This window comes from Schistosoma haematobium, chromosome 3, assembly GCF_000699445.3.
Source record: "Schistosoma haematobium chromosome 3, whole genome shotgun sequence".
In the NCBI taxonomy this organism is placed as follows: Eukaryota; Metazoa; Platyhelminthes; class Trematoda; order Strigeidida; family Schistosomatidae; genus Schistosoma; species Schistosoma haematobium.
In genome coordinates, this window is record NC_067198.1 from 33648079 (window position 1) to 33790183 (window position 142105).

General features: G+C 32.7%; 4 protein-coding genes across 7 annotated transcripts in view; 2 read left to right on the top strand and 2 right to left on the bottom strand.

Moving 5' to 3' along the window:
• Positions 1-4725, top strand: part of USP49 (Ubiquitin carboxyl-terminal hydrolase 49) — an 8551-nt gene extending 3826 nt beyond the window's left edge. Inside the window, exons 8-11 of the mRNA XM_051213675.1 lie at positions 1-347; positions 1386-1737; positions 3090-3412; positions 3580-4725. The exon at positions 1-347 is cut by the window's left edge and continues 609 nt beyond it. Of these exons, the coding sequence (XP_051069673.1) occupies positions 1-347; positions 1386-1737; positions 3090-3412; positions 3580-3878 (1321 nt within the window). The 3' untranslated portion in view covers positions 3879-4725. The remainder of the gene's footprint in view (positions 348-1385; positions 1738-3089; positions 3413-3579) is intronic.
• Positions 4726-30572: 25847 nt separating this feature from the next.
• MS3_00005587 (uncharacterized protein) lies at positions 30573-31842 on the bottom strand (the record flags this gene model as incomplete). 2 transcript variants are annotated; one of them, XM_035730381.2, is made up of 5 exons in its annotated part: positions 31652-31842; positions 31440-31625; positions 31175-31405; positions 31023-31144; positions 30949-30985 (listed from the first exon to the last, which is right to left on the bottom strand). In XM_035730381.2, the coding sequence occupies exons 2-5, from the start codon at positions 31617-31619 to the stop codon at positions 30949-30951; spliced, it is 570 nt and encodes a 189-aa protein (XP_035585676.2). In that variant the 5' UTR covers positions 31620-31625; positions 31652-31842. The 2 variants fall into 2 exon arrangements, with proteins under 2 accessions (XP_051069674.1, XP_035585676.2); XM_051213676.1 differs by having other exon boundaries at positions 30573-30985; positions 31023-31405; positions 31440-31842.
• Positions 31843-40803: 8961 nt separating this feature from the next.
• GRK6_1 (G protein-coupled receptor kinase 6) lies at positions 40804-66136 on the top strand (the record flags this gene model as incomplete). 2 transcript variants are annotated; one of them, XM_051213678.1, is made up of 12 exons in its annotated part: positions 41033-41084; positions 41116-41211; positions 41251-41363; positions 41403-41480; positions 41511-41716; positions 42827-43031; positions 45369-45600; positions 47655-47744; positions 49514-49722; positions 53070-53207; positions 61064-61201; positions 63263-66136. In XM_051213678.1, 12 exons carry the CDS (start codon positions 41033-41035, stop codon positions 63821-63823), a joined length of 2118 nt encoding a protein of 705 aa, XP_051069676.1. In that variant the 3' UTR covers positions 63824-66136. The 2 variants fall into 2 exon arrangements, with proteins under 2 accessions (XP_051069675.1, XP_051069676.1); XM_051213677.1 differs by having other exon boundaries at positions 40804-41084; positions 42827-45600.
• Positions 66137-69820: 3684 nt separating this feature from the next.
• Positions 69821-117038, bottom strand: MS3_00005589 (uncharacterized protein). Of its 2 annotated transcripts, XM_035730382.2 has the most exons (5): positions 115913-117038; positions 111458-112710; positions 102077-102155; positions 76733-77251; positions 69821-72310 (listed from the first exon to the last, which is right to left on the bottom strand). In XM_035730382.2, exons 1-5 carry the CDS (start codon positions 116990-116992, stop codon positions 70961-70963), a joined length of 4281 nt encoding a protein of 1426 aa, XP_035585677.1. In that variant the 5' UTR covers positions 116993-117038; the 3' UTR covers positions 69821-70960. The 2 variants fall into 2 exon arrangements, with proteins under 2 accessions (XP_035585677.1, XP_051069677.1); XM_051213679.1 differs by lacking the exons at positions 69821-72310; positions 76733-77251; positions 102077-102155 and adding an exon at positions 105750-106223.
• Between the last annotated feature and the right edge of the window lie 25067 nt (positions 117039-142105).

Genomic DNA, 142105 nt, shown 5'->3' on the forward strand with positions numbered 1-142105 from the left:
TGTTTCTGTCAGTGGTTGTGATTTCATCACCCGCGCTTTCCGTGGATATTCCGTGAGTCATATACAATGCTCTACTTGTCATGTAACCGCTTGTACTGAAGAGCCGATTTATGAACTTAGTCTTTCACTACCCACCAAATGCCATTCCGATGAGTCGTGTACATTTGATATTGTAGATTTGCTTCGTCAGTTTGTTAGCCCCTCTCCAATTGATGGAGCCAGTTATGCCTGTGTTAAATGCAATCAGTGTTCAGAAATAAATAAAGAAGAAACAGATTTCACGGAACCTGCACTCAATCAGTGCAGTTATGATTCAAATGATCATTTAGGCAATTTGTCTTATCCTGGTATGCTTTCTTTGATTTATTTCTATTTTTAATTTTTTTTGTTTCGAATTAATCCCGTCGTTAATGTTGGTAAATACAAAAAGGCATGAATTATCGCTGTTACATATCCATACCATATAGTTAAGTGAAATCATATACACAGGACTATGTAGTTTTACATTTTCGTTTCTCCGTCATACAGGGCACCCGAAATGTGACATTTTTCAACGAGCATATTAGATGGTAAAATTTTCTACATGTGTTCTCTTATGTCTGAATACCGGTAAAATTTTAATCAGTAATATGGATTATAGACCTACATGTTACGTAAGGTTATTTGGCAGATAGTAACTTTTAATACTAGTTATATGGTAGCTGTCAGCATTAAATCACATGTATGTCACTTGTTTGTTCTCAGCTATATGCATCGCATAAACTGACTTATTTATTTTCTCACTTTGTTTTCAAGCCTGATCACAGAACTTTTGAAATTTCCTTCCTTCATAGACATGGTTTTCTTGCTGTCAAATTTATGGGAGGTATATCGCTTCTATAAACTGTCGCAAACCGTTTCTCAGGTATTGGTATTACTTTTGGAAGTTTCGCTCCAGTCGCCTGTAGGTCTGAAAATTATAGACCTATTCACTGGAGGTAGTCTGTAAAAAAATATGAGCTAGTTTTACGTAGCAGCATTTTTAATTAGATATAGGTCAAACGTTAGTTCAGATAGGATGAATGATAGCAAAAGCATTAGAGTTGTTTCTGTAAGAAAAACTTTTTGCATGTTACAAACCAATAATTTTAGGTTAGATACTCTAAATGCTTACTAATCTGAAATGTTTGAACATAGTTTTACCAATGCATTCTGTTTTACCAGGAGTTTAACATGAATCTTGTGGCATTGATTGTTATTGAAAATAAAAACTGATTGCTGACTATAATCCTGATTTGTGTACCTGTCAGTTTTACGTTGAAAGATAATTTGGTTGTCTTTTTTATTTTATGACGTTTATCTCAATCATCTGACTGTATTTTTATTGGTTTTTCCTAACTTTGTAGTGAATAAACTTATATCTATCGCTCTGTCGAGGCTCGCATCTCCATCTTGTAGTCCTCAGTTATCTTACCCTGATTTCAGTACATCATGCGAGTTAACTGAAACTTTTTCCCTGTCAGAAAGTCCATTATCCGCTACTTCAAGTGTAACTGGCCTTGAAGAACAATACACTAATCCACCGATTGAAAGATCATTCCAAATTACTCAGCCATCCGTTTTTCAATCTCCAATCACCACTTCACCTAAGAATTCTCCAACTCCTCTTCCTAAGAACTCATTATTAACTCATGCAACCCAAACAATTCGCCTTTCTAAACTCCCACGAGTTTTGAGGTTACATATTAAACGCTTCCGGTATGCCTTTTATATATATATATAAGAGTAAATACAGGTTGTTGTATATATTTTAAGTAACTTTATGAGTCATTTTCATCATCGTCATTGTAGTCGACTCCGCTATAGCCGTTGAGTTCAGCTTTCATTTTAAAAATGCACATATGAATTGGTTCGTTCATTATCGAATAAAATCGATTCATGCTAGTGAACATCAGATATAATCACTGTAATTTTTCAAGTTGAAACGTGGTCTACGGAAAAAACTCATTTTTTAATGGAAATGTGCACCAGTCCTTTCACTTTTCTATTATTTTGAATGCTTAACCTAACAGATCTTTCGTTCATAAGGATTCTTACCAAATAATACTACAGAACAGTGAAACATCTCAATACAACACTAAACTATGTCTCGTCATTGGTTATTTTATTTCAGGTGTTCATGTTTCGGATCAAGTACATTTCTCTAGTCATATCATCGTCACTAAGGTAAGCGTTAAGGAATATCAACTGTTTGAACTTATCAAACAGATTAGCTAGTGAATTCGTTGCTGAAGTCAAACACCTGATTTCGGTAGCTGTAATATTGAATAACGGTAACTTAATCGTCAAGCAGCCTTTAATGGTATATCAATTAAGAGAGATTTAATATCCATCATTTGTGTTAAGAAGTCACGAAGTATTAGGACAACCATTTCAGGCAATTCCATACTTAAATGTAGTTATTTTTAGAGTAATGAAAATATGACCTCTCTATTAATGTTTCAAATGTATTTTCAATAGAAGCAAACAAATAAACGGAAATAACGGAAAATATGAAAGAGATTTTACATATGTTTAAGCTGTCATCCCACTCCAAAACACTGCAATAAAAAAACAGTTACGGTAATAGTGTGGTGTGTGCTACTGATGTCGGCAGATACAAGCAGTATGTATCACCAATCTGAAGTGAAATACCTGACGGCAGACGGTTAAGAAGATCGATGAGAAGAGAACGAGAACATAGAGTGCTTGATGTGGAAACCAAGGAACCGTCAAGTCTGCAAATGAAATATTTACTACATGGTTCTCACATTTTACTAAGAGATTCTGTAATTTTGTGTTCAAATACATTTGGTTGTCCCGTACTTGTGTTCGCGTTCACTAAAATATTGACAATAGCTCCATTTCGGACTCAAAGGTATTTTGTTTACTTTCTCTGAGGAAATTTACATCCAATCAGTGATAATCAACACTGAACCTATCATAGGCATCCATTAGTCCAAGTTGAACTTAGTTTATGATGGTAATGTTATATTAAGTACATAATTAATTTCTGTACTAAACTTTACATTGTTTAATCATCATATATTTTTTGATTATATTTTTTTCAGTTGGGTTGGTAGACAAAGAGAAAAACTAACATGTCATGTATCATTTCCTCTTATCTTGAATATGAGTGAATTTGTGTTAAATGATGTAGACAGAGCAGAATGTCATCAGCCTCATTTACACCAGACAAAATCTGATCATATAGATGAACCTAAAGCCTCTATCGATAACTTAAAATGTCATCAATCGTCCATATTCACTTTGCCAAAAGAGTTTGAGAAAAGTTCACTCGAGTATCTTTATCACTTGACCGGTGTTGTCGTGCATCATGGGCGAGGGTTTCAATCTGGTCATTATACCTCTTACTGTTTGAATGATAATCCAGGTTGGTTCATATCATCAACTACTTTTTGATTACTTTTTAATTGTAATATATTTTCTCTGTCTATTCGCCCATAAATTTCAGTATAAACTCGTAAATAGAGCTATTATGTATAATATACATTTAATATTCAATGACTATTTATCTCTTGCATATTTTCTACTCTACAGAGTGTTGGTTGCATTGCAATGATGCTAATGTATCTTTATGCGATTTCTCAGAAGTAGCATCAGCTCAGGCCTATATTCTATTTTATTCAGAGCTTATGCCACGAACACCCTTTCCAAACTGGTACAAAGATTCCATAGCTTCTGTTAGTCCCTACAGCACTACGCCTTATGCTGTTTCAGAACCCGAGCCATTAAAAAATCAGTCTAACAGTCCATCATGTTCTAACAACCATGAAAATTACCAAGACAATTCTGTATTACAGGAAAAAGAATCAAAAACATATTCAACCAGAAGTTAAAATGTAGTTATAACCCAAGTAATTCCTTTTTTTAATGCATTTATATTTGATGTGTATATCGCATTCAAAAGTTCGTTGTAAAATTGGAATCATTATTTTCTTTTATTCATTTGCCTCTATACTAATCATCCATATGGATTAGTATTTTTGAAAATTTTAATACATCTAGTCCCTTGTAAAACACTGCATTTCTTTTTCCTATATGTATTTTGATTTTGTAAACCAATTATCTTCTTCTTATAGAGGGTTGTTTGCGCCTGATTCCAGTCTATTGTTGTGTTTGTCCAATGTGTGACCTGTATGTATAACACATTCAGTTTTTATATACATAATTATGACATATATTTAATTTTCTTTGTTAATGATGAGTGTTTTTTATTTATTATTTATACAGTTATTGTTGTTATCTAACCAACTTTTGTGTGATATGATCACCGAGTTTTTCGTGTGTGCAATAATTAAAAAAAGATATATTCTTAATAAAATTATATCTCCTACTAAATTACAGTATCATTGATAATAGATGATGTTTTTTTTGGGGGGGGGAAGGAAGAAAATTCAACACCAATTGTTTGCTACTCTTTTTATGATTATGTTTCAGTTGTTGTTATTACCTATAGTATGTTGTCGTTTACATTCATTCAATTTATAACACATTCCCTTCTTATAATTAATTTTCTTTTGTTTTGGTCGAAATTAACTCTCCTACTGTATTTGTGTGTATATAACTGCTTTACTGGTTCTAGTTTGACTTTTGTCTAAAGTTGATGGCAAAATAAAGTCTATTAATTTCGATAGTAAATTATCGTTGTTAGTTCTAATTCTGATATAAAGATGCTTTTTGTAAATGAGAATTGCTCAAACTATCTAATAACATGTTTATGTGTACTTTGACAGGATTAGCCTACTCTAAACGCTAGAATGTTTAGTTCTACGTGTTGTTCAATGGAAGTTGGCAGTGATATTATCGAATTTTATTACATCAATATTTTTTAAAAAACTCACTTAATCAGTTATGAGTAGATATATTTCGTACATCGTCCCTGTACTCAAATCTTCATTGTTTTAAATTCAGTTACAAGATTCACTGGTATTTTGAGATATTGTAGGAATATCTTATCATAATGTGGCCAGTTATTAGTAGGGTCTCTTAATATCCCTTCGGTGAAAATTAATGGAAACAATCAATTTTTTGAGTTACATAAACTTTTTTGTATGTATTCCCTGAACTCATTAAGTTTACATATGGTCTGCACTTACCAATATCTTGCAATATCTGCCGGAGTATATAGCTTAGTAATTATGACTCAGTTTTTCAGCCCAACAAAAACAACTACTGGGAATATATATGGGCATAAATTTACAGTTAATTATACTATAATTTGCGGCCATTTATATTCATGCATTTGTACAGATTGACATTTATCCTTTGTTCATTACTTTACTTCCATGTTTGTAATTATTCTGTCAAATTGGGTAGAGCTGCTTATTTGAAAATTCATTCAGTACTAGGGTATTTTCAATACAAACAGTAAGTATGCTTATATTCTACGAACTATCAACATGGTGGTTTAATAGAAATCAAGAACAGACAAGGAAACATAGACTTATATATGTCTTCATTGTTATGTGAGTTGATTGGCTGGTTGTATTATTTTGTCTATAAGTAAAAGATGGCTTTCTTATATGTGGAATTTACTGTGTCTGATTTCTAAACTCCACATAACTTTGATTATTTTCATCGATTCTTTAGTTTGTACATGTAAAGCTTTTTTCGAAAAAAAGGTGAATTACATCCTTCTGCATGTTTATCTTTACGAAACATGTTCAAATGCTGAATTCAAGAAATAACTATTTGAAACATCCATCATGCGTAAATTAATGATTGTACTGCTACTGACTTTTCTAAAATGTATAAAGATCAAATTGATTGTTCTTGTTTGGGTGCACTTAAACTGAAAATTACGGCTAAGCAAATTACGAATACTGAGCTACATAGCGCCATATAATGAAAAATCACAATTATACATCAACAAGCTAAAAGTGATTGTGAATAATGTAAACTGTGGAAAATCGGTTAGCAATAAAAAGTGGAATAATAAGTACTAGGCGGCCTATTTGAATATCTGGGCTACCTGTTCCTACCATCTGGATATTTCAATAAGTTATCTGATTTCTTGTTTGTTTTAATACGTCATTATGCCCATTAGTCGCATAACCTATTCAGTTACAAATAAGCCTAATCAATGATATTGTGGTTTCTGGCAACGGTATGCATTGAAAAGAATAAACATTATTCACATGTCGATTCTTGATTTGCTAACATCTAACTGGAGATCAGTTCATACTTATCGTCAGGATTGATCAACAAACAAGAAAAGGAAACTTGCTGAAATACTTTGTTCTGAGAATTCTATATTGTACCAAAAATATAATATTCAATAAAGCCATCAATGATAATAATAATAATACTTAGATTAAACAGAAGCTTATGACAACCGGAAAATGTAGGCATAGTGATCCAGGTAGTTAATTGCTAACTATAAAACAAAAATGTAAATGATAATAATTCGAAAACTAGTTTCAAAAGTCCTAACTTTTAGAATGTTCGTCCATTCATAACACTAAATTACAAGACAATACTGATCTAATGATAATAGTATATTTTCTTGAGAATGGAAACAGTTGAAAGTTAGATTGGTTAGTTGACTACAAGATAGTGTATGCTAATGGTGGGGATACTCAATGAATTATCAAAATAACTTCATTTTTGAACCAGATACATTTGGTTAGTTTAGTGTGGTAAAATAGATGATGTTAGCACCAAGTGTTGAATGCCTATTGAATTGTCTATTTGAGAGGATTACTAAATTTTGATCGTTCAATAAACAAAGTGGAATGTAATTGGGCGGTTTAATTATCGATGGAGATTATTGTCTGTGTTATGCAAATTAAAGCAATATCATTCCAAAATATTTTTCATTAGTATGAATCTCTATCGCTAAAGGCTATTTGCTGAAAGTTAATCTGTATGATATAAAATTACTGTATTAAGGGACCAATATTTTAGTTACGAATACCAAATATTATGGTCAGTTTAATTCATAGAATTTGCTCTTTATAGGAATTCAACTGAATCATGGATAAATAGGAATTCATTCTCAAATGAAAATTCATTTTAATTCCTTATAAGCTGAAAATAAAAATGGTAATATCGGAATATAAAAGTAACATCCTCGCTTATTTCCACCGATCCGACCCGAATCATAGTCAGAACCAAGAAACGCGAATATTTAAAATTATATGAGACCAAAAGTGTCCCGCTGTCTGTGAGACCTAGAGGTTCTGAGTTCAATCACTGTCGAGTTGGTGGCTGGGCATTTTTGAAAGATCTATGCTAGAATGAGATGACTTTCCAATAATTCATACTTTTCAACCATTTTTCCACTAAATATCTATCCATGACAAAAAATATGCATAAGCTTTTAAGAAATCTGTATATTTGTAAAATATTCTAGTCAGAGGAAAAGGAAGTGAAAAACAGCGAAATAGGAATTATACAAAAACATTTATAATGCTTTTTAATATTGTAACTTCTCTCGGAATATATGCAGTAGGGAAGAATTCTTTAAACAAATCAGTACGAATGAGATCATTGTCTTTCACTCTAACTGTTACTTTATACTCAAACTGATTCACCCCCTACCACATCGAGCATTTCTAAGTTAACACAACACAACAAGAAATTTCAATGATATATTAGATCCGTAGCAGATCTTCTTAACAGATTTATGTGCTTAGAAAAAAATGTAACACTCAAACTAACTTGCAAGCGCTTATAAATATTTTGTAATAGTACCGGTCATATAAATGCATCACACCAAACGAGTAACAATTAACTATGACAGTTACTAGACAATCATTAAAACTTGAATAGTTATTTAGTCACTGTACTGGACCGATGTTTCAAACACTATATTTGTTAGTAGTTAGTTGTAAATTCGTATAACCCTAACACTATCACAGGTGAATGAGACTAATCTCAGGTAACAGTGGATAAGTGATAAATATATTATCGTTGGAATTTCAAATGAAACGTTAATTTCAATTAAAGTTTTGTTATAGTCAATAAAATATGTGAATTTTCAAAATTTATTGATAATATACATTGTACTAAATTATTCACACAACAGTGAAACTGTCCAAAAGTCATATATATCAAATTTATCGTGAGGTAAGCATATGTAAATTAAAATGGAGTTAATAATGTTAAGATATAAGATTTCGTCATTTTATTGGCAACGACAAAATATCTTTTATCAATTTTGAACAGCAAACTGTCTGTTAAACATCCTGTTATAGATTATGTAAAGCTATCAGTCTGTGTATGATCGAAAACCGAAAAAAGAGCTAGCACGGAAACATTTACACCGGAAACTTAAAATCGTTTATTATTGTAAACTCAAAGTTTGAATACAACTAGCAAAACACAAAAGTTATTATTTTCCATTAAGGTGATTCTACTGACAACATTTAAGTAGCATAAATGTTTATATGGATTTTTCTACCCTTGGTTAACTTTCATTAGCATAAAAGTAGTTGAGGGTAATTCATCCGTATAGTTGTTTTGGATATAAAAAATGCAATAGCAGTGTATTGCACTGGAAAATATATACTCCTCTTGTTACTGTCTTCATGTAAGAGTTGTCTGATAAAACGTGTTACAAATCTATGTAGGATGGACGGAAAATAGCTAGCAGTCGAAACCAGGATGAGCGTTTAGTCCTGCTTGGGAATCATTAGCTAGGTGGCATCAACGGGATAATCCATAACATTACAAATTAAATGTAAATTCATATCCACTGCACAAGTGAGTGATTATCCGAACTCAGTAGCTAAGTGGATAAGGTCTTGGTGTTTAAAGCAAACAGTGCTGGGTTCGAGTCACGAGGCGGACACCAACGTTAGAATGGAGGTATATCTCCCTGATGAGTCCTAAATAGGACGAAACATTCGTCCTGGATTCGACTGCTAAACACGTTTCATTTATTCTATCTGAATTTGTATCATTATAACTATATCGAAGCAATCCCCACAGGATGCACATATGACAGCTGAAACTGATCAAATTTCAGTCAAAATATCAACAACAGAATGACCCAAACCAACACAAATGAAATTATTATTTTACCAAGCTCAAAATTAATTAACGAAAATTCGAGTCTAATCGAAAAGAATATGACGAATTTAAATATAGACAAAACTAAGCTTGAAGACGTGAAATTGACCGCTAATAGAGTCACGACTATATACCTTGAGTACTGACGGTCATTATTATTTAATCTTGTATTTATTTGCTTATATTCATAAGTAGTAAAAAAAGCTTAACTGAGTGATATTAATAATTATTTGAAAAACAAGAATCTCAACTGACAGTAATGAAAGCAGAACAGAATTGTGTATTTTTTGACAGGAACTAATCAACTGTAATTTCATTTCAGTGAAAAAACTTCATGTGATTTGACTTTAGTTTTTTTCTTCCAAGAATAACAGAAAAATCACTGTGTGTTATTGGTGGGCGAATCCAAAATGATTTTTTATTTTCCTATGTTAATGGGTAGTTGGGAACGATAGACGGCATTCTCTGCAACCAGGTTTTATTCATGATTGTACTTACTTACACATTATACCTCTCGTGGGGCATAGACCTTAAACTAGAATTCTCCGATGTACTCTGTCCTGGCCTCTCGTATTCAGTTATTGACAAGTCATATTTATTCATTTCTTCAGGAAAGCTGTATTGAACTTTTGTAATATAGCTTGTCCAGCGCCTTTTAGCTTCAGTTTCAATTTGACCACAACCAGGTGATAATCTGAAGCTATAACATCTCTCTTTCTTCTTACGCTTTCCATGGATCTTCCGAAATTTTTGTCCTGGATTGTAGTCACCTGAAAATTGTGTTTGAGTTACATATCTTTGTGATGATTCCTTTCAATCACTAACATTGAAATAAATTGCAACACGATGTTCAGCTAGTTATTCTGTCTGTCATATTCTTATTTCAACCATAGCGTCAAAACACTGGTTACTATCAAGTGATTAGTCTTAATGAGTGTTTTGTTTTTACAGGAGGTCAGTTCCTGTTCGAATATCTTTGTAACACTTCGTGAAACCGACTCCGGCCACATGAGGTGTGCCAGGTTCGTTTAGGTTTGAGAAATTGCCCAGCTGATGAGCGCCAAGTCATATTAAATCTAGGTTCATAAGTCACTTTTAACTACATCGAGTCAACTAAAATGAACAAAGTTGCACTGAGATATCGAGTTCCTTAGTCCAGTGGTCACATTATAACGTAATTAGTAGAGTTTATTCAATCTTAAGAATAATATAACGTGTTGATAAGCAATTAGTGACCGATTGATGTAAACATTATTTAATTTGATACTGGACATCGCATACTATACAACTTAAATAATTGCTATCTACCTGATTTTATCACTGGATCAATCCCTGTGTATCTTTACAGATACTTTGCGTCTCCATATATATCTATATTTGTACTTATCGACTCCTCCTGACTTAAATGCATCATCTGATGTTTATACCATTGTTGTAATTTAAGTTAATTTTAAAACAATCTTCTTCATTGATTTTAAATTTTATTTTACAATTTATATGCTGAAAGTAAACAATATGTTGAGTAAATTTCCATATACAGTAACCATTAAGATGTTCGAAATTATTTTTTCTAGTTATCAGCATAGAGGTTTGTGAAGATTTTAAAATTCTAGTGTTATCACAAAGTGACCCAAGTTAGATCCACATAGAAAGCCTTGAGGGACCAAACAGCTGTTTTGCCTTACCACAAGACGCCTCAGCAGTGCGCGTCAACGATCATGCAGATGACCTCACCCAAGATTTCAGCTTTACGCACTAGTGACTAACCTCTAGACTAATCAGCTGGAATTTTATAATTTCTACGTCTAAATTTCATCAGTTGACAATAATGAGTAGCCATTTAGCAAAAATAAAATATATTTATCTGTGAAAATCGCGGCATATTAGCTCAGTGCATGAAACTATTGGAGAGAAAAGTGTCTGATTTTTTAAATTATCTTGAGTTAAATGCTGTAAAAACTAAGATTCTACAATACTTTACTGATACTTATAGAAAATCTATTTCTAGAATGATTTTCGATCAAGATATATTTCTGCCTAGTTGATATGACAATTTTTTTAGCATTTTCACAAAATTCGAATTTATAGGTTGGCATTGAAATGAATTTACAATCTATACGAGTGTAGAGGTGATCTTTGGAGTGAAAAATCTTGAAGATAAACTTGGACTAATTCCTGTATTTAAATCCCAGTTGAACATTATTTATCTTTTATGTACACTAAAACTGACCAAAAACAAAAGAGATTGATGAATATGCTATATATATATGCTTATCAAATTGTAGATCATAAAATTGAAATAATGCCGTTAAATTTCTAGAAACATGGTATTCAGGCCAGTCTGCAATGTATAGGGCTACTGCTACCGACCCTATTTACCAGTCTATACTGAAAAGCACAACCAGTCATATGGTTTATGTTCAACCAAAGAAGACAGCCAATAGAAGTACATAGGTAAATAGAGTTTATAAAACTTTTAAAGACAATCATTCACACTTGGTCATCAGAACATGCTAATGATTCGGCACTTGTACAATAATTAATCAACTGATATATTTGTCAAGTATACAGTGACAATACTGTTCATACAGTCAATGAAAGCTTCCAAATTATACCACCCAACCTAGAGAACAAAGTATAACCGAACTCTCACAACGACGATAGGAAAGTACATAACAGTCACTGTTTATGATAAAAATCATCTTGATTTATATTGTTTTTATTGACAACTCGAAAATGTGGAATCTTTATTTTTATTTTTTTTTATTTATGCATAATTAGCAATCTTCAAATTATCACCTTGTTATTTCACATGATTGATAACTGAATTTACACAATTTATACTGGCAATATGAAAACACCTTAATTTACATTTGAATGACCTCGTTGGTTATAAACAGCACAACTGATTGAAATTAGATAATTGACCACAATTGCGAATTAGCTGTTTTACTCTGTAAATTTTCTACCCATTCGAACTACTTTCTAGTCAGATAAATAATCTCGCTCTCATCTGTTTCCATCCCTGAACGGATTTACTATTTTCTCCAAACTAGGATCTTCTCCTCATTATCGAAAAATGGGTAAGCGTAAACTGAACACTAGTCTACAGTGTATGGGAAACATAGTATCAGCTTTGTTAGACTTTTCAAAAACCACTTCTCTATATTTATATGGAGAGGTGGGTTAGTATTTCAAGTGTTTGACTTTCGGCTACTAATTCCTTTATCTGAATATCTATCCTTCTACTCTGCTTTGGGTAATCATGTAGCATCACTAGGTCTCATGTATAAAGTGTATCTCATACTCAAGAACCTGGTGACTGATTTAAATTTAATTTTTTTTTTTAAACGACACTGAACCGCTTTATATATTTATCTGACTGATTAACAACTGGTATACAGTTAATACAATTAGAGAAGAACGCCTTGTTAAAATAGTTTATTTAATATGCCCATAGGGGAGAATAGTTTGTGTACAGTGTTGGAATAAGAAACAAATAAAAAATTTGTTTGTATACAATGATATCAAAGAGAGTTCACTAATGGAATGTGTAAAAATCATTAGTCATTAAGAAATATTCTGATTGTAATAAACAACATTTGAAATAGTTGTACTCACAGACAAGAAATTCAGTTTCCCATCTGATAGATGAACAAATTTTCAACTTCATTACTACTTGCTTATTGAGTTGGTCAGGTTGCTAATCAATTACCTTCAATCAACTATCGTTATGAAGAAGTATGATTTTCAGTAGTCCTTCTTTTATTATATATTTTGTAGAAGAATATATATTTTAAAATATACATATATCAGGAATTGTTCACTAGTTATCACAGTACTATTGTGGTGGTCGACATTCCATATAATCCTTAAACTTCGTATACCGTTCGTCTTGATAACCGTCACTAGATAACGCCTTAACGGTATATTAATCAGAAGGCGAATACGTAGTGTTGATTACGTTTATTATGGGACTACACACAGATATCCAAAATTACAGGTGCGTTAAACAAGCATGAAAGAGTTGTGCCGAAAGGCAAGCAGGAAAACGAGCGAGCGAGTGAGTCAGCGAATATGAGTACGAGTAAGCGAGAGACAGCAATGAACATGAATAACATGTACATATATATACATAGTGAAATGAATGAATCATCGAATCAATCAAGCGGTTAGTAGTAAGGCTAGCAGCGTGAATAAATGCGTAGACAGTAAGCAATGCTCAAGCATACATGTTCATACATTCGCAACAATAATAAGAATACAATGATATAGATAAGTTGTTGTACGGATGACTCAGTTTTGTTAATAAGTTAACACAATGACTTAACCGAATTAAATGTGAACCAACTCAATTGCGAGTGAGTTGCTATACTATATTATATCTCAGTTTATTTTATTAGCAAGGATTCTCATGATGCATGAAATTAGCAAAGCACATCCGAAAAAAATTCGGAAACGTTTTAAGTAATTATGACAGGTTAGATTGAATGCAGGTTTTCAGAAAACATTCATCTTTGCTTATAAGCATGTATAAAGTTTTTTACGCATAACGTTTCAACAAATACTTTTGATTTGTGCAATCATTTCAGTGATAAACTATTTTTCAAGCTGGGATCTTTATAGTTGAAATATTGCATTTTTGATTTGTAATTAAGGAATATAATTACTGTTCATGAACACGTGGATGAGACAGTCTTACTTTTTAGATTGAACTTCATAAAACAGGGTTTAAAATAAGTTAAACCCAGTTATCACCGTACGTTATTTATTAGATAATGCAGCAAATTATTCAAGTTATCTCTGTTTCTGTCAGACACTACTCTTACTTCTCAAGTGATGTATGTATTTAAAAGGTAGTAGAAAAATGAATAGCCTCTTAGACCCAGTTAGAAACCTCCTCCTCCTTGTATTACTTACTTACGCCTGTTACTCCTCGTGGAGGAGCATAGGGCGCTCACCAGCATTCTTCATCCAACCCTGTCCTGGGCAGAACTTTCCAGCTCCTTCCAGTTCCTATTCATCCTTTTCATATTTGCTTCTATTTCCCGACGTAATGTGTTCTTTGGCCTTCCTCTTTTCCACTTCCCTTCAGGATTCCGAGTTAGGGCTTGCCTCGTGTTGCAGTTTGATGATTTGCGTAATGTATGTCTTATCCATTTCCATCATCTATTCCTAATTTCCTCTACGGCTAGAAGCTGGTTGTTTTTTTCCACAGTAGGCTGTTGCTGATGGTATCCGGTCAATGGATATTGAGTATCTTGCGAAGACAACTATAACTACTGCCTTATTGATATCATAAATTAATATTTATTTGGACTAGCTGAATACCAAGTACTAAGAGGTAATCAATAATCATACATAAATTTCCAGGCTTCTCTGATTTTGTTTTTCATCATAATATTTGAATACGTAAAGAATAATTGGTAAAATCCTGTTAAGGTTATTTCTCAACTAATCGCTTGAATGAAATATTTCAATATTACTATTAATTTTAAGAAAAACAACTAGTCATATAGCAACCTGCATTACATCATAATTCATATTTTATCCTTCTATAGTGTATATTTAGTTTCATTTTATTTAACAAAATGTATGGATTAAAATTTATACTTTCTATATTCAAGTAAATAGATTCATCATTGATCTACAGACCATATTGAATGATGAATTGATGAACCATTAATTAGCGCTATTTTAATCCGTGACAATGAAATAATTAAAAGAGTTTTAGTATGTAATCATAGATATCTTGAAACAACTAGATGAGTACGTTATAATCACCAAACTAATAATGAGAAGTGTTAACTTCTAGTTTTATCTAAAAAAATTTGAGTTGATTGATAAAGTTTCAAGAATTTATTAGTCGACATGATTAAGCGATATTTATTAAATACATAGCCACCAACTAATCCGTAATCCATTAGCAATCAACATAAAAAAGTAAATTGGAAACGAATTAATGGAGATCGAAACAAGATATGAGATAAGCTCATAAAGTGATCATTTGTTAGGCATACAACCATGCCAAGATGTCTAAACTTACTGGTCAAGATTTATGATCTAAATATAATCTATGAATAGAAGCTTCTGATGACATGAATCACAATCATTTGGAATGATCTAGATGCATGTTCATTTTACTCTTGTTTTCTGATATTATTTCGCAGTTCTCATTTCTTGAGTTCATTAGTCTTTTGGTATTATTTTTTTATCTTTCAACAAATAGTGAAAATTTATGCTTTATATTCTATATATTAAATTTTGATCACTCTTCAAAGTTTCAGTTTTTCCACACATTCAGATAGACAGTTAATAACAAATATACAATTGTGACCCCCCAACTAGTCGAAAATTGTATTTCTGACGATTCGTGACTTAGTATAAGTCACTTCTTCAGAGTAAATATATAATCGAAATAGTATTAACATAAGTTTAAATAGTTCAAAGGAAACAATGCAGAATACTTTCAGTACAGTCAAAATCAAACTAGAACTGGACATGTCAGTGTCAAGTCAATTCTGTTATGGTGATTCTGTATGATATATCACTGTATTAATTTGTGTGTAAGAAAGTGGATATGAAGAATGTATACGTTGATAATACGTAGTGGGATTAAAATTGAGTGTGAGTTTATGTGTAGATTATGTGCAAAATAAACAGGATGGTGTATGTATATACAGTCCAGGTTGGATAAATAGTCAGGTCTTCTTTCTTATTGAGGTGAGGGACGTTTAACATTATACGAAAAGCTCCGGGTACTCACCTCTCTTTATAGTTAGAAAAGCCATTCTTAATTGTTTTAATTTATTTAACATCAATTTGGTGATTATTGAAAATAGCATGCACTGCTGTTGCTGGTTTGACTCGTAGATTTCCTAATTATTAAGTCTTTTTATGTAACTTACGTGTTCCTTGTCACCAATCTAGATTTCACGAGAGCTCTCCAGTGCAGAATGCATCACCATCGACATAACCTAATCTATACACACTATTTGGGGCAAAAATAAACGGTATTTTATCTTTCATTCTAACTAAAGAGTTTCTTAAATTGTTGATTGTCATACGGAAAGCTTCAATTTCTTAGTTTTCATGATCCATTGTGATTATTCTGTAGTACCTTGGTGGTTAGGTAAAACCACGGTACTAGTCCAAAATATTTAATGAAAATTGTTATTTAGAAAAGGGTAGTTGTATTTTAAAATGTTTTTGATAATATTCTTAGAAAAATTATTAAGTCGTGGTATAATTATTATGATATCTTGTTCCTTTAGCTTGTCTTCTTCTGAGGTAATGATCTCAGTTACTCTTCCGAAGTGACTCAGGGCTATGGAAATTTTTTCACTAAATGGATGTAGAGAGTTAAAATCAATGTACCAATCTGAATGTATCAGTTTTCCGTATATAGTTAGATCTAGACTTCCATTAAAATATTTTTTAACTAAATAGTCTAAGAATGATAGTTTACTGTGTTCATCTTTTTTTTCAAGTGAATTTGATGTGTTCTGAGGGCGTGTTTATGTGTTTGGAGATATTTCTAAGATGACTTTTTTATATTAATGACAAATGTGTCATCTACATATCTGAGCTAGATACGTAGTCTGATGGTACTGGCAAAAATAAGTGACTCAATAAATTATTCCATTCATTTTTTTTGTGTAAATTCCCTTTAGAAATGAATAGTGTTAAATTCAAGCATAACGTGAGAGATTTCATGATTAAACTAATGCTTGATGGACATCTACTAGATAGAGTATTATCATTCTATAGTAAACTATTCATGACGTCTAAACATCTATCAATTGGAATGCTAGTGTATTACAATACAACATCATAGTTTATTTCGTTCTTATTGATAGTTAATTCCAAGATCATTTACTTAAGTTCATATGAATACTTTACAACATTAATTCGATTCCGTTGAATTGGCTACAATATATTTCTTAGATATTTGGATAAAGCATATGTGGGAGTATTCGTGAATTGTTAAAGAAATATCAGGATTGTGAATTTTTGGTAGCTCATAGAAACATGATTTAAGATGTTTTTATAATTCTATTGTACATCTTAACAACCGATTAATAAATACCGTATGATTAAAGTACTTATCTTCATCACATTAAATCGTTTAGTAACTAGAATACACAATGAAAATTAAATTGTATAGATAATTCTTTACAAATAATTTAGTATCTATAATCATATGATTAGAAACAATAAATTGTGTCCAGAAAGTCATCAGATAAATACTGTAATGATTATATCTCTTTATTTATCCATCTTAGATTATTATGTATAATAGTGTATAAGAAGTATAATAACAGTTAGCTTATTGAAAAGAGTAGAGATGAGATTTTTATTATTATATCTGGTCATTAATCAAAATTAGTACTGAAATAATCATCATTCTTTAGAGAATATCAGAAGGGGTTTTGTGGAGATTGTAGTAATTTCAACAGTTGAGATCACGAGTCAATTGAAGCTAGATCACCATGGAAAACCTGGAGGTACTGAACGGCCGTCTCGTCCTATTGTGGGACTCCTCAGCAGTACGCATCCACGACCCCGCCTTGCGGGATTCGAATCCAGGATCTATCAGTTAAATTTAAATGTTAAAATATTTTACAATAAATTTCATTTGGAAATGTTTAAGAAGTTGAACAAAAGCAAATACTACCGTTGCAAAAATGTACTAACTGATGATAATGACAATAGTGAGAATGTGGAAAAACAGTTGACAAATTCTCCTATCTTTATGATCAACTTAAGCTGACTGGATTAATTACACCACGTATCTATGGTCCATTCAAAGTTCATAAGTCTTATCATCCTCTCCCCCTGTTTAAGGTATCTACAGTTCTTCATATAAACACAAATGATCTGATGACATTACATAGAATCAGTTTATTAATATCAGGTTGATGAAAATAGGCTAGCCACTAAACTTTTAAGGAAATATAATTTTACAGAGGAAAAAAAGCTGGATGTATTGTTTCATATGAAACTTCTTTTCCTTAGACCACAATTAAACGAGGCATATGGTTAGCGGTGTCTTGAACATTAGGTTCGCGAGACCAGTTAAAAAAACATATTACACTGTTAATCTTATATGGCCATTATTTAGTAGACCGATGATGTCTACTCAAACAGGGGATAAATCACCCAAGTTTGCTCCTTCGTTGTGTATCCGTATATTCGGCTGCTCCTTTGGAGATAGCTATATTCAGTATACTACTGGGTAACTTGACTAACGAGTGGGTGGAGTTTTCCGCGTGCGGCTTGAAAAGAGACAAACGAAAACAATATGTAGTTCCATATTGACACACTTGATTAACAGTGATCATAGTGTAAATAAAACCTTCGTTATTTTCCATTGGGATTCGATCTCGCTTCTTACGTTTAGCAGAAGCTATAGGGATCCGGACCTATAACCTTAATTTTTGTTCAGATAGAAATTCAAGAGGACCCAATCTCTTCCTTAGCCAGATATGACTATGTGAATGATTTTAAGGATTCTTTCACATTCTGTACTTATTCTCCATTCTTTGATTATTGACACACTTCTTGTTATGTAATTTTAATGAATTTTAGTGATTATTATTTTAATGTCTATCTCTTCTGGTTTGACCTACTTTCTTTGTTAAACTATTGATTATGACACAGATATATGAACGAAGAACATTCTTTTAAGTAAATTCTCTCCAAGTTTTACAATTATATATCCAAATTAATGATCCAAAAAGTGATCAGATCCAAGCTTATTATTATTAGATTATTAATTTGGATATATAATTAACGAAACTGAACAGGATTTTTTGAATAGATCATTATTCCTTCATATTATCTGTGATTTAATATGATAGAGGCTGTTTAGCGATTAAAATATTTATTCAAACTTGCAATATTTACTATTCTAATAACTACCACAATACTTATAAGAACTTTCCTCTAAATCTGGACGAATAGATTCACGGTATTTAGGCGCTGAGTTAATCTAAGATATTAGGAAGGAAGATCATATTTGTAAAAATCTCAGCGATCGAATTTTAAGAAAATCCAACGATTCGCTCGGCAATTTGAGCCAAGCTCTTCCAAGCAAATATAATCAAATCGTCAGTTTAAGGTTACAAATATTGTATATAACAGGTAAAAAGTACAAATTGATAGTAAGAAAACAGGTGTTAACATCAACATTTATTCGACTGAAATCATGAACCGATCAATCATAGATTACCATTGAGAACATGAAAGCACTGGACAGCTGTTTCGTCTCATGCTAGAATGAATGATAACTTGCCTTGACTGGTTTTATGTGCCCATATAAATATTCATACACGTCAAAGTAAAACCTGTCAGCCTAACTGAAAAGAATAATGTTCGCTTATGTGTTCAAAAAAGTACTTATTTAGTAAAATTTAAAATGGGATTGAAAAAAATTGCAAATAACGCATTGGCGTTGAAAGTGAAAGATGTAGATTTCTAGTTTCAATCTATCTAACGAGTCCCAAATAGAATGAAACTTGAGTCTTGGATTCCGTTGATAGTTACAATCCATCCAGAAGTTTTATTTAGACATTATAAAGTAAAGATATTCAGAGATGATGTTTGATGATTATCTTTGTTGTCATTCGTAAAACTTGTCGTGTATTTTTTTGAAATTTATGGTCACCTATTTATTATTTGCAACTAATCATTTTAACCCAGGATATTTGGGATTAACTTCGGGATTTAAATAAAACAAACTTTTCTAAGTAAGGAGTAAAGATACTGATTTATGGATTCAATTAGGGTTTTATCAATGTAAATTACTCATAAAACAAACTGTTTGTTGTAAACTCTGATAACATTTAAATATATTTGTTAAACTTATTACTTCTGAATCCTAATAGTAGATATGCATTGATATCACATCTTGATTAACTTAGATTACCCCATAAAGTTACTATGATAACTAATACGCCACATTGTATAGATATTGTGAATCAGATCTTTATACGTTGTAATATGGTTTGTAACATCAGTGTTTATCAATCCTCTATCTTTAATCCACAATTAATTGATTCTACTTATTTGGTATTTGTAAATTAATTAATTAATTCCAAGGTCATTTTAGAACATAATGCCAGTTATTGACAGAGCTTGTTTGTTGATTGGAATAAACTAATTCATTCATCAGAATGTAGTATTAACTTACTTCAATAACGCATTAAATAATATTATCAGTCAATTATTTGTGTTGTCCTATTTTAAACTTACTTATCACATATTTGTAACTTCAGCGACTTTTCTGAGTCATTAATTCTATTAATTACTTAGTGAAGCAAAAGAATAGTTAGCTTTATGACATTACCAGGCGCGAATGTATGCAATCTATACATACATTTCACTATTATTGATCATTATCTCAAGTCTATAGTAGCACAGATCAAATTCTGTGAATTACACTCAAACTTTGATTAAAAGTTGGATATTTCTCAGTCGCTAGACTGTGTTAAATAGCGAATTAAACATCTGTATAGGTAAAGTAAAAATATCCTAGAGGAATTGTTACTAGCTCTTATGTATCCACAACACAGTAACATGACCAATCCATATTGTTGACACATGAACCAAGTTCATGCAAGTTACAGACGCTGTCATTTGAAAAAATAAAAGTCAAAAATGGATTTTTATCTTGTCATCACCTATATTTACGGGAACAAAGCAAAAGGTTGCTTACAAACGGCTGTTCTTATACACGTTAAAACATAAAGTAATTAAAGACTGTTTTGAAGTTTTACACTATCACTAATATTCCAACCTACAGAGGAGGTGAAACTATACAATGTGGTAAAAGAAAAAAGATCAAGGATATAAAAATATTGTTTTTGTCGCATTAACAAAAGAATCATACACTTTTTCCAGACCAAAGGTTAAATTATTTGCTAAAAACCTATCGGTAAAAGAAGTGAAGAGGTGAAATAAAATGATGGTTCACGATTATTACCATGAGCATTCTATTTTATTTTTTCAGCTAGTTACATTCCTAAAGGCATATGTTATAGTAGTCTGAAAATAAATAATACGGGCTGGATATTTTAATCGACCAGGTTATTTCTACACTCGTATTCATGAACTGGTAGATTGACACGTTTACATGAAGTATATGTAAGGGTACTAGCAATGTAAAATTGTATTATATTATTATATTATATATCTAATAGCTTTCAAAGAAATTTGGGTTATTCACTTAGTCTGCTGCTAAATATAATCTCGTAATCCATATTCTCATTGACAACACCCTTCAATCGTTCTACACACTGTATGTCGTGTGGTCTCCACAGACATAAAAATGATACACCAAAACCTCATCTGGAAAAATTCTACAATAATGTTGCTTACTTTAAAAAGGATATTGCTGTTTTGGAATGTGCTCAAAGAGAAACTAAAAAGGTGCTCGGACTAAAATAAACCCTACTGAGCTTGTGTGGAGACTTTAAATTTCCAAAGATTACAGTACAGAAGGAAGAGGGTGAAATATTATCCTGATGTATCACATCGCTTATAATCTGCTTAACCTCATAGATCATCAATTTTTTTAGTACTAAATTACTAATAAGAGGACAATAATTTAAGGTAGAATATGAAAAAGCTCGTTTTCATGATCACTCTCTACAGAATCTTCCAGAAGAAGCCTCGATGATTACTTTATTAAAGTAGTTAATAAGGCTGGTTGCTATGAGTGTTAATCAACGTTCAATCCTACTAAGTAAATTGCTGTACTTTTCAGTTTCAGAATGAATATAACAGGAACCATACCTGTCCACTATCAAAAACGCTCGCCTACCACGCAGATCGAAAGAAACAAGTAGTTTTCCAATTGTGTTATGTAAATTTTGAAGTTTACCACTGACAAGGAAAATACTACAAACTACCTCAGTGACCGGTTTAAAAATAAATTACGTACTTCACAACTAGGGTTGATATTTAGATCTAGAAGCTATTGTACCACTGTTTTAAATCATATATTTTTCAGCAGTAGGAATTCGTAATCTATTTGAATAACGTCTGTAATAAAGATCTCCCGAAAAGCTTTTTTACCGGCTTCCAGAATGTAGGTACACAGTGCAACCATACAACTTTACTGTGTTTGTCTGGTTGGACTTTAATTTATAAATTACACCTTTTCAGTAGCTATGCTATTACTTTTGCTCAAAATATCGTCTAGATCCATTTAACCATTTCATACTCGATCGTCTTTAAAGTTACCCTAATTGGATGGGTGGTGATTTTCGTCAGCTAGTTGTAAACTAAATGACAGCACCGATTTGATATAAATGAAGTACATGCAATAAAAAGCCTTATACAATGTAGAATACAACATTTTAAGTTAGTTAATCTGTGATAGCGTCGAATAAATATATGGGTCATTCATGTAACATGTTCTAGATTCAATTGGTCAAAAGCAAATTGTAGTCACGCGAACGAGAGATGCATACATATAGTAATTGATTAGTTTAGTATTAAAAGAATAAACTTTTGATATCATTTCAGCCAGATGTTTTAAATAAGCTAGTTAACAAAAGAACACTCTAATATATACAATACAAAATAATGATTAGCTTGATTAAATTGCTTATAAAGATACTTAGGTTTTTAATTCATTTTTATGTTTTGACTTGACAAAGTTTTGGGATCTGTTTTTCATCGTATTCACAATTAGAAGTGAAATTTTCATTTCCTTAACATTTTAACTTTACTGATAATACTTCAACAACTAATTTGTTACATGTTTTCACCTTTTTTATAGCGTGACAGGTTTCACCAAGATAACTATGATTACTGGATGGCAAGATTCAAAGCTTTCCCTTTCATCTTCAGGACAAACTGAGATGTATTAACAAAGTGAATTATCTTTCTTCCATTCAGTAAAAAATTACTTTTTACACCGGTATTAGGTTGTTGAAATATTTCTTTAAGTTGGAGCTATCAGAGAACCTCAAATATTCGTAGAATGTTATCTAAATATCAGTTACAATTAATCAAGACATACGAGTCTTCGATATCTACGCCCATATAATGTATTTCCCGAAATTCCACACGTTTGTTATTATTTTCATATTAAGTAACCACTTTTCAAGTCCTTTCTTCACATTCATGAGAGCTTATTTATGATTTGATAATCGATAACTGTTATCTTTGTGGTACCACTACAAAACTGGAAAATACTATCACCTTGAACAATTCCCAATGAGTAATCTTTAACGCAATGGATTATTCACAACAACCTTTAATCCATAACTTATTCAGCTTTTTTCAGAGATAATCGCTTAAATGAATCGATATTCTGACTGTTTGTATTTCCTTCTCTTCCAGCCAATCTATAAAAGGCCATACACTTCAAGGTTATGACATTTTTGTCTACCCTAAATATTTTGGAGTATTGATTTTAACTTATATCTAGTAGAATTTCATTTGAATGAAGAATATTCTTTTCGATAAATTCTCTTCAGGTTCTACGATTATATATCCAAATTGATAATCCGAAAAATGACCAGGTTAAGGTCAAAGTACATCGTTTAAAGCATGTGAATTTAGAATCTTTAGACGATTAAAATTTCATTTTCCAAATTCCGATGCATTTCATTCAAGTGAATCTTAAAAACTATTTTATAAATTACATGTAATTGCACACATATGTCTTCTGAATATCATAAATAATATAATAACCATGATAAAGTGACTAAGTAGTTTAAAAATGGAAATACTTAGTAAACGAAAGAAGATTGACTTAAACTAATTGAATTGATAAGAACACGACAAACATTATCGTTTGTATGCATTTATCAAATGTTGTTGAACTTCTAGTGAATTATTTGTCAAAAACGCTGTTTTGGCAATTGGACATAACTGTTGACTGAAAATAACGTCTAAGCATTAACTTCATATCTGTGAGTATACACAAGTAAGAGATAAGTTCAACCTTATGAAAACTTACGAGAGTGTACTAAAAGTTGTATTTCCTCGTACTTTTAAATGAAGTCTGGAATAGAGAAAACATTTACAAGAGAAAGTCTATGCAGAACAATATAAAAAGTACATATTGAACATTTGATTAAGGTAAGTTAAATTGATGACTTACAGTGCATTTCAGTAACATAGTATTAATTTTCAGACTTTCCTGTGAAACTAATATTTTGTAAAAAATAACTATTATGTGTGGGATTTGGGTGCTGAGCTGAACCAGAAGGATAAACCAATTATTTATGAAAGATTCTATATATTTATATTTCCTACTTGCTATTTGTTTTTGTGACTTGTCTAACTGTCCAGCAACATATGGTCGGTTTAGACTAGCCCAGTTTGCCTTCTATTTCAATTGTTTTCTCAGACTAACGACTCTTATCTTATGGAAGAAATATCTAGAAACAAGTTTTCTACTTTATATAACATTCGCTAGATAACGCTCTCCAATGAATAGAAGTAAAGCATTATTATCCATATTTCCTACTTGATATAATTCCCTTTTCAATGACAATTGTATTAAATTTTTTTTAAACTAGGTTACTTCTATTCATTTGTAATTACTTACTTACTTACGCCTGTTACTCCCAATCGAGCATAGGCCGAAGACCAGCATTCTCCAACCCACTCTGTCCTGGGCCTTCTTTTCTAGTTCCACTCAATTCTTGTTCATTCTTATCATGTCTATCTCCATTTCCCGGCGTAATGTGTTCTTTGGTCTTCCTCTTTTTCTTTGGCCTTGAGGATTCCATGTGAGGGCTTGTCTTGTGACGCAGTTGGGTGCTTTCCTCAATGTGTGTCCTATCCACTTCCAGCACTTCTTCCTGATTTCTTCCTCCGCTGGGATCTGGTTTGTAATTATATGCATTTAAATTATGAAAGTAGTTGAGATCACTTTAACTTGATCAAACCTCTTAGAATAAATGAAGATTTTGATCTTATTGATATTTCAAACGTCTATAGATTCATGAACATCTATTTTCAACGTTTTTCAAAACTTGCTTATTTGTTGTCTAACTCCTCAACAAAATTCTTTTCGTATCATAATTCCAGTTAATTTCTTTTATTTAAATAATTAATCATTTCAATATCATATTGAGTAGTTTATGACACCAATTACGAAGAATAATGTCAGCTGCTTTTCTAGGGAATAGAACAGCTGTTTGCGGTTTTCAGCTATGATTCTACGGGAAATTAACAATGCAATTTTGGCATTATGGACATTTTGTAAAAAAATCATTAATCTAATTTGAACTTTTAAACTTTCCTATAGATATATACAAGTATTAGTTATTTGATAACATGAACCTCAGTTGACCTTATTAACTGTAAACTTTGAAATGGAGTTATGATAAATTCGATTGATCATTTAACTATAGACCAAATGTCATTTCACCGACTAAGGTTTCAACAGTCAGCCCAGGTATGGTTTATATTCCAGTTGAGAGTTGATTAGATTACTGATTTATAGTTTCGCTTGCTTAAAAGCAACCTGATCTATTCTCAAGATCATTTTTTTCGATAAACCAGTATTTTGCATAATTATGTATAGATATTTGATGCTACAATTTGCTAAGAGATTTACATCACTGTAACACAAAGAAATTTCTTTCTACTAGTCAGTCATAAATAATGTTGAGACTATCAATTTAACAAAAGATTGACCACGAGTCAATTCGATAAATAACCAGATAAACAAAAAATATTCACCTAGTCGACGCTACACAATACTCGAAGGCATGTACAATGTTTTTTATCAAAGACATAAAAAACGATGTGAGCTAAAATTGGTTGATATAAAAACATAGAAATCTACCAACAAACAGGACATGTGCCCTCGTGGTATGTAATTACGATAAGTTACAATTTTAATGATTACAATATCTTGGAAATCCAGCTTCCTGTATAATTAAGTTTCTTGTTTAAAACAAGAATCGACGTTATTTGAGGACAACAGAAAGTTTTTGACATTGGTACGCTTTTAATTAGATTGCATTGTACTAAATAGGGCGAAAGATAATTGAACTTATAAACCGATTCAAGCTAGGTCACAATTGTAAACCTGAAAGAACTGAACAATCGTTTCGTCTTGAGGTTGGACTACTCAGGAGTCAGCATCCACAACCCCAACAACGAGGATCCAACCCAGAACATTTGAGCTCGCGCGCGAACGCTTGCCCACTGGACTACTGAGCTGGTATCCAGTAGTGTCACTGTCGAACCTCAACCAATTCACGACGTTGCATGACCATCCTTTATTGTTTTCGGTGGCCTTACAACCAACACGGATTGAACTCCACTGGTCACGGCTTCTCACTAGAACTCCGAAAACTTACTCTCGAAACCGTTGTTCACGGGAATTTTTAAGGATTTATCTGAAATATACCGTTATAGTTATATTTTTTATACAACGGATTGTTTAAGATATATTTTTCACTATCCAGTACACTACGATAATAAGACTAATCACGTTATATTATAAACAAGATTCACGACCCAGAATAGAGAACCAGATTAATACTAAATAATACTTTATTCAACATGATTACAAGCAGATAATCTCAGTGATTCCGGAGTAGAAATCTATGAGATGAAAGGAAATCACATATTTAGTAGTCAGCAATTATATTTTACTTTCACTACCACATACCAATTTTATAAGGAGTTTAATTAGTTAATCTTTGTGGTAGTTTGAATATCGTACTCTCCGGAGTATTATCCTCCAAATATAGTTTGGACAGCAATTAACAATAGCTGAACAAAAGCGGAGGCACAAGCTGAATACACTGAAGCGAACAAGCAAGTGAGGAGGAGCATTGGAGCTGACAGGCAGAAATATGTAGAATATCTAGTAACGACAGTGGAAAAATGTTATATCCTAACGAGAATTATGAGTGGTAACTTTTGAGATCTATGGGCAAATACGATACGTACATTTCTACTGCATAATTGTCAAGCAACTAAACTATGCATATTCACAGTCCTCTTATTATAAGCTTTATTTCAACCCATAGACTATCATTATATGATTTGCCGTTCTTGAGTTATGCCTGGTATATTAGTTATAGTCTCCCACACTCACAGCCACTTTTGACTAGCACCTATACAAATGTTATTTTCTATTTTATGGTACGATGTGGTCTGTTTGGTTCGTATATAAACCCAGTATGTTTAGAATACATTATTCATACCTCAGAGGCTGATATTGATGTTCTGCTGCAACTGTGCTCAGACAACCGTTTATTTCTAGCAAACAAAAAATTTAAGCATAAAGAGAGACACTGTCTAACATGGCGACCTCCTGCATCAGACCAACGCTGGAATCAAATAGACCATATTGCCATCAGTCATCGTTGGAGAGGCTCGATAGTAGACTGTCGCTTGTTCTGAAATACCTACTTGGACTCCGATCATGCTCTAATTCAGGCACACATCTGCTTGCGCCTCACTGGATGCAAAAACGCCACACTAAAAAGACCCATTAAAATTGAATTGAGAAATGAGAAAACCAAAAGTAGGGTCCAGGAACAACTGAAGTCACACTTAGGTGGTTCTAAAAATGAGGCTGACCCAGACGCTTCTTGGAAAGATACACAAACAGTTGTGGAAACAGCAGTGATATCTATCAGTGATTTAAACCAAAGGGTTACAAAAAACCAATGGATTTCTTCTAAGTCTATTGCACTGATGGATTCTCGCAAACTCATTACATCAGGCACTGAACACGATAAAGAGAGAAAGCGAATCAGATCTAAGTTAACAAAACGTTTAAAGAACGACCGTAAGCAGTGGTGGGCAACAAAAGAAAGAGAGATGGTAAAAGTGGCTGTAGGTAACACAAGACAGCTCTTCAGACTAATAAAAGAAACTAGAACTAAAAATTCAAGTGTAAGTGAGACTATCTCGGAAAAGCATGACACTCTTAACTGCTCCTAGTCACGACGTTTAGAACGATGAGCGGAACATTTTAAGGAGCAGTTCAGCTGACCTTCAGCTACTCTACAACTACCCACCATTCCCAGAGAGCGTGAATGGAACATTAAAGTAGGTCCCCCGACTCCATCTGAAGTTCAGAAAGCTATAGCCAATCCGAAACGAGGAAGAGCAGCTGATTCAGATGGATCGGTTCCAGAGGTCTTTAAGGTTAGTGGTTCAATTTTAGCGATTAGGTTGACTAATATTTTAGCTAAGATCTGGGAGTTGAGCGTAATCCCATCTGACTGGTCACAATCACAGAGTGTCCCAATATATAAGAAGGGGTCAAAATCATCCTGTGATAACCATAGAGGGATTAGTTTGACTAAAATAGCATCTAAAATACTAGCGTCAACAATTATCGGTCGCCTAACTAAGACTCGTGAACTGCACACACGAGAAAATCAGGCTGGCTTTAGACCTGGCCGTGGCTGCATCAACCACATGTTCACGATTCGTTAGGTTCTAAAACACATGCATGCTTATCGACGTCCGACAATAGTGGACTTTCTTGACTTAAAAGCAGCCTTTGGCTCAGTTGACCGAGAGGTCCTATGGCAATGTTTGTTATTGAAATGTGTACCTCAGAAGTGCATAAACCTTGTGAAGGCTTTTTACTCGAACACTACCAGTCGAGTCAGAGCTTATGGCGAACTGTCATCTGCTTTTGCAACCTCAAGTGGTGTCCGTCAAGGTTGTTCATTTACTCCATTTTTGTTTAACTTCATCATAGACTTATTGATGGAAATAACATTCTCGTCGACTGAATTCTCGGGTATTGATCTCCTTCCAGGAGGTCCACTTATCGACCTAGAATACGCAGATGACATAGTCCTGTTTAGTGAAGACGCTGATAAAGTGCAGAGTCTTCTGGTAGCACTAAGCAACAATGCCAGGATGTTTGGGATGCGCTTCTCCCCCTCTAAATGCAAGTTGTTGCTTCAGGACTGGCCTGCGTCAATATCTGATCTGAACTAAAGATAGCGAGTGAAGTAGTCGAACGCGTTGACAACTTCACTTATATTGGGAGTCTGTTCGATCATAATGGGTTGGTATCTGACGAAATCTCTGCACGAACCCAAAAACCTTGTTTGTCTTTTGCCAACGTATGACACCTATGGTGATGATGAGATATCCGTCTATCAATTAAGGGATGAGTATACTACCCAGCATTTCACTCTGTTCTACTTTACGGCTGCGAAACATGGCCATTGAGAATAGAAGATACTCGTAAGCTACTAGTATTTGATCAGAGATGCCTTAGAAATATTGCTCGCATTTGCTGGGATCACCGGTTAAGTAACAGTGAGGTTAGACGCAGGGTATTAAGGAATGATGGTAAATTAGTTGATGAGGTTGTGAATCTTCATCGACTGAGATGGTTGGGTCGTGTTGCGTATGCCTGAATATCGGTTACCACGACGTGCTACGCTGGATAGTGTCGGGGATGGTTAGAAGAAAGTTAGGGGATGGTCAAACTAAAACGTGACATCAGTCCATGAAGTCACTAACTTCTAGTTTGAGTCATGTTGGTAGATGCGGACTACTTGATTGGGGTCCTTGCGACTATCGTAACCAAAGGTAGGAGATTCTGCGTGACATGGCTCAGAATCGATCACAATGGCGTAGGTGTATACACTCTGTCTTCCGTTAAACTATGAGATTAAAATTGTTTGATATCTTTCTTTCTACGAAGTAAGTCTTTCTTCCTGTACTATGTCCTGATATGCAACCTTTCTTTTACCTATTACCACCACTGAATTAACTACTTCTATGAATTTGGTGATCATCTTGTTGTGCTAATGACGTATAGCAACTTGGACCGATGCACACATATGCTTGGTCCTACATTGTAGCTAACTAGCTGAACATGGCTCAGTATGATTGTCAAAGTCTTCATGGACTGGTGCTGTTTTGGTTTGGAAAGCATCTGACATGTCCTCACTTTTCTTGTCTCTCGAAACAGAATTTAGATGGACACTCTACAAACGTTGGTTAGCCCAGAACAGATTACCTGTCAGCTGAATATCAACTTTCCCACAGAGTCATCAATGAATGGAACTCGTTACTCCAACATATGATTGAAGCGCCATTTGTCGATGAATCCAAAAAAGTTGGGTCAACTGAGGGACTGCTATTTCTAGGACTAACACAGGCTACTCAGTTTCCTGTCCTTTCCAAACTGAAACTTACCTCCCTACAACGATAGTATTAAAATAAAAACGTGTCGTTTTTGGTTGAGACCCGAAAAAAGAGCATTCAGACAGACTATTAACACAAAGGATTATACAAGCTGATTTCCTAAAACAGTATTCAGTTCGTTTTTCGATACAACCTAGTTTTGTCAGCAAGACAATATTTTCGCGTCCGCGTACTCCTCTTAACTGAATGAGGACGATCCTTTTGCGCTTTCGATACGAATTCCTCTAATAAAGTTGTAAATAATCCAAAAACAAGCGCAGAGAATGATTATCCTTGTATAAAAGAAATCTCAAGCTATGAACTAAGATACATACGCTGGAAATAACTCGAAGATATGCATTATCAGATATTTATTTTTCATCATTTCATTCACCAAAAGAACAACCCCCGAACAGTGTGGCATGTGATAGTAATGGGAAACATTTAAATACAAAATCTAAGATATCCATTAGAACACAAAATGGAGAAAACATATAAATATAAGTTAATGCATAATGAAATTAAAGTCGGTTAAGGAAACGAGATATGTGCTATTGATGATTGTAGAAGGTCAAATCAAAACGTCTGTAAAAAGCACACAGAAATTACTATTTCAAGGATATTATTATTTATCTAACAACAGAATAAATATAATAACAGTATTTATAGATATAAACTATGAATACGCTATAAATCCAGTCTATGCCCAATGTTGAACTGCGTCTGCGCGATTCAGCATTCCTGAGTCTCAACGTTTGTGGATTTAGGCCTTTGCATGAAGTAAGAAATGAAAAATGCACACATACTTTTTCAAGGAGGAGAATGGATTGCTAAACCCAGAACGTGAACGACCGGAATTCCCAGAAAATAAGCTATCAGTATTATTGTGTGCATACCCCGCACGTATTAGCATGTGTTGTAAAATAATCTAAAAATAAATCTGAATTTCATAACAAACTTGTGTCTCCGAATTCGTTTCAGGAAAACTAGGAGCATGAGATTCAGAGCATGCTCGGCGGCGTCCACCGTCCACGCCAGTCGAGTGACCAGCATGAACATCAGACTCAGTTGTTGTTCGTGAAGGTGTGAACGCGGAAAATGTGTGACCCTTCATGTCGACGTAAAGCTTTCGCTCTGCTAAATACCTAAGGTGATTTCTATCGGATTCGGAAATTGGCTTTAAATTATCCTGAGAAACACTTAGCGAGGATAAGAAAGGTTACTTCTGTTGAAGCATTTTTCAAAGTTTTTATGCCGGGGTCATCAATGAAATAGGTTATAACAACAGATGCAAAGAAAAACACAATTGAAATTATCGGGATGGCAATATTGACAGCAGTCGGAGTCTCATCGACATACTTGTCCAAAAGTTCCAAATCGGGAGTTGTTAAGTTTGAGGTCATCCAAAACTGTAGGCAACAGTCAGTTAGCTTACCCAATGAGACAACAAGCAAAGAGGACTCGACTTTCCAGTAAGCGCGGAATTCAAATTAACGCTCTCTGAACATGGATATATTTAGCTTGGTATAAGAAATAACAAAATTCAGCGTTACATTCATGTATTTGAAAAACAGAAAAACAGTAAATTGTGCTATAACTTTCCGTCTTTATTCATGGGAGAGTCCCTTTTATTGAGTGAGTAAATTGAAAGTGCGGTTACTACTTCACTTTGTAGAATGGTTCTACATTTGTACTGTTTATACTGATCAGATTTACATCCATAACATGAAATAATATTAGAGGATGGTGCGAATATTGTATAACTTAAGCTGATCTCTTTAGGTTAATGATAATATTATTAGTTATATTGTATATGTTAATCCACAATTAACGAAAACTTTCTGCTGTGCGTGCTTACTTATCTGTATTGATTTATATCACTGTTTCTCTATCTGCCCAGGCACTAACTATGTTCTATTCATACTATCCATCTGGTTATCCGGATATGAACACCTTAAGTAAATTGTTATACACCAAGCAACCAATAAAGGGGAAACAAAGGCGACCAAATGAGAAATAAAGGGGAAAATGCGTTCGACAATTAAAGTAAAATAATGAGTAAACACGACAAAATGTCTGTTTTTTGGCCTGTAGTGGAGAAATAATGGAGAATTTCTCCTTTTTAACGCTCTGTGTTTGAAATGTCAATGAATTGTCTACTTTCCGCCTAAATTCACTCCGAATTGTCTATTTTATGCATGGTTTTCATCAACTCTTTGCTTAACCTCAAAAGTTTCCTATATTCGCCTTTATTTCCATAGCAAACCACACGACGACTGCAGTCGACAACGCTAGAGAAGAGTGTATGTTAAGGATACTCATTGAAATGAAAAAACAACATGTTGCACAAGAATATTAATGACAGACAGATCCTCGAGCAACGGTCGTCAAATGTTTTCATCATAAGTGCCAAGTTCCATTGTAATTTACGAAGATCTGAGTCATAAATGACATGTGCATATGCAGTTATTCAGGCTTTCACAACGTACACTTAAAGAGTTTCACATGGAAGTAAGAAACTCAACGCACGGCGTAGAAGAGCTCCATCAAAAATTAAGTTAAACAGACAAAGCACTTTGATAGTCATGATTTTCTTGAAATACAATCTGACCATTGCAAGCTAGAGCAATCTCGTGAAATTTAAAATTTAGTAAACAAAAAATTGCAACGATATTGAGTTGTCATATTGTGTTAAACAACTGTCAACGTGAAGTGTTACGGATACGTTTGTTCATAATGAACAGTGCACCTGTAGAGGTAAATAAATCCCCAAAATAATTAGCTCTTTAAGTTTTCGACATTGGATGCTGACCACACTAGTTTTAATGAACTCACCTAGCTTAAGGCGCTCGGTCATACATTCACACAAGATCAGGAGTGTGAACACCTTGCTCAACAGCCCATGCAATCGCTAGCCAGATTACGTCAGACAATCCTTCATATATTGATAGCTTATCAAATATATCTTCGAACCTCCTCGATTCTGTCTTTTGATTTCACTTGGTGGGTACGATTCATATTAGAAGGTGTTATTGGTTAAAGCGTTGTCAAACTACAAATACTTGTGGCATCTTCACACCCGTAGACCCACAGTGAACAGTTATAACCAACTTAGAGATATCTATCTCAACCTGATTTCCGATTGTGATTAGTTGTGTATTTAACGTCTGAACGAGCAGGTGCGTCATAGATTGCAGCAACTAGCTTAATAGCTATGTATTTGTTGAACTTAACACTGAGCAGACCCGCATCCCTCATTTCTCCTAATTTGGAAATAGTTCCGCGAATCTTTCGTTGAATTCTGACGGCTTAGTATTCCCTCCATAGGCATCTAACATGAACAATATCGCTAAACATAAGGGCAACGATGTATCCTAATATCGAAAATAACTGTTGACTGAAGCTCCTTTAAATAGATAGTGTTCCTACACAGCTATGATGTTCAACGTATCAAAATCATAAGCACACCATGAAAGTCCAACATATTCTAGTAGAATGATTTTCAATCCTACATGATAGTAAACACCACTGCTGATAAAATTAGGTTGAGCATTAGTGCACGTGCAACGGATACTTCCCGTGCTTCATGGTAATCGCGCAACAAGATCTCAAGACGCATTCAGAACGCGATCGGCATCTTCGATGCTCTCACAGCTATTAGTCACCAAAATCATCAGTGTCATGTTGATTTGCTTACAGACGTATGAGAACGTAAGTAAACGTCATTATATCCTACAATAAGTGGGTTGGCAAATTCATTTTTTCACGCACTATTATCATCCAGAGACCTTCCATTGTTGTGGCTGTCTGATGCTATCACAGTTGATAGGTTCTCACCATAAGTTAACTCAGTGTTGACTGCTGTTATTGCAACATAAATCACTGACGAAGTCAATCGCCGTTGATCGTGCTTTCATTAGTTAGTTGACTAAGCGAAAGCGAGTTCCGTTTTTTCCGCAAAAGTCGTCAAAATCTTATTCCATATCCCGTAATAAGTAGATTTATTACCATCAGGGACGCTTAACAGGTTCATTGTTGTCCTACTTCAGCGAAAACTTTGAATGTTTCTGAATTAATCCTATAGGGAAAAATTTCATATGTCTGTATATTATAGCATCTATATGTGACAAATTTTCTGTTTTGTTATGTAACAATACGTTATGTTTGAGAGATTTCAGAAACTGTAGATACATTAGGTGACATTGCAAACAAGGTACTTTACACTCATTTCTCTTCAAATTTCCCGCAATTACACGACGTAAGGCAAAAAACTCGATTTTTCCTTAGTATTTACTCTGTGGTCTGGTTAATTTATATTTTGTTTGCCTTTATTTCCTCTTTGTGGATCGTTTGAGGCCATATTTAGAGTTTGGTTTTTTGGTACAGTTGCACAATATGTTGCAATATGTGTAATAATTTTGAAAAATTTTATTTTATTATCTTCGTCGGTCGTGGAATCAACAACACCGGCAGAATCATAAAAAGTTTCACTAGTTCATTTCTTATCGCGAAAACCGTTAATCCAAGAGTATTTTGTGGGTTCTTGACTTCCTAACTCATTTTATATTCTCTTAGCTGTACTGACCTAGTTGAACAAAAGAGGTGATATATCCGACCTATAATCACACTGTTGCCGACTTACATGGATTACTTTCTTCAGAATTCCTCTAAGACAATTGTTTACAAAGCAAATACACACAATCAATGATCGAAATGTAAAAACATTAGCCATTTATCAACAAAAAAATGTTCCCAACAAACACGGGAAGCTTTTTAGTCTCAGTTATATGAAGAAAATTCATCCAGTTTTCATAGGCACATGATGAACAGTAATTTGGTATAGCGAACGCCAAAAGGCAATATTATATTCAGTATATTATAACTGAAAACGTCATCGGAAACAGCGTTCTTTATGGAAAAAAGAATGAATAATAAGTTGATATTCAGCGCCTAAAACTCCGCCTAAAGTCACTCCGGGGGCTACTGCCGGTCCCAAGCCCGGATAAAGGAGGAGGGTTGGGCATGGGGTTAGCGTCCCCATCCCGTAGAAATCTAACTCGCTACAAAAACGCTAACCAGAAAAAATTATTCAAACCTTTTAAACTGTGCCCTGGGAGTCAGAAGGTCTTCATTTAGAAGAACTATGACGCCTCATGATGAAAGCCAAGTTCCATCGGAAGTTACGAAACCGATGCCTCTTCTGACAACCAGAGCAACCATTTATTTAGGTACATGGAATATTCGTACAATGTGGGACACCGGAAGAGCCTTCCAAATTGCTGCAGAAATGAGGAGATACAACCTAGAGGTGCTTGTGTTCATTGAAACACTTTGGACGCAAGTTGAACAACAACGACTAGCTTCAGATCAACTTCTGTTATACTCTAGCCATGAGAAACAAAATGTCCCACATACACAAGACGTCGCATTGATGCTATCAAAAAAAGCACAAAAAGCACTTATAGGGTGGGAATCTGATGGACCAAGGATAATCAAAGCCTCCTTCAAATCAAAGAAAGAGGGCAATTCAATGAACATCATCCAATGCTATGCGCCTACCAACGACTACAATGAAGACGTTAAAGATCAATTCTACAATAGGATGCAGTCAACAGTCGAGAAGTGCCCAACAAAGGACCTGACCATTCTGATGGAAGATTTCAATGCCAAGGTTGGAATGGACAACACTGGATATGAAGACATCATGGGACGACACGCACTGGGAGAAAGAAACGAAAATGGTGAGAGATTTGCAAACCTATGTGCCTTCAATAAACTGGTCATAGGCGGCACCATATTCCCACATAAACGCATACACAAAACCACATGGACTTCACCGGATCACTCTACACAAAACCAAATCAACCATATCTGCACCAACAAAAAGTTCAGGAGGACGACGGAAGACGTGAGAACCAAGAGAGGAGCTGATATAGCATCAGATCATCACTTGCTGGTCGCCAAGATGAAATTGAAACTCAAGAAGCACTGGACAATGGGGCGGACAATATCACAAAAGTTTAATACGACTTTTCTTCAGGATACTGACAAACTCAACAAATTCAAGATAGTCCTCAGCAATAGATTCCAGGCCTTTCATGATCTACTCAATGGAGAAGGAACTACTATGGATAGCAACTAGAAGGGGATCAAAGAAGCAATCACTTCAACATGTCATGAGGTCCTGGGTCACAAGAAGCACCATCACAAGGAATGGATCACTGTTGATACACTGGATAAGATTCAAGAAAGGAGGAGCAAGAAGGCAGCAATCAATACCAGTCGAACAAGAGCAGAAAAAGCCAAGGCACAAGCTGAATACACAGAAGTAAACAAACAATTGAAGAGGAGCATCAGAACCGATAAACGTAAATATGTGGAAGATTTAGCAACGGCGGTGGAAAAGGCTGCAAGAGAAGGAAACATGAGACAATTGTATGACACGACAAAGAAACTCTCTGGAAATCGCCGCAAACCAGAACGACCAGTGAAAAGCAAGGAAGGCGAGGTAATCACCAACATTGAAGAGCAACAAAACAGGTGGGTAGAACACTTCAAAGAACTGTTGAATCGACCAGCTCCACTGAACCCACCCAACATCGAAGCAGCACCCACGGACCGCTCAATCGATGTTGGCCCACCAACAATTGAAGAGATCAGCATGACCATCAAACAAATCAAGAGTGGCAAGGCAGCATGACCACACAACATTCCAGCAAAGGCACTGAAAGCGGACTTAGCGGCAACTGCAAGGACACTCCACATTCTCTTCAATAAGATTTGGGATGAGGAACAAGTACCAACAGACTGGAAAGAAGGACTACTGATCAAAATACCGAAGAAAGGCGATCTCAGCAAGTGTGATAACTACAGGGGCATCACACTTCTCTCAATACCGGGAAAAGTCTTCAACAGGATATTGTTAAACAGGATGAAGGACTGCGTAGACGTCCAACTTCGTGACCAACAGGCAGGATTCCGTAAGGATAGATCGTGTACAGACCAAATCACAACTCTACGGATCATTGTGGAACAATCAATTGAATGGAATTCATCACTCTACATCAACCTCATTGACTACGAAAAGGCATTTGATAGCATGGACAGAACAACACTATGGAAACTCCTTCGACACTACGGCGTGCCTCAAAAGATAGTCAATATCATACAGAGTTCATATGATGGATTACACTGCAAAATCGTGCATGGAGGACAGTTGACAAAGTTGTTCGAAGTGAAGACCGGTGTTAGGCAAGGTTGCTTACTCTCACCCTTTCTCTTTGTGACGACGGACCACCGGTGAACTGGAGGAAGCTGTAAGAGGCTCAGAAGGAGCCGAAGACGTCCCATCCAATCACCTTTCGGAAGAATTTTCTAGAATTCCAACGTGTAGCTTCCCGATTGGATAATGCTAATAACCCCCTGTATGCGGATTGGAAGACTGTAATGATGATTTCGTTCTCACTAAAAACTATAAATACCTGACAATTTTGTACTATGATTGACACTGTTTGGAATAATATTCCTTTCGTTAGTCTTCTGTATTCTTATTGCGACTTGGAAGGGTTTTGGTGTTCTAGTGCTCTGTTATACACGGTATATCGAGAAACTCAGCTTTTTCAAGATATAACACTCTTTCTCCTAGTGATCGACTGGATCATGAAGACGTCAACATCTGAAGAGAAGCACGGGATACAATCGACATCTAGGATGCAGCTGGACGATCTAGACTTCGCTGATGATCTGGCCCTTCTATCCCAAACGCAACAACAAATGCAGGAGAAAAAGACCAGTGTAGCAATAGCCTCAACAGCAGTAGGTCTCAATATACACAAAGGGAAAAGCAAGATTCTCCGATACAACACAGCATGCACCAATCCAATCACAATTGACGGAGAAGATTTGGAAGATGTAAAAACCTTTACGTATTTGGGCAGCATCATTGATGAACAGGGTGGATCTGATGAAGATGTGAAGGCGCGGATCGGCAAAGCAAGAGCAGCATATTTACAACTGAGGAACATCTGGAACTCAAAGCAACTGTCAACCAACACCAAGGTCAGGATTTTCAATACAAGTGTCGAGACAGTTCTACTGTATGGGGTGGAAACCTGGAGAACTACGAAAGCCATCATCCAGAACATACAAGTGTTTAATAACATTTGTCTACGAAAAATACTTCGGATCCGTTGGCCGGACACTATTAGCAACAACCTACTGTGGGAGAGAACAAACCAGATCCCAGCGGAGGAAGAAATCAGGAAGAAGTGCTGGAAGTGGATAGGACACACATTGAGGAAAGCACCCAACTGTGTCACAAGACAAGCCCTCACATGGAATCCTGAAGGTCAAAGGAGAAGAGGAAGACCAAAGAACACATTACGCCGGGAAATGGAGATAGACATGATAAGAATGAACAAGAATTGAGTGGAACTAGAAAAGAAGGCCCAGGACAGAGTGAGTTGGAGAATGCTGGTCTTCGGCCTATGCTCGATTGGGAGTAACCGGTGTATGTAAGTAAGTAAATAATTCAGCGCCTTAGTACCAATACAAATGCTCTTGATAAAAAAGAATCAAATTTTTATCTGCAGGGATTTGAATAGTTGTTTCAGCCGGGCAGTCAATAAATAACATTTTTCAGATTTGTGTAGTAAGTACAGAAGGCCTATGGCCTATGTTATTCTTTTTCTAGTATGATTCTCTGAGTGTCCAGTCTTCCCTTAAAAGAGTCATATGAAAGTGCGGACACCACTACTTCGGGCAGCAGGTTCCAAGTATTGATGGCTCGGTGTGAAAACCTGTATGCCACGGGTATTTTGTTTGTTCTTGGCTTTTCTACTCGCCTGCTATGTCCTCTGAGATGTCTCGATTTAGTGGGAAGAAAAAGAGAGAACAGGTTAGGTCCAAAATAATTTCTCGGTATTCTGTACATCAAAACTAGATCTCGCCTTAATCTGCGATAGGACATAGTAAAGAGGTCCAGCTTTTCAAGCCGCTCTTTGTGTAGCAAACTCCGTAGTTCTGGAATTGCACGAGTAGCTGCCCTCTGTAGTTTTTCTAGAATATTTGAGTCACCCTTTAAACAGGGTCTTGCAGCCTGAACGCAGTTCTCAAGCTTAGTTCTCACTAAGGATGTGTATACTTTGGTGAACACGATAGTATCTGACTTAGTAAACGTCCGTTTTAAAGATCAGAGGGTTCTCAACTCCTTAGCTGCGACTCATCGGCAGTGGGCCGTCGTCCTAAGATCACGACTCACTGTCACCCCTAGATCCATATGAGAGCCGACCAACCAAAATACGCCGAGTACAGTCGAAAACAGCTTTAATGTCAGTGACCTGGGTTCATTAATAACTAAAAAATATAGCAATGGTAGGTGCTAGACAGATTCAGAAAATTAATTCCCAGTAAACGAAGATTGAGAAATATAGAACCACGAGTACGCCAATCTCGACTAGATGTTAAGATACACAACAGGTTGAAAGATGAATGAAACAACAATACTGCCTAGTAAGACTATTTCGAAGGAATTTTCAGATCATTATTTCTGTAAAACTGGTATTGTTTTCTGAAAACAAGATTACTTGTTTACGAAAGAATATATCAAAAAAGAGTCCGGCATTTTTGGAAGTTAAATTTTTAGCATTTGTTATTTCACATTTATAGTAATAATCATTCTTTTAGCACATGAAAGTATTGTTATGTTATTGAATGAGCGTGTTGAAATTATCTATTAAACTGATTGTTGTGTCAGTGTTCGTTCACTAGTTCTGTTTTGGCATTCGGTGATAGTTAATAAAACTGTATTTCATTCTCTATAAGGACATCAACATTCCTACTGGCAAGTCTTCTTTATGGTTATTTTGGAGTTTCAGAAATAGCATGTCATAGTAACAGTCTATAATCACCTGGCCGCACCACAACCACTGCAAAACCGCTACTAGTTGGGAAACGGTCGGTAAGAGAGGGAAGAATCAAAAGGAAGGAAAGGCTTTGTAGTAATAGGTTGGATAAGTTGACGTTCCTCGGCTTTGAAATTATTCACTGTAATGAGAGGTTTTTTTTACTTATCTTTATTCATCATGACATTATAACGATCAGTCACCGAAGTTACGCTGAAAGGCTGAGATTATTTGGTAAGAACCGAAATGTGCTCTCCGCCACTATTAAAAAGTGGATTTTGCACTGTTATTGGACAGGTTTACTTTGGAACCAGTCGTTTGTTACCTATTATGTGGAGAATAGCTGTTATAAAAGGAAAACCTTGCAACTATGTTCTGCTAGGCTGATGGCAGGTGTTTTAAGGCATTGTGTGTAAACGACTGACAAAATCATAACTTCGCAGTTTTCGAGGCACTTGTAAGCAGGGTTGCTATCTCAGAAATGCTACTGATATCTGGTACAGAATTGCGATAACTCCCTCTTACTTTTGTTGTGTACGAGAATGTTAGGGTAGATATACTCAGAATCTGGCTGCGGTAGGTAGATTTGAAGAACATTAGTTTGACCGAGGAATAATATTGCTCTTATGTTGGACATGGTGCAGACAGAAGAGTCGGACAAATCCTAGCCACCCACGTCACGAGACTGAGCTAGTAGAAACAAGCTGCTTACAACATCAGTAGACTCGAGATAAACAAAGACCACTAATCGAGTAAAAGATCCAAAGTGTCGTGAGAACTGCATAGAATCACGTCAAAATAGAGGGACGTTTGGCACATATACTATTTCGTTATTATTTCTTGACGTATTGTACATGATGTGAACGTCTCATTCTTAAGCTATGCGCTACTCTACTACTCCCTAATGATGAAGTATGGAGTTGGAAAATATTGTTGCAAATACGGTGTATATAAAGGCTAAACGAAGTAAGGTATATAGTAAAATGTTTCACGTCAGGTGGAGCTGATAGAGACAAAGGTCGAAGCAGAAAGTGGAAAACATTACTAGCCTTCCCTCACATATCTAATTGTTTATACTTGAAGAAATGTTTAGGTATTTACGAAATGATTTTACTAATCCTCTCTCGCGCAGATTTGAGTTATGATTTTATTGTGGAGCAGCAGCCGATTGGAAAGAGACTGTTTCGGTTGTTCTGTAGGAGCAATAATTTCATTTCGGATGTCGTTGATTTTGTGGATTCTATTGTACGCTTTATTATCCTGCTTTATAATTTTCATCCCTAGAACACATTTGCGGTGTGCATTCCCAACGAACGTCAAAAGATTGGGTTGGAAATCTACCGCAGGTTTCTTTCAGACATGGTAACATCCTTTTTCTTATTGTACTCTTAGAGTGGCAAAAGGTTCCATCAGCTTGGAAACATTGACGATAACTCAGTGCTAAATGCTCTAGAGGAACCCAATGACGCTTATCCTGACAAAGAACTCTTTCGTTCAATCCTCAAGATCCTTGAAGATTTCTTACGAAATTCACCATTTTCTGAATTTCTAAATTCAGTCTACTTTAATCGCTATCTTCAATGGAAATGGCTAGAAAAGTAGGTTATCTGTCACAAATTCACATCTTTTCTGCCTTGATACACTTTCCCTAAAGCTGTAGTGAAATGGACTAAGATCTTTAGGTTTTTGAAGAATTTTGTGGTAATATGTTAACTGATTGTTCAGTAGCGTTCGAAATTTCCTTTCTGAATATTTAGTTTTCACTTTATAGTTGAGTCTAGTGTCAGTCTTAGTAGTAGTTGAACTGTTCTGTAATTGTAATTCAAAGTCATGTATAATGGTATTTTGAGCTAATAAACTTCAACATATCTTCAACCATCCGATAAGGTTAATAATCCTGTTTATTTTGGAAATCATTTTTAATCAGGTCATTTTAATTCTCAGCATTAGAGGAAATATTATAAAACAGCGTTTTTGAACAACGGCTTTTATTTTAAATAAACACTGTGAAATTTGTCGTTCCTTCACTTCAATTACTGCAGACTTTTTACCCTATTTTTGTGTTCTGTTGTCGTTAGTTTTGTGGTTTTAGTTCTCTCACCTTCCTTGATATTGATTTTTTCTGTTTGTTGACTCTAAGTGCGAAAGCGTAAACCTAAACATACCTCTGTCTTATTAATTTTTTTATCGTTCGACTGGCCAATACTACTCCCACTATACTTACTTTATACATGATTGCAAACTATTTCTAGCTTGTTTCACAGGTTCAGATGCTTGTCATTTCGTGTAAGGTTCATCATTCAAAAGACTATATTTTCCGTAACACAATCTTGCTCTCTGTGTATTGATGATATTAGATTCTTCCAGCAAAATGTTAACTATCTAGATATTAGGGATAAAAAAATTTAATGGTTATTCCATAACATTCATATAAAAGTGAGTGCTTCTAGTGTTACTGAAAAACATTTTAGGGGAACTCAACTAGTAAATTCAGCTTTATTCGAGTATGGTTAGTAAACGGCACCGATGTGTGTCCTATAAAACCTCTAAATAATGAAATATAACTTTTGGAAACTAAAAATAGCTAATTCTTATTGTTTATGGATCCTAGATGCCAGTAGGATAACTCATCTAATTTTCCTTCATCAATGTACACCTTAAAATCTGACAAGAATTTTCTGAATTCCCAATTTGTTTCACACTTTTAGAACACCAGTCACCAAGCACACCTTTCGAATGTACCGAGTCTTAGGCAAAGGGGGATTTGGAGAGGTGTGTGCCTGTCAAGTTCGGGCGACTGGGAAGTTATACGCTTGCAAGAAAATGGAGAAGAAACGCATGAAAAAACGTCATGCAGAAAATATGGCCATGATGGAAAAGGAAACATTACAGCGAGTCAATTCTCGCTTTGTGGTTTGTTAACTTTTAACTGATTGTATTTTTTCCTAGTTTGGTTAGAAACTCATCATGCCATTCTATTCACCAAGTATTATTTGCACTGAGTAATTACTTGGAGTTACTTTTCACTTTTTCTTTTATGTCCAAAACTAACAAAGTATTTCGGTTTCCTAATCATAACATTTTGAGTGTGTGTGTGTGTTAAACTTCAACATGATTGGCACTAGTGTCGTTTTTGACCGTAATAATTTAATTCATTTACTAGGTATACTTCTATATTTACTGTTTTGAACCATTCTATGTAAGGGGTAATAACAATGTTAAGCTCCACAACCAAAACCAAGTAAGGTAGGGTTTGAACATGAAACTTGCTTCTTGAAGCTGAGTTCCCTGACTAATAAGCCACTATACTGTTCAATAACATCACGAATCACTGAGTTTCATGATTTGACTATCCAGTGTATAAAGTTGTGATATACCAATACATACGAACCCAGAACATGCTTTTCATTCTCCGACTTCACATCATAAACTGACCTCTCCACTTCTGTCCTATTTCCAGAGCTAGCAAACACTGTCCAACAGTTGGTAGATCATGCTTAGAAGTTTTCCCAAGCCACTAAACCTTGTTTCAAGGTAACATTATGGATTTACGGGTGATCTACATCATTTCCAAACAAATTTCTCAATATCAGCATTACTTACTTGACACTGGCACCTTATTTGGGAAATCCCCTAAAAGGAAAGACGATCAAACTTAAAGAGTTTTTTTAACGTCCTCAGGTTAGTGTGACCACGTTCATAAATCTAACAGGACTGTTCGCTTTGCAGCACGATGTGCCTGGAGATTCATGGTCAGGCTAACGTCACGGCGATGCCAGTAGTGACTAACATTGGCATAAGCTGGTCTAGATTTCGCGACCGATCTCGATTATCAAGTCATTACCAGCACTCACACAACTACCCATGCACATAAACTTCCCGAATTACTTCCGGCATCTCACCACCAGGGCTAAGGGGCAATACAGGTTCCTATCTGTTTTATAAAAACTTTACACGATGTTGGTACAGTTTGATTTCCAATGCAGTTTAACACTCAAGTATAGGTCCTTATAATCAGGTTTCGGTCATCCATTTCTTAGTAAACAGAATGCACCCATTAAGACATTAAATAAGAAAGATTAGTTCAGCGAAGAGTTCTCTTTTCGGCGAATTCATTTTCGAAGCTGTACAATCGCATATATATATATATATATATATATATATATATATATATATACTCATTTTTACATGGTGATAATAATACTGATAATAAACTTCTGTTAGACATGGTGACAGTGAGGTCAAATAAACAAAGGTATTAAAATGTTTTTTATAAAGCAAGGAAAGTTTAATGATCTTTTGATTGTTAATGGCTTAAGTATTCATCAAAAAATAGATAGGGAAATTATCTATGGAAACAGATGGCTCAGCATGATAAGGTAAAATGTTGGAATTGAGATTAAATGTAATCCATTTCTGTTTGAGGGCTACTGACTACTTGACTGTCTTAACTAAAGTAAGTGAGGCGAGGTTTGACCCAGAAAATTAGCTATAGGAAGGAAAGTGTTATAATTACCTAGCTGCTATTCAATAATCACAGTGTATATTATAATTACCCACAAAAATCTCCAACACAGTTAATACATTTTGAGAAACCTGTATCTTACGGTTTGGTAAAATCATACTATCTTTACGCTTAATGATAAAAGTAGTTCTCCACGTAGTAGATTTGTAGTAGATCTGGCTCCCAAATGCCCTGGTATGGCCGAGAGTGGGAAGAGTCAGCTCTCCCTCTCGAAATGCTCTCACATGGCCACGTGCATACAACTACTGCTAGGGCAGTCCTATTCACAGCCTTCCCACGGCATTACTGTTGTTTACGAAATCGAGGGGACGAAAAGAGAATGTCCGGCCCTTTAGCCGGGTTTATGGACACTGAGAGTTCACCTACGAAAGCAACAATGGCGACTTTAGGATTAAAACATTTGGCTTTCAATCGTTGAATCACAGATTCTTCTGACCTTGCTTCACCTACTCCATTTTAGGCAGTTGAGTAATATCTTTAACCCTTACGCTTGATTTGAGGCTCAAAGCTAAATATTTGAATATGCACATAGTAAGTTATATATCGAAACAACAAAAGCTGGAAATATAGACATGATATTGATTAATACATTATCATCACTATTCTACTAAAACAAATCATTTTCAGTCAAAGCAGACGTACATTTTCACACGTTTGCTTCATAATCTCATCCTGTTTATTATTATTATTATTATTATTATTATTATTATTGCTGATGTATTCAGGTCAATCTGGCGTATACATTTGAAACTAAAGATGCTTTGTGCCTAGTTCTTACAATTATGAACGGTGGTGATCTAAAATTTCATATACACAATATGAATAATGGCAGTGGTTTCAATGAGAATCGAGCAAGATTTTATGCCGCGGAAATCACTTTAGGTTTACAACATATGCATACACAAAATATTGTTTATCGTGATTTAAAACCAGAAAACATTTTAATTGATGATCAAGGTGGGTAATTTTTTATTATTTGATGTTTCTCATTGCATGTCATTAAAATTACGTTTATTCTGTTTGCTTGTATGGATTATCTTTGATTCAGTAGAACATTTTTTAAAGTCTATATCAATTTAATAATGGTTATGAATAAGCAAGTTCCAAATAGTTTGGTTTATCTGCTTCTTTTTATATGTTATTAACAAAACTGGCCAAAAGATACATTCAGCGACTGTATCATTGTAAACTTTTGGTACTTATTAATTTAAAACATATATTTTTCATGTCGAAGTACCATTTAAGAACTGAAAGCCGTTGAGTTATTATTATTTACCATAGCTTTTTAATCTCTGGTAGTCCACCGGACAAATCTAGTGATTCTTATTCAATCATTCAAACGATTGGTTAGGATAAATAAAATATTCTTCATTCCAACTGAAAATCTTATTAATTAATTTATTTTTCCTGTTTTCAAAATAGTTTCTGGAATCCATAAGTAGTACAAATGTTTATTATTATCATTATTACTATTATTATTATTATTATTATTATTATTATTATTATTATTATTATTATTATTAAACACCAGTTATTTAAATGAAAAAGAAAATATTCTACTCAACTGTTCCATTCTTAAACTCTTCACTTGCGTATCTGTAATTCGTTACATATCAAAATTTATTTGTACTATTAAATGGATAACTTTTAGACTAGTGAACAGTTTGAATCAATATTTATTGAGCTTCTTTGAATTTGGTTTTCAACTTCATGTGTGATTCTTTGCGATTAATGAACTAGTTCTTTCATACTCATGTTGCAAGCGTATTTAAACATATAACACACAACAAATTTCGTTTTTTCAAAATTTACGAAATTGTGTAAAAAATACGAATCATGAGATGTTATATGTGTTTATTAATTCGATAGCCATTAATTCCTGTTGGTTTCTTTAAAATGAACAAGTCGGCTTTTTGGTTGCATTGTGTTCTCTTAGCTGTATATCTCAGTCGCTAAGCTTTCATTATCGTTCTGGATAAATTTTACATGAAGTAAGCTATGATAGTGTTGTTTAAAGCGACAAATAACGCTTCTGAATTGAACCATATAGAGCTCTGCAGACACAATATATCCAAAAGCATTCATCTGTGCTACAAATCTTTATCATTTCATGAGTCAAATTATTTTGATACGTATGATGATTGTTTCTGTAGTTTAACAAACGATAAGTCTAGGAGCTGTAACAATATAAATGTTGTCATTAGAATGTAAACAAGAGGTGGGCAACTCTTGGAGCTTATGAATCTACTTCTTGTATTGAATTGTGCAATACATTCCAAATAATGTCGAACCCTTATCATAGATTTCAGTACAGAAGTCGCCAATTAAAATCTAAATAAGGTACTGGATGTGACCAGCTCTATCTACTTAATCTTAATTAATTAATTCAAGATAATTGAATATCCATCTACCACCCTTGTTGCATGTTATATCTTTAGCTAAATAGTTGAATCAGCAATGTATAGACGCTTATAGGAGTGTAATTCTTTACGTTAGTCATGTTTCACAGTCTGATTCATATGTATATTCATTCTCTTTTTTCATACACCAGAACTTGTTCATTCATCGTAAACAGATCACATTCTTAGGGTTAAGAATTACATCTTAAATCTTAGTCGACATAAATCACTTCATTCTTAACATAAAAGTGTCTTTCGATGGTTAATTTATCAAAAATGTATCACTGAAAAGCCTTAGCATGAAATTAATCCAATTGAATATACTATTTTTTCTCTTTCCTCTGGTCATATGTTTGTTTAACTAGTAAATAACTTGGAGAAAACGAAAAATGGAAGACTTATTCTCTCACAACAATTATACTGTATATGCTAATGGGAAATCCATAAACTGATATTTTTCATCGTAACTTCTAACTTAACTTTTCATGTTTTTATTGAGTTTAAGGGAATTCTACAAAGTATATGTGATGGTTTTGCAAGTATATTTTTAAAGATATTAAGCATTTCTATCTACTAATTAGTTTCATTGATCATAATATTTTTTTAAAATAGGACATGTTAGAATTTCGGATCTTGGCTTGGCCGTATATATTGAACCTGGCGGTACAGCTAAAGGAAGAGTTGGAACAGCTGGTTATATGGGTAAGTGTAGCACTCACATGTTTTATCTATCTATCTATTTATCTATCTATCTATCTATCTATCTATCTATATATATATATATATATATATATATATATATATATATATATATATATATATATATATATATATATAATATCGTTTGTTTATTAGCACAATTGGAATTTTCACCTTTAAGGGCTGGAAATCCCACCGTGAATTCATATGCTACGTTCGATACAATGACATTGGATACATTTCCTTCTGATTTGTTTTGTCTTATGCTTTCTAGGTCATCTGTGAATAGGCATATGCAAATGTGTTGTGCAATAATATTATTTTTTGTAGATGCAGTAAAATATTTTTTGGGACATACTAATCTCTCTTTGAACAATAGTTTTTATCAAATATTGAACTATGGTACCATTTTACTAAATATATGGGTGTTGGTAATCTACTGTCCATAAATTCTCTTTTTTGGTACATTGAATTGAAAGTTATCATTGAAATCCGAGCAGTATTTTAATTCAAATATGTGAGTTATTGACAAAACCATCAAACGTTGCTGATTCCATAGATTTTAATTCATGATTAAAATTTGGAATTCTCATTTATATTTTCCCACGTTGAATTGTATTATTATCACCCTACCATTGAATAATTACCTGAGTAATTCATAAAGGCAAGATTTAGGTTTACTAATTATGCTCAGAAATAATAAGTGAGTAATTTGTATAAGATATTTTTGCAATATACTAATGAATTTGGACCATAGTTCGAATATTCACTGGAAAGATATATGATGATAGTGCACCGATGAAGCTAATACATTTCAAGTTATTTGAAAACCATATTTACACTGTTGTCAACTGAATGTTATATCTTCTATCCTACTGAGTCGAAGTTCAGTGGTTCACGGAATATAGCACAACAATTATACAGTCCAGTCAGTGTTATCTGTTCCACTTCCAACACTGTTAAACTCTATCGATCTCTAGTTAGTTAATGAGTGTGTAGTGTTTGAGTTCTTAACTAAGTCTAAACAGCTCTCAGGTGCTCCATAATTTTCCACGGTCCTCTAAGCTAAATGATTCAATACTCATGATTCCACTCTTTTGATATTAAAAAGAACCCTCAGAGCTGATTATCAATGTTATCTCCAAGTGATCTGACTTATTGCTTCTGCGAAGTGGGATCTACATTCTTATTGAAAACATACAAGTGGTTGACGCTTGGTATTTTCGAAAATGTTTCGTTTCTCTCAGCATTTTTAAAATATCAGGGCTAATTAACAACTGTTGTCAATGCTGAAAGTCCCACACCTTACATCATATGTAAACAGGTAAAAACGATGTATTCACAATTTTCATCGTTTTATTTCAAACACTCATTGTTTAAATAGAATTTTGGGTTGAATCTTTCTCATTATTGTTACTCCTTTGACTTCAAACTACACGCTCGATTTTAATCGAACAATGACTAGATATCTTGCAAATGAAATTCACCTAAGACGATCAGTCATTTAATGAAAATTGTTGTTCAGTGTTTACAGAATCTGTTGTATGGTTGATGTTGTACATTCATTGCATGTGTATGTATGGGTAGAAAATGTATGTTTTTCATATGTAATTTAAATCGATTTAGTGTATTGTTATCTTGGTGACATAATTACACTGAATTTAAATTTTATTGTCATTAAGTTATCATCAAAAGTCAGTTGCCCATTATTATTATTATTATTATTATTATTATTATTATTATTAACTTCAATTTACTTATTACTAATACAGCACCTGAAGTAGTCATGAATACACGTTATACATTCAGTCCCGATTGGTTTGGATTAGGTTGTATTGTTTATGAAATGATTATGGGACAAGCACCGTTTCGTCGACGTAAAGAACGTATTCGACGTGAAGAAGTTGATCGTCGTGTATGTGAGGATACAGAAGAATATAATTATAAATTTTCAGATAATTCAAAAAGATTTTGTCAGTCTGTAAGTTATTATATCATTGTACGATTAATCTCTTTTATTATTGTAAAAATCAATTTATGTAAGTGCTTTCCATCAACGTTGAGTTGAATTAACTTTACTTGTTTGATCAGTCTGTCTGTTTAGAGTCATAAATCTTTACTACACTTTACATCAGCATATTAAGGAAGTGAGTAAACTAATATGATGAAAAAGAAGTTTGTTAGAATCATAGTATCATCGATATTGTAAGAAAAATTAAAGATATAATATGTAATTTGAGAATGATTAATAAAATTCAGGAATAAAATCGTATGAAATAATATTGAGACTAGAAATTTACTGAAAGTTGAGCATACGTATATATCATCATGATGGATTTCAAAGCTTCGTCAGTTAATCGAATAGTTCCATAAGTTTTCAGCTTTAATTATGTAAGCAGAGTGAAATACATCAATTACATTTGCAAAGTTCTCAACAGTTAAAATGTATTATGATAAACCTGTTACTAATACGTCTAAAGTGTCTTCCTAATCGGTTCCTATAACCCCAACCACTCCTAGAAGTCAACTGAAAGAATAAGAGAAGGTGCGAATCGCCAGTAAAAGTTTTACACCAAGATTAGTTCATCTGCAGAAAAACGACTGTATTTATAGAGTTATGTACGACCTTCGGCTTATAGACATTGATGGAACTGTGCTAAATATAGTAGCAGTATAGATAAATATCCAATCAAAACCGTGACATGTAATTCTGCGTTTTCTATATGTCTCTGTGAAGATTCCATTCCACACCGATTGGTTAAAACGTTTCCTGGCTTTTCTGGGCCTTTAGGGACACTTCAACGATGAATATTTTGGAACTCCCCGACATATTACTTCTAATGCTTCAGGTTTTCTGATGTGGATTGTTTTTGCTTCCGTTTAACATACATGTACAAATATTATTTTTGCAGTTGAAAACCATTCTAAGAACTTAATTTTCAATTATCATTATGGGATAATTTAGAGCCCCAGTGCGACTGCTTCAGCTTGCAAGGTTGAGTAGTGGTACCTGTGTACTCCCTCTTATCAAGAAAATTCTAGAGAATTTGATCAGTGGTAAAAGAGCCAAACGAATATGACATTGGCCACTACTCAATCCTATAAGAGGTCAGTTGCTACTCGAATAACTTAGTGGTAAATTCCTAGATTGTTAAGTTGAATGACCCTTATTCGAATCTTTCAAGGACCATTAGTTTCCTTTAGATTTCAGGTGTACTTTTCTAACGAATGTCAACTAGCATGAAACTTAGGTCCAAAGGTTCTTATCAACTATCCCCAACTAACTAGCATACATAGAAAATGTAAGTGAATACTGACTACATCAACATGTGCTCGATTACAGGGATGTTATTCACAGTTAAAAAATAAATTTATGAAATCACAATAACACTAATAATGTTAACTTTTATTAACAAACAAGCATGAAAATCATGAGATCATGAGCCAATTAAAGCTAAACCACCATGGAAACACTGGACGGCCATTTCGTCCTATTGTGGGACTCCTCAGCAGTGTGCATCCACGACCCCGCCTCTCGGGATTCGAATCCAGGACCTATCAGTCTTGCGCGCGAGCGCTTAACCACTAGACCAATGAGCCGTCATCCAACGGTGTTAATGTCTAACCTTAGTGGTCTAGCTCCAACTGACTCATGATCTCAACTAAATAAAATAATTGAAACAAATAATTTTTGTTTTAATTTAAAAATCTTTGTCTGTTTGCATAATGTACAATGATTTGTATTTTTCCAAATTATATATTGCACATCTACTTCCTGTCAATATTATGACGTAAACACAACTGGTTGTTTTATATTTATTTTGTAGCGTAACTTGTTATTATTGTTACTTCACTGATTACTTATTGAATGATGTAATGGTTGAAGAAAGAAACAAAATACTGGGTGAAGAAAATAAATACAATAAATTCCATGGAGGATTAGCGTCTTAGCTTGGATAGATGTAATAACATAGTGGATAAATTTTCTTGCTTTACTGAACTGTAAAATAAGTAGAATTCCTGTTATAATAATAATAATAATAATAATAATAATAATAATAATAATAATAATAATAATAAATGATAGTAACAAAAATAATACAGTAAGGTTTAGTAATAGATAGCAAATAAAAGAAGGATACTATGATGCACTCAAGCTACAAATACAGCACTGAGGACAATTAGACTTTAATAATTCAGTGATTGTTACTTCATCAAAACAGAAGCAATTTAAACCTTTTTGTTTATCAGTAAAGGGTTATGTGGAGATGATAGGGTTTTTGTAGTTTATATCATAAACTGATCGTAAATACACCATCATTGAAAATCAAGATGCACTGGTCATCTCTTCCATCTTAGACTTGTATACCACTGTTTCGCGGGTCAGTGGTTTAAATGTTAGGCGTTTGCACTTGAAACCGAAGGTCTTCAGTTCGACTACCTATGGCGAAGTCGTGGATACACACTTATGAATTATTATATATATATAATCGCAATCTGTTTACTCTATGAATTTCTAATTATAGTATGTTTAAGCTTGTATATACAAGTTTATATTAGTTATCACTTAATAGGAACCGATATTGTGTGCTATCTTATCATTTCATGCGATCAAATGTTCATTTAACACTTTACAGTATGTTCGCTAATCTATATGGTTTGATAGATTGCACAATGTGCACTTTCTTCTTTATTGTTTAATAAATGAAAGCCATTGGTAGAAAACCGAAATTTCATGCCAATTGATACTTGTCAACAATGTATGTGTATATAAAATCTTTAGAGTGATAGTATTCCGTAAGAGATTTGAATGTTTTTCATCCACCCACGATCAAAGGTAAACACATTCAACAAAAGCGAAATACAAAAATTTGGCTAATCTGTTTTTCTTTAAAAGAATTTCATTTGGTATTTTGTGTAATACAAAAGATATAGGATTCTAGTTAATATTTATGGACTAATAATATACTTTTACTTTGGAAAAATACTATCTTTCAGGAACATGTAACCAGTTCATTGAATTAGATACTGTAGTTTAAACACAATTGGCTTTTAGTTCAAATTTCTTAGGTGAATAATAATAATATTGTTGATTTCATCTGATAATCTATGTGACCTATAAAAATTGCTTAAATTTTTTCAATTAATAGTTGATGTGTTGTGTATTGCTTAAGTATACATGTCGTAATAATTAATCTTGTTTGATTTTAAGGACTTTCTTAATTCACATTCGTGATAGTTAATTTTCATTTTATGAAATTTCACTAGACTTCTTTTTTTGCCTTGTATAATCGAATCTACATTCTTCGTCATACCTTTTTTTTAAAGCTTTTACAAAAAGATCCACATTGTCGACTTGGTTGCGATGATGCTGGTCCCGAAGGTGTTAAACATCACAACTGGTTTTCCTGTATCAATTGGGTACGTTTAGAGGCTGGACTTGAGGATGCACCATTTCTTCCTGATGTAAGTTTACCACTTTTACACGCATTACGAAAATAAACATGTGTACGCGATAAATAAATTTATCAGTCCGGACATTATGCTTCTTACAAATAATATAAGTTCATATAATATTTATTGATGGTTAACGATACAATTTATAAGTTCAGATACTAACCGATAGAGCTTGGTTCAATCTCAAATCACAATATTTGGAAATTGGGTAGCTAACATAATGATTCATACTCTTTAAAAGCGTTGGGTACTAGGCTAAACAGCTATTCCAACCTAGTTAAAGTTATAACATCATAATTTCAATAATAAACCAAGTGGACATATATTTATTGGATAATACTGTCTAACTAACAGTGAAATGTTAATTCATTAACGTAATACTCATTTAAACAAGATCATTTAATATCTTGTTAGTAGTGATAAAATAATAAGTTGAAGTGTCGAATATAACAAGTCCAACATTCATTTCTCTGATGAGTCTCACTAAAGTCGAAACATATATATTTATAGCTCCTAATTATATCTACTCATAAAATCAAACTAAAAGCTTCTAGGTTAATAATAATTAAAATTTTAATATCAAATTGTATATAAATTATAGATTTACGAGTAAATAAATTAAGCCAATTTACGATTACACAAAAAATATCACTAATTTATTGCATCACTTTTCTAGAAATGCAGAACTTATGAAAAATTACTAATTTGAGTAAGTTTCTCTTTGAAAAGAAAATTTTGTTCAACATATACACGTAAAAAAAAGAAATAAACCTTTGAAATTTCTTGAATAATGTTAAATTTAATTGTAATAATATAAGAAATATTTAGCTAACTTTTATAGTTCAATCATATTAAATATAACACTTGATCCCCCATGTAATTACAATGTAAAGTTCACCTTTTTAATAAGCATTTTGATTACAATCTCATCATTTCATAATTATAACTTTTTTATTATTTATAATTAATCTACATTGTTAATTCTCTGAACCGATGCATATATGTGCCTGGTCGTACATTGTAGCTGACTGACTGACTGATTCGCTGAAATGTACTAGATATAGCTAATGTGTATATTTCTATTGTGTTACATTTCTATTGAAGATAATCCTATTGAGATTACTTTAAGATTTATCAAAATATTGAAATATATTAAATTTAAATCAACTAATGGTGTTAGAAATTCGTATTCTTGTTAAATCCAATTATTAATGAAATATGTCTTGAAGATTAGTACCATTTTTAAATATTTTAACAGATAACTTCATTAAGGATGTAACTAAAGAATAATTATTCTTTTTGTTAATAGGGTTTTTTGTGGAAATTAGTTTAATTAGTTGGTTGTACTTGTCATAGATTAACATAAGTTGAGGTATTATTGAAAACAGAGGAACACTGTACAATTGTTTTATCATGACTGGTAGAGTCCAGACATAATAGAAGTAAAATAGTTTTCACTAATGATAATGAGTAATCATTGAGCTATGTTGAATATTGATTGAAGGTTCAGTTGTACTATCGAAACCGCTACTTAATTGTTCTAATAGTCAACCGTTCACCACGATACCTGAACATGTTACGTTTGGTCCCTAGGAGTGTTGCGGATATGCACTCTTGAAGAGTCCCATGTTATGACGAAACGACTGTCCAGTTTTTTCATCAAAGTACCAATCGTTCAAATAGCCTTTAATGCTTTCACAGCTGACTGTTAGTTTTAAAATCATTAGGTTATAGATTTAATTTTTGCTAACTTGTAACGTATTATTTAAATTATGTGTTCGCTTCAACATTTACGTCTGAAATTATAACTTAAAGTAATTCATTACGTCAAATTTCTTAGTTGTTTGATCTATAATAGTGTGTATATTTGCATACTAGCCTGATAAATTTGTCGTTTAGTTTTTCGTGATTACGTAATTTTTTCGATGATGATGACGACGATATTAATTCCTACAGTTTAGATTGCTTAGCTTCATTCCTTCTAGTCTCTTGAAATTAATGGATGCTGATAGTAAAACAATATCATTTTATGTTTTGTCTTTATTATTGTTAGGTAAACAAGGGTTTTTTCTTCAGTGAATTGATGTTTAAACTTTCGCGTTTATTATGTTATTATTAGTGTAGTGTTTAGTTATGATATACTTTGAAAGCAAAGTATGATCTTATATGACCATAATGAATCAATCAATATAGAAGTCAAGGGGGACTTGTGTGGATCGCAGAATTTTCATGGCTTAAGTTGCAAGCTGATCTTAGACCACTATTGAAAAACTGGAAGCACTGGGTGACCGTTTCGTCTTAGCGTGGGTTTCCTCAGTGGTGTACATCCATGACCCCATATTCATGAATAATGGTTTAAGCTGAAAATTCTTCAATCGTAACAAATTCCACTATACTAATAATAATGATCTGCTCACTAGTGACTAGCTTCAAGATGGAACTCTTGGAGTTCTAGTGAGAATCCGTGACCAATGGGACTCAACCACGTCGGGTGTAAGACGGTAATCTACCACAGAAAATGGATGATGTTTGCGCATTCCTGTGACATTAACACCGTTGAATTCCGAATCAGTGGTTCGGAGGTTAAGCGTCTGCCCGCAAGACTGAAAGTCACGGGTTCGGTTCCAGGCTGCGAGGTCATGAATGCGCTCTTCTGAGAAGTCCCATTACTAGGGTGAAACGGCCGTCCGGTGCTTTCAGGTTTTCAGTAGTGATCTAACTAACAACTGCTCGTCATTTAAATTACGACGATAATGAAGTCTTTTTTAAAATCTTTATTAATAGCTAATCCATATGGCTTTGAAATATTAAGTTCTAATTTTTAAAAAAGCGCTTTGTTCACTTTTACGTATGTTTGTATATGACCAACCGGATAGTATCACTATCTATCCTTCAAACTCACGCACTAAATATACAGAAAAGCTGAGTACACAGACGTGTACTTGGTCACATTTTAGAACCGTTTTGTTCGTGTTGTTATTTTTTCTTTTAAAGCAATATGATACCTAAGGCGTACTAATTCGACCGATTTATCAAGGTTTTTTAAAGAAAAGTGTTGCTATCGATCGGTAAAATGAGAAAATTACGAAAAATAATTGATTTGTATATTAAATGGTCATAAACGTCATCTTGTTGTAGGCCGGAAAAAATCTAGGAGCGGTCAAACCCAAAGATGACGTTAGCCCGTGATGTCATTATCAATTGAACTGAGCCATATTAAAAAGTATAAACTACGTGGTCAGGGTCCTTTCGATTATCGTAAACATTGGTCAGAGACTTCTAATGACATGATCCAAAATCATTTGAAATGGCGCAGGTGCATCCATTATTTGTCTCCCCCATATTCGAAGCTTTTGAATTCCTTAGAATTATTTTTGTTTCAGTGGTTTATATTTTCTTCTCGAATCATCTTTTGTACTTAATATTTTCTTTTACCGACAATAATATCACTACATTTACTACTATGGGATTTGCCTTGACTATGTCATCTCTCTATGCTAATAAAGTGTAGCAACTTGAACCTATTGTTATACTTGTGATCGCCAATTATAGAGCAGTGAATTATCGATCAGACCAATGGCACGTAAAACCCGTGCTAGCAGTTTAGAGTCCTGATCGGTCCTGCTTTCCGCCTAGCCCATCCAATTAAGTTCAGAACTCCAATCTCAGCCTCTGTAGTATTGCTCTTTGTGGGATTGGATCTCGGATTATCCAGATCCACAGTCCAAAACGCTATCGCTGAGCTATTCAGGTCACGATTAGCAACATGTAGTACTTCGTTATTTGCATTGGTTGATTACCGAGTAGGGTTCAATGTCATGTTTGCGTACAGTCCTTTATTAATGATCAAATTAAGCTGAATATCTCCAACGACATAACATCAAACCAAAATTTACAAAATATCGAGTTACTGAATCTAGTGTCCAGTTTTAAACTTGATCAATAAAATTTAACCAGCATTAAAGGAATGGATGAACATGACATCGGTCACTGCTCATTGATCAATAGGTTGTAAATTTACTGGTAATTGGAAATTTATTATTATTTTATTTAAACTTCCTTAGCTCGCTAATTTTTGAGTGTTTTATCAATACATAATGCCCTTTGATCTTGTTTCTGAGTTTTAAGTTGTTGCGCCAATACATAAAGGGATTACATTTTAACTCGCTCATGCAAATGAGTGTTTTGTCCTAGTTTAAAGCTTCTCAACATCTTAGCCCCCACACATGTTCAAACGAATAGCCACCAGGTCTCATAAAGATCACAACACAGATCGCTTCTCTATAATTTAATTTCCATAGTATGAGATATTTGCCCACCGATATTATTCGATAATGATTGCACTATATCACTAGCATTCTAAAGTTAAATATAATTAAAATTACGAGATTTCAGTTGAATCGCTTAAATGCCATTGTGCTCTATGTAGTGAAACTGAAATGGGATATATTCAATCATTTAAGCCATCATTACTATGTGGAACTGAAATGTTACACATTAAAATGTATGAATTCATTTCAGTGTTTTAACTGGGTAATGCTAGGTTCCATTGATAAAAACCTCTCAAAATTAAGCATATTTTCACCAACTATATGTTTTAATGTGAATAATTGTTTTAAATATATAGCTTAATAAAAAAATTTGAAAATGTCGACTAGTTGTTTTTACATGAATGGAAATCATTCATACGAATACTTCAATACCGGTTAGATTTTATCTGTCTCAGTCAATTCCAAATGCCTAAGAAGAACATGTTTAAGAAATATCTTTGCGAGAATCATTAAAAAATGTTTGTTTATCTTCAAACCTAGAAGTTTTGAACTGATTCTACCCTTACATATGTTACATTTATTAAATTAGGGTATTGTAGAGGATATTTATTTGAATTAACGTTCATAAATTCTAAAGTACTTGGATTTCGCTCTCTCGAATGATAAACAAAGATAAAAATATACCATTCACTGCAATAGTTTTGTCTGAATTTCTCACCTATTTGTATGTGTATAGTTGATCAGTTGTGAGCTTCTCTTTAAATAACTCAGTTAAGCTAATTAGATAAAAAAAATACAAACAATAACTGTTACATACATTAAATAATTAGAAAATAAGTTATTAATGTCCAAACCTCAATACTCATAATATTTACACTTGGTTATTTTGTGCAACTCAGTGATTTAGACATTTCATTACAAACTGAAATTAGAGACCTCATTCCGTGGGCTTTGGTTAATATCACTCGGTCTTCTCCGTTCACCTTTCTCCTCCCTTCAGTCCACAAATTGTGATTGAATGACATGTACGTCAATATGTACTCATTGAAATGTATTACTAATTATATCATTGAATATGAATAGAAAAAAAGAATTCAGCGAACCAAGTATTGTTTTCGACGAAATCACTTAATTAAGTTGCATATTCGTACTGGTAGTTATTTGGTAAGTATATGAGTTTATAGAAGGATAAAAGAGATTGTGCCATGAAATAGTGATCCGAGATTTCAAATATCAAAAGAAGGTTGTCCATTTAACAGATATGAAGAAGAAATACAAAGCGTACAAGTCTTGATAATAATTGAATAATAATCATAGAAGATCTTTAGACGATAGTAATGACTGATTATGGTTTTTTTAAAAATTACAAAATAATAATAAAAACAGAAACAAGACCAAAACATACTGGAGAAGGGAATTAGACTCATGGTTGGATGAAAGACTACCCTTAATTGATGGATCATCAATGCCTCAGTAATGCATAAGGTTTTGATTTAACTTCCCTCTAATTCATTTCTTTTGACGTTGTAGATTATTGGGTGAAAAATTGTCATAATTTCGACCCGTAAATTATTTTCGCCTTCTTACACAACCTTCTAATATTTGAAATCTCGGTTCACTACTCTATGATGCAATCTCTTCTATTCTTCTACAAACTCATACTTATCAAATAACTATAGACACGAATACACAGCTTAAGTAAATGATTTCGTCGAAAATAATATTTTATTCACTGACTCCTTTCTATTATTTTTAATAATTGTGACTTAATTTTGGCCATATCCGCCACTTTTGACTTAAATTTTACATATTGAATTCTGAAGTTGGTTTTTTTCTTTGGTGAGTGGATATCTTTTCACTTTTATAACAGTGAAATCATTGTACTTTAACTTAACCTGGTTGTCGTTAATTTATCAATTTTAATGATTCCCATTGTGAAAAGTAGAACAACACATATAAGCGAACAATTGTTTTCAATTAGATTGTCATCAGGCTTTACTCTAATATACATGAATATTTATACGAAAATGTTAAAACAATCAAGACAATATGGGTCAATAATCACAATGAAATAGAATAAGTCACCACACATAATTCATGTTGATAGTAGGAAGACAGGTGTACTGATAGTGGTAAGAATAATAAAATACGATAACAAAAGTCTTATCAATAGTTAAACGTTGGAAATAGAAGGTCAAACGTGGGTAAATAGACTTAGGATAGTCATCACAAAACATTAAAATCATTACGTAATAAGAAGTGTGTAAATAATTAGATAGTGAAGAATACAAACGGAAAGAGGCGGAAAGTTACAAACAAATAATGGATGTGAAAATAAGGTTAACGATAACAAAAATAAATAATAATAGAAATCAAAAAAATCGTTTGTTAAGTTATAATTGGTCATGAAAGGGATAGGGAATTACGAATTTCTTCTGTACACATAAATTGGGGTTACATGTACGAATTCCTATGGCTTCAGCTATATGTAGGAGGCGGGAACGGACTCCGTTAGGAAATGACGGAGGTATACAATAGATCACTCGAAATGATTTCGATTTATCTACAGCATGACCGCTATCAATAAGATATGCCAAGATAGAACTGCGAATTGTTTTTATCTGACTCTTTATAAACCAAGCTGGTAGATGTTAACTCATTCGTTGGTTAAGTTGCCTGGTAGTACGCCCTATATAGCTATCTCCACAGGAGCAGCTGAATTCGTAAATACACATTGAGGAGGCCAACTCAGGTAACTTATCCTTCGTTTGAGTAGACATCACTGGTCGACAAGAGAAAGTCAACGCAAGATTGGCTGCTTAGAATGTCCTGCTGATTACTTTCGTTAACCTATATTTCAGAGTATCACTAGCCACATCCCCGTTGAATCGTGTTTTCATGTATAAAGGTTTCTTACGAACAGTCGAAATCTCCGACTTCTTTATTATATCATACATGTACTTCTTAATGAAAGCGCTGGGGTAGCCGATCTCGGTCAGGTAACTTAACCAGCGAATGAGTTAACATCTACCAGCTTGGTTTATAAAGGGTCAGATAAAAACAATTCGCAGTTCTATCTTGGCATATCTTATTGATAGCGGTCATGCTGTAGATAAATCGAAATCATTTCGAGTGATCTATTGTATACCTCCGTCATTTCCTAACGGAGTCCGTTCCCGCCTCCTACATATAGCTGAAGCCATAGGAATTCGTACATATAACCCCAATTTATGTGTACAGAAGAAATTCGTAATTCCCTATCCCTTTCATGACCAATTATAACTTAACAAACGATTTTTTTGATTTCTATTATTATTTATTTTTGTTATCGTTAACCTTATTTTCACATCCATTATTTGTTTGTAACTTTCCGCCTCTTTCCGTTTGTATTCTTCACTATCTAATTATTTACACACTTCTTATTACGTAATGATTTTAATGTTTTGTGATGACTATCCTAAGTCTATTTACCCACGTTTGACCTTCTATTTCCAACGTTTAACTATTGATAAGACTTTTGTTATCGAATTTACCAATTGTTTGTTCATTTGTTTTCAGCTTTTCCTATTTATTTTTTTTGTCTTTATCTTACAGCCTCATGCAGTTTACGCAAAGGATGTTTTAGATATTGAACAGTTCTCTACAATTAAAGGTGTTACTTTAGACAATAAAGATATGGAGTTTTATAAAAAGTTTTGTTCTGGTGCTGTCAGTATACCATGGCAGAATGAAGTAAGTGTATAATATTAATCATTGTGAATATATTCAATTATGCGAAAAGTGTAAGCAGCAGTCCTTCATCTAAATGAAAATCAAGGGAGTAAAACTCATTGTATCAATAATATATATATATATATAATGCCATTGTAACAAATTTTTTTCATGTCATTGAAAGCTGATCTGAGTCAGTTGATTAGTTTACTTATCTCTGAAGTTTCATCTTTCCTGGGAAGTTATATTCACCTATTTAGACACATAAACATTAGTACAAAGAGACACCAAATACATATGCTCCTGATCAAATCTTGGTACATATTCAGAAGGCTCGTTTAACTTCTACCACCTGCGTCTCCTGTAGCTTGAGTGAAATGTCCGTCTATCAACCAAAGGAAAAGTTCACTGCACAACATTTCGCCCTGTCCTACTTTATGGTTTTGAAGCATGACTATTAAAAATACACAATATTCGTAGACTAATAGCCACTGAGCATAGATCTATTCGTACCATTGCTCGTGTATTTTGGGACTATCGAGTGAACAATGCATTAGGAATAGGACACTAAATAAAGATGACTAATCGGTTGATGAAATAAATCCTCATCAACTGAGGTGGTTGGGATATGTATTACGTATACACAACCATCGTCTACCCCGACGGGGGGTATTGTCTAGTGTAGAAGTAGGTTGGAAGAAAGTTAAGAGTGACCGAACCAATACATGTCTCCAGTCCATAAGGTCATTGACTATTAATCTGAACTTTGTAGGTATGTGTAGACTACCTAATTAGAGTTCACACGACTACTTAAATAAATGACTTGAGACTTTGAGTGACATGGCTCAGGACCATTGGTAATGTCACAGGTGCATTCACGCTCTGTCTTCCCTTAGTTCTTGAATCCTGAAATGTCCTTATGCCTCTTTGTTTATTTTTTCTAAACATAATTCTTTGTACTACTGCTGATACTGTTACTACTACTCTGAGATTTGTCTGTATAGTTTTATCTTTTTCTGCTATAATGGAGTTTGACGAATTGAACCGATGCTATATGTGCCAGGTTCTATTGAAATTTTGAATTCAGACAAATTCCTTAAAATATATATTTGTATGAAAACACTTTCTTTGTCTGACTTTTTGTAAACCTCATGCTTGTTATAGGATCACTAATTTATCTTACAGTGGGTAAAAAAGTCTGGTAATATATAGAATTTGTTGAACATATAGTAACAAAATAGTTGCAACGAAACATTTTTCTTTGGTGTAAAAAATGTTGATACGCAGTACTTGTGGTTATGAAATATTCAATGGTGAATCAACTGGTTGACATCAAATGACGTTATTGAGTGTTTAGTGAAATCAGGTAGAATTCAGGATCAATCCAAATATTCACTATAAACATACATCGCTTTTACTACAATTATTGAATGGGCATTATCAGTGTTATACGTAAGAAGATAAGTAGGTCAGGATAGAAAACCTTTATTGTTTTCCTCTTTTCACTGATACCTGTCGTTAGAAGAGCGTTTTGACCTTTAACTAAATGTGTTGTTCTGGTTGGTAGAAAACTAGGTCAGGTAGAGACAGGTATCTACCTCAGTACGATGGAAGATGGTCTTTCAATTTTGTGGATCGGCTGAGGTTAGACATTAACACCATTGGCTTCGTAAAATATGAAAATAATGCATTAAATACATTATTTACAAATCTTTCTTCAGTTGTCCTTTACATGTTTCACGATTCTTTCAATTCTGTTGTTATTACAATTGCTTTCTGTCTCTTTTTTATTATCTTCAATTCAACCTTCTGCTGACAGGTATTCCACTTCCTATGGCTGCTACATACTACTTATATCTGTCAACGTAAATAGCATACACCACATAAATACCGTCAATTGTCTAATTTTCTTTTAACTTGATGACCAATCTTGAACTATATCACCTACAGTATTCAACCACTGATCTCAGTTTTCTCTTACAATCCCAGATAATGATTACTTATTAATAATAAATAGTCATTGTTATCATATATTTCCTTATTATTATGAATTCTTATCATCCTGCTTTTCGTTTCTTTTAGATGTTAGAAACTGGTTGTTTCGATGATCTAAATGAATTTTATAAATCTGATGGAACTTTAGTAGATAATTTAAATCCAGATACTCCACCTGTTCAACAAAACTCCACTCATAGTCAAAGTTTTTTCAGTAGATTGTTTAAGCGTAAACACCGACCTCATGGTCCGCCTATCGATGATAATCAACCAATAATTAATAATAATAACCCAGTAGACATTGAAGAACAAATAACAACAAGTGGTGTTTCATCGGGATTAGAAAAGCTTAATAAATCTGGTTTATCAAGTGCTGAAACCAAGTTTTCAAGTAAAGAACATTCATTTAAACAAGAAAATATTGTTAAATCCGATTGTTTAACATCTATATCAATTAATACACAATGTACTCAGAATGATATAAGGAATGATGATTTTCTTACTACAAAAACACCAATATCTATAACAACTAATAGTCATTATAGTGTGGATTCTAGCGCTGTATCTCATAAAATTATCAATTCAAAGCATCAACGTCCACATTTTTGTACTTGTTTCTCAGCTCTATGCTGTTCTCGTACGAAATAATTTCTATGTGGCTTTTGATTTTTTTTTTGATAGACAAAAATCATTGTCTTCATCTGTATGTTTAGAAGTCTACTGTTAATCAATTATCTTCTGTATTGAATTAACTATATTCAACTGTTAAATGAATCAGTTATCTTCTAATATTTCCTGTTACTTTTCTATTTTCCCAAAAAAAGGGGGGCATCCTTTTTAATGATGGATCGAATTTCCTCCTATTTATGGCATTTATATATTTCGAATAACCTTAACTTCTAGATCATCATCAATGAGAATTTTTACAGTTTTCAAACAAAAATTCACTTCAAATTTTGTAATTTTATTCAAATTCAATCCATTTTGTTTCATATGACAGACCGCATTTTTATTGGTAAGTGTACAATTAAGCAAGAAAATGAAACAATATAATAATTGGTCTTTCTTATTTTTATTTTATGATTATTATTATTAAGGATGATGATAGGCATATTGTGTTACTTATCTGCTTACTTGCTTATTTGTTCGCTTCCTTATGTTTATTTGTATAAATTTATCTTATAAATAATTAGCGCCTGATCCTATCTGTCCTATTTATTTACAAATCAATTTTAATCTCCAAAAAAGTTGTTTTATTTATTTCTGTTTTGTAAACACTATTTAATTTGTCTACTTAATGTAGAATCCATTTCAACTTTGAACAGTTACATATGTCTGATGACCTACATTTTAATTTAATGCAAAAACAAACAGTTATTATTTTTCTTTTGTTGGCAATATTTACATTACTGCAATCCTAGATTATTCAGACTTCCGTCTTAATTTTTTTTTTTTTGGAATTTTATTTTCTACCTTTTCATCAAACTTAAACCAACTGATAGACCGATTAATCAACCAGTCAATTAATAAGATGTATTTCAATTTGTTTTCATTTGTTTCTTGAACATTGAACTGAACAGAGGCAATCCACCTTGATATTTTCTTTCTACTTCTTCATAAATGTATGTCATACACACATACATATGGAAATGTTAATCTTAACTTTTGATTTGTAATAATTTTTGCTCTATTTGGTTGTATGCTGTCTGTTACAGTATTACTGACTTGACTACCTTGTTCACAATGCTGCTCACACACATAAACCCACTACTACAATTGCCCATCGCTTGTGTTAATTTTTGAACACAGTGCGAAGTTTTATTTTATTTTATATCCTGCAATTTGTTTGTTTGTTTACTGTCACCCCATGGGGCTTTCTCATTTTCGTTTCATGTAGATATTTTTTATTTCCTATAAAGAAAAAGCAAACTGGGATCCCGGTTTCTTCATCTACTTTTTTGCTATCTCTGACCATCTCGATCTACTTACGCTTTTTCACTTATTTTATGCATTTCTTTTTATAAATGGTTCCATGTAGGCAGGGTGGGGAAAGGTCAACTTTGTGTGTGATGACTTTTCACATTGAAATGTAAATAATGCATATATTGTGTAAAAATAAGCAAATAAATTTTGTGTTGTTTTTACTTATGCATTGCTCTTTTTTGGAGTACATTTTTGTGCATGTATATGTATGTACACATGCTTTTCGTGTTCTAATTACAGAACAAAAAGGATATTTTACCCAGCCTTTGTTTTCCTTTCTAATTTATCCTTGAAACAATAATCTAATTAAGAAGAGTTTTTACAAAGAAGAAGAATGTAACAACATAAATGAGTTCAATTAGGATTATAATTTTCATTGGAATCATGAATCGATGTAAGTTAGATCACCATTGAAGACCTGGAAGCGCCGGTCACCCATTTCATTCTAGTATAGGACCTCTCTACAGTGCATATTCATGACCTCGCAACCAGGAATCGAACCCAAGACTTTCAGTCTCGCGTGCAAACGCTTAATTTGTAGACCGCTGAGCAAGGATCCAATAGTGTTAAATGTGATTGTTTATCATTTGTATGTTAATAATAATTTATTTTGGATGTTAATCATTATCAGATTAACAGTTAATTTTGATTGTTAACATCTATTAAAATATGCACTCATTATTAAAGGCTTGAATCATTTAATAAATTTTTGGGAATATATATATGGAAACCACGTATGACTAATGAATTCTTGACTATAATTAGTATCACAGATATTAACTTCAAGAAAACTCTAGATTTGTATAAAAAGTGCTAAACATTCACTAGTCAGTCATCATCAACATAGAGCCTGGAGCAGACGTACGCTGGCCTAAGTCCTCATAACACATCAGGACGAAGCAATAAAATTGATGATACATCTGGCAAATAGATCGAAATAATGTAGAAGCACAAATAAGGTGAATGATTAAACATTGGGAGTATGATTCACTTGGTATTGTTTTACTTGAAAGATAGTGGCTAGCAGTGGAATCCAGGACGCGCGTTTCATCCTGTTTGGGACTCAATGAGAAGATTCAAGTAAAACAATACCAAGTGAATTAAACTTCACCCCATTGCACAAGCAAGTGGCTATCAGGACTCAGTAGCTAAGTGGATAACGCGATGGCGTTTGGAGCGAACGGTACTGAGTTCGAGTCCCGGAGTGAACAACTCTGAGATGCAGGTACATCCAGCTGACGAGTCCCAAACAGGACGGAACGCGCGTCCTGGATTCCACTGCTAGCCACTATACATCTTTGCTTATATTGGGAGTATGGTTCGAAAAATCTATGGTAAGGTATATATGGAAAAATATTGGTATTCTAAGTCAACAGAAAAATAATATAGGCTGTCTACAAATCCAAACCATGTCAATTCCAGGTGACTGATGACTTTACAACACTTCTTCCATTAAGTTATTCATAGTAATTCCTCGTAGTTTGTTGATTCATGATATTCTAGCTTGGATTAAACAAATCCTTGAATAATCTAAAAGGAAAGTAGCTGTTTGTTAGTTTCAGTGAATCTACAGAGAACACTGAGACCTAGATTTTGTGTCAGTTGACAATTGTCAAGAAGGCATTATCTTAAAACTCCAGGTACGGTATTCCGACGAGTACCATAAACAGCATAAGTTCTAAATTGACTGTTTGCTGTTGATCAGCTCCAACTACTTAACATCTCAACATAGTACCCACGATGTCGAGTCACTTTAATTGGAGTCTACATTGCGACTTGATCAATGGATTTCTATCGGCAGTAAAATACTAGACAAATATGATTCTGTTCACTACTCAGTGACCAATCAATAGTAAAAAACATATCAGTGAAAGGCATACATTTATTTACTAATCTGCATAATTATAACAGTATACACTTATTCTATCTTTGTAGACACCTAATCTTGATAAAGAATAGTTGAGACGTTCATGTTTCCTCTTTATAATACCTATGAGCGTATGTTTGCGAATATCCTTATCTATCTATTATCTATAGCTCATTATATTAACTAACGTATACTGATTTAGTCGTTGTTATAGATTTTTTTAGAGAAATAATGAAGCCGGTTAAACTGTTTTCACACTTAATACTTCAGTAATAATGAGAAATCACCAATATAAATTTATACGATTATTACTGACAATTGTATTATATATATCTGCATCCACGAGCCCTCACGTGGGAATTGAGCCCAGGACCTTCGATTTCTCACGCGAGCGCTTGACCTTTAGTTCACTGTGTTGGGAATGTTGGGAAATAATCGCTAATCTCTCACTTCTACCCATCGTAACTTCAAGAATGAAGATGATTTATACTTATGTTCGTTTTAGCTCTGACTAATTATCTATCAATTTAATATTGTTTTGTGATTTCTTTTAAGAATCCGTATGTTTGCCAGAAAACAAAATCACAAGTCATAAGTGTATAGTTTCTTTAACATTATTTCTGACCATTATTTACTAGATTTACTGTTTCTTTGATATAAATAATGGTATTGAAATTCGCTACTCAGTCAATCAGTAACAACGTAGAACTTCGTCCGTACGTACATCAGTCCGAGTTGCTATATCACATTAGCACAGAGATGCAGTTGTCGATTCAAATTCCATAGTGGTAGAGATAGTAAGAGTTTAAGCCGCAATCGGAAAGATTAGGGTTTGAAGACGTTATTAAAGGAGTATAATCCAGTGAAATAAATTTGGAAAGCTAAAAAAAGGGACACGAAGAACTCAGAAGATTAGGATTCGGGAGAACACAAAGAGTGGATACACTTGAGCCATTGCAAATGATTTTGAGCCATGTCATTCAAGGTCTCTAACCATCGGTTGCTATAATCTCGCGGACCCCAACCAGGTAGTCTACACCTACCAACATGGCTCAGTCCACTTGTCAGTGGAATTTGCTACTGCTATTGAATTAAACCTTATTGGTTCAATTTTTCTCATTTTGACGTTAACTTTTAAATAATAGGCTCTTCAATATTATCTATATACTTGAACAAATTCATTCGTTTCTCAATAAAGGACTAGTCAAACATGACTTTGGTAACTACTCAGTGACCAACCCATTATGAATATTTCAATCATATGGGTCAGTCGTTTGCCAAACAGCTCAGTCGTAACAATTCAGACTATGAAACTATGTGATACAAATTTAAATCCGCCAGGGGCATAAGTTCCCTAGAAATTGAAGGTATACCCTGCTGATGATTACGAAGTAACACGAAACCTAGGTCTAAGGTTTCCTATCTGCTTCCTCCGTTTACCGAACATCTCAACTTACATGTCGAATCATTTGGACTAATTGTCATGCTGCAACTTAGTCGATAAAATTCTATCAGCACTAAAAGACTAAACGAACATGACGTTGTTTACCGCTAAAAAAACTTGTAACATTTTTCTAAGTTAACTTTCACAGTATTTAACTCTGGTAATAAATTTATGTGTATTCATGAATAGTTGTAAATATGTCATATTCTTTCAATCCCACAGCGTTCATTAAAACAGTTAATTTAATTATCTGTGCAGATTCACAAATGGCCTTGGATTAATTATGTCACGCTAAATTTAATATATTTACACAACTAATAATTCAATAATGTAATTGTAATTTATTCTCACGTTTACATAACTATCAACATAAATAAGGGTGAACATAAGTTAAAATGTGTGGAATTGACTAATTCCTTTTTTCTCAATCTTTTGATAATTTAATGCATTTTCTCAACTAATAATACTGAAGTAAAAGATGAGTTTGTTTGTTATAAACTAATATTAGGTGTAGTTGTTTTATAAATTAACACAAAGGACACTGAAACAGTTTTCTAGTAACAACAATGATGCTGTTGGTAATTCCTTCAAAAGCGTGACTTTAAACAAAGTGCTTACAGTAACGAATTTGACTTTATGTACTACGGTTTAGTTGGTCGAGTTGACTGACCGTCATGTAATAACAAAGTTTATCCCAATGGTTAGTTTATAAACCTATACATGATAAATGAGTTATAGTGAAAACAATGATTGAACAAAGATTAGAAAAGAAATTTTATTAGATTCTCACTGTTGTGAAGTTCTATAATAAAAATAATGTTTGCTGCATACAACATTTCAAAGTATCAAGTCACTTGTGTTAGAGTTGATGTTTGTGCTAATGATTTTTATGATAGCACAACTAATCAGATAAATGTATTAGAGGTATCCAAAATGGAACTTGTTCAGAAGAACCACTTATTGTGTAACTCTCGAACAACTGATTGAATGTATCAAATAATGAAAAATGTCATGGTGAATCATAATCGAATAATGATTAACTAAGGATATATAAAATTACCTTTCATGTAAACATTTATAACAGTTTGTCTCACTAGTCGTTTGATAGCAATATCAAGAGGGGGCAATTTCATTTTACCAGATTTATTCAAGTCATTATATGGTGTGGAATTTTGTCTCGTTAAATAACACTATTATATGTTTGTGGTAATGTTTATTTACCTCATTACTTACTGAATTTATATGAAACCTGTTCAGTAATTTTGAGCGACAGCTTATTTTTTCAATATCAGTGATTTTGGACGGTCATTATAAATCTTTAACTTACGCTGATTTTTCTGTTGAATTAGTTCGTAATTTAAATCCTTGGTCACAAGATCCCTTATTTCAGTTTCTAATTGAATACCTACCAACCTCGCAATCTGACTGGTGTCCCTTTTAGGACTCAGTACAGAATATCATAGTTACAATATCCTCCATACGATCTCTTACTGCATAAGCTACTATCTATGCTGAAATACCTCTCTTGATACAACTTACATATCAGTCTACTCTGAGAGCATACTGACCTATTGTCTGTGATCCATCCAATTCTTAATCCAATGATAGTATTGTCCCCGTATTTTGTCACATAAAGGAGATAATGTCCTTCTGACAGATGATATGTATAATTTGTTTAACTGGGTTAAAAATCACTTCAACTTCTTGACAGAATTAATTACGAATGATAATAATATGGGTTGTCTCCATGTGATTTGCTTTTCGATGTTGTTGTGCATTCACCTCTGTTCATGTAATCAGTTACCCCAATCATTAACTGAATATAATATTATTTTCGTAAGGCTCAAACAAGAATTGGATTCTTAAAAAACAATCTCAACTCATTCAAGAAAAATTGTTTAATTTCAAATAATTGCTTATAATTCACAATAATGAAATATATTTTAACAAGCAAAATGATACAACATTCTTTTGTTTATTCCACCATTTATTATACAAATGTAAACAACTAAATAATGATCACAATAATCAAGATATAAATACAATCAATCAATAACAGTCCCATTTTGATCAAGTTATACGAATTGTATTTCAAAGTACTCATAGTAACAATCTTGATGATAATTAGAAAAGATAAGCAAGCATGTGCATATTACATTACCATTATTATTATTATTATTATTATTATTATTATTATTATTATTATTCAAATGAATAGTTTAGTAATTAAGCCTAGTATTATTATACAATGTTCTAATAATCCTAAAGTCTTACTGATTTAATTTAGTTTCTCTCCTGAAAATGATTTACAATGAAATAAGCTCATTATTGATAATTAAAAAATAGAAAAAGGACAAAGTGATTCTTTTCATTTTGTTTAAGTTTTATTCAATCACTTTGTATAAGTTCTATTTTTAAGCATAAACATGTCTAGTTCTTTTATTTCTCCTAAAAAAATATATACGAGAAGTATGTTGCAATTATTACCTATTTATGTTTCGTTTGGTTTCACTTTTTCTTTCATTAATATATGTATTTGATATTCCAATTGTTTAATTCGTTTTGATAATAACGCTAATTGTTCTGTTTCGTTGTGATTATTCCTAGTTTCTAATGGAATATTTTCATTAGTTACGGTATCACGTCTATATCTTTTGACGAATAAAGATTCAGTCTGTTCTAATTTACCAGTATCAGTAATGTATGCTGTACCATGATGTGGACTTAAGAAACCGCTTGTAAATGGGCATTCTTTCCATACAGCTAAATTCAGTCTTGATATACGACTACAATCGATGAGGTCTTGTTTACCATTAGATCGAATGAATGCATTTTCAGGGACTTCAGTGATATTATCTGAATTTTCGCATATAATACGTGATAAACTAGATCCTGCACGTTTGATCTCGGCTAATTGAGCTGATGAAAATATACCAGGTGCTTCATACCAAAATCTATCACCTGACCGAAGTCTACGAAATTGTTCTGCTATGATACAAGCGAATGTTGGGCCAACTCGAGCATCTGGAAGAAGATCTTCTAATATTCCACCTGTAAACAAATCTATATTGCCTGGGTGACCATAAACTCTTCGTAATCCTTCCAAAATATGCGGTTTTGAAATTCTTGGTTTTAATTCGTTGAATGAATTTGGATACGCTGAATTGCCTAATCCACAAACTTTATATGCATATTCCGTATAACCTGGTAGTCCATGATCTCGTCCACGTTGAACATTAAGTGCTGCTAAATCCAGTGCAAGTTCATGAGCCATAGCAAATAATCTTTCAGTTAATTCACTATTCAATGATGGATTTCTTGAACGATCACGTATACCGTTAAATAAAAGACCTCTTAATATAGGATCCATACCACCATCTTTAAGTAACCGATCGGGTGCGAAAAATGCTTGATGTAGCAGCAAATGACCTTCATCTATAGTTTCCCAATTTTCATTCAATCTAAACACAATTGGCGGCACCATAGTATGACCGAATCTCATTGCAGCTGTAGCGAATTCGTTACTAATTGTTGGATTAATTTGATCATCATATCCATTGTATGCTCCTAGCAATTGCATTCCATCAGCACCTAATACCATTGGTAACCAAGACTGATAAGTAATTGCTTGCATAGATGCACCTACAATTTTTCTAGCCTCATTAAATATTCTGTCACCTGACCAATGTGGATTTAATGTTCGTAAACCATCAGCTAATCGATTATGTTCTCTTAACCATAAAGTATGTAATGATAATAAACCAAGATTTTCATTGCTACGATGATCACCAGCTTTGAAACATGGTACAAAATCTTGTTTGGGATCAGCTTGACAATCAACCTATTTAAAATATAAACACAAAAAAATAAGGAACTTGGTTAAATAGTTCACTTGGTATTATTTACTTGTATCTCGGTCATTCAGTCAGCTACAACGGAGGAGAAGGCACACATATGCATCGGTCCACGTTACCATATCTCATTAACACAACAAGATGAACACCGAATTCATAGAAGTAGTTAATTCGGTGGTGTTAAAATATAAAAGAAAGACTGCATATAAGAGTAGGGTACAGGAAGAAAGAATCAGTTGGTAGAAAGAAAGATATGAAGCTATTTTATTCTCATAGTTTAAAGAAAGACAGGGATTGCATACACCTACGCCATTGTGATCGACTCTGAGCTATGTCACACAGAATCTCCTACCATTAGTTACGATAGTCGCGCGGACCACAACCAAGTAGTCTGCATCTACCAACATGGCTCAGACTAGAAGTTAGTGACTTCAAACACTGATGCTACGTTTTGGTTTGGCCGCCCCTAACTTTCTTCCAACCATCTCCAACACTATTCAGCGTTGCACGTTGTAGTAATCGATGTTCAGGCATGCGCAAAACGTGACCCAACCATCTCAGTCAATGAAGATTCACAACCTCATCAACTGTTTTCCCCATCGTTCCCTAATTCCCTGCGTCTAACCTCCCTGTCACTTACCCAGAGATCTCAGCAGATGCGAGCAATATTTCTAAGATATTTGTTATCAAGTACTAGTAACTCACGTGTATCTTCTACTCTTAATGGCCACGTTTCACAGCCGTAAAGTAGAACAGAGTGAACTGCTGATCAGTATACTCGTCCCTTAATTGATAAACGGATATCTCGCCTTCGCCATATGTGACATTAGTTGGGAAAAGGCAAGCAAGATTTTTGGGTTCGTGCAGAGATTTCGTCAGACTCCAACCCATTAAAGCTGATCAGACTTCCAAGATAAGTGAAGTTGTCAACGCGTTCGACTACTTCACTCGCTATCTTTAGTTCAGATATTGACGCAGGCCAATCATGAAGCAACAACTTGCATTTGGAGGGGGAGAAGCGCATCCCAAACATCATGGAATTGTTGATATATGTGCTTCCTGCGCGGTCTGCCTCGATATTGTCTTAGTTCATAAACAAATACTGATAGTGGCTAGCAGTGAAATCCAGGACGCACGTTTCGGTTTACTTGGGATTCGTCAGCTGGATGTCCGCACAGGATGCACATATACCGACAAGAGACTGATCAATTGGATTTCTAAACAACAATGGGAAGATACAATAACAATTGAATTAAACTTTACCTGATTGGACTATCTTATTGGCTATCAGGACCCAGTAGCTGAGTAGATAACGTGATGACGTTTGAAGTGAATGGCACTTGGTTCAAGTCCCGGAGTGAACATCAACTCTGAGATGCAGGTGCCTCCAGCTGATGAGTCCCAAATGGGACGAAACGCGCATCAAACCGGATTCCACTGTTAGCCACTATTCATCATTGCCTAAATAAATAGTTTTATTCCAATCTACAAACTAAACTATTCTTTACATTTTAATTATGTAAGATTAAGGTGTACCCCTATATGCTCGTTAATAATCCAACTAAAAAAATATCTCTACTATTTTCTATGATTTATTACCTAGATAGATATCTACATCTCATTCAGCCTACTTTGCCTTGAAATCGACATCATTATTTAATTTTTAAAAAAATATAACAGAATTATTTAATGAATTTCAATCAGGGATCAACTATCATTATATAAATGATTATTTGTTATTACATACTATTCAGATAAATGTTTAGTTTTAGAACCAGGTTTAAACTCTTATCATTATTATTATTATCATTATTGTTATTGAATAAGTAATTAAATTAAATTTTGGACATTCTCTTCTAGTGATAAACATTTAATCTTGTTTTTGTTTGTTTGTTTGTTTGTTTTAATCAATAAACAGTACAATATCGTGCGAGTTCAAGAATAATACAATAAAGATTATCAATCATTCTATGTTATATTAAAACTACTATTTACTGATTCATGAAAAAATAAAAAAAATAAAACAAATTCAATAAATCTAATTCTATGGATGAGTTACCATTATTATTATTATTTTTTCTCTCTCTCTCTCTTGAATAACAGTTTTATTAATTATGTCATTATAAAAGTTTATATGAACAGAATATTAGTGTTGACAACTATTGTGCATGTGTACTTGATTTGCTTTACATCAGAGTGAAAATGTTTTTGAGGATATATATAGTTTTTTTGTTAATTTAACTGAAAAGTGAAGATCTGTAGCTTAGGTGGATGATTTTGATGTAGTTTTGTTCTCTGAGCTGGATGGTTTGGTCGTGGAGCTTTCGTCGTTCTTCAGAAAAACGACGAAAGCTCCACGACCAAACCATCCAGCTCAGAGAACAAAACTACATCAAAATTAACTGAGAAGTTTTCACTATTTTTTCTTTAGTACATCATTAATATTTAAATTAGGTAGGATTAAATATGTTTATGGTATTATTATGGTCGTAATAATAATATTCCTCTTTAAAAGTTATATAATTATACACTGGATTATTGTGTATAATACTTGAATACATGAATGAAACTAAATTAGATCACCATTAAAAATTTGGAGGGATTCGACGGTCATTTCGTTTTAGTATAAGACTTTGAAGTAGTATGCATTCAGGACATTGCAACAGGAAATCGGAACAACTACTGAATATACATATATTTCTTTTTCTTCACATGAATTCTCATATTGTTGTGAAATATTGAATTAATTGAATTCCTACAACTAACAACGAATATTTTGAAAAGTTTGGTAATTAGCCTCAATAAATTTAGAAACTACGAGCAAAATGGATGTAAACCTATCTGATTATGTATTTCTATAGTGCATCATACATGATATTGTATAGTTCAGTAATGTTACACTATCAAAATATATACTTTGTTATAACCAGACCGTTGGTGCTTGCCAATCGTGATGAACCAATTGAGCCATACTAGCTGAAATAATCGTTCCTCAAGGTCCTGCCATGCCATACAGGTCGGTTGAAGAGCGGTAAGACTAAAAACGGCAAACCCAAGGTCCAAAAACGAAGTCGTACTGCAGTAGGGTGTTTCCTTCAGACAACCAGCATAACAGCGATGCTACCTTCCCACAAGGGGAGGTTGGGTTAGAAAAGATCGACCCTAGAAATGCACACTTCGCCTTATCCCATGGATATCCGTCTCCGGAGTTAAGGTTCCAGTAAGTGCGGAGCTAACACGAAAACTCGCAAATCGGCCGTGTGTGTGACCGGCAACAAGTAGTTGTCCTTCGGGCACTGCGGTCAAGTTTTCAGGTCACTAAGACCACTTCTAATCTAATTTCCTTCTTAGGTACCGCTAGAAGAACCCATCCACTGTGTGAGCAACCGGGAAGTGATAACTACCCTCATACCTCTAACAGCATTCAACATCATTGTATACATAATCAATCTCTCTCTGACTGATTAGTTTATGAGTAGGAAATACAAATGAAGCAGATCAATAATTTCCAAGATGACGTTTAGCTCCCGTCGTTGATTCTATAATGACTGGACGATAATGATACCTGTGAAATGTTTATCCTATCTAACTTCATATATATTCTGACGTCAAATCTCTTTAATAACAATGTGGATATAAAAATTCGAAAGTATTCGAGGAACGTATGTTTCAGACACCTAATGATGCAGATAAATCATAAGAAATAAAGGGAAATGAATACGAAATGGAGTGGTAGAAATATCCAACTTAGTTATTAATGGGTGACTCAGCATTTCCTAAATGTGAAAAAGATAAAAGCAAATTTATAGACACATACATACATGCTGAAGGTCACATAACGCGGTAAACAATATAATTCAAGAAAGGGAACTTTATGAACTTCTCCCGAACTATGTTTTTCATTTAGCACACTTATATTGATAACTTCAATATATTAATCATTGATTATGTGAATATGTGATGTGTTCTTACCGTCTCCGAATTCGCATCTAAATAAATAACCTCATAGGAACTTAACTTGATCAGTACAATGACAGGTTAGATTTCGGTAGTTTTTTTTACAACTCTCCGGATTTGAAATTTCTGGATTGTTCATCCAATCTAATACTCATATTATACACTGTATGTTTTATCTCTTCTGTCACCTGATTCATTCAATTAAATTAATCAAAGTGTTCCGTTCGACTGCTTCAAATCTAATGAGCACTTCATATAACTTGAATCTCTTAAGTTTGATTCTCAGTTGAGATCTAAAAGAGATTTTATGCTTGACAAGTTATAAACTGGCTAAATATTTACGTTCTCTCATCGATTTCTAAATGATTTTTAGGTTGATTATTCGTTGTTGTTAATCAGTATATTGCTTTATGAAAACATAAAACTTCAATAATATAACTTTCATCACCTACCTGTCCTCGAATATTGAAAGGTAATAAAGATTTACCAGCTTCTGTTGGCATACCTTCTCTCATTTTACCTTCATCAAAAAGTGTTTCTCTCAACTGGCTATTTTCAAAATCATCACTTCCATATACATTGGATGCATCAATAAATGCTGTGATTTGATTTAATTGTTCCCTGTATCTTGGTTTACCTAATAAAATTGATGTTGAACCAGAACCACAAGTTGCACTAGATCGTGAAAATCCAATACAACGATGTTTAATACGTGGATCATCTGGAGGTACTAATATTGGAAAACATGGTGGATCATTAATACATGTTTCATTACAGCCGAGACCATCACTAAATCGACTGGTTGATGCATCGACTGGTGTAAAATCTAAATCATGATCTAAAAATTGTCCCCATTGCATTAACATTCCACTGAATTTATTATCTTCATCAAATAATTTGTTATCAATATAGTTAGTATTATTGATCATTTGAATTTCGGAATAATTTGTTTCCATTGGATACATTTCATTCTGGGCAAGAATGATAATAATATAATTTAAATGATTGTTTTTTTAGAGAAACTTACAAAATGAGTTACATTGGAAGTCAAAAAACATTACAAATGAAATAGATAATATTGTAGAATAACAAATTAATGTTTCATATCAGAAGGGTTTTTGTCGATATTATTAGTAATTTCAATGAATGAGATCATGAGTCAATTGAAGGTAGACCACCATGTAAACGGCCATCCAGTGCTTCCAGGTTTTCCATGTTGGTCTAGCTTCAATTGACTCATGATCTCAACCATTGAGATTAATGATTCTACATGAATTTGAAAGATATATTCACCTCTACTTTTTATTGTATGCTAATGGTTTATTTATAAAAAAAATAACAGTATAGTGTAATTTGTAATTGAATGTAAGAGCTTCATATTTGAAAGTTCTTTAACTACTGAATAACTTGTTATTTTCAATGAATCATATTTAAATTTGCAAAATATAATAGATGAATGAAGGGATGTTTATTATTGTCATAAGCTTCTGATGCTTAATGAAGTTAAAATGGTATTGATTTATCAAATTAGAGACGAAGTTCTAAGGATTATCAATAGAATTCATTTATCTAAGTTTCAGATGTATTACTTACTTACGCCTGTTACTCCTAATGGAGCATAGACCGCCGACCAGCATTCTCCAACTCACTCTGTCCTGGGCCTTCTTTTCTAGTTCCACTCAATTCTTGTTCATTCTTATCATGTCTATCTCCATTTCCCGGCGTAATGTGTTCTTTGGTCTTCCTCTTCTCCTTTGACCTTCAGGATTCCATGTGAGGGCTTGTCTTGTGACACAGTTGGGTGCTTTCCTCAATGTGTGTCCTATCCACTTCCAGCACTTCTTCCTGATTTCTTCCTCCGCTGGGATCTGGTTTGTTCTCTCCCACAGTAGGTTGTTGCTAATAGTGTCCGGCCAACGGATCCGAAGTATTTTTCGTAGACAAATGTTATTAAACACTTGTATGTTCTGGATGATGGCTTTCGTAGTTCTCCAGGTTTCCACCCCATACAGTAGAACTGTCTCGACACTTGTATTGAAAATCCTGACCTTGGTGTTGGTTGACAGTTGCTTTGAGTTCCAGATGTTCCTCAGTTGTAAATATGCTGCTCTTGCTTTGCCGATCCGCGCCTTCACATCTTCATCAGATCCACCCTGTTCATCAATGATGCTGCCCAAATACGTAAAGGTTTTTACATCTTCCAAATCTTCTCCGTCAATTGTGATTGGATTGGTGCATGCTGTGTTGTATCGGAGAATCTTGCTTTTCCCTTTGTGTATATTGAGACCTACTGCTGTTGAGGCTATTGCTACACTGGTCTTTTTCTCCTGCATTTGTTGTTGCGTTTGGGATAGAAGGGCCAGATCATCAGCGAAGTCTAGATCGTCCAGCTGCATCCTAGATGTCGATTGTATCCCGTGCTTCTCTTCAGATGTTGATGTCTTCATGATCCAGTCGATCACCAGGAGAAAGAGAAAGGTTGAGAGTAAGTAAACTTGCCTGACACCAGGCTTTTCTTCGAACAAGTTTGTCAACTTCAGAGGTAATAGTTGAATGCTATTAGTTATGCTAGATCTTGTGTATTAAATCAGTTTTCATTAATATTCTATGCATCATTAAGTTTGTATGGAATATTGAACTCACCTAAGGAATGAAACTTTATAACCACTCAGAGATGAGAAGTTATTTTGATGTTCTCTTGTAAGAGCTAAAGATTATACAATATTATTTCACAGTTAATTAAACAGATAATCCTTAAATTTGTAGTTTCACTATTTTTCTGCTACATGTATCACTGTACCGTTTTATCGAGGTGACTTATTTAATACAGATGAGAAATGGGGTAGTATTCAATCTTTATACGACTTCGTTAAACGGCCGAAAAGTCCAACAATGATCTAGCTTATATGTTATGTATGAAGTCAATCGTTTTTTTAAACTTCTATGATGAGTAAGTGTATTCATTATATTCATTCTGTTTAATTTTCAAGTCAAAATCGTTGTTTTTAATTCACCATACTACTGATAACATTTGTAAGTACTCCATCTTCGCAGATTCAGCTAATAACTATTCATTGTTGACTAGAATAAACTGTAATGATATTGAGACTAGTGTGAAAATTGTAGAAAATAGATAAGAATAAGAGATAGGGCTGAATCGATTTTCTTTGTTTTCAGTTTGTGCAACTACGTTAGAACTCTGTCTCTCAAGTCTTCGAAAGTAAATACCGAAACATCACAGTTTGTTTTGAGCTCTTAGTGAACCATTAGACCAGAATCAATATACATCTACAAATTTACTTGTTCTTGTAGAGCAGGTTACATAGTCCGAAATAAAAAGGCTCCCAAGAACCGTATATCTTAGCATTCCTCTTGATGGTTATCAAAAACATTACTATAGTCAATCAACAACTTCATTCTGGTAATGCTGCCCCTTCAGAATCTTCCTCCCACGTTATTCAAAAAGAGAAAAGAAGTGGTTCAAAAGCATCACAAACCTAGAATTTGTGTACGGCAGAGGCTTTATCTACTGATTCCAGCCTAAACTATGTGTACAAAATCAACATGTTCAATCTCGTCTTATGGTGGTCTTGATCATCTTTTCTAGCTGCATGTTCAAGACTCTGTTGCTATTAATCCCTCAATATTTATTAAATCATTAATTAGCTATTGTTACACGATTCATTTATTCTGTTCTTCATATTGTTCAGACAAACAAATACTTCTGTTCTGGAAAATATCTTAATAATTTTTATCATCACTCGTTGGCTCGTTACATGACTCCCTTTCTATATATGTATTTCCACACAATTTATTCACAGTTTCTTAATATTATCCATCTTGACAATCATCATCTATTTGGAATCTATTCTTGATTTGTTCCATTACATTTGATACTTGGAAACATTTTCTATCGATTTTAAGTGGTAAAATGTTTTCCTACTTTATTTGTAGACTTGTATATTCTAATTATACAATCATACAACTCTAGTAAGTAATGTCCAAAAATCTCTACATTGAATTGTCTTTATTTCTTGTTCAAATTAGAATCTATTGGTTAACACTTCAAAGCCTCTATTCATGTTTCTAAACCATGATCAAATCAGTATTTAAGGTACTTGAATTTGTTCATATTTTCTGTGTTGACCTTATAGGTTCACAGTTGTTCACTGGAATTTGAGAATATCTACCTTCTTTAAACGTATAGCTGCAAAGCACCATAGTGTTTCAGTTAGCATTAAAAAATGAAGTATGAAGTGACATAATGTTCATTATCTTCAACTGCCAAATTTCACATAAATAAAGTACTAGACATATTCTCAATATATTTTTATTCTAGTGTATGTAGCTTGTTTCACAGATGACTTAGCACACCTGACGAAAATCCCGGCCACTACAGTCAATGACGGTTTTGCGACTCGTTAGTCGATTTGGATTATTGACAAACTATCTTGTGGCTGGCCGTAGCAATAAACAGAATATTTCCATCATACATATATCAAAATCCAAAGAAATACATAATCAGTTACTAATAACTTACGCACAATCTTGATGTAAAATTTAGTTAGTTTTGTACAATTGCATGTTTAAGGATTCAGAGATCTAAAAACTTTTCGAATCTGACTGTCAGTAATACTATATTTTATTAAGACGAATAGTTTAACAGAAATTGAGTGCCGAGTATAGAAACGAAGTCAAGACAAGTTTTCAGAACGAAACGTTGGAATTATTTACATTTCAATCGCTGAGATTATATCAAATAAAATTTTCCCAAATAACTACTTTGTTATAACTGATAATTCTAGCTAAATTTTATGATTACATTGTCTTAGGATTTGTAAGCTTCATTGTACTTTCCGATCTATTTTATACTCAAATAAATGTTCACCTCAGAGAAATTAGTTTGTTAAAACTATTAGGTTTTAAATTATATTATTAAGAAAATATGTGACTAGAAGAATATAACCAGCTGTTACCGTTAACTATGGATGATGTCTCGTCAACATCGTGAATTCAGTGAAGCTAAAATCACTGAATGCTGAATAGTTTAAAGCTAAGGCGCTCGCCACAATGCCCAAATGGACTAGGTCTGAATCTTTGCGGGGTTGTTGGTGGACACTTCTAAACAGTTTTATAATAGAAAATCGTGGTCTTCTATGGTTATTGATCTACATTCAGTAAATGGTGTAAACTATCATCAAATTACTCTATTTATTGCTTATGATTTAACATATTCCATTTTCTTTATACATTATGAAATCAAATGGCTTATTACCAGTTGTTTCAACACTTTAGGCCTCTTCAGGAAAACATTAATTTCGACGATCAGTATAAACTGTAATCTATAAAATATATCAACCACTGATAAACTTTTTTAATGATTTCGAAGGTTAATTTTTAATTAAGCTAATGTCAATTTACTGGAACAATTTTAAAATGACAAAACTTGCAACGTTTCATTTCGTAAATTTCCCGAATTCTTATATCTTTCGATTATTATCATTGTTTGCTATTGTCATTAAAAAAGTCATCACAAATACAAAAGTCCAAATAAGGTTCAAATGCTGATACAGCTACGTGATTTCTCCCAATTATACAACTTAATAAAATCACAGCGAATAGTTTTCATCTAATAACCATAAAGGTTTTGTATTTTTAAATTTTATCTAATCCGTTTAGATCAATATTGTTTTGTCAAACAGTAGTTATAATAAGCATTATAAACTTCACATATTCGTTGTTTTCTATTAATAGTGAAAATAATAAACAAATATATATATTTGAAGGGGTTTTGTGAAAAAGTTTAGAACTTTCAGTAGTTGAAATCATGAGTCAATTGAAGCTAGATCACCATGGAAAACCTGGAAGCACTGAACGACCGTTTCGTCCCATTATGGGACTTCTCAGTAGTGCGCATCCACGATCCCGAACCCCACGAGACTCAAACCCAGGATCTATCAGTGTCGCGTGCCAGCGCTTAACCATAAGACCAGTGAGCCGACATTCAACGATGTTAGTGTCTAACTTCAACCAATCCACGAAATTGCGCCACAGTACATCATTGTCTTCAGTGAGTTGATATCTCACAACAGACCTGGTTGTACTCCACTGGTAACGACTTCTCACTAGAACTCCAGGAGTATCTCTTGAAGTCAGTCATTAGTGAGCGAGACTGATAGGTCCTGGGTTCGAATCTCGCGAGGGGGCAGGATCGTGGATGCGCACTGCTGAGGCTTCCCACACTGGGACGAAACGTGCGTCCAGTGCTCACAGGTTTTCCATGGAAGTCTAGTTTCAATTGACTCATGATTTCAACTAGTAAAATATATACTTGATAGTTTCGTAATTTGGTTCATTAAAGTTAATAATTACATACAGTTACATGAAGTAGTCTTTTTAATACACTATACGAAAACTAGTACTTGGCTGCCAAAATCAAAATCCATATATTAGAGTTTGAATTTACTATTGTTTGATAGAGATCAGATTACTGTGACAACTAAGAGACTATTTAATTATTCAGGTTAACATTTATTAATATTATGGAGTAACAAAGATTTACCCTTTATAAGTTATGTGCTGTACGAAATATTTTATTTTCCAATGATAATTTAAGTTTGTCATTACATAACGTAAATAGTACCTGATTAGAGTTTCATATTGTCAATCAATATGATTTAACTTATTTGTTGGATAATCGCAGGCTTTTAATTTAGTGATTTCTCATTTGAATTTTCATGTATATTTCAATTATTAAAAACGATTATATGTTCTAGAATAAAGTGCAGGAAATATATTTTGACTTTCAGCAAAATAAAAGTTGATATCCATGTATAATATTTGAAATGAGAAAACTTTTTACTTATTAAAATGTATGGGAAACCATGGTTACTACTGAGAAGAATAGTCTAAGAGTAGTGTAAACTACTCACCATTTACTATACAATTGATACATCCTGATGAAATGACAAGTGTTTGGCAAAATTATTCTTTCATGAATAAATACAAGTTAAAAGGAAAACTCAATACTAAGTATGGATTACTGAATAAAGAATGTTTATTTTAGTATAAGGAAAGATATAATCGAAGACAATAACGATTTAAAGTAATATTTCGAACAATAATTACTGTTAAGATGTTATGTGAATATTAATCCAATTTATGATAGTATTCGGTATACCTTGAAACTTTAAAATGATAATACTATTATGGTTTGCATGAACGACCGACCTTAGTTAAGTAACTATTTGAAATTACAAAGGATTAGATATCTATCCTGTCCTATAATAAGACAACCCATTTACAGTTCCACCATGAACTTTTATATCTCCTGTCAAACTCTTAACGCTGAGATCACTGAGCTGGTTTACAGCTGCTTACAAAACGGTTGTTCAGTGTTTCAAGGTTTTCAATGCTTTTCTAAATAATGACAATTCGTAACTTCAAGTCTAAAGTTGAACAATCCTCACAAAACACTCCATACTGATGATAATAATAACTTCAACAAATCATGAGACTATCGTCCAGGTTGAGTATTTAGCTAACAAATAATTGTTTATTGTTATTGATTCTTATTGGCTGTTAAATTCAAATCAGTTCCTGATAATTTTCAGTGAAACATATATATATCATACAGTCAAGATAGTATGACTTATTAGATTATCAGTGATTAATCAAGAATAGAAAAGCAAATCGTATCACGACTGATGATCCTACAATTTTGATAATCGTATTAATAAGCCAATCATCCTGTATTCTTATAACTTGTAACTTTTTATGTATTGATTTATTTTATCTCGAATGTACTGATAAATTGATTTTTGTTGTTGCTAGATTAACAGTAAGCAAATCAATTATCCGATGAAGTCAGTGTTACGTTTTAATCTTTAATACTGAGTAAAAAAATGGTTACCTAAATGATGTAGTACATGAGTAAAAGATATTTTGGATAAATGTTTTTTTATGGAGATAACAGTGGGAAGTTTTATATGTAAACATGTCTGGCAATCCGAGTAGAATTTATCCAGTTTTTATAAATTGAACAATTAAAATTCAGCACTTAAGGCTGTTTGACTATAAGTTTAGCATAAACGTTAATAAATAACGTGTGTATGGATCGTAAAAATATTATTGCCTTCTTCAGAGTTGCAGAAATACAGTTTCAAATAGTACCAAAAAGCAGAAAATCTGTATCCAGTACTTATTCCAGTAAATATCTAATAAAAGTCAGAAAATCACTAAAATCTTTAAAAAAATAAAATTTCAAAACAGAAATAGCTGTCGCTATAGATAAATTGTGGCTGGTAGTGGGATTCACTAATGGACTCGAACCTGGTACATTTTATTTCAATCGGCTACTCATTTTCCACGTAGCTACTGAGTATAGATAGCTGTTAACGTGTTTAACGGGTACAACATTCATATTATTAGTAGCTTGGTGTGGAATGCACGTGTGTTTGAAATAAAAGGGATTGTCGACTATGGGTTTCCGGCATATCCAGTTGACAATTCCGGAATGGAACAAAACATTCATCTTGGATTCCACTGTTAGCCACAGTTTATCTATTCTAACTACTTATAATGAAATAGACATATCGAAGCAATCTGCTTAGGATGTACTATTTCTAGCTAATATTTATCTAAATTCGATCCTTAATATCAGCAAGAAAACGATTTGATTACTTACCGATCATGTAGTGTTCATGTTAAACTACAATTTTCTCCTTACAAAGTTAATTAATCAGAACCAAAATTTCTGATAAGAAAAAGAATAATTTTGGTACAGTTAACGGGTATGACAAATTTCATTGACATCTCAAAGTCAAAATCTATATTTTTAACGTCAGTAATGTAAAAAATTCAGATAAACTGAAAGAACACTTTGAGCTTCATTTCCACAGAATCCTACATAATTTATGTACTATATGTTGGCAACAGCTTTTCTCACTTTGTTCATTTCACCAAGAATAATAAAACTATATACTATGACATTACTATGCAAGTTAACTAAAACATTAACAATCGAGTTAAACATCAACATTCTATCGTTTATTGCGTAGTTATATACAACATTGTATTCTGATTTCTATTTGATAAGCGGTTAACTCGAACGTTCTGGTCACCTATTTTCTAGCTCCACAAATATTACAGTTAATCTACCTATTTTAGATTTATTTAAATTAAATAAGTCCCAATAGCAATTGTATATTCTCACGCATTACAATAAAAGGGTTACAAAATATTCCGAGATGAAACATTGGAAAACACAAACAAATATAAATAAAAAAGTAGTTGTAATATCCTAATGAGCAGGGAAATTAGATTTTCCGACGTTTCGTGACTCAATGTAAGCCACTTCTTCAGAGAGCAAATAACCAAATCAAAATCAATCCAAGTTTAAATAATACAAAGGATCAACGCAAGAATATTATGTCATAATCATATTCTTGCGTTGATCCTTTGTATTATTTAAACTTGGATTGATTTTGATTTGGTTATTTACTCTCTGAAGAAGTGGCTTACATTGAGTCACGAAACGTCAGAAAATCTAATTCCCCTACTAATTAAGATATCACAAATATTTTATTTTATAACAAGTTATTCGAAATTATCAAGTCAAACCTTTGTAATGATACTTACAAACAGAAATACTACATTTCTTGGCATATTTTTCTTTATATCTACCCTTTGAAAAAAAACTCAGCGATAAATATGTTGTCATCCAAAAATCTGATACATAATGACTAGAAAAAATATTTGTAGTAGCTAAAATGGTGAAAAACTTTGATGATCGAAAATAAATGGCAAACACTCATTGGTGAACCACTTATGTGTTTTGCGTAATCGTAATTTGAACGAATGTTGAAGAGACATTCTCTACCGTAAGAGTAAATTTATGGTATTAAAAAAAACTGTTATTATCATTATCAATGATAGTTTTATCTATTTATGGATTACAGTATTTAGTTAAGAGACATACATTGTTCACGATCAATTCTCTAGAACAAATTAATGTTCCAATATAACTAATTTCTGAGATTGATATTACCCGTAGAACCACTGAAAAATGGGAGCATCGAACAGTTGTTTCGTTTCCTTGGAACTACTAAATACTTTATAGTTATGCCTGACTGAACAAAAATATTTAGATCTTTTGATTGTATTACTTTCTTTTTTAGCTTGCTCTCTTGACTGAAACACTTTTGTTGTCACTCCGGTTAATATCATCATCATCATCTACTTCAAGGAAAGTTGATCTCTCTGATTATTGCTCAAGTATCAAATCAGTCTGTTGTAATGACCTGGTCTCTGACTGATTGTCTTCATAGATTTTATTATCGTCATTATATTCTTATGTTTTAATTGACTGTTTCATTCGGTTGCGTTCTGAGCATATTGTTTGTTGACTTTTTCTTCATTTAGTTCTTCTTTTCACCAAGATATAATCAATCCATTCAGTAGAAATCCAATACTGTATATTTCTCAAGTTCAATTAATCTACATTATGGAAATTATTCTAATCCAATGTTATCAGTGAATTACATACTATCGCAATTTTAGGATGTTCTTGATCAGATCACGATTTCCCAATAGAATTGATTAGAATCTCTCCGGATGTTAGACATTATTGAACACAGGATTATTATTATTATTTAGCTAGATGGATTGTTTATTCTGATTGTTACAGATAACTTAGTTCCATGTCTTTTGATTATAGACTTTTATCTTTTCAATTTCCTTTTTGTTTGTTTAGTTTTTTTTAACGTATTTTTTCAAAGAAAAAGATAAAAATGATGGTCATTTTAGTTTTGAGCAATTTAAAAAAAAAATTCTTTCTATGTTAAAATGACTGCTAAAATGTTTTTAATGCAGTGAATAAATAAATTTGAGCACGTCTACAGAACTGAAATAAAACATGAACTGGATATATAAGTGTTTCTCTTTCTCCCCCTCTCCCTCCCTCCCTCTCTCTCTTTATATATGTATATATCGGTTCATATTGCCATATATTAAATTGAAACAAATCAGTTAATCTTAATCGGAAATACATGGGATAGTCGATACAGTGAATAAAAAATTAATTATTTTTAATTACTTTGTTTTCTAAGTTGTTTAATCGTACGTAAATGTGTTTGTGTTAAATGATATTTCTACATTTAATTTGTATTCTCTATAAAAAAATGTACTAAGTGACTTGTAATCTAAAGAGGAATTATATATTTGTATAGGGTTTTGGAGATTGTTGAGTTTAGATTGATATCATGAATGAATCATTTTTAGATCACCAATGAAAACCTAGAAACACTGGATGGCTGTTTTGAGTCCTGCGTACGGGATTGTGGATGCGCACTACTGAAGAGTCCCATATTAGGACGAAATGGTCGTTCGGTGCTTCCAGGTTTTCAAATGGTGATTTATTCATGATATCAATCTAAATTGTATAGCTGTAAAATATTCTTTTAGGATAATTTATAACATTCTAGGAACCCAGAGCTCAAGCCCTCCTCATATTTCAAAAATCTTAGATACAATTTAAAAATTCATTCATATTTAAAACAAAATCAGTTGCTTTTGAAAATATTTCTTTATTTTTATTAGTTTGGGGTTGTGGATATTTTTGAATTTTGTTGAGATCGCGAACCGATTGATTGAAGTTATTCTTGTACACTACTGCATTCGGCTCAATGGTTTAAAAGTCAAACATTCGCAAAAGATACTGAAAACCCTAGGTTCGATTCTTAGCAGCGGGTTCGTGAATGTGCATTATTGAAAAGTTCATCACCAGGACGGAATGGCTGTCTAGTGCTTTCAAGTTTTCAATGGTTGTCTAACTTATCTTGGTTCATAACCGCTATTTTTTCGATAACTTTACTCTCATCAAACTCTTCTTTTCACAAATCTGTTACTATTTCTCCTCATTTTTCTTGAATTGTTAAGAAAGATCTCTTCTAATTAGAAAATCTGGCTATGATTCATTTTGTGGTAATTCGCTTTAAAATAGTTATTCACAAGAATAACCTGATAAGTTCAAAGTTTTTACAAAACTAGCATCCACAATTTCATATGCTAATGTGTTATTATTTATACCAGGTAATTTACGATAGATAAGCTGATATCTTATTTACATTCAATTGTTTTCACTTATCTTTCCATATCAGTTAGATTAATTGAATGTCATCAATTAACGCCATCCACCGTCGTATCTTTTAGATGCAGTAGCTATTCAACAAACATTTCTAAGTACGAAGTTTAAGAAGTTAAAATTTTAATCGTGGAAGAGATAAGTGATTAAAACTTAGCAAACTGTGATATATACATGTTCACTTCTTAATTATTTCTATTTATTGTTAACTCAGTATCTGTCAACTAAAATAATAAACAACACCATGGAGAATAGATGAATGAATTATTGCAATATTTGTATAAATTATATGAAATTATATGACATACAGCTAAAAATAATCCGATATCTTTGAACCTATCCGAAGTATCTAAACATTTACCACCACTATTTATTGTCTACATTGTTAGGATAGTTTTTGTACATAGACTAACCTTATCTAATGAAGTATTAAGAACTATAAAATACTGGAAAACTGCTTTATTTTAGTTTAGAATTTTCTAATACTCTGCATACCCATATACCAGTCAGGTAAAGAACCCATGATCTAAATATTACTCATGGAAAATTTTATGATCAAGTTAACTAATGTAAGTGGCATGTAGTATGTAGCGTTGAAAAGAGAATCAGAGAGTTGAATCATGTCTGGACCCTGAAATTTGACAAAATGAATTTAATTTACCACTAATATCCAAGTTTATAAAACCAATAAGGTGAAGTACTTTTTATTTATTATGAAAATGAATATTTTTGGAAATCTATAGTTCTGATCGATAGCGTTCTTTGGTTTTTGAAGTGTCAAAAATAAAAATGAAATGACTTCTCAAAAAATAACAATTCAGTCATGGTTAATCACGGTGTTATTGTGATTTGTTAACGTCTAAGTTTGGATAACATCTACATATAATGTGTAAAGACAACCGGATTATACACTACTGGAATATCTATGCAATTAAATTGCTAAAAAAGAAGCATATGTACACAATTTCTATCACTGGTAAATTCTTCAATGCAAAACTCAAAATTATTTATAGAAAACCTAAAACAAATTTTGATATATTAAAATTTATGAAATCGCATAAGTTCTCATAATTCTATGAAGCGGTCAAGAATACAATTTGTCTATTCCTTTATTAAAGTGTTCTCAAATGATCTACCGTTCAATGTTTTTTTCAATAGATATCTTACTGAGTAATTTCTATTGAAAAGAGGGTATTGTTATTAGAGTGAGAGGATGAAACTAGCGCCTAGTAAATACAAAAAGACAATAAGTATGGAGAAATCAAGTAGATAAGTTAAGAAACCTTAATCACAAACTGATTGGTGATCAAGATCTCTAGAAAATCTAAAGCAATGGATTACGTTGGAATTGTGTTTGTCCGATTTCCACATGCTCTGATGTTGTTCAACTACTTTGTGGACTAGATCTGTATGTTTAAGACATAAAGGGTGGTTCTCTAAGAAAACTACCTACCTTTAATATGTCACTTACTTCATGTATATGACTTAACAAAAATCATTTCTTGAATATTGTTTAGTGTCTTATCGTATATTGAGTCGATTTTGTCAAATAATTAAGTGGAGATATTATCAGTCGTACATCACCTGTGTGACTGAATATTTTCAGATAAATTTATGTACTTATTATTTATCATACATTCGAGAGCAATTGATCGAGATAACACTGTCGACATAAATGGGTATGAAATAGAACTTGGTAGATTGGTTGATGCTTTCAAATGTATCACAATATCTCTGAAATCCAGATGAGTCTCAAAAATGATGAAAGTATATTACTATTACTATCATCAGCTTTATTCAATATTATATTTTTGGTACAATATAGAATTCTCAGCGTAAAGTAATTCAACAAGTTTCCGTTTCTTTCTTCTTGGTGGGTCCAGGCGATAAATATTGAGTGATCGCCAGTTAGATGTTAGCGATTCAGTAAATGAACATCTGAATAATGTGCATTCTTTTCGCTGTATATTGCCAACAACCACATTGTCTCATATTGAGTTTTTTGTAACTTTGACAACGAAAGGTTGTACACTTTTCAGAAACGCAGCAGAATAGGTCATGCGATTAATAAACATAATGATATATTAAAACAAACAAAAATAAATAACTTGTTGAAATATCTAGATGGCAGGAACAGGTAGCCCAGAAGCTCAAGCTAGCCACAATTTAACTATGCCGAAAACTTGTTACAACTGAAACAACATTGACGTATTTTGCTCAGAATGCACACACATATCAATAGTGACTGATTAATGTCAGTGCTTAATGCCAACAACGGAAAATTACTAATGTTTATAGATATTATCGGAATAGTTATCAATAGTTTGATAGAGTTATTTGTAAATATTTTTTCAGTATTCATTTAATATTAATCATACCATTCTCTTTATTTATACTACATGGAATATTTTCATCGAAATTCTAATTGAAACGACATACTATAAAACTATGCTTCTCTATTCAATCTCTAATTGTTTGAAGTATCCTGTTATTGTTATATTGACTGAATTTTGATAAATCTCAGTTGGTAGGATTTGAATTATATTCAAATCGCCTGTATATTATCCATTATATCATAAATTTCTTATAGAACAGATGAAGTGAATATCAACTCTAGGATGTATATACACTCGTTACAGGATGAAATACGTGTCCTGGATTACACTGATAGCCATATTCTATCCATTCTATATGGTTATTAATCAATTTGTTTAATATTTTGTGAGAAGTATATTTATCGTTTACAGTAATAACAATTTATAACTAATCAATAATCATATTGATAATTCATTTTACTCACTGTTAATTTAATATACGATTATTATAATAATAATTATTATAAAATGGTATTATTGATAAACTATGACAAATGGATAAACATTACTGATTAATTTGTTTACACATGTGATCATTAACAGAACAAAAATGAAAAGGATAAAATTTTGTTTCGTAACCTTTACTCTTCTGCATTTTCTATTTCTCTTAAAACCCTCTTGACCATAAAATACTTGCTTATAAAAATTTATAATGTCTGAATGAGTTTTGTGGAGATTTTAGAAATTTCACTGGTTAAAATTATGAGTCGATTGAAGCTAGATCACCATGGAAAACCTGGAAGCACTGAATGGCCGTTTCGTCCTAGTATGGTACTCCTCAGCAGTGGAGTTCAACCAGGTCTGTTGTGAGATATCAACTCACTGAAGACAATGTTGTACGGTGGCGCAACTTCGTGGATTGGTTGAAGTTAGACATTGACACCGTTGAATGCCGGCTCACTGGTCTAGTTGGTTAAGCTCCTGGCACGAGACTAGTAGGTCCCGGGTTCGAATATTGCAGGGTGTGGGATCGTGGATGCGCAGTGCTGAATAGTCCCATACTAGGACGAAACGGCCGTCTAGTGCTTCCAAGTTTTCCATGGTGATCTAGTTTCAATTAACTCATGATTTCAACCAGTGAAATTTATGTGTTATGAAGTTGGGGACAATTATTAATAATTAGTCTTGCTCACTGGAAGCACTAAGATATACACATACGTACACAGAAAGAGAATTGTAGAAAAAAGTGAACAGTGATAAGAGGGTGGGATGACGATGGAATATTTAAGGTTTACATATTATTTTTAATAATAAAAAAGAAAATACAAGTACCTTATTAGCAGAAATGAAAAAGTCTATGTTCAGTTTAAATGACAAATAAATTTGTTCAGGAATAAAGAAATAACTTTATTGATTATTTCACTTTGTTATCATCAATGTTCTCATTTTTTTCCTTATTGACGGGGAAACTTTATTGTTTTTTCCTCAGAGAGAGGGTCAAAGAAAAGTATTTTTTTTCAACTCTGTCTTCAATTTTATTGTTGAAGATTGATAAACCTTTTCCTCGGAATTTAGAAAGTGATTTTGGTTAACAAAAATAACTCATAACGTTTCTTTTTCGACCAAAGTGGTAAAACGAATTAGTTTTTTTAACCAGAATCAATGTATTAGTATATTGATTGTTAAAGTGTTGTAAGAACGCCTCCAAATTGATATTTTGATGATGAAATTAAAACGGGAGAAGCATTAAATAAGCGTTTTATTTTTTAGTTGGAAACTGTTTGACAGTGAATTTACATTACTTCATAAGAAAATGAGCACAGAATGAATAAGTCTCATGTTATGCATGTTATTATTATTTTGGATCATTTAGTTGATAAACTTTTCTCGTTTATGTTTATGGGTGATGGTCAGTATAGTTGGAAAAAGACTAAAGTTACCGAAGACGATGGAAGATAGTCACGCAATTTCGTGGATTAGTTGAAGTTAGACACTAACACCGTTGGATACCGGCTAGAGGTCTGTAGGTTAAGCGTTCGCGCGCAAGACCAATGGTCTTGGGTCCGAGTCCCGCATTGCGATCGTGAATGCGCACTGTTGAGCCGTTCCCTACCGGAACGAAACGGTCTTACAGTGCTCCAAGCTTTTCAGTGGTGGTCTAACACTGATCGATTCATGATTTCAATTAAAGTTATGTAAGAAATAAAATCTAACAGTTTGAACAGTAAAAGAAATTCTAGACTGGTTTCTTAAATATACAAGTCAACTATTGACTTTTGTCTAACCATTACTTTTTTCTTACTTGAATTAGTCATATTTGACTTATTCATGTTTTCATATTATCATTATTCTAATTCACTTTGTGTTACTCACAATAAACACATGTCAATATAGTTTCATTGTATTGTAATTTTGACTGTAAGTTATTAAAATCATTTCAGCTATTTAGTTGAATGAACTAACACCTTAATAGTTGACAATAGTCATTTTATAATCCTCAGTTTATCATCTATATGATAATGTTATGTTTTACCAACATTCATATTTTTCATTGTATACGTATTATTTGTAAGTTTCTGGGTTAAAAGCTTTCAAAAGTATTTCATTTACTTACTGTTCTGTTGCGTTTATTCTGTTTTGATGATCTTTTTAGACTTTTCTCGAAGGCTTGGCTGTTTTCATCTGGACCAATAATCGTATTTAATGTTTTATTAAGATAATATTTAATAATACTATTGGTGATTGATATCCCCATAGGTTGATAAATAGAATATACATTGACATGTTAATAGGTTACTGGTTAACCTAAATGTCAAGCTTCTAAAAATGTTGAGTAATTCTTCTAGTTTCCTTACTTCACAAATATCTCTTTTTCTATGTCCGTAGTTATCTGTATAGATTCATTTATATAAGTGTTCAAATATCATATACTTTAATTGTTGATCTTTATTCCTAATTCACATGTGCTCACTTTGTTCAATATGATGTTTTTTTGAAGTGGTTAGGACTTATTTCATAAGTGATGTTCAATGTGTCCTGTGCTTTCTCATCCTTTAGTATAATGTTACAAGAAACCATAAAGAAGTTATCACAAGTCAATCAGTCACGTCAGAAAACACGGCATCATAGAAATCATTTCATTTTTACAAGGAATAAACAATCTTCAGTGTATAATTTGTAAATATTTTGATCAAATTTCCAATTAATTCAGTTTAGTGAATTATGGTTACCATCACTCCAGTAATTGATGGTTATTCACATTTAGGTCGGTGTTTTTTCTTGCAAGAATATATGAAACATAAGTCACGTTATCACAATCCCTGATGATAGACAGAATGCTACTAATCTTCTTCAATAATAGCGTTGGTGATAAGTAAACAAAAAGTAACGATATGATGTATTAACAATAATTATTTTTCTATGTAAGACAGAGATTTATTCTAGTATTAAATACAAAATTGTAGGATATCATTTGTTTACATGATATTATGAATTTCGTTGGTTTGTGTTGAACATTAAAAGGCTAAGCCAATAATTCAAAAGTTACTGATTTGTAATCCTTATTTGTACTTTCTTTAAAAAGAAAGCAATTGCCACTCACAATAAGAAAATACTCTATCAGTAATTCTGTGAACCATCAAAATATATCTTCTTGTATGTAAAGAGAGGTCAATATAATGGAGAAGTAGTAGTAGTACAGATTGTTCGGATTTTATTGTCATATATTTAGAAAACTCTGGTTATTATTACGCAAGTTGTTCATTACAAACTAATACAATTTTCCCACTTTCCTATCGTTGCTAAGTTTTAATCAACTAAATGGGTGTTTTTTTTTTAAACGTAAACAAAATTCAGTGGGAATGTTAATCCCAATGATTTACATCCATTTACACATATATAGTTGAATGAATTATTTATCAAATAAACAAAATCTAAATAATTTTTATGGGAAAATATATATTGATTCTAAAAATTAAAATCCTTGATTAGACATTCTGGAAGTTAATTAATTGAGCTAGAATGGGATGCTTATTTTCATATACTCCTTATCATCATATAATCTACACTAATATATACGTATTATAGGTGATAAACATAAAAATCCACATCAAATGGTAGTGAGTTGCATAACAATAGTCAAAAAACAAACAACTTGAAATCATCTATGTAAAATATTTGTAATTTAAAATTTGATAATCAAACTGAATAGAACCATTCAAGACTAAATAAATTGAAACAGATTCTAGTACCAAAAAAATAGTGGCAAGCAACGGAATCTAGGACGCGCGTTTCGTCCCATTTAGGACTCCTCTGATGGATTTACCTGCATCCAATAGTTGATGTTCACTCCGGGACTCTAGAATGCAGGTACATCCGGCTGACGAGTCCCAAATAGGATGAAACGCGCGTCAAATTGGATCCCACTGCTAGCTACTATCCATCTTTACTTATAAAGCTTGCGACTTAAAGCAATATCTAGGCATTCGGCACAGGATGCATATATGCTAACAAGAGACTGATCAATTGTAGTCCTAAGCAACAATCGGAAGATGCAAACAAACATATCAAATGAGATTTTTGTATCTTTGATTTTAATACCTAACGTTTAAATAAAATAAAGTTAACTAATGGAGTTTGTCTGTGTTAGAGGTGAAGACAGCTATTATTAACAGCAACTGGATGTTATCCTGAAAATGTTAACTTCTGGATTTTTAACTCAGTAGTTTATTGTAATCCTACTCCCTGAAAGACTTGAAGGTTCTAAGATCTGTCAAACATGGAGTTTGATTAGAGGTCCCAGATTAGCAAGAAGTAATACTCTATTGCATCCTGTTTTTTTAATGTTTTCATAACTGGTATCATTTTTTACGGAAGCCATCTTTACACTATGTTATGATTAACATACTTGTAAAAATGCTTTGTCATATGAAACCTAACTAGATCCAGCTTGTCTCATCATTCATTAATACATCTACGGAGTATGACTGAAACAAATGTCACCCATCTAAGAACATTCAGTCTTTACATTCAAAAGAAATTCATACCACTATTTTCATTACCATGTTCATCAATACAGTATGGCCCTTTTTCTAAAAATCTCAATCGATAAACGTAAAAGAAATACAGATTACCCATTGTTCCTTATTCTCACTACATATCATTTAGTTTTTCCTATGTAGCAACTGTTAATATTTATTCACTTGTGTTATTAAACAGTATACAGTCCACCAATCAGTTTCAATTTATTTAACAAATAAAATTTTTGATCACAATACAATAATCATTACTATTTCTATAGATAACTCTGAAATAATATAAAATAACTCAAAAATTGACTCTATAGATTATGACTTCTGATTAAAATATCTGAAGTTTGTGCTGATGATGTCGTTCAGAAGAACGATGAAAGCTCCACGACCAAACCATCCAGCTCAGAGAACAAAACTCCATCAGAATTTCTTGAAACAAAGAGTTATTGAAAATCTAATTCTTAATTAGGCAAGAGTGTTCATAATGAATTTAATCAAATAGTGGTTGTAGCATATAACAAATTAACTCAAGTTAGAGAAGGTAGATGAATTCAATTTAACTAATCGGATGAATGATCTTCTTTTGCGATCAGTTTTGTGTACAATCGATGAGTAGACAAAAAAGTAAGCATCCAGATTAGGAGAAAATCGTCATTCAGATATCTCTGGTTTTCAGTATTTATACCATTATTTGTTATATAAAGTATTGAATATAATAAAATATAAAGTGTAAACTTTTACAAAATCTATCTTTTTAATTCTTTAACTGTGCTTTAACATGACTTCAGCTTTTACTTAAGTCTTGAAGTTACACACCTACACATACAAGAAAATGTTCAAAAAATAATATAACGAATTCTGATCTAATGATTATCGACATTCACCGAAATATTCGGTCCACTAAAACAGGTCAACCTACACTTCACACGTTTATGACGAAAGCTTATCATTGATAAGTTAATCTTTCATTTAGTGTAATTATATAAAGGGGCTGATTATAAAGGATTTTGAAAGTGACTTTGAAAATTTTTAAATCACGTACATTTCGCTATAGATCACTCAAGTTTCAGGCAATTTATTGGTCTATTCAAGTCTCGGTATCAGCTCTTTGACTTTTATGTTATAGAACTGTGTCTACAGAATCTCATTGCTTTGAGTCCATCCAGATTTCTTTTTGTAGATTATTTTTCAGGGCCGTAAATTCACATGGTTTTAAGTCAGTGATACGAAGAATTCACATATAGTCATCGTGATGTATTTTACCACCCTAAACTATCAGCTAGCTCATTATTTAAAGAATCACTAACCGGGTGATCCTTTGTAGGTTTTAATGCGAACAAATTAAGTTATAACATAAGCATATTATTTACTATCTTCATAGAAAAAATAATCATTTATCACATTCCACAGTGTTATCTCTAATCTGTGACTTTAAAACAGAACATTTTTTAAACCGAAAGCAAACATTTTTAACATTATAAAGTATGCTTTTACAAGGCTTTTCATATAGCGTAAGATGAAAGTAATCGATCTTTGAATTTCGGCCCAATAAGCAAGATGCTTTATTGATTCCATGTAATACAGTTACACTTTTTTATTTTAACGCTAGATATCAAATTGTACATTACTTCATTTTCAAACTATACAGCATTTATATCGAGGATACTGCCTTAAGGGATATTATCTTTACCTTTTGCCATAAATGGTGGTGGTGGGAGGGAGTCGACAGGTTTCCTGTCGACTCCATTTAATCTCAATATATGGTGCACTCAGTGTAGAGTCACCTAGACTGGTGGCCACATTGCAACATGGTCGATAGCATTCGATCTGCACTAAATGAGGACTTGATGCACATGACATCGATCACTACCCAGTGATCAATCAATTGTGGAGATAATAAGTATATTATGCTATATTGAAATACAAGAAGATTCTAATACTTAAAAAAATCTTATAATGTATATAAGTGAAATATGGAATTTCAGTTACAAATAAATCATATGTGATGAACAAATATCAAACTGTTACCCAGTAGATCATGATAGAAATAATACTATATCGATGGAAATTAGATATTTACTTTAATCATAAATAGCAAATCTTTTTGTTTCTGTACACTAAATTGTGATTAAAATAACGGATGTAAGCAGATAAAATTGTTTTTAATTTGATTAGAAAAGTAAAGGATCGATAATGAAAATCATTGTAATGTAAAATATAATAATATAAAGTAATGCATATAGATATCAATTCCTAAACTTGTTTAAGACTAACTAGAATAATGAGACGATTGAAGCTAGACCACCATGGAAAACCTGGAAGGCCGTTTCGTCCTAGTATGGAACTCCTCAGCAGCGCGCATCCATGACCCCTCACCACGCGGGGCTCGAACCCAGGACCTACTGGCTTCGCGCACGAGCACTTATCCACTAGACCACTGAGCCGGCATTCAACGGTGTTAATGTCTAGCTTCAATCGACTCATGATTTCAACCTGTGAAATTTCTAAAAACTCTCCACAAAACCCATTCTGATAACTAGAATAAATTTTTTTCCATCGATATGTAATTCAAAACAACTGTATCAAAGCTACTAGTGGTGTTCCTGTTCCTAAGTCATACTTAGGATAATTTACTGAATATTGGTTATCAACAAATCTAACTGGAAAAACACATTGTTAGCATAAAAGGAAAACAATTTGTTACGTTTAGGGCAAATTTAATTGATATATGTGATCACTGGTGAAAAATATAATAGTCTAGTAGATGCAACTGAAAAGATTGCTTGTAAGTAGTATGTTGCGGAACGTGGTGTTGAAGTTGCAACAGTTGTCAGACAGAGAGAAGAATTTCTGTATAATGACAGGATTTTGTAAGTAGAACACTTCGAGACCAGACGAGAAAACAACTCCGATTACAGGACACATTAAAAGATACAAATGGATGATTGAAGGTTGTGTATATGTAGTATATGAACTCTGTAAATTCTCGTAAAGAATATAGAATCCTGTCCACAACCTTTGAAAATAGCTGATAATGAAAACTTCGACAAAATCAGTTTGTGCATTATTTCGATGAGAAATAGACATGTAGCAACAGAACTATATTAGTGTGATGATAGTTGAGAAGAAAACATAGAACCAATTATTTATTCATTAGTTATTTGGAAAATTAAGAAACTGACAAGATCAGACCGATGGATTCAGATGCTGAATATACATTTAATATATTTCACCACAATTCGATTGACATAGGCTTATCCCACTAAACACCTTTGTATTTTGATTAAGACCATGAACCGATCAATGTAAAACCACCAATGGAAAGCTGGAAGCACTGGAAGACTGTTTTGTTCTGGTATGGTAATGCTCATCAGTGCGTATCAACGATATTGCGTGCTGGACTCGGACCCAAGACCTTTAATCTTGCGCGCGGTCGCGTAACCTTTAGACCTCTAGCAGGTATCCAACGGTGTTAGTGTCTAACTTCAACCAATCCATGATATTTCACGACCATCTTCACTTGTTTACAGTGTGTAACTGCTTCACACCCGCGTTTGCACGCTGGAATGAAGATCCTGAATCCTAATCATATGTACGAGATCGTAGATGTGCACTCTTGAAGAGCTCCATACTAGGACGGACTGGCTGTCCAATGTTTCTAGGATTTTATTGGTGGTTTAATATTGATCGATTCATTTTCTCAATTGAAACTCAACAATCTCCACAAACGCATACTTATAACTTTGTATTTTTCATTTAGATTTAGTTTTCTGGAAGCAATGTATATTGAACATTACAAAGCAATTGTGAATAAACTGATTTGTTCCTTTTAATTACAAATACGTTATCTAAATTTTTATATGGTTTCGAACAAGTTCTCTTGATTTATATAACAAAGTTAAAATTTAAATCCTGTGCCTTTACTTGTATGGAAATCTATTACTTCTAAACATCTTATATTCTAAAGTATTACTAACTGGCTTTTGTTACAATAAAGCTGAGGATTCGTATAACTGTCAGTAACGACCTAAACTAGATGAAAGTTGATATCATATGGCTAACCGGTATATTTTATTATTTTAACTATAAAAGTATCACTGTGCTAATGTTTGAGCTTTCTCGTTATGTATATTAAAAGCTGTATTTGGCCAATCTGGTTCATGTACATCTTGAGTGGATTGCTTTAGCGAAACTAATTGAACAAGCGTCTACACAGACTAAATAACTTGGTGGAAAACTTGCTGGCATTTGAAATGAAAAGTAATAAGTTTGAGTCTTAGTGTAGATATCAACAATGAGGCAAAAGTACATTCAACTAATAAACACACATTCTGGATTTCTTTGCAAACCACAATCTAATTTTGATATTTCATCATACAAATATGTAAAGTGATGTTTTAATTATATGGAATTTGTATGCCATAATGTTATATCCCGATAAGAATAATGGATGGTAATTTTTGGGATCCAGTTATGGACCAATACTATGCGTATATTTTTATCGTGTAATTGTTAAGTAACTAAACTTTTCTTATTCATGTCCCTCTTAGTATGAGTTTTATTTTGACCTATGAACCATTATTATACGATTTACCACTCATGAATTATGCTCTGTCTGTTAATCACTACCTCCATCATTCACAGTCATTTTTGGCCAAATATTGTACAAATGTTATTTTCTATTTTATGGTACGTTGTGATCTGTTTGGTTGGTATATGAATCCCGTATGTTTGAAATAAATGATTCATATTGCAGAGACTGAGATTGGTGTTCTGAACTTAACTGGCTGGGCTAGGCGGAAAGCAGGACCAATGAGGACTCTAGGCTGCTCAAACGTGTTTTATGCATCACTGATTCGGTCAATAATTCGCTGCTCTCCGATTGGCGATATCGTTGAGTTATACAATAAACAGGGCACACAAGTTCCCAAGTTATAACACATAAAAACAGAGATAACAATAAAGTTGCTCAGAAAAACTTCTGACAACCCAAATTTGTTAAAATCATTGAATAACTAAGTATTTCTCATGATCATTACTAGATTATCAATGATGTATTGTTGAGGAAGGTGATCATTCAACAGTCTAATGTTTTATTAATAATTTATTATACTACATACACATATCAGAATTTCAACAATAAACCTATACCTAAGTACTGTAATTTTCAGTGAGTGGATTTAATATAGCCATATAAATTAATAACTATTTAACAATAATATTAATTACCCTAGCAACTGAACGAATTTACTTTTCCAATAAGTTTATTCATCATCATTACACTTCATATGATGACTGATTTATTGATTTTCATCCTATTAATTATTAATATACAATAATGTGCAAATTCGGGACCTTAATAGTTATTTTATTACCTACATTTTTATCCTTTATAAAATATGTTATTTTACAAATAGTTCATGATCATGTTATATTCATTAAATATTTTGTATATATGTGGTGTATGGTACCTATGTCAACAGACATATGCAGTACATAACATTAAATGGAAGTGGAAAACCTAGAGGCAGAAGGCTCTGAAGGTCAACTTGAAAAATATAGACAACAAGAGAAAGGAGTTGTGATTTGAAAGAATCATATAGAATATGAAGGACAAATGATAGAATTTCTCAAAAGGAGTATTCAATGTATGGTTCTTATATTTTCCCAAGAGATTCTGTAACTTTGTATTAAAACGCATCTGGTTGTCCCCACCTGTGTTCTTGTTCATTACACATAAATTTAACAATTAATCAGTAATAGACAATATCGTCTTATTTGATCATTACCACTGTTTTAGTTTTACAGAGCAGTTTAAAACTCCAGCACTAAGCTTAGCCACTCAGTGTACTTTGTTTAATGTAAGATGTTTATAAGTAGTGAATAGGTACAATTTCCTGTTGAATAAATTCGTACATAAATGTAAACCAAGAAATCCTACAGATCGTTTTTATTGATTCAGCAAATTTTGTACATAAACAACGATTTTATCCTTTTAAAATACAATTATGTGAACTATGGAATGTGAGATGGTGGAGAAGATTTGTAGCTCAGGTGGATGATTTTGATGGAGTTTTGTTCTTCGACCAAACCATCCAGCTCAGAGAACAAAATTCCATCAAAAACTATGGAATGTATTAGTCTTATTACATTTAATAAGTTAAAATTTGAAGTTCAAATACATAATCAAAAGATGTTAGAGATCAGCCTAGTTACAAAATCATTTCATGAACTTTCATCGAAGCAGTAAATCATAGTTACTAATCATTTAACATTATATAACTTTTTCTCTAGATAAATTGAACTTACTTTACTGGATTTAGAAGAAACGTTCATTGTTGACATTTCATTTTTCTTCATTTTCATTCGTTTATTATAAGCTTCTATACTGAAAAAAGAGATCAACTTGAATATGTAGGACAACTGTTAAATGAAACTGATGAAAACTATCTATTAAATTTAGATGAATTTAGATAGAGAAAACTATGTGTTTAAGTGTATAGTTCTCGAAATTGTACTATTATTGATGTTTAGCTTGACAATAAGATATAGTCATTTACAAAATAATTGCAATTACGAATTGATGTCAGTTAAAGAACCATTAAAATCCAAAGAGCAGCGGTAACTATTTAGTCTTACTTCAATTTAACTCAGTAAACTTGTAAAGTGTTATGGGATTAGTAACTAACTAAACAATTAAGTGATCATCAGTTGTAATATTTGCGCGATTTCAAAAGTCCCCACAACCGTCATACAGCATTACTTACATGAATGTGATTCACTACCGTTAATAGTCATACATAATTAACAAATTATCAGTGTATTGACTGTAGATATTACTGTAGTATATTATGTTAATATCATTACCATAAGTTTTTTCGAACCACAAATCCTGATATGTTGAAGAGTAAGTTTCTGCAAATGTTTTAAGTTTTCGTTTTTTGTATGAAGTATTTGTCAAGATATGGAGAGCGAAACGAAGTAAAGGTGATAGCATAGAACTCCAAAATGACCTGAAGAAATTATCTAAATGGTCTCAAACCTGGCAGTTGCCAATGACTACTTCCAAGTGTATTGTGACGCATATCGGTCATCAAGGTACAGATACATACACGATGAATAACACTGAGCTACCTGTTGTCCAGACACACAATGACTAAGAAGTCATCGTCAGCTAAGACTTAAAGACTATTGCACACTGCCGTGCAATAGCCGCCAAAGGTTTTAGAACTTTATCGTCAATACGTAGGGCTTTTTGTCATGTCGATGCTAAAACGCTTTTGACTTCGTATACAGTGTTCGTACTTCTTAAACTTGAGTACTGCATACAAGCTGCTAGCCCCTGCCTAAAAAAAAGACAGTGAGCATTTGGAAAAGGTTCAGATAACAGCAACTAAGCTGATTCCCGGAATAACAAAGCTCCCATATGATGCTCGACTGGCCAAGCTAAACCTATTCCCGTTGTCATATCGAAGAACTAGAGGCGACTTGATGACAGTTTTCAAATTGCTTAGTGATAAATTTCACCTGATATGCCCTCATTTTTCTTGTCTTCCAAAACAGAGAATTTACGAGGACACTCCAAAAAAGTTCACAAGCCCAGGACAATTACACTTATGGCTAACAGTAGTTGTAGAGTTATTATAGTGCCATTTCAATATATATTCCAAGTTACTATATCTGACTCCCATAAACATGGCAACACATGTATCTGGATACAAACACTAGTAATCTATGAAAATCAAATAGCATATAACCACTTATACATATATACAATCAATAGATAATGTCTGTTTCCCTTGTTTTCAACTATTTATATGAATCAGTTAACTAACGTATACACTACCTTCATCAAAATGTAATATACATTAAATAGTGTAAATGATAAATAAAGCACAATTCATGTTTGACATGATTGTTTATACAGTTAGTTAGTATTTCTATTCCATCTACTTACGACAAATGGTTCATTAATCAATATTAATAACATAATCTTTATTTACGAAACACATATACACTACTGACATGTTATGTTTAACCGGATACAAATATCAATAAGAAACATTAAATTATTTGTATAATTTAATATTTATTAGACTACGATCAATGTTCCAGTGGCTATTGTGATTTTTTTTCTAAACCTAACAAAGTATTGATCAAATAACATCACTGATGTTATTATAGCAACTACACTACGATTAATTATTGTTAAGCCCTTTTATTAACTTATTTGACAGACAATGTTATTCGAGCAGTAACACTCGTCTATTTCTGTATACTATGATGATAATTATCTTGTATTTATATATATACGTGCATGGTTGATCACATGACAGCCTACATATTCGCTTGAATATCGCTTAATGATTCATTCTCTTCGCCATGTAAATATGTACTGGGATCCTATTAACTGCCTTTTCATTGCCTGACTGTGCCTTGACTCGATTTGACCATAAATTCATCTCTGTATTCCCTCCCTCGCACACACGCACATTAGCCTATCTTCTCCATATTCGTTTGATATGCTTGTGGCTTTATTGTCTGTGCTATCTGCTAACAAACTGTAGTTGCTGCTTCTTATTGCCTTCTGAATTCAAACATCGTTGTGGATTTATATGCTGACGATTATCAAGGTGATTGACTGACAAAGTTAATCCATTACTATATTAATTATAAATATCAATATTATTTATTCTTTTTAATTATCTATAAAACGAGTATTTCGATTGAAAGTTTGAATATTTTTGTTTGAATTTATTCACAGTTTTATGATCAATCAACTGTGATTATTTTCGAAATTTGGATAAACATTTGCAATTTACAAATGTAATTAGTTTTTGTACAGTATTCTCATACAATTTTATCCCCTAAATATGTCCATATTATTGATATCAGGATTCAATATTATAAAATGAACCTGGGATGAGATAACTTTATGATGAAATGTTAGTTTAAGGGTAATTTCATTAATGAAGACCAATTAAAATTCATAAGCGATACTTAGCTGCCTATTTTTAGTCTGAAACTACTCGGTTTATTGAACTTTTTGCATTAAACAAAGATGTAAAATCACAGAGCGTCTACGTAAAACTTGAAAACCATATATTAAATACATTATTTGTATATCTTCCTTCAGTTGTCATTTATATACTGCGTGATTCTTTCATTTCTGTTGTGAATAAATTTTTTCTCAGTTTCTCTTCCTGTTTTTTAATTCAATCTTCTTCTAAGAATCATTGCTCTTCAGGTTGTTGCTACATACTACTTATATTGGTAAACAGAAGTAATACGCAACACACTACACTCTTGCCACTAGGTTAGTAGGGTTTAAGAACCTTCCAGAAGCCCACGGGCATTTGAAATGTTATAAATACCTCCCACTTTCTGTACACAAATGAATCTTCGGATTTCAGGACCCTTCTCTAATGTTCAAGACGTCGTGTAAATTTAACCTAGTGTTATTAGAAGAGCATAAGAAACCGATTCAAGCGTTCTGATAAAAGATTCATCAGTTACATCAGTGCATGTTTTAACGGTAAAAAAAATTGTTAAATATTGACACACTAATTAACGATTTGGAAAAATACTCGAATCAATAAATATTTCAAGAATTTAAAAGTTACCAGAATGAGATATCATAAAGCTGAGTTATCCTTTCATGACTATAAACTTAAGCTTTTAGGATATTATTTGTACAGTTTAATTGCTCATTAATAATAACCTGAAATAAGGGAATTTTCTCATGTGAAATCATTCATCATGCGCGTATTTCATTCAGTATGTGTAACTTTATCTACTAAATACACTGAATGAACTACTACTTAAATCACTTTTATGTAATTTCTAACATGTCACAGTTACTAACCCTGTATCTTTAACATTTATTCAATTCAACTACGCCATAGGAATAGACAATTGTTTAAAATGTCATAATCTATTAAATCAATAACAACTACTGTTAATGTATATTTATAATAAATTAGAACGTCGTAAACAGTGGAATTATGAAGGTGGGCATAAATTACATTTGGTTACAACAAACCACAATAAAACACAACAACTTATCAATTCCTGTCTAGTTTCATGCAACCGAATCCTTTAATTAATAAATGTAAACAGAGATAGAACAACATTTGCGGAATAAAATGAATCCATCAGTCTATTTCACAGCTGCATACAACTTAAAATTACAATTATTAAAATAATTCTTAACATATGTTTAACACACTTCAGTTTATGAAGTTTTGATAAATGTCTAAAGCGTAACCAAAATTGTAATAATAAGAAAAATAGGGATCTAAAACGCATGGATAATTATAGTCATGATCGATGTGTATTTATATGTTGGAAAGTAGTAATGGAGAATAGAACAGATGTTATAGTTCCCAGTGGGCATAATCAAGATAAAGAAGGTTATGTACAGGGGTTATGAAACCAACGAGTGATTGGGTAGTCCCTTAACATAGTAAAAAACAAAATAAATACGTATATGAACGTTAATAAGATTATGTAAGAAATGAATATCAGAAGACGAATAAAAAAGGGGAGAAGGTTGAAAATAATTGGTAAAGGTTATTTGACAAACATCCAGTCACCACGTCAAATGAAGGTTAATCATACTATCCTTCTAGGTACGTGGGTCAGGTCAGAAACGTTTGATAACGATTTCCTCCGCAAAACAGAGTGATATTGGTGACTTTTTGTGTGTTAATGATTTTAAATGTATTACATAAAAAATCATTTCATCCAGGTATCTGGGAAATGCATTCGTAAAGACTTTACTCCGTTGCATCCAGAAATGTGTTCAAAAGTACTAGTATGGATCCTTCTACCGGTCCTTTCTATATACTTGCTACCACAGGTACATGTAAATCTATGTATGCGATTCGAGCTGACGTCGGAAGGATACTGATCTACCTCTGAATGGTACAACGAACACTTGGTGTTGTATGATGAGATCGATTGTGCATCATAGAAGCTTCTTTTCAACGCCACGTTGATTCTCCTATACATTTTTCCTAAAATCTCATATCCTTCAAAAGGAAGACGAATGAAAACTAGTTTTTACCAACAGTTGGTTTTTGATCATCATTAGAATATTCTTCTCCAAATTCCGCAATACATCTCTTTGAGTATTCATGTCTTAAGTAGTATTTTTCTACAATAGCCAGTTAGTCGTTCATTTTATCACGTTGCCATAACAATCTAGCTCTACCGAATAGCCCTTTTACCAGAAATATTTTGTAGCTGTTTTGGAGATGTCAGTCCCCCAGAAATCATTTAGTGAACGTCTTGACATTGACATCTTGTTTTTGAAATTTTAATTACTCGTTTTCACGCTAAACGCGCCCATTTTAACGTTCAGGTTGTATTTCCCACTTGGAAGAACCCTAAGTTTTACTGGTTTGTTGCCTTTTTTATTACCATATTTTGTGACTGTTCCAAATGACCTTCTTATGCTTCATATATACGCTTGAGTTGTATGCTTTTTTGTTTGTGCTTTCAGCTGCTTGAAGAATACACCTTTCCCTTTTCTAAACCTGGTCTTCTACCTCTGGTTAGCACATCTGGGGTGCATTAGAATAATTTAGATTGTCTTGTCGTTGTATTTCTGACCCTTCGTTACGTTCGCCAATTGAGGTGATCTCGTAATCTCTTCAAACATAGCAAACTGGTAGGGAAAAAGGTGTTGCAGTTTAACTACTGTCAGTTAACCTCTCTTTACACATACTTATCTCAAAACTTCCGTCGTTTTTCTTTCTTGCACTAAGATCTATAAATAAATTGTAGTAGTTATCGCTTTCATATTCCTTTGTAAACGTTATGCTGCTGAATCGACTGATAACCGATAAGCGTTCTCAATATCATCACAGATAATGAACGTATCATCGATTTATCTAGAACAGAATGTTATGTTGTGGTTTCCGTATTTTAGTTTTGTTTGCTCTAGGCTAGTTATAAAGACTGTTTTTGATTGTTGAAGTAGAATCTACCTTCAATTTACCAACCTGCAATCATGATGTATTGTTAAGAAGCTGGAACATTTCATTCACATAATCTATTTGATTCATTACTACAACACCGAAACCTTCATCTGGTCTTATAATAATTATTTTATTATTCTTTGTAAATTCCTCGATGTTGACAATATGTTACTTCGTCAAAAGTTTCGGACGTAGAGTTGTAGAGATATAGTGTTGAGTTGCAATATCAATCATTTTGGATTTGACACAACCTTTTCTATTTCATTCATTTTTGTATTGATTGCTTGAATCTTCCCATTGCATTTGATCAGTCACTTATTGGTATATGTGCATCCTTTACGGATTGTCTCGATATTGTTTTCAGTAGCAAGCATTATAAACTGAGATGATGGTAGGTATCAGTGGAATCCAGAACGCGTGTTTCGTCTTATTTGAGACTCGTTAGCTAGATGTGCCTGCATATGAGTTGGTGTTCACTCCGAGATTCGAACCCAGTATCGATCCCCTCAGAGGCCATCAAATTATCCACTTAGCTACTGAGTTCTGATAACCACTACCTTGTGTAATGGGGTGAAGTTTAATTCATTTTTGTATTGGTTCCTTGAATATTTCCATTGATGTTTAGGACTGCAATTGATAAGTCTCTTATTGGCATATCAAATCTGGGATGCCGAAACATTCAGCTGACGAGTCCCAAATAGGACGAAGTGCACGTCCAGGCTTCCACTGCCAGCTACCATCATCTCAGCTTTTTTATTTTAGTCTATAGGTTCTAGGTGATAAACCTGTCGGTACAGCATTTCAAATTGCATCTTTGCATTAGTTTTGTTGAGATTTTTATATAAATAATTATAATAAATTCAAGAGAGCGAGAGCGTCTTTCTCAACTTTGTTTAGTTTTATACTGGACAAATCATGAATATATTTTTTCGGCATATTCAGGAAATTCTTCATAGATTGTTTTTTTTTTAATTAAGGATTTCATGAATTAAAGTGTGTTAAAACATGTGTTCATAATTATATTATTAATTGTAATTTTAGGTCGTATGCAGTTGATGGGAAAATTTCACGAAAAAGAATGAATTCAATTTATTAACAAAACCTTGTTTTCCGTGCCCTGTTTAGTTGGTTCGATGTTGAACATATGTGCTCTATAAAAATCATTCATTTACCTCTTTTGTGATTTTTGACTAACTCTCAAACAAACGTCTGTTTTATGACGAAAATGATCTGAATCGTCAAATAAAAGACTTATACCTATTTGCAATCTTAAACGGATATCTGTTCAGATGAATCTATTTCACTATCATTAACTCCGTTAATCGAATAAATCAGTTAGATAAGTCATAAAAGCTGCAAGTAAATACATTTACATGTAAAAGAAATCTGAGCGGCGTCACATTTTTTTTAAATTAAGAGTTTTTGAAACTAGACCACCATGGAAAACTTGGAAGCACTGGACGGCCGTTTCGTCCTAGTATGGGACTCCTCAGCAGTGCGCATTCACGAACCCGCCCCCACACAGCGGGATTCGAACCCAGGACCTACTGGTCTCGCGCGCGAGCACTTAACAATTAGACCACTGAGCCGGCATCTGACGGTGTTAATATCCAACTTCAACCAATCAACGAAGTTGGGCCACTGTATACCATTGTCTTAAGTGAGCTGATACCTCACAACAGACCTGGTTGAACTCCACTGGTGACGGCTTTTTACTAGAACTCCAGGAGTATCTCTTGAAGTCAGTCACCAGTGAGCAGATGATTATTATCAGAAGGAGTTTGTGGAGATTTGAGAAATTTTACTGGTTGAAATCATGAGTCATTTGAAGCTAGACCACCATGGATAACCTGGAAGCACTGGTATACGGTGGCGCAACTTCGTGGATTGGTTGAAGTTAGACATTAACACCGTTGGATACCGGCTCAGTAGTCCAATGGTTAAGTGCTCGCGCGCGAAGCCAGTGGGTCCTGGGTTCGAATGCCGCGGGGTGCGAGGTCGTGGATGCGCACTGCTGAGAAGTCCCATGTTGGGACGAAACGGCCTTCCAGTGCTTCCAGGTTTTCCATGGTGGTCTAGCTTCAACTAACTCATGACTTCAATCTGTGAAATTTCTAAAATCTCCACAAACCCCTTCTGTTAGTTTTTGAAACATCAGTCTCAATGTATAAAAACAGATGTATCTTGAAATACACTATACCTGTTACTAACAACAAGTCAACTCAATATAGGGACTTACGTGTAAATAGTTACCATTATCTTCTTACCTATATAAATTAGTTGCTCACATTAATATTATTATTATTATTATTCCACCTCATTATTTATTCACTGTTTTTAAAACACTTCCAGTCTTAAGGATAATGATAACAAGTTAAATCATGTAGGTGATTATCATAAACTAGTAGCTTTAAATCAAGTATAATTCCAATAAAAAATTTCGTTGAACATTGGATCATCTTCAAATTATTGCATGTAAAACATTCCAATAGAAATATATGACCTAATTTAAATGTATCACATGATTTCATCATATGATCTAGAACAGTTCTTTAATTTTGATCATTTTTCTTGTCGACTAAGACCAATCAAAATTATCATGATGAAAGTGTCCAAATTCTATTTTAAATAAATTCTTTTGTATTCTCATTCTTAAAATATATCCATGTTTTTCGAGGTCAAAAAGAACTTGTTTAAAAAGCATATATAAATGAAACATTGACTGATGGAGTATTGTATTGATTGCTTGAGTCTTCCTATTGGATTTGATCAGTCTGTCATTGGCATATATGCAACCTGTACGGATTGTCTCGATATTGCCTTCAGTTACAAGCATCATAAACTGAAATGATGGTGATTGTCAATGGAATCCAGAATATTGTAATATTAATATTATTAATGTCTTTTTTTCTCATCCGATGTGACGAAAACAAAGTCATTCATTTATAGAAAATTATGATATAAAATTAGATGCACGTTTACATGATTCTGTGGAGAAATAACCTAAACGGTAGGTAAGATATTCGGTTCTCAACTATATGACTATATGATCAAACGATCTCTATGACTTTTGATGTTGGGAACTAAGTGGTACCATGATAGTCATCATCTTCAGTACAATAATACTAATTATCATTGTGTATAGTTCAGTTTATCTAAGTTCTTTATTTTCAAAACAACATTAAAGTAATCCACCTACTCCTATGTTTATTAATATCTTGTAAGACTGAATGTTGTATTTTGAAAGATTGACTAACAGCGGTCATAAACTATTGATTCATAGTTGGACTACATAAAATAGATAGGAAAAAATATATACTTCACAGATGACTTTCGATTTTTATCAAGAACTTTCATCAAATACACGGTGTTGGTCATTATCGACACTGTATATAATTAAAATGGTAACTGCCAAATGTTTCGACAGTAATGTTAGCACATTTCATAGGCTGTTTGGAATACAGTAAAACACTTTTCTTTTAATTGAGATCATGAACCAATTGATGTTAGAACACCATTGAAAACCTGGGAGCACTTTTCTTTTAATTCATTATGAGTAATACATATTCTCATACAACCTGGATCAGTTTCACAGGTCATATCTTTTTATGAGCAATTTTTGAACACTCATCTCTTATGAACATTAGTATTCTATTCAATAGGATTAAAATCAAACAGATTTTTTAATTATAAATATTCGACTTACGTATTGCTTAGCTCAACCATCAAAGATGCATTGCCCAATAGTTCGCGAGAAACTAATCGAGCAGATGGTTTAGGATATCCAAAATATAATTTTGTAGAAGACCATCCAATTGGCGTATTCATACCATTTTCATATTTTGGTGGTAATAAACGTCTGAATGGTACCAATGCGGCACCCCACCTAGGATGATTTAAATTATTACATGTACCATCAATCGAACGATAGCGTAAATGAAAACACAATTGTCTTGAACATGGATCTACTTGTTGAGCACTTTGACAGCCTGATAATTGAGCTATTATAGCCAATTGATCTGTATTCAGTTCAACACCTAATGTATCACGTGAATTTGGATCAATCTCATCATAATCTTTAAATTCATCCGGCATTATATCAGTTTTGTTAAATTCAAAATGTTTTTGATTTCTTTGACGTAAGATGCTGGTCACTTCATCGATTGCTGCCTCATAAACTTCAGCTGCTTTAGCTAATTCAAGTGCTGCACGATTTGGTTGTCGAAATAATGAAGCAATATCTGCAGACGATCTTCTCCGACCTGTATCTCTTAAACGATCAGCTGTTTTGCGAATAGCTGTTTCAATACGTCTACGTGCTTTTTCTATTATTTCTTTGACAAGACCATCACCATCATTGGGTTTAGAATTTGATGAATCATGATTTATATCTTCATTTTCAATTGTCCCATCATAAGTTTCAGAACCGGATGATACATGATGAGCACCATCAGACAGAACACGAATTACTGTAGAAACACGTGCTGAACCTAACCTGTTTGCTACATAACATATATATCTACCATGTGCATCTTCGGTGGTCACATTTCGAACTAATAATACACTCATTGTTTCTGTTTTCTCATTTTCAGCTAGAATATATTGATCTGTTGAATAAATACTCAAATTATTTTGAAATTGGAATTGTAATGAATCTATTTCTGTACTATGACTACGTACAATATATCGGCCACCTGTAACTAACTGTAATGGTAAACTGTCCTTTTGCCATACCCATGATATATAAGGTTTTGGTAAACCTTTCGCTGTACAACGTAAATCCATAACTGAATGTTCTGCTACAGAGTTATCATCAGCTGGTGGAGCTTCAATTATTGTTGGTTTTGTTGGTTGGATTAGTTGAAGAATACCTTCTGATGTAACAACACCATATGAGTTAGATAATACACAGATATAACTGCCCTCATGATAATCATGAGCCTCGGTAATTTCTAGAATCTATGAAATGACAAAAGAAACAGACTGAAATGAAATCGTCTATTTAACTGAACTTCAGTTTTATTTTGAATAGAAATTCACAAGTAACTAAACTAATTACTGACTAAACATACAATTCTATCGACTAGTATATATATATTATTAATGCCTTTATTCAATATTATATTTTGGCACAATATATAATTCTCAGCACAGAGTATTTCAACAAGTTTCTTACACACAAAAAACAAAGACGAAAAAAATGAAAAAAAGGTTTTAAAAAAAATCTGAAAGAACTGTATAACTTTTCAAATTAGAGACATGTTAAGAATGCAGGTTATCGACTAGGTTAACTCTAACAACCTGTTCGTCTCAGAGTATATTTGGTAGGTAAGGTATTATAGAACATTTATGACTTTGCTTATGTGCATGGATTTTAATGTATTTACGTCTTGTTCTACCAGAAGGTACACAAGGAGAATGATACAAATGAAGGCAATGTTTAGTATCTGATAAGATAACACCTGCCAGGAGTTTGCATGACTTTAGATGTCTATTCACAACCATATTAATTATTACATTGAAAGATTCATTACACACCTTGCTAACTGCCTTCATCACTCTTCGCAATACAGCAAAGTCTTTTCTCAAAAGGCCGGGAAAGGATAATGGAGAACAGTAAAGAATAATAGGTAATATGCAATAATTGACAAATTGTAAGAGTAAATGACGAGTAATCCCAAGAGCATGCAATCTCTTTAAGTAGTAAGTCAGACGGAAGACCTTCTTCGATAACAATATCAGCCAACTTTAAATCGTTAGTAAGAAAAATATAAGTCATTTTGATTACTGAAATACGAACAGTCATCATCAGTGTTAATTGTAGCTATTGGTTTTCTTAAAATAAAATCTCTTTCTCAACGTATATTCATCAGATATTCAAATGATTTAGGTACAGACTACTTGTAGTTGAAATTTTTTTGAATTATTACATCAAATGTGACTAGAAGTAGCGACAAACTGTGATTAAAAGTTGTAGGATACACAGAAAACGCTATGCCGAAAACGGACACTGAAAATGACTTCATTATAATTTTTCGTACTTTTCAGAGTTTACTATAGTTTTACTGATAAGTGGGTAACTTGATATTAACCAAGACTTGATAAAGTTACTTGATAGCTGACAGTAGAATTCAAGATCACTATTCTCTATTATTTAGAACTATAGGTATTTGGTTTATTAGTCTCGGTTAATATCAAGTTACCTGCTTATTAATGGGACTATAATAAAACCAATATATTTGTAACAATGTAAATAGTTGATAAATCATAAATAGAACATGATGTTTACTGATAAACACCATCAAATAAATTGATTAAAATTTGGAGAAACATATCACTGAACAATTTAAAGAACAAACTTAAACCTATGAGCAAAAATGAATAGTGGCTAGCAGTGGAATCCAGGAAGCACGTTTCGTCCTATTTGGGACTCGTCAGCTGAAGGCACCTGCATCTCAGAGTTGACGTTCACTTTGGGACTCGAACCCAGTACCACTCGCTTCAAACGCCATCGCGTTATTCACTCAGCTACTGAGTCCTCATAGACACTTGCTTGTGCAATGGGGTGAATTTAAATTCACTTGATATTGTTTTTGCTTGCCACTATCCATCTTTGCTCATAAAAGCTTGTGCATTAAGGTAATATCGAGGTAAACGCACAGCATGCACATGTGCCAATAACTGACTGATCAATTGCAGTCCTAAACCTCAATGGGAAGATACAAGCAAAATCAATACCAAGTGAAACCTAAACCTAATTTGGATGCTCAAATTACTATTCACAGACTGATAATGTGTCAGTTACTAATCATTTTATCAGCATCTTGCCAAATAACCATAACTTTTGCATACACTTAACTCAAAAACTACAAATAGTAAATATTAATGGCAACACTACACCAATACTAATCATAATAAGGGAGAAAACAAAAAGTCTATGAGTTAGATTCGGATTCATGAGTTAATATATGACTAGATAACAAAGGTTTTGACTCATTTAATATCACACTGAATCATACTTGCCAATAAATTGTTTTCATTTTTTTTCCGACCTTATCCCTGAATAAAACCTACTATGATGGGTGACATTTATTCTTACTTAAAGCAGGAATAGCAACTACATAAGTAACCAATTTCAAATTTATAGTTTACATAAATAAATGATCACATGTCAAAACAATAATTCAAACACTCATCCAACTTTTGTCACTTGATGTTTCGCCACATCAGTGATTATCTCAATAGCATATCTTAATTATATCTACTAATATTTAAACACTATTCTGTTTCATCAGTGATCCTACATTAAGAAACTAATTTTATCTGATCGGAAATTTACTAACGAGCTTACCAAGTAAAATACCTTATTATTCAGATAACCTTTGTTTTAATGAATGGTAATTTCTAATTTGTTTTATCTTTTGACATTTATCAGTCAAGTTTATTTGAACATACAAATTGTTGTTGTTTTCTACGGGATGAGATTGTTTAGCCTATACACAACTCTCTTCCTTTATCCAGGCTTGCGATCGGCAGTAACTCTATACAGTATTATTATTATTCGAGTGAGATCAAAAACAGTTCAGTGAAGTAAACTTTCTTTTAGTGACCATGATTTATTAAAGCTGTATAGTTCAAATTTAAATGAATATACACATTTACAGCAAACTAATTAAAACAAATAGTTTATCATTAATAAATTATTCAAGAAAGTAAGATTACTGTAAAGTCTAATCGATCAAAGTAAGGATACTTTTTTAGTGGATTTCAAAGCATTACTCCACCTTTTTCATCCAAACAAGACAGCAAATCGATAGGAAACTGAATACTTTAACATCTCGTCAACTGCGATGAAATACATTCAATATAGTCGTTGCTTAGATGAAATTAGAAACCAGAACAAATAGTTTAGAATTTTTATTCTGATTAATGAAACCCGACCCAAAGTCTTAGCTCAGAAACAATATATGTCAAGTCTTCATGATGTAATCTCCAACTCAGATTTTAAATTTAGCCATAAAACTTGGTTTAATTGATTTAAATCTACATGATCACAGAATTTGCCATCATTAATTATGATAATGTTATAACATACTTCAAGTAAAATTACTAGTTGCATTATAAAAATATAATTTTATCTGTAAAAAAGACTTTTACTTACTTGTCGTCTTCTATAGAGCCTTATATAACGTGTAGCTTTAACCGGTAAAATCCATGTGATTTGACTAGGAACACCTGATTCCCCTCTACATATAAATCTGGCTACTTCCCCAGCCACTACTTTAACATTTTGCAGTTGAACAACTATAGTTGGTGCTTTGTTCTCAGGATTATCTGGATTGTTTTGCACAGGATTATTATTAATAAGATCATTTGAAGTTGGATCATTTGTTTCGTAATTACTATCTGATACAGTCAGCAATTGAGGTGTCTTTCCACCAAAATCTTGTCTTGGACAATGTGGCCATGGCCAATGGCCAAATAATTGTTGATAAGGTTCTGAATAAAGTACCTTATTTCTGTCTGCATTACTTATTGCTTGATAGCCTAGTAAACGTGTTTGATTTACTAGAGTACGAAGGCGACCGGCTAAATCTGATAGTCTAATATTGCGTACTTGTGGTGGACTATGACAAGTGACTCTTGATGATTTTGATTCCACGTACATAAGCGATAATGAAAAATCAACTAATTCACAAGGACAATGAATTGGATTATTACCAAGTGATAAACGCTTTAGATAAATTAAACCTTCCACTGAAAATGGTATATGTTTTAGCTGATTGTTTGACAAGTCTAATTCTTCTAATGCATACACTGGTGTAAATACATCTTGTGGTAAATAAGCCAGACGATTTGAACGTAACACTAAAACTTTAAGCATTGGCATACCAATAAATGCTTCAACTGATATCCATACAATTTGATTTGAATATAATTCTAAACGTAACAAATCTAAATGTCCTTCAAATGATGCTTTCTCTAAACGCATAATTGAATTTTCTACAATTGTTAAATACTCAAGAACTCCACCATCTGAACTAGGTACAATAGTTGGTAATCGTGGTATAGTTCGAAAACCAACATTTTGACAACGTATTGTTTGTCCCATACATGAACATCTTTTAGGACATTCATCACTTGTAATCAACTTGAATTGAATTGATAATAGAATAGAATAATAGAATATGATAAGAAACATTGTTAAATTTCTTTGATTGATTCTAGAATGTATAATCATCAATTGAATATTACATAGAATAATAAAAATGAAATATTTTCAATCCATTGTCCGGTTCTATATATATATATATATATATATATATATATATATATATATATATATATATATATATATATATATATATGGATAGATAGATAGATATTCCTCATGTAAATATGTATTTTGTTTAAAACAATTATCACATAGATTTGTTTATAATTCATTCCATAATGAAATCCAGTTTCATATTATAAATAAACTAGTAGTTTTGAGATATTTCAATTATGAAATTAATGTGAATAGATTTTACTATAAAATACACATCATTCGAAAGTATTAAAAGTATCAATTGTATATTAATCTAATTTTATTCATCTATAAACGTTTGTTTTGTTGTTATTGTTGTCGCTGTTGTTGTTGTTGTTGCTGTAGGCGGTGGTGGTGGTGTTGGTGTTGTTGTTGATGTTGGTGGTGGTGGTATTGGTATTGTTGTTGTTGTTGTTGTGAGATACATTAATGAGTAATATGTTTTTAAGTGTTTTTCATGAAACTTTTCTAAAATGATTTAATTCCTACTAAGTAATTAAGGTCAAATTGGTATATTATAATAACTATGGATTAATTAATAAGTTAATTATTATAATAATGAATAATATTTCATACAAATTGAATTAATATTAATGAATAAAATTGTAATTTAGAATGTTGGTTCAGTGATGAATGAACTCGATTTTCAAATGTTAAGTAGTAAGTTTGAACTTCGTTACACTTACTACTTTCTGGACAGCTGGATAACATCAGTACTTAACATATGAACACTGAGACTCATAGTCAAATCTATGAATATATAATTAGTAAATATGTTGTATTAACAACTTACAGATTAAATATAAAGTTTTTTTTTGTTGTTTATTTGAAGTTATTTGCCAAACTCTGTGTTATATCCCGATGAGAATAATGAATGGTAACTTTTGGGATCCATTTATGAATCAATATTATACGTATATTTGTTAAGTAAATAAACTGTTCATATCCGTGTTCCTCTTATCATAAAATTTATTTTGACCTATGGACTATAATTATATTATTTACAATTCTTGAGTTATGCCCAGTCTATTAATTACCACCTCCCACATTCACAGACACATTTGGCTAATTCTTGTACAAATGTTGTTCTATATTTTATGGTACGATGTGGTCTGTTTGTTTCGTATATAAACTCGGTGTGTTTGAAATAAATGATTCATATCGTAGATTTTGAGATTGGTGTTCTAGACTTAACTGTCTGGGTTAGGCGGGAAGCAGGACCGATAAGAACTCTAGACTGCTCGTACTTGTTTTATGCGTCATTGGTCCGGTTGATAATTCACTGTTCTCCAATTGAAGGTATCATTACGTTTTGCATTATTAGAACAAAGGGCACAAGTTACAACAGTCTCAGTAATGGTTTTGAAGAAATGAAAGCAGTTTTAAGGATATATGGTTCAATATATTTTTTTAATGATTGCAAGGGGTTTTCGGTAATTGTTAAATATCATTTTTTTTCATCATGTAAAGACATTATTTATACAACCACTGAAAATCAGGTTGCACTAGACAGATGCCTCGTTTTAGTATGGGACTCTTCAGCAGTGAACATTCATGACCTCGTCGTAGATTGACCACTAAATATTCCGGCCCCACGGAAACCGCTTGAATTTTAGGCCACTGAGTGTTCACCTACTGGTCTACATGCTTAAATTTAATAAATTCGCGATAGTGGACAATCATTGTTCACTGTCATTAGTGGATAACTGACTTACACTGAAAATGATCGAATTTCACTGCCCATGTTTTTCAGTAGTACTCTGGAAACCATTTCAAAATCAGTCATTGATTAATAAATGATTTTTTAGCACAAGTAACTTATGAAGTTTGCTGAAGTTCATAACTTAAATCATCAACTGATCTCAGCTAACACGAGATATCTAGTGGTAATACTGGTAAATATTTACCTAGTAAGTAATGTTAAAAATATGATAGAGATTATAGTTCATTTTATACTTTCTTGTATTAATCTTTAATGAAAAATACGAAACATAGAAAGTGCATTTTCAACAAACATTGCGAGACTTGTGATATTCATAGAGTCAATTTAGTCCAGTGTAGAACAATATTCCACCAATACAGATCAGAATCATGATATATCAGAAATTTACTGAAGTTGAAAATATGTATCATCTGGTTTGAAATCAACAGCATTGTAGTATAATACTCATCACAAAATCTAAGCCCATGTTGAGTTTATTGTCCTTGTGGAATATACAGTATATCGTAACTACAAGAAATCTGGAGTAAAACAAATCCAAGCCAATTAATTCTTTTCTGTCTTCAATGCTTTTTCAATTTATGTAAATCTATGTTTGACTATCAACTGGAAACAACCTGAAATGATTGCTTAGGACGGAGTAGAATGGAGAATTCTGGTGGGTGGCCTATGCTCCTCCATGTGGGGTAACAAGTATAAGTAAGTCAGTATGTTTAACTATTCAGTCTGTACAATATCTTTAAAATAACAATCTTGATTTAGCCGTTTATAAATAGTTTATTCAGTTTATTCATTTTCTTCCAAATGGATTGAATCAATCAAAACGTTTGTATGATAAATTATCATATTTACAAACTATACCTTTTACATAATAACCATTTCTATTTTGCTTATTTAACAAAAACTCTTATTTGACTATTTCAATGTATTAATTTTTGCTGACAATAGATCAAAATAGATAATCCATTTCTGATTCTGTTTAATTATTTGTACACATGGAGAGTATTTAGCCATATACATATTAATAATTGTTTCATTAAGAGAAAAAACGATGATTTGATAAAGGATTTTTTGGCGGCCTACTTGAATATTTGGACTACCTATTCCTACCATTTCAATAAGTTATATGTTTTCATTTGTTTTAACACATTCTTATGTCTATTTGCCGCATAACCTATTCAGGCACATTTATAAAACGTTTATGACTTTTCTCTGTACAGATGACAAGAAAAGTACAATTGGAGACATCGTGGTTACTAATAATACAAAGCGAAAAGAATATACATTATTCAGATGTTAATTCCTGAACTGCTATTATCTAACTAGCGATTGCTGAATTAATTTATCATCAGGATCTATCAATTGATAAGAAAAGTAAACTTGTTGAAATACTTTATGCTGACAATTCTATATTGTACCAAAAATATAATACTGAATAAAACCATTGATAATAATACATTGTTTTTGGGGGATTTTTGTCCTCTGAGCTGGATGGTTTGGTCGTGTTTTGACAGATTGATCACGCAGTTGTTTGTGTTTTCTTCCATGAGTGGTTTTAAGACCTTGATTAGTTTTTTCTTTAAGGTGTTTCTTCTTTGTTCTCTGTGTCGTTTGCATGATATCTCGATGGCTGTTGTCAAGATTGCCAAATGTTCTGACGTGAGTGTCCTTTGTAGCTTCATTTTTTGATCCTCTATGACGTGTTGGTATTTGCGGATCCTGTAGTGTGCATCCGTTATCATTATATGTACCATTTTTCTTCCACTTTGCTCAGCTATTTTCCATCCTAACGGGCAGTTGATTGGAGGTCTATATTTTACACTTGTTGGTAGAACGTACTGGCGAAAACACTCATGGAGAAAATATAGTTGTTCTCGAGTGGAAGCCTGTCTTTTGGCGAAATTCCTCCATTTTCGAACAACGAGAAGCTCGACCATCTCAATAATACGTTGTTTTTGCAAATAAAAATGAAATTACATAACAAACATCAAGATGTAACTACATGCTTGATAAATATTATATGAAGGTGATAATTTATTGATTTTATTGTTGGAAATTCTCATAGATCTACTTGACCTATAATTTGTTTTAAGTTTAATCTTATGAGACAAGGTTTTGCAAATATCTGTTGCCAGGAATTAAGGAGAAAAATTTTGGAATTTTGAATTTCTTAGAATCAATATTGAGTTTCTTTTCTCCAATAGACTTTTTCTTCACAATAATTCTATTCTCATAATTTTTTTATATTTTTATTCCCTTTATAAGCATTACAGTTTACATATGTATACAATTTTATGTGTAATTCCATATTGTCCCATCTGAATGTTTGACAATACACATGACAACTCACTATAGATTTATATTATAGAGAATTTTAATAATAATAGTCCGTATTAACTTATGCAAATATAATGTTATATCAAATAATGTTCTCTCAAAATAGCTATTAGTTGATTTGCGAGTAAACCGTAGTCATTTGATAATGCCCCTTTCAATGTTTCATGAACAACTGAAATCTCATGAATTTTTCTTGAAACGCAACTTTAATTTAACAGCTTAACGGTAAATAATACTCGTTTATAAAGGAATATACTGTAGGTGATCTATAGAAGTTATCCATAGGTAGAACAGTTAAGTTGAAGTATATTCTAGTTAATTTCTTTTTTTGTTTATTATATACCTTTTCCCATCATTCTTCATGTAACCGGTTGATGCGATAAATTCCATAATATATTAAAGTTCGTCATAACTTATCAATAGAATATTTAGCTTGATATAATGATATAAAACACTCATTCACACAGTTCTCGTATACCTCTTTCACTAATAAAAACGAACTATTTGCTTCCGTTAAAGTCAAATTTTACTAAGGTGATACATTGAATTTCTTCCTCTTTAACTGACGGATAATAAAAAGTTACTGATAATTGATGTATACAGTTTTGATGAGCAACTTTTACGATGGAAACATATAACAAGTTATATATCTTATGAATTGCGCATATATTACATTTTTTTCTTATATAAAATTGACAGATTAATGTATTATTGACTTTAATTTCTAACATAATTAATAGTAATTATAATCAGAACTGTATATTCGAATACAATGAATATCAAGCTGCTTCATTAATGGATAAAAGAACCCGTCAATTTAAATAGAAATACTGTTAGATTTTCCTAATAAGTTCTACTTTATAAAATAATAAGTTTGTTTCAAATAGTCAGGGAATGACTTGAAAAGAAAATATCAGAAATCTTATATGATGAAAAGGTATAATATCAGATGGGGGCGAGGTCATGGATGCACACTGCTAAGGAGTCCCACAATAGGACGAAACGGCCGGCCAATGCTTCCAGGTTTTCCATGGTGGTCTAGCTTCAACTGACTCATGATCTTAACCATTTAAAAGGTATAACTTAGGATCTTACTACGAGACGCACTTCAATAATTCATTCTCTGAAGATAAATTGTCATTTCCACCACACATGGATAAGAAACAACAACAAATTATATTGAAGCTATATTAGTATACTTTAGACTTCTCAATTATTCATCACAACTACAATTAAAAGTGTAAATGATAAATTATGCCCACAAAAAATCAAACGAGTTCAGTTATTGGTTCGATTGTACTGATGATTGATATTTATCTACCATTGATATTTAGTTAAAATACTATGAAAAAGTATTTGACGAAATGGTTTGATTAGATCCTTCAAATTACTATCAGCTACTTCATCAGAATAGTTGTCTACCATTTCGATTTTTCTATAATTAGATAATTAGATGTGAATAATATGGTTTGAAGATTTTTGTTATAGTGAAATGTTAAATGAATTTATGCGAATAAAAAATGGAAATCGTGATTTTGAAGACTAAAAACAACCTCAAATCTTAATCGGACGCGAATATAAACAATACTGAGACACTCTTTTAATACATTTATAACTAACTTAAGATTTTGAAACATGTACGATTTTGCGAGGATTAAAATACATGTTGATAGAAGTAAAATAACTAGATTCTAACATCTAAAAATATGATAAAAAATTCTAAACAAGTGATTCATGTAGTATTCCTTTGGCATTGTTAAACTAAGCTAACACACAAATCGTTAGGATGCTAAAACAGCAACAAAAAAATGGGTGCTAGAATTAGATTTAATACATTAAGGGTGGAAATGTGGTCACTTTTAGTAACAAAACAAACTAGGATTTAATTTCAATTTTTTATTCTCATCTAACACAATCACGCACTATAAAAATAAACAACAAAATCAATAGTATCATGGATTTTTCCGTAACCATATGTCCATTAATTTATTCATACTTAAAGATTAAAATCGTTATGTATTTAAAATGTGAATCTATATGATACCTGACTAACTAACAATTGGTAAACTGTTTTGAACACAATACTAAAATCAGTAACTTTGATAATCTCATACAGTGGTTTACAAAAGTATCTTTGAAAATAATAATTATCTTATAGTTTCATCTGAAAATTAACTGATTTATTGAAATTAAAACTAAAAGTCTTTTACATGAACTATTGTCAATTCATTAAATAAATATGAATGCCTTTTATAAATATATATGGAATATAATACTTAATTATTTACGTCAGTTATCCCTCATGAAGAAGAAAAGGCCGTTCACTAGCATTGTCTATCTAACTCTGTCCTGAACAATTCTTTCCAGTCAATTACAGTTGCTAGTGATAATTTTGACATCTTATTATTACCCCGCATGGTAGAGTATAGGCCGGCCAACAACATACTCCATCGAAATCTGTCCTGCAAAATCCATTCAATTTACTATTGATTCTTTTGATGTTTTCTTCCAATTACCGACTCAATGTGTTCTCTGGTCTTCCTCTTTTCCTTTTCCCCTCACGATTCTAAGTTAGCGCTTGCCTCGTCATTCAGTTTGGTGATTTCCTCAATGTGTGTTCGAACCACTTCCAACATCCTTTCCTAATTTCCTCTACAGTTGGAAACTGGTTTGTTCTTTTCCACACTAGATTGCTGTTGATGGTATTCGGCCAACGAACATTGAGTATTTTGCATAGACAATTGTTTATAAATGCTTGTACATTTTGGATGACTGTTGTAATACTTGTCGAAGTTTCAGCTCCGTACAGAACAGTAGGACTGTTTCGACGTTCGCATTGAAGATTCTAAGTTTCATGTTGTTTTGCAGACAGTTGTTTTGAGTTCCATATGTTCTTCCACTGTAGGAATGCTGTGCTCGTTTTGCCAATCCTTGCCTTTACATCTGAATCAGATTGCTCTTGTTTTACGACTATGCTGTCCATGTACACGATGTTTCCACCTCTTCTAGAGCTTGTCCATCAAGTTTGATTGATTTGGTTGGTGTTGTTGTTTTTCGCCTTATGTATGTTGAGGCCTGCTGATGCGTAAGCTGCTTCCACACTAGTTGTCTTCAACTGCATTTGTTCGTGTGTATGAGGTAAAAGAGTTAGGTCATCTGTGAATTCCAAATCGTCTAGTTACATCCAACCTGTTCATTGTTTTCCGTGCTTCTTCTCAAATGTGGAGGTCTTCATAATCCAGTCAACCACGAGAAGAGAAAGGTAGAGAGAAAGCAACCTCTCATGATAGTGGTCTTCACTCGGAGTGCGTCTGTCAGCTTTTGTCCATGCACCATTTTGCAGTGTAGTCCGTCGTGTGAATTCTGGATGATATTGATGATTTTCTCAGGTACACCATAATGTTCTCCTGCCATTGTGTCGATTGCTTCCTCATAATGGAGGAAGTTGATGTATAGCGTCGAATTAAATTCAATTGATTGTCCAACGATTATCAGTAATGTCGTGATTTGGTTTGTGCACGACTGATGCTTAAGGAATCTAGTTTGTTGACATTGAAGTTGGGCATCTACTAAATCTTTCATCCAGTTCAACGACACTGTCGAAAAACTTTCATCGCTCTGACAGTAGTGTGATGTCACATTTGCTCAGATCTCCTTTCTTTGGTATCTTGATGAAATAGCCTTTTTCCCAGTCTGTCTCAAGTTGTTCTTCCCGCCGAATCTTCTTAAATAAAAAGTAGAGCATGTTTGCTATCACTGCTATGTCTGACTTCAGTGCTTCAGCTGATATATTACCAGTTCCTACTGCTTACCCACTCTTGATTTGTCTGATGTTCATGATAATTTCTTCGATTGTTAGTAGACTGTTATTTAGACTAATGAACAGTCAAATGAGCTACCTAATAGACAATACATTACAGTTATTATTACATACTATTGCTGATAAAATCGTCATTCGATGAAACGTTTAACAGAAAATAATTGGATATATCCAGTCTTGAGGAACAAAGCAGAAAAGCGATCAACATTGTCATAAACCTATAGAAACCACTTATATATACATATATATGCAAATAGTATTCTGTGACATTCCATAAAACTTCAGTGTAGAATATTACAAGACAAAATTCATAGTCACTAATCGTCAGTAGTTTTGTTTCATGATTACTGTGGTTATAAAAGGAAATATTATATTGTAATACAAAAAAATCAGTTGAAATACTTAGATAAGTGCCAAGTTACGATGCTTTTTTGAATAGACAGCTGTGTGACTTGATTATCAGTTTACAAAGAGTTATATTCGAATTATATTCGTTATTTAAATAACAAATTAAAAGTAAACTCACAATCAGAACTATATGAAAATATCATAAAACTACATATGCGCTGAATAATTTCTTGAATAACATTCGTTTTTCCAATCTTTCATGTAATTACCACATTAATTCTTAAGCATAAGATTTCATAGCATTTATATGAGGGGGGGAATTTATTCTTGAACATTTCAAACAATAAAATGTACTCATTCCCAAACAGTTTTATTCAATGGATATATTTCATTAAATAGAATCTTACTGTGGTTGGACCACGTGTCGCATGTGCCTTAATACCGATTACCATGACGCGCGATGCTAACCGTGTTGGTGATGGTTGGAAGAAAGTTAGAGGTGGCCAAACCAAAACGTGGCATCAGTGCTTGAAGTCACTGACTTCTGGTCTGAGCCATGTTGGTAGATGAAGATTATTTGGTTAGCGTCCATGCGACTATCGCAACCAATGGTTGGAGACACTGGGTGACATGGCTCAGAATCGATCACAATGGCGTAAGTGTATACACTCTCTGTCTTCCATTAAACCGTGAGATTAAAATTGGTTGATATCTTTCTTTCTGTACTATATCCTTATATGCAATTATTCTTTTATATATTACCACCACTGGATTAACAACTTCTATGAATTCGGTGTTCATCTTGTTGTGTTAATGAGGTATGGCGACTATGACCGATGTATATATGTGCCTGGTCCTACGTTGTAGCTGACTGACTTTGTTTCAAGGAATGGATAAATATGATGTAATATTTGATATTTTGTACATTTTTGTAATGAAATAACTGTTTAAAAATATAATAATAATAATAATAATAACTTGTAAAATCAAACAACATGTCGAATTCACCCAATTAGTTTCTTTGATAAACTTTTTGTAAAACAAGATTAGCACACATTGAAAGATGAAATGAATTCATTTCATTAAAGTATCCTTTCAATGTTTCACGTACTCAACGATTTGTAAAAATACATAAAATATTTTACAGACGTAAATCAGTGTGCAAAATGTACAGAGTCATTGAGTTCATTGATGGAAATTAATTACAGTTACTTACCATACTCATACAGGTTTAATATATGAATAAAGAGATCAAAAGAGTAAGACCGTGATGATAACGATAATAAGAAATTTGTTCAATTTATTGAGACTACTCTAGACAAAATCATAAAAGTATTAATCAACTAGACTGGGCATAATTCAAGAATGTTAGATCGTATAATAATAGTTCATATGTCAAAATAAAGCTCATAATAAAAAGGAACATGAATATGAATAGTTTAGTTATTTAACAATTATACGATAAAATCTATACGCATAGTATTGGTCCATAAACAGATCCCAAAAGTTACCATTCACTATGCTTATCGGGACCTAACAGTTATGCAGAAATATTACACTTGTAAAATATGTTTAGTTATTTAATAAATCACCGAATATATAAATGAATGAAAGCATACTAAATGTAATGAATTCACTTCATTCTACAATGTTTGTTGTTTATATACTTTTCAAAACTTATCAAATAATAAACTTGATTTAATACAAATTATGATAAAATTACACGTAAAAAAACAGAAAATAAAAGACAAACAAACAAAAATAAATGTGAATAGGCAAATGAATTTTAATATTTTCTAATTGACAGTAATATAAGTTTGAAATTAAATGTTTTGTGTATCCTTCTCATTGTTTCTTAAACACGAAGTAACTTATCAATATTTCATAATGTTTAAGTTTCCGGTTTAGCATAAATGTAAAGTTCTAAAATAGACATAAGCAAATATTTTTTTTCAGTATCAGAAGGGGTTTTGTGAAGACATTAACACCGTTGGATGCCGGCTCAGTGGTCTAGTAGTTAAACGCTGGCGCGCGAGACTGATAGATACTGGATTCGAATCTCGCGAGATGGGATCGTGGATGCGCACTGCTGAGGAGTCCCATAATAGGACGAAACAACCGTCCAATGCATCCAAGTTTTCCATGATGGTCTAGCTTTAATTGTCTCATGATCTCAACTATTGTAGTATTTTTTATTTAAAATTAATTATGATCGTTTTTTTACTTCAAATGTGATCTGATAAAATATAATGAAAAAAAGTCAGTATTTTATGTTTATCTCGATATTCTGGATTTGTATGATAAATTGAACAAAATTTAGCTACTATATACAACTGCATCATTCATCTGACCAAATTTACCTCTAATTGTTAGCTTCAAAATAATTGTGAATAATATTCGCTTGGTAAAACACAGCTTCCTATACATTTTGTCTGCTTAATTTTAGAAGTTTATATTAATCAAAAGTTAGAAGAATGATTTACTAACTTAAACTGATAGTAATTCATATCATTATCAATGATCATGTTTTACCTTCATAATATATATTAGTACTGAATAGTGTACTGTAAAAAGATTGGTAAATTTTTTTTTCGAATTCATTATTGTAAAAACTTCTTGATTAAGTTTCATTTCGAAAAAGAAAAGTTAAAAGTTTGGAACATCAGATTGCCAATTTTCAAAAAAATTGGAGAGACTCTAATTTATAGACGATCTTAGAACGAATCTTAAGTAATCTTGAGAATCATTAGCCAATCAGAAAACAGTCAGTATAGAGTAAAAATATATTATATCAAACCATGGAAATAAAGTGGATACACTCCCTATGTGTGGTTCGATAACTTGTCAAGGTTAGAAAGAGGTTCAGAGGTTCCAAAATCGTAATGCATACAGTGAAGGAAATCATCCATATGTCTACAGAATAGTCGACATATGGAGTCATGATAAAGTCTCAAAAACTATATCAGCCTCGACCACATAGCTTCAATATTGTTTATGTGCACTACGGTTGTTGAGTGCACAAAATGCTACTTGTGGATAACGACATGATGCACATAATCAAGCCTATGGAGGAGTATGTACGCTCTCCAAACATCCGTACATATTGTAGTACCTGGTTGCAGCCAGTGTTACTGGTGCTTTTATTATCCAGTTCGCAATAATTGTCGTAATTTACCCCAGTTGGGAATTATATATGTTGTTTTCATCACGAACTGACATCAGCTATAATGCCAGAAATTTATTTAGCTAAATGGATGAAAGGCTTTCGCGTTAAAATCCGAGATCTATTATCTTATACCTCATTGATTCATCCACATATTATAGTGTCATTGTTTTATCTGTTATAGCCGCTCAATTATCACATTTTGTACAAAATTCCCTGTGAACCGATCGTACGTTAGCATTAAGTACTGAATTTGGCGCCGTAACCTTGAAGTCTCTAAACCGCTTCTGATTGGTTCGTCCATAAATTAGTCTCGCCAAAAAATTTTTAAACATTTGGTGAATAAAAATCAACGGTCGTAGTAGCAAATAGGAAACCACGACGATCTTTAAAAAAAAAAAGAAAACAGAAGTCTGAGTTGAAACGTCTACTATGGAATGGAGTTTTTTCCACTTTGGTCTTCATTGTTTTCTTCAATTCATTTCTATTTTAATGGAATCTATCATATTTACAAAGAAAATTTTTTTATTTTTATCCATAGAACTTGATTGAAACTGATTAATTTCGATTTCTTTTTTCGATTTATCTCATTTCATTACAGTCAACATAAACAAATTAATGTTCAGTTAGAAAATTCTAATTCAACTTGTTCAGGATTGGCTTCTCTAGAGTTTGTACATTGGCTTTTGAGTTGAGTTCATCATTTACAGTGTACATTTTTTCCAATAAAAACAATAGTATACTATATTGTATGTTATATTTTTGTCATTTAATGAAGTTCAAGAAGTAAATTTATCACTCATTAGAGATACAACTATACTACTGAATTTGTGCAAATCTTATCATGAACTTGTGATTTGTGGGCAAGAATGATAATGATTGGTTGTCTGCTTAGTCAGTCTGACTGGTGTCAGGTGAGTTATATGTTCCCCATATCCTTATAATAATTATTATTGATTGTTCATTGTTGTTGGATTGTGTCGGGTTTTTGGTGTGGAAATATATTTACGTTGTGGTCAGGTTAATCACATGTTCTTGATCTGTGTTGTGTTGACGTCCTGTAGAATAGACAGTGGGAGGGAATCTAGTGTAGATATTCGTCTAAGGTAAATTAACGTCCCATACGTGTAAACGTGGAAACCCAACCGTTATAACATTAGACGAAGAAAAACCTAGTGTTATAACAACTTGGATATTCCATACTCAGATTAGATTGAAGATTTAATTACAAATCATAAATGGGTTGAGGTTATCCACAACATTTTTGTTGTTTAATAAGTGTGTTATATTCAACATTTTCTATCGTTTCTCATCTATTTGCTATGTGAAAGCTACATTGTGATTTTTATTTGTTTTGTTGTGAACTCTTATTTTTATTGTGTTTGTATGTTTTTTGTTCCATATATTGGGGTATACTACACCGACATGTTCATAACAGACAGTTGAAGATAAGTCAAGATGCTTGAAAAGGTATATTTAGTGGAATTTTCACCGTGACATTCAATATTCGTGTAACACACAGAATACTGGTAAAGCTGTGAATAAACCCAGTCCATAAACATGTACAATGCTTTAATGAGGCTGACGAATTTACTGAGATTCGATAGTTATTTACACTGGAAAAAAATTTCTTTTGATAAAAGAATTCATAAACACGAGCAAAGACTTATTTCTTATTAAACTATGAGTGCTGTTTTAAAAACCTAAATGAGATCCCATGTTGTCAATGCACAATTATTGTCATTCCTTCAGTGTGATGAGGCATATGTATACATCAGTAAAGTCTTTAATTCAGTGAATTACTATTAACACGATTTCCTTGACAATCAGGTTCGAATTAATATGAATCGTATTAGTTCGTTATTAGTAAACCAACTAGTCTTAAACACCACAAAGATATTTTTTGAAATCACTAATTAACCAACCGTTAGGTAGCAGGGCTATTCAATTTCCACACAAATTACGCTTATTTATGTAGCTTCTTCTGTATGCATTAGACGAACGCTCCAATGATCAAATATATTGAATGAGATTCTATGGATAACTTTAATGGGTTATGTTTTCATCATTTTTCCTGTCTTTTGTTTTATCATGAAGAATGATAATTTGTAATGAAATAATGAACATGCTAAATCGTATACTAAATGAAAATAACTCAATAAAACTAGCTAAATTGGTAAATCTACACAGATGTACAGAAACTGAACATCTGGTTTTCATTTCGTGAACTGACATCTATACGTCTAAGGGACAACAATTACCCATTTAAAGTGATTCTAGAGACCATATGATTACTTAATTGACTATATTTATTTTAAAATCTAAATAGTATTGTCGAACAAGTAAAAGTCTAGTTGTCTCTTTGAATAGCATCATCAGTAATACCTAAGTCATAGAGTCGTTGTGAAGTGAACGTGAATATTGTTTAAAATGATAATGAAATCTCAATTTGACCATATGGCTCAGAGAATACAGTCTCACCAAATACATTCAACCTTGTTATGAATCTCCTTTATCACCCAAGTGCCATAAATATAGATATAAACAAGTGAGCAATCACATTATGAGTAGCATCATGTTATTTATCATTTCATATTATTTCTAATGAAATTCAAATTTTCAAAACTAAATCAGAAATTCGCTTGTTAATGTTTACTTTGAATAGAACGGAACACACGTCCTGGATTCTACTGCTAGCCACTATCCATCTTTGCATATAATGCTTGTGAATTAAGGTAATATCGAGGCAACACGCGCAGTGTGCACATATGCAGTTTAAAACATTAATGGAAAAATCCAAGTAAACAATACCAAGTGAATTTAAACTTCACTCCATTACACGAGCAAATGTCTATCAGGATTCAGTAGCTTGGTGAATAATACAATGACGTTTGAAACGAATGGCACTTGGTTCGAGTCTCAAAGTGAACATCAATGTCTGTTATGAAGGTACATCCAGTTGACAAGTTCCAGATAAGAAGAAACACACGTCCTGGATTCCACTACAAACTACTATCGATCTTTCCTTATCAGTCGGAAATCTCTTCAAAACAAAAAAGGTTATGTAAATATTATTTCAACTTATTTAAATTGAAATAATCATATCACTTTAATGAATGACCTAGAATATACAGTTATTTAGAGCCCCAGTCATTGAATTAATAGTAATCATAATAATAATTATTGTTATTTAGATTCTATACAAATTGATATGTCCTAATTTCTTTTTACTTCAAATAAATAACTAAATAATTTGGCATTATTTAGTAAAGTATTCAATTATGAAATAATAATGACAATAACAATAATGATAATAATGGTGGTGATAATCATGATAGTAATAGTAATGATGACAATAATAATAATAATGGTAATAATAATAGTAATGATAATGATAATAGTAATAGTAATAATAATAATAATAATAACGACTTAAATGGATTTAATAAATAACTGAAATCTAATCTAAGATAAAAGTGACAAGTAAATCTAATATTAATTAAGTAATTTTTTTCTCATTCAATCAATTCATTTATAAAAGGTGTTGTGCTATTCATATGAAGATTGATTATTATTTAATCTAATGTTATGATGATTGATTCAGTGTAATTAATGATTCCAAAATGAATGATTTTATTACATGATAATGATCAAAATCATTTTAGTATTATCAGTCCAATGCATTATTATTATTATTATTAAGCTATTAGAAATAGTAATTACTCATTGAATTTGTATTGAATAAATTAGCATTAAGACTTTGAAATTGAATTATTTATTTGATGTTAGAAATTTGATAGAAATTTGTAAGAATCTATAAAAGAATGATTAGTTATTGATGAATTATCAGATAGTGAACTAGGTTCTGAAATGTTTCGATAGTATCTAATCAGTATTTATGATTAAACAATCATTGATCATTGTAGTTTATTAAGTTTGATTGGAGATTTATTTGTTCACCTTTTTAAGCTCAATGGTAACATTTAAGCTGATGAAGTAGAGGATTTATATCTTGAAGTTCCATGTGATTATTATTCATGAGGTTTTAAAAGCTACTTTATTGATAGATTTCAACAATCAGAAGGGGTTTATGGAGATTTTAGAAATTTCACAGATTGACATCATGAGTCAATTGAAGCTAGACCACCATGGAAAACTTGGAAGCACTGGACGGTTTCAATCAGTGAAATTTCTAAAATCTCCACAAAACTCATTCTGATAATAATCATCTGCTCACTAGTAACTGACTTCAAGAGATACTCCTGGAGTTCTAGTAAGAAGCCGTTACCAGTGGAGTTCAACCAGGTCTGTTGTGAGATATCAGCTCACTTAAGACAATGGTATACAGTGGCCCAACTTCGTGGATTGGTTGAAGTTGGACATTAACACCGTCAGATGCCGGGTCAGTGGTCTAGTTGGTTAAGCGCTGGCGCGCGAGACTGATAGATCCTGGGTTCGAATCTCGCGAGGTGTGGCATTGTGGATGCGCACTGTTGAGGAGCCCCATACTAGGACGAAACGGCCGTCCAGTGCTTCCAAGTTTTCCATGGTGGTCTAGCTTCAACTGACTGATGATTTCAATCTGTGAGATTTCAATAAGGCTAAAAATGTTTTATTCTTTTTTCATTGATATAAAGGATAATCATTGTCATTGAAATAGAACTAGGACAATACCATTGTATATATCTGCATATTAAAATAAATGGAAATTAAAATACTTTTATCAGTATCAACAATGTAATAAGAAGACTGATCAAATCATCAATAGAGAAGAATCGCTAGTAATTTGAAAACTTTGTTTTTCTTACATGATGAACTACATGTTATCAAACTTTTTTGATATTTTCGTGTTACGTAACAATAGGATAAATATGTGACTGATGTAGATTCTTTTAGTGTTTTCTTATTCATATGAATTATCATTGGAAGTGAATAATTTTCATAGGATAGAATACTTTTTAAAATGGTATCACCTTGTTACATTCTATTATTTATTAATCTCATCATTAATAAACAAAGTTCATTTCAAACATTAACTTTGTTATGTTCTAATTACAGTAGGAAACAATAAACTTTTAAAAGCATCATTCCATAAGAAACTCATATAAAATAATTAGTTGTTATAATTTCATAGCTTTACATCTATATGCAGAAAAAAACCTGTTCGTTCTTGTTAATCACGACTATTTACGTAATGTTGTTTAGGAAGAATCTGAACGTTTAAGATGTAAGGTGGTGATTGAGGGTAGTCATTCAGAAATAAAATAGGTTTGATATCTTCAAATTCAAACCTCATCTCCTGAAAGATGAGTGTGTAACCTTCTTTATACCCTAAAACTAATAGCTGTATGTATTGTTAGATCATAAATACACTCATTAGATAAATATTTATACAATAGCTATAATTATCATGAACGTAGTTTGCTTCTTCACAACCTTGTGGGTTTTTTTCTATAAATGTAAGCTACATTTTACCTTTTTCATCTGTTCATTATTTTACTTACCGTTTCCAATCATAAAACAGACATTTAAGTAACGACATTTTTGAATTTGATTTATTGCATCCTACTATGTTGTTTAACCTATATTCACGCGCTACTTCCTAACAAAAATCATCATTAGAATTTCCTACTAAAAAATGTTTGTTTTTGTTTATAAAATAGAATTACTGTGTATGATTTGGTATTGAATATTTGGATCGACCGTACAATTGAAGAACATATGGAACTCAAAACAACTGTCTGCAAGACAACATCAAACTCAGACTGTTCAATATGAACGTCGAAACAGTCCTACTGTTCTGTATGGAGCTGAAACTTCGACAAGTATTACAACAATCATCCAAAATGTACAAGCATTTATAAACAATTGTCTATGCAAACTACTCAATGTCTGTTAGCCGAATATCATCTGCGATAATCTACAGTGGGAAAGAACAAACCAGCTTCCAACTGAAGAGGAAATTAGGAAAGGATGTTGGAAGTGGTTCGGACACACATTCAGAAAATCAGCAAACTACATCATGGGGCAAGCCCCAACTTGCGGTCCTGAAGGTAAGTGGAAAAGAAGAAGGCCAAAGAACCTATTACGTCGAGAAATAGAAGCAGATATGAAAAGGATGAATAACAACTCGAAAGAACTGGAAAAGATTGCCCAGGACATGGTTGGATAGAGAGTGCTGGTGGGCGGCCTATGCTCCTACACGAGGAGTAACAGGCGTAAGTAAGAAAGTAACAACTTAAATAAGAAAAGCTCCTTATTTATATATTTCATTTGGTACATGGAGAAACTTATGTCATCTCATAACTTGTAAGAACAGTGAGTTAGGATAACTTCTACTTTTTTGATGACTCAATCTATTGCGAAAATATTTGATATCCCGTTGTGTAATATTTTAAGTTCAAACCTCTATGTCTACTTCTTTGCGATGTTTTAAAGTCTTCGACATCTATTAACCGAGATTTATTCTATATTTAGTCAAAATTAAACGAAAAGTCTTATTAAGAATCTGTTATTTATACGTACATTCACTAACTTATTATTCTCCAAATTTTAAAAACACGAGTAAATCTTATTGCTTACCTTATAGTCACCTCTAATATTTAAATCATTTCCTTTAATAATCAGTTGGCTTTATGTGATTAAATTATTGATACTGTTTAGTCAACTTAAGAGTTGATTTCTAAATGAACTAAAGTTTTTCTCTCAATTTGCCAATTTATTTGATATACTTATAAACTACTGACAAGTAGCCTAAAGCGATTTCTGAAGTAATGTAGCTTATATGTAAAAGTTTTTTTCATAAAAATTGAGTTGATAATAGGGTTGCTAAAGTTTAAATTAAATTCAAGTGATTGAGATGCCAAATTTCCCGAGAGAATATTGAGTCAGACAGCTTAATGTGGATTAAATTAAATTGTGATTTGTGCTACTTATATCGATATGAGTAGTATATAATGAAAGTTCGGATTAGAATGTCTGACAACAGAAGGTCGAGAAGGAAAGAGCGGAAACAGAAAGCAATTGCTAAGAAAATGCAGGAAATATGATTAACATCTCAGTTATTGATTTCTATGATATTTCAACAAAATAATCCTGAGTAGTAACTTTTCTTAGAACCATTTATTTGTTGTCAGTATGAACGACATCTGAAAATTAGTTGAACTGATCAACACACTCAATTGACCAAAATATGCCAAGGTGATTGATGACAAAAATAATTTAGATTTTATTAACTGTCAATACTTTTTTTATCAAATAGCCAAATTGTTAGTCTAAAACGATGTGTAGTGAACAGAACAAGAGTGGGGACAATCGAATGTATGTAACACAAAATTACAGGACTTGTTGATAAAATCTAACAATCATAAAGTAAATGCTTAATTTGCAAAATGTCCACCAATTGTCTCAAAATGACTCAGACTTCATTGTTCTTGCATTTTCATACAAATTGCATCCTGTTTCCATTCTTTACTGTTCGATCCTCTTGTCTCTCTGCTGTCAGACCTTCTGTTCACGACTAGCATCATGTACTACTTAGGTCAATATAAGTAGCACATCACAGATGTATGTCAAATAAACTCCTTGAAAGTCAATATTTATGATGAAGTTTTATATTGAATTGGTGTAAAAGCTTTAAGTGATTGTTTAAAACTTGAAGCGTTTTCTTACGAATCTAGATAGCTTTTAATTATAAACAATTATCTATCTGAAAATATCTTAAGTTTATTATGAATTATATCATCAACAAGTGAGATCTAGCTTTAGATTATTAATTTTTCGCTGACAATGAACATGTACTATTGTATAGATGGAATTATCGAACGCCATACAATGTTTTCAAGTTTATCGTTAAGGAATAATTCATTAAACAGCAGAGTAATGTCTATAATTCATCATCAGAGGTAGTCTTATCAGATATCACTTTACAACATCAACACCAAAACTGTTGAACTTTATAAAATCTTAGAAATAAATAGATCTCGTAAATGACTGACAGTGCAGATGCACTTGAAAGATGATTTGCTTAAAATAAACAATTGGTATTTACAAGGTCATGTAATTAATTTCCTTGATGCACTTTATAAAGTATGAACAACAATAAGATTGTTTGACAATGTCAATTCATTTTACTTCGCATGCTTTCAATCTTTCACATACACACTGATTTTTAAAAAGAAAGAAAATGTTTTACAAATGTGATTTTTGTGTAACATATATAGAGTAGAAATGGTTACTGATGTTCAGTGTTTGTCGACGCTACATTTTTCTTTCTCTTCTTAGATAACGATGACATAGACAATCAAACGAGAACATGGGATGTGAAAACACATTTGAATTATAGATTGAAATATTGTATTCGTCGTAGGAGGTATACAGCTAGCTATACTCAAACGTGTTCTAGTGAGGACACTTGACCAAGCTCTTTTATCTAGGCTTGTCGATTAAATCAATGAGTTACATACCAATTTTGAGAACCTTTTAAGCTATTCATTTACCAATGGATAATAATTATAATTACTTCTCGTACTCATACAGGTCCAAAATATAAATGAACAGATTGAGCGAGACAGAAAGAGACCATAATGATATAGAATGTAAAAAATCTGTTCAAATTTTTACAAATAAGCTAAACAATATGATGGAAGTGTTATTAATTACAAAGTCGTCAAAGATAAACGTTTACATTACGGTGTGACCACTTAAATTACGTGCTTTCACTAGAGTATTTCAATGAATTATTGCATTACTGACATGCTCATATCTGAAATTTTAAAAAATGACAACCCTATCCCAACACACTTTCAACAGATCTGCATGCATATTGAGCATACTTTAACCATATATCTTCAGAAAGTTAAGCATTCTAAGAATAATCGACTAGACCATTTTTTTATTAAAATTTAGGGCTGCTTACTCTGAAGAAGTCCAGGCAAGTTAGCTGGACGAAATGTTAGAATTATTTAAATTTCAACCAATGAGATTATTTCAAATGTAATCTTCACATATAATACTTATAGTTTAGTTTATCAAATTATAACTGTATCAAAGAAAAATATTGTTACATAGAACTGGCACCAATAATCAATCAAAAATTAAAATAATGCCGTGGAATGTGTTTTGTTCTGTATGCTTTCATGTTTTAAGTTTGGTTATAAGCTTAAAGTTCGCTCCATAAATTTCAAGATGATAGAGGAAATTAAGCCTTCACTTCTATTTAACTTCATACAAATTGGTATGGATAAATTATTATAAGGAAAAAAACCCAACATGCATCAATTCAACAAACAAGAAGAAAAGACTTAAGCGCAAACAGAAACACAACGTAGTCACAGAGTTAAAAAGTTGAAATGGATATAAGTAATCAATTATAGATTAACTCAATGAAATCATTACATAGAAATTTAGTCGAAATTAATAGATTCTGAAAATGGTTAGAATAATAGAAGAAAATGGTGATTATCCCACTCGAAACTGTTATAGCCCCAAGCCGCCAATCAGAAGCAGTGAATTATCGACCGGACCAAGGACGCGCAGAACACGTGCGAGCAGCCTAGAGTCCTGATTGGTCCTGCTTTCCGCCTACCCCAGTCAGTTAAGTTCAGAACACCAGTCACAGCTTCTGCGATATGAATCAATTATTTCAAACATACTGGGTGTATATACGAACCAAACAGATCACATCGTACCATAAAATAGAAAATAACATTTGTACAAGAATTAGCCAAATGTGGCTGTGAATGTGGGAGGCAGTGACTAATAGACATGGCATAATTCAAGAATGTTAGATCGTATAATAATAGTTCATATGTCAAAATAAAGCTCATAATAAAAAGGGACATGAATATGAATAGTTTAGTTATTTAACAATTATACGATAAAATCTATACGCATAGTATTGGTCCATAAACAGATCCCAAAAGTTACCATTCACTATGCTTATCGGGACCTAACAGAAACATCCTAAAAAAAACACCTAAATTTAACAACTAAATACTTTTAAATCACAACGTAGAGTTTTATTTTATTGAATATCAAGATACCAACGAATAACTGAATAGCACTGTTGTGATTAACTCAAATCAATATTATGACTAGTTGATACTGCCAGAACAAAAATTACTATTGTGACTTTTCTCATTTCAATATTAACTTAATATTTATTAAATTCTAATGTTATGTTACTGACAGCTTCATTACTTTATCTTTTACAATACTAAATGTACTGTATTGTTTCGTATCTTACAAAATACCTTTCTTTATTAAGTATATTTTAACTTGTTCAGATATTTCATCTTATTAACACAAACCATTAAAGTTCAGTAGTAGAATGCTGTTATTATAAATATCTGATCTGTCGATGTTACTCTCTTCTGATACCTAAAACAAAATCATACTACCTACATTTCATTTGTTAATCATTTTAATGAAAAGTTTTATTCATTTTGGTTCTTAATTAACTCGTCAACAAAGAAATAATTTAGGTAATTGAAATTTATTTTCAGACTAAAACAGTCTACGGTTGTTGTAATTGGTTACTTATGTTATTTTTACTAATACTTTTAAACTTACAGGTTGATGCATGTTTAGGTTAATTAAACCTCATCAACTAGCCTATGTCTAGACAGACAATTTTTTTGGACAAAAATAATTTTTTAGGTAGAGATAGAATGTGGCTAGCAATTGACTCCAGAACGCGCGTTTCTTACTATTTAAGACTCGTCAGTTGGATGTAATGGTGTCTTAGAGTTGATGTCTACTTCACCACCATTTATACCTGCTTAAAAACTGCTTGTGAATTAATGGCAATATCAAGACAATCCACACAATACAAACGTATGTCAAGAAGAAACTTATCAATAGCAGTCTTAACCATTAATGAGATGATTCAAAAAATCAATGCATCTATATTTCCATACAATTAACCTTCATGTTTGTATGCCTATATCAAGGAGTATGCATGATTGAAGATACTCGCTCACGTATTTGTCGTCCTTACGCAAAAACTAATCACTTAAACTATCTATAAGAATGCCTAATTGACAATGACTCGTATGCCTATAAATTTGTGTGCAAAATGTGGATTGCGTCGGTATATATGGTCCCTAGTAGAAGCTTATTTTCAGTTATGGAAGTTTCTTCACGGTCTAGTTGCGTGCTTCGTCGTGACGCTTTCAGGGAACATTATGTGTAACCAAGCAGTGTTGCACAATTCACCGTATACTTTCCCGATAAACACAGCTGCCTCTACATCACAAATCACTCAGATTTCTATTTCCCCTAGATCTTCTTTCTTTTGTAGCCAGTAATCCACCTCTAAGTATAATTGAATTGGGCTTTGCCTTAGTGAGCATTAATCCCTCCATTTTTCTATCTGTTTTGCATGCTTATTTCATCACTGCAGTTATGTATGAAATAAACTGTTGTAACTACTTTGTTTCACCTTCTCAGTACCTTAAACAGTCTGGAATTTTCTTATAAACAGTAACCTGATCTATTTTTATACAAAGCATATGAATAACGCGCGAAATAGATATAAACTTTAAGAGAATCCAATGATATTATCGCAATAAATTAATCACAGTTGGATTCATTTATTTTTCTCATACATTTTTAATCTAATATATCTCCCCCAAACTAAATGAATTGAATCATATAATCATTTAAATTTATTAGACGGCCGTTTCGTCCTATTGTGAGGCTTCTTAACAGTGCGCATCCACGATCCGGCCTCGCGAGATTCGAACCTAGGATCTATCAGTTTTTCATGGTGGTCTAGCTTTAATTAACTCATGATCTCAACTATTAAAATTACTATAAAATCCACAAAACCCCTTCTGAATTTACTGAATTTATTAGACACAATTTTCTAAATACAATATGAAATACAAAGAAAGTAAGATATAAAACTGACAACAAATGTAAAGGTTCAATGTATATGCTTTGTATATAAATTCTTCTAATAAACTTCTCATTCTTATTCATCTTATATAATATATTTATCTTCATTTTATGAATGCTGTGACATTCTTGATTCATATCATAGATAAAAATTATATGTTTTCTTATTATTCACCAACCGAAGACTATACATAGCGAATGAAATTCCTCCTCATTTGCGTATACACACTATCTGTCATCATAACACTTTTCGTTTCATACCACATAATTCTTAAACCTTAATGCAAATACCTACTTTAAACATTGTTAACATTGATTGAATGACCTATTCAGTATACAATGAATCGGAGAACTATATACCTATTTATATTCGATCATTTTGATGTTTGATTAGATTTCCTTGAAAAAGGTTAAATCAGACTGTCAGGAGAAACATTGGATTTACTTCAAATGTATTCACTGACATTTTACAAATATATTCTTCCTCTTTAATGTCTTACATTAATTTGGTGCCGAAATACTATGAAACTATTCGAACAAATTTAAAGGAAAATTCTTATTTCATATAACATATTATGTAATTGCTTCATGTTGATTTATTTTATTATTTAACTTGTTTATATTACGTACAACGATGACGTAAGTTTTATCTAAATGATAAATTATCATTTAAACTTCATTGTTTAATAATTACTTGGCGTGACTCTAATTTATGGACGACCTTTTGAACAAATCTTAAATGACCTTGAGAAATATTAGCCAATCAGCAAACAGTCAGTATAGAGTAAAAATATATTATATCAAACCATGGAAATAAAGTGGATACACTCCCTAGGCGTGGTTCAATAACTTGTCAAGGTTAGAAAGAGGTTCAGAGGTTTTAAAATCGTAATGCATGCAGTGAAGGAAATCATCCATATGTCTACAGAATAGTCGACATATGGAGTCATGATAAAGTCTCAAAAACTATATCAGCCTCGACCACATAGCTTCAATATTGTTTATGTGCACTACGGTTGTTGAGTGCACAAAATGCTACTTGTGGATAACGACATGATGCACATAATCAAGCCTATGGAGGAGTATGTACGCTCTCCAAACATCCGTACATATTGTAGTACCTGGTTGCAGCCAGTGTTACTGGTGCTTTTATTATCCAGTTCGCAATAATTGTCGTAATTTACCCCAGTTGGGAATTATATATGTTGTTTTCATCACGAACTGACATCAGCTATAATGCCAGAAATTTATTTAGCTAAATGGATGAAAGGCTTTCGCGTTAAAATCCGAGATCTATTATCTTATACCTCATTGATTCATCCACATATTATAGTGTCATTGTTTTATCTGTTATAGCCGCTCAATTATCACATTTTGTACAAAATTCCCTGTGAACCGATCGTACGTTAGCATTAAGTACTGAATTTGGCGCCGTAACCTTGAAGTCTCTAAACCGCTTCTGATTGGTTCGTCCATAAATTAGAGTCTCGCCAATTATTTCACTATAACCAACATCTTATGTCAATTCGAAACTTTCAAAATTTAAATATTCATTTGAATAAGGTAAATCTTTCTTCTTCTTTTTCTTCTCTTTTTTTGGATAAAATTTTGTAATAAAGTTTTTTTTTCTTTTTTTAGAAATAAATGATGATGAATAATTTGATTGAATACTGTCATTATAAACTAATGGTTTATTTAAATTAATATTTTTTTCTTCAAATAAAAATCAATCAATCATGAAAATGTTTATCATTT

Excerpts from the sequence above, each read along its gene's own strand:
- MS3_00005589 (XM_035730382.2), bottom strand. The coding sequence starts at position 116,992 with ATGATTATACATTCTAGAATCAATCAAAGAAATTTAACAATGTTTCTT. Across the intron at positions 112,711-115,912 it reads GGCTCTATAGAAGACGACAA|ATTCTAGAAATTACCGAGGC; the intron begins GTAAGTAAAAGT and ends GTCATTTCATAG. Across the intron at positions 77,252-102,076 it reads TTTCTTCTAAATCCAGTAAA|AATGAAATGTATCCAATGGA; the intron begins GTAAGTTCAATT and ends ATTCTTGCCCAG.